Source organism: Fundulus heteroclitus, chromosome 15 (assembly GCF_011125445.2).
Source record: "Fundulus heteroclitus isolate FHET01 chromosome 15, MU-UCD_Fhet_4.1, whole genome shotgun sequence".
Lineage (NCBI taxonomy): Eukaryota > Metazoa > Chordata > Actinopteri > Cyprinodontiformes > Fundulidae > Fundulus > Fundulus heteroclitus.
The window spans coordinates 17,718,756-17,849,340 of record NC_046375.1 but is presented as its reverse complement, the minus strand read 5'-3'; the positions used below and the strand labels follow the sequence as shown (position 1 = coordinate 17,849,340).

The 130,585-nt window shown below is 40.8% G+C and overlaps 2 protein-coding genes and 1 long non-coding RNA gene across 18 annotated transcripts in view; 2 read left to right on the top strand and 1 right to left on the bottom strand.

Annotated features, from left to right (window-relative positions):
• Positions 1 to 19,293, top strand: part of tmem200a (transmembrane protein 200A) — a 29,007-nt gene extending 9,714 nt beyond the window's left edge. The window contains exons 2-5 of one of the 2 annotated variants that reach the window (XM_012879070.3): positions 13,338 to 13,478; positions 15,338 to 15,555; positions 15,642 to 15,805; positions 16,250 to 19,293. In XM_012879070.3, the coding sequence (XP_012734524.1) occupies positions 13,348 to 13,478; positions 15,338 to 15,555; positions 15,642 to 15,805; positions 16,250 to 17,374 (1,638 nt within the window). In that variant the 5' untranslated portion in view covers positions 13,338 to 13,347 and the 3' untranslated portion in view covers positions 17,375 to 19,293. The remainder of the gene's footprint in view (positions 1 to 13,337; positions 13,479 to 15,337; positions 15,556 to 15,641; positions 15,806 to 16,249) is intronic. The other variant, XM_012879069.3, reaches the window with a different exon arrangement.
• A 39,115-nt stretch (positions 19,294 to 58,408) lies between these two features.
• LOC105937619 lies at positions 58,409 to 66,905 on the top strand. Its single transcript, XR_001166955.3, has 3 exons — positions 58,409 to 58,720; positions 63,153 to 63,334; positions 65,472 to 66,905. It is a non-coding gene; the product is annotated as an uncharacterized LOC105937619 (long non-coding RNA).
• Positions 65,941 to 126,788, bottom strand: epb41l2 (erythrocyte membrane protein band 4.1 like 2). 15 transcript variants are annotated; one of them, XM_012879024.3, is made up of 25 exons: positions 126,604 to 126,784; positions 107,298 to 107,530; positions 107,012 to 107,200; positions 105,353 to 105,610; positions 101,717 to 101,821; positions 101,576 to 101,618; positions 96,601 to 96,676; positions 94,043 to 94,139; positions 93,769 to 93,893; positions 93,492 to 93,579; positions 91,076 to 91,228; positions 90,008 to 90,105; positions 89,615 to 89,787; positions 88,374 to 88,459; positions 83,367 to 83,417; positions 83,138 to 83,194; positions 79,777 to 79,944; positions 79,110 to 79,304; positions 77,399 to 77,467; positions 75,622 to 76,287; positions 73,619 to 73,747; positions 73,252 to 73,350; positions 71,969 to 72,049; positions 71,081 to 71,198; positions 65,941 to 68,870 (listed from the first exon to the last, which is right to left on the bottom strand). In XM_012879024.3, exons 2-24 carry the CDS (start codon positions 107,514 to 107,516, stop codon positions 71,091 to 71,093), a joined length of 3,333 nt encoding a protein of 1,110 aa, XP_012734478.2. In that variant the 5' UTR covers positions 107,517 to 107,530; positions 126,604 to 126,784; the 3' UTR covers positions 65,941 to 68,870; positions 71,081 to 71,090. The 15 variants fall into 15 exon arrangements, with proteins under 15 accessions (XP_012734478.2, XP_012734479.2, XP_036003462.1 ...); XM_012879025.3 differs by having other exon boundaries at positions 83,156 to 83,194; XM_036147569.1 differs by lacking the exon at positions 126,604 to 126,784 and adding an exon at positions 111,682 to 111,885.
• Between the last annotated feature and the right edge of the window lie 3,797 nt (positions 126,789 to 130,585).

The window sequence follows — 130,585 nt, the reverse complement described above, 5'->3', positions numbered from 1 at the left end:
TAGTAGTTGAAAATATTCTGGTAATGCCATGTTCTCCTCCAGGCTGAAGACAGAAAGAAAGCTGCACTGTGCATCCAGCCAGCTGATTAAATAAAAAAAATGGCTGAAAGGGAGCACTTGGGCGACATCTGTGCAGTGAGATTTCACCTTTGACTCTCATCTTTCTCTTAAACCACCATTGTAGCTAAAGAAATAGATTTAGCAAAACATTTAGCTATGGGGAAGAGACTTAATGTTCCTACGTGGCACAATATTAGTATTACTGTGTCACAGCATGTGATGTTTGACTTCTTCTCTTTCCCTGCCGAAGATCGTCTTTGAAGAACCCTGCTCATAATGGTGCAAATCTTGCCTTGCACCATATGGTACAATGTAAATATTTACATGACTGTACTGAAAATGCCAAACAAGTAGATCCTTTCTTTTTTTTGGAGTTGATTTAGCAACAGATGCAAAGATCAAGTCATGATATTTGTGACTTTGGCTTCATATCAGTTTTCTGCTTTCAGTTTATTCTGAAGTTTTTCTGTCCTTGGTGTTCATTTATGTTGTGTTTTAAGGTTGTTTTTCTGTGATTAACCTGTTCGGCTATTTTTCTTTTTCCAAGGTCTTGCTATTTTCCATTGCGAGCTTAGTTCATTTCCAACTCATTCTGTAGTCTCACCTGGTCCTGTTCCCAGTAGTCACTGTTTTTATTACAAATACTCCTTTGTTCAGTCATTTGTCAGAACCAGCTAATTCTCCACTAGTGTCCCTGTTAGTGCACTCTTTGTGTTCTCCAAGTTTATATTTTCATTAAACACTTCCGTCTTCCTCTCTCAACTTGGATGCCACAAATCTTCAGCAATATATCAGAAATGTGTGGCTCATGCCTGATCTCTACGTTTTATAAATCTCCCACCTTTTGACAACAGCTTTTTCTCGTTTCCTTTTCTCTGTAAGAAATATAGTTCATAGTGTTCATCATATTTTTTCTAATGATACTGCTGTGAGCAATCATAAATCATTTATATTTGGAGCTTCTGCAATATCACACCGCGTGTGAGGAAACTATATCTGTTACACAGGGTGTGAAATAAATTCAAGGGCTAAATGATATAGAAGTGATATTTTCAAATGGGTTTTGAAATTAGCATTAGCGATTATCACCGTTAACAAAACTAAGGTTAAATATAATTCTACGTGTTTTTCCTCAAGAATAAATGTTGTTTTAACTTAACTTTGAGATTTCCAATAGACTGCCATCATTTCCATCGTTTCCAAATCCAGTATGTTCTATGACTGACAAAGGGTGAAATGTATCAAGGATAAAAAAGAGCAACTTTGGTGTAATATGTTCATATTTTGTAGAGTTTTGCTCAAGGTAGTTTTATGTCAATCTGCTTGTTGGCTAATTCAACAACATGTCTCAAGTGCAGCTACAGATTGACATCCTGTGGTAAATGTGTCAGGATCTGCACCTGTTTGCGTGTTGGCAATTAGGCCTACCTATGTTCTGTTTCCTTATGTCTCAGTTGTATTTAAGGAGAGATAACCCATAGATACATATTGTTGTGTTCTTGGGGTGTCTGGTAGTGCAGAAAATGTGTATGTCATCCTTCCAGGTGCTGAGTAGGTATCTTTGTGGTCTTTAGGGGTCATATTTTTCAAGATGTTAGGTTTTCTCTGTTTTCTATTATTTATTATTTTATTTTTTTTAACAATTACGTCACAGTATTTGCTGCGGAACTGGAGCTTACCGTTCTTGTGAATCCGCCATTTTTATTTCTCTGAGCGATTCTGTTGTCCAAGTCGATATGGTGTGGATAAGTCATCAGATGTTCGTTATATCGTCCCACAGCATACAAAAAATAGCCAAACAGGGGGAAGTGGAATGCTGTGTGACCTGGAGGTGGGTGGGGTGTGAAGTGCCTCCTTTAGGTTTAAAGAGACAGTACCAACGCGAGTTGCTCTCTGACACACCTAAAGAACAGGGGTTAAAAGGGGGAGCATGGGGGTAACTCAACAAGAAATTCAGACCCAAGCATTGCAGTTCCACTTAATAAAGACCACAACTGAATGATTCAAATGTAAAAAGGACGAATTGAAAAGCATATGTCCTCTTTAAGTTCAGTTTTTTTTTACCCTTTATTGTCAGGTCGTCTGTTGCTGTACTCGAGGTTCCTCAGTGTCCCGTTGTATTGGTTTTCATTAAATACCGTATATCCATTCAACAGATGCCTCCGATATCCTCTTGCCACTTTAGTCCTTCACAACCACAAAATATGACAAAATGACCCAGATTGTTATTAAAAAAATGTCAGGTATTTAAGGAACAAAACTGCAAAAGTAATGAAATAGTGAAAGAGCAACCAAGATATGCAACCTTCAAGCTGTCTGTTGTGGCAGGCTAAACAAACAGTTGACACACCAATATAGGAATTAAAACTTCACTACACTACACCTTTTCTTTGCCTTTGCTATCATTGTTTATTAAGGAATTCACAGATACCAAGAATGTGTAGCTGTGAGTCTTCCCTCTGTAACAACTTCCACACAAAAAATTTTTGTTTGCGCAGCACTTAGACATGGTGCATTCACATGACAGGATTTTTGAGTTTACAGCCAGTTAATTGCAGATTAGGACCAGTTAATCTAAAAATTGTTTATTTAGAAATGTCACCAGTGCTCACTAAATTTAGAAGAACAGTTTAACTAATGTGTAACTAATTTAAACGGGTAAATTGTAGACTGAACATTTTGAAAACAGGCCTCCTAATTTTAGATAAAGGACATTGTATGATTCGTTGCTACCCCAAACCACACCCCTGCCCAGCACTTCTAATCATCAGCATATCAGAGTAAACATCCTATATAACACTATTGCTAGAAAAATTGATGGTGCAATATTAATGAACTAATAAAGTGCTGACAAAAAACTGTTTCTGTCAGACACCCACCTGTTTGACATTATGAACACAGCTGAGACGAGTTTGATTTTTGTGGAAGGAGAAACTTAATTATGACTGAAGAGAAAATATTACATTGAGAAGGTTACTGTGAAAGAATTGCAATGAAAAGCTTCTGGATTTGAGTCCTGGCTGTTAGTAGGAACATTCTGCTGCTCAAACGTTGCTCTTTTAAGTCTCAGGAGACAGACGGTAGACAAATATGAGATCTCAAATCTGGCGGACTTTAATCGGTTTAACCTGAAATGTTTCTCCTAAAATCTCTCTCAAGGAGAACTAGAGGAGACATTGGCAGGAGCCATACTTCAGACCTCAGGGTGATAATATTGAGATCGCCAGTGTTCCTTTCTATCTCCATTTAATGTTATGAAGGTCATTTGTGTCATCATGTTGTGTTTATTGGAGCTAATTTGTGTTTTTTAAAGTTTGTTCAGCTCCTGCCCAAACTTTAAAAGTATGGCTTCATTCAAACGAATGCTGGGACAACTCAACTCGGTTTTCATTGCTGTATTTATCTTCTCCTTTTGATTTAGATGAATTTCTCCAGGAACATCAGTGGTTGACAACCTACAAAAAGACATATATATCAGCTATAAATGACATTGAACTCATTTTAATTTTGAGCATTATTAACTAGCATTTTAACAAAATTTCATATTACTGATAATTTTGTTTTTAACTTGTGTTAAAGGGAAAAAAGATAACCTTGCAGCTTCAGTTAAATAAAGGAGATCAGTGATGATCACTCAGTAAGAACTTTATTTAATCTGCAGAGATGGGAACATGACAAACAGCTCCTCCAGTCTGAATTGCTCTGTTCTGACAGAAATTTGGCAACCTATTTTATAGCCTCCCACGGCTGAGAAGGGTTTCACTCACAGCAGTATATAGACAAACAGTCCTTGAAGCACGAAGGGTTGATTGAATGAGCAGATACGGACTCCTGGAGAAATGAGTGTACACCCTTGCAGTTATAAATCTGCCTGGGCGAATATGAATATGAAATTAATGTTTACTACCGCACTTGATAGTAAATAAAATGAATAGACTAAACATATTGCAAATAGTACATATTACAGTAATGTAGAAAACCCAGGGACATTTTCTTGGTGGGGGGATAGGGGGTTCTGGGGTGGGTAGGCGGTTTGTAGGCTATTGGAACCGCAGAGGTAGTGCCAACAACAAACACAGTCTCTGTACCACAATGTCCTTCCACTCAACTTTCCATTAAGCTCCGCCCCCTTCAAAGAGTTCAGAGAGCAGGTGTTCTTTTTCCTTTTTAAAACCTTGCAGTTTTGGTACAAATTTGGTTGACTAAAGGGTTGAGTTTTAATTCAATGTTCTTTGTCTTAAAATAGGTTATTAAGCAACATCAAAAATGCCCAGAGCTGCACTTAAATATGTTTTGAATTTTTTGGTAACTATCAAAATTGATCAATATGATTTCTATTTTATCAATATGCTTTTATTCTATATCGTCCAGCCCTAACTTGACCTGTAATTTGCAGTGCTAATTTTTGACCTTAGTTTTGCAAAGCTAAACATATTCTCCTTAATGTGCTGGGGGTAAAAGGCTGTGTTAAGAACATGTTTTACAAAACACATCTTTGGCATATTTTACAAATATGTCGTTCAGTGGCAAGCCTCTGTTTTTTTTCCAGTTTGTTGTCTCTTTTGTCTCAGTCTTTTTTTTATTAATCTTGGTTTGCCATATGGCATCTTTGCACAAAGTTCATTCAAATAGATAACAAGGCAAACCCTTTTATCTGTCCATAGAGCTTGAAAAGTTTGTAATAGTTTTTTACAAGTTGATAAAAGCACATCAAGAATAGTCATCTCCGTCTTTTATCTCACGCTTTCTCCCTCTGGTCTCACCAGATCACCCTCTCTTCCATCTCCTTTTTTTGTGCGCTATCCCACCTGTCATGCTCACTTCCTTCTCCAGCTTTCAGATAGAGAGTGCAGAGATGTAGAGCTTTGGCACAAATCAAACAAGATGTCATTAGCAACCTGAATCTAGGTTTCTTTCATTATCCATTCTGGTCATGTCTTCTCCGTTGCCAGATCCATGTACCTCCGTACACCTTCTCTCTTAGTCCGTGCCAGTTTCCTTTGGCATCGCCTCCTTTACTCCTCCTCTTCTTCTCAGTCATTACCATTTGAAACTGATGGAGAATTAAAACCATTCCTTTCCAAGTTTTCTCCTTAAATGTACATAGTGCAATGTTTGAAGTTAAATATTATGTATTTTATTTTTTATACATGCCCTTACATATGCCCGGTGTGCAAAAGGAGGTAACCTCTATTTACCACAGTTGCCTCTATAGGCTTCATTAGTCAGTTCATCAGAGAGTGATTCAGGCTGAATCCTCTGGGCATGCGTGTGGGTGTGATATGCTGTGCACTCTCGTTCACCTGGTTACTTTGTTGAGTCTCTGCTGTAATCCATTCATTAGCAAGAGAACACGGGCTAACTTCAATATTTATAGCTTTCTTACAACAGAAGACATCACGTCTCTAAACAAAAGACCCGTGCAGTCGCAGCGGCAGATGCTTTTCCTCGTCTCCCATGCATGTGTAAAACACTGGTGTCATTTCAACTTGTCTCCTGAAGGGGGCGAAAATCTTGACGCTGACACTATGCTCCTTTAAACCATAAAAGTTTCAAACAGAATCATACATTTAAATGGTTAGTTCATGATTTATCATTTACATAAAAACATGGGATTTATGTATCAGTTTTAAAGTGTTACATTTCAAACTTCCTATGGATTGGTAAAAAAAAAATTGACAGAGGACTCTTGATTTCAGGATAGAACATTTTTGTAACTGACTCAAAAAAACCATGAAGATTCAATGTTGCAAAGACCTTTTGCTAAGTTGTTTGTTATTTCTAGACCACACATTCACAAGCTGTGTTTCAGGTTTGATGGCCATACATGTTAGTTTTAAGCATCTTTTATAAAGATAAATTGAATTTCTCTGAAATTAAGAAGTTTAAGGATTTGAAGAAAGCGAGTAAGAAGTTAGCAAGAGCCATCATAAAGTCCAGAGAATCACTCCTTAGGTCCACTTTAAATTCTAACTGAAACAGTGGGACATTACATGTGAGTCAGTAAAGAAATGATCGGTAGCTCAAGACTTTTACTTTGTATCTGTACTTGTGATTCCTGCGCACACAGCTGGTTTGTTGCTATAGAAACATGTCACCTAGCAGCGGATGTAGTTGCTATAGGGAGAATCTCTCGTGTGATGTGTCAAATGGGACGAGGAATTTGTGGTAATCCCTTAAAATACCTGTCATTGCTCAAAGACATAATAAAGGCAGAGGGAGCATAGATGAGTTGAAATGCGTTTGGGTGACAGTGCTGTTAGGAAAGATGAAATATGGTGAGGGGGAAAATTTAACACTTCTAAATATGTTTGAGTTAGTTGTATAAAATGCTTGAGGATATTGAATTGCTTCAGTATTAATCCTGCCTAACAATGAGTGTGCGCAGAATGAAAACAAGAACAATTTATTCATTACTCAGGTGATCACACGACTAATTCATTATTCATCAAACATGCTTAATGGAGCTGCAGATTTAACTAAAAAAAAAAAAACTCCTGATAACAGAAGGTGGAGGAAAAGGAGATGAATTTCAAACATGAAACACAATATTGTCACACAAAATTATTAAACATAGTCATTTTTAAACAACTAAATCCTGTGCCTTTGAAAAAACATCTGCACGAAGATCAGTGGGCTCGGGAGGAACTGACTTCCTGTTAGACGTCAAGCTCAATCTCTGAATATTAGCCGTTCATTAGATTTAAGGTCTTCAGGCCCTCGTTAATGGAAATTCTCATTGTGTCAGAGCCAGAGGGGTTTCTCATTAGGCTTCTGGTGTGTCTGCACCGGCGACAGTTCTTCCTCGCCGCTCTGCGTGTTTTCCAGTCCTGTTGAGACTACAGTACAGATGTGCTAGGCTTAACTCCCTTCAATTCCAGGAGAGGCATTTCACTCTCCTCTTGTTCATTGTCAGGTCTCACATCCTTCCCTCACCACCACTTTGTCGCATAGCAGCTTTTTTCTGTGAGGTTTTTAGGTCACGACTCATTGTTGCACCTTGGTAGGAGCAATGATAAGTGCTTCCTTATTCCCTCCTTTATCCCCCTTTTTTTTCTTCACACGTTTCTCTTTTCACATAAGGTGTCATATTCTCTCTATAATCCCTGTTTTTTCTCCTCTATCGTCAACCAGCAGCCATCTCTTTTATTGCTGTTCCGGTGAACAGAGGAGATCTCTCCTGTTGCTCCAAAGGCAACGTGTGGGTTCATGTTTGACGCACGGCGAGGAACGAAGGGAGAGCAATGAGCCAGATGAAACCCGAGAAAAGTGGCTGCTTGTGTTTATCCTTGTGTGTGATTCACCATCTGTGATAAAGCCCTCTCCGGTAACCAACAAGATGATTGACAAGAAAAATACATAAATATGGCTAAAAGAGAAAAGAGGGGTAGGAGGAGAGACCCTCTGATCCTGTGCAATTTTTGGTTTCCAAAGATTTGTCAGAGCTGGCCTTTAGGGTATGTGGGGGATGGGAATGAAGGAAGGAAAACAAGAAGTGACTAAATTAGACTGATTTAAACGAGAGACAGAATAAAAATAGAACGAAGAGACTTCACAAGACGGGAGGGGGAGCATAATAAACAACCTGAAAAAAGATCTGGGGTGGGAAGTTTCAGATCTTTATACTCATTTTATTATCAGACAAGGATAATTTAAGTAAATATAAAAAAAGTTTTCAAATTCTTTATTAATGGAAAACGCCGTATAAAGCACCCTGGCCTGATGTGGAAATCTGATTGCCCCCTATACCAACAAGTAGCTGCTTGTTCCACCCTGGGCAACAACAACGGCCATCAAGCTATCGCAGGTATTAGCAATGAGACTTTTGCATCAGTGTGGAGGAATTTTGACCCATCTTCTTTACTCAGTTGTTTTAATTCAGCAACATTTGAACATTTTAGAGAATAAAACCTGTTTATGTCAGGTGTGATGGGTGGAGAGAACCCAGACCAGACGACTGCAGCATCATGACAAAGATTGAAGAAAATAATATGGGGGGGGAAAAATAGAAAGAAAAATGTAAATCCATCAAAGATCAAAGGTAACAGAGATACAGGGAAAACATCAGGCAACAGATCAGACTGTGGATGACTGTGACTACAGAAGAATCTGGTGAGGAGTGACAAAAACAGATGGTTATAAACGTTTACACAGTGGTTAGTGGACAAATGGCTGTAATTGCTGTAAAAAAAATAATCATCACATTAAATCAACCATGCAATTACCAAGCAGAACAAAAAGACTCAGAATATCAAAAATAGCTAATAAAATTCAATATTTCAACAAAGTTTTAGTAGAAAATTGTTTCTGGACATCATCTGCTGTCTTGGCAATAACACCAAAAAAAAAAAACAGAAAAAGAAAAACTAGTTTCTGAATGAATTTACTACCCTAATACGTGTTTAGCTTTTAAGACTTTTTATCCTACAACAAGTGTCAACAAATACAAACAGAGGGAGCCTGAATTCATTGTGGTTAAATAATTTCATAACACTTATAAAGTAAAGTTGCAATAACAATAAATTTGAGATTCACTGTGCAGCCCAAGCGTTAGGTTTATGCCAGATATGAGTATTTTCCTAAATGTCTTTCTAATCTGCTCTTGAATTTCTTTAACTCTGTATTATGGTTTGTTTTTGAGATCTGGTTGCCTACTTCATATTCTCAGGCAGCTTCTGTTTAAGTTTTTTTTATCATTATTATTATTCTACAAGACTATAAATAGTAAGGTGTGGGAGTGGCTGGTGAAACTTGTTCAAGAAAATGTGGGTAAAATGTGGGTTTATTCATCATGTGGGTAAAAATGTGGGTTTATTCATCAGATTTTCACATAGGATCAGGTTAGTGTGCCTTAAGAAATGAAATCAGATTTTTTTTTTAACTGGGTTATCTCTGTCTAATGTTAAAATTAGTTTGATGATCTTGTAACATTTAAGTAGCCAGAACACAAAAAACTGCAAAGAGGCAAATAGCTTTTTCACAACACTGTAGTCTAAAATTCATGGTAGTTTTGCTCATTATCCCAACATTTTCCCATTCTCTAAATCTTCCTCCATCACACATAATAAAAAGTAGCACATTTTACAACCGCAGTGACTGTCCCGCCTAAAACACAAACTACTGATCTAGAATTATAGCACCAAGTTGAGGATTGTTTCTGCCCTTATTAAGTATTTGACATAGTTGATGATTACTGCATTAACTTAAGGTACTCCAAAAAGCTTTTATATTAAAAAGGAATAAAGTTGATGTGAAGCTTAAGTAGTGAATGATCCATTTTAATTGATTAAACATTTTTTTTTTATGGATGCACTTTATTGTAATGGTTACTATAAGTATTGATATCAGGGCCATTAAAGATCTCAGTAGTAATAGACCTTTGCTCTACTTTTGTTTCCTCGCACGATTCATTAATGTTTAACAGGAAGATGAAAGTCTAAACTGTTTAAAATTTATAAGAGAGAGAACACTACTTCATCTTCTTCCCATGTTTGCCAAATGACAGACTTACAGCTTGAGTATCTGGCTCTCTGATGATGACATACAGGCTGGTTTCACAAGATGAATTTGTGCTTTCTGGTCAACACGCTTCAGTTTAGGACAGAAACTGTTGGTTGGGTTATTTTTTTTAAATTCTGCTGATAAGAATTATACCTGGATCCAAACATATTGCATCTTTAACAAGGGAAAAATGTGATAGTTGGACAAACCTTTTACAATACTTTCAAGTCCTACCGACCACTTAAAGCGTCTTACACTAGAACCACATTCACCCTAATCTCTCTCACTAACACCAGTGTATTATGGACATGGTGCCTAGCCCAGAGGTATATCTACACAGGAGGAAACTGCAAACAAACCTGCAATTTTACAATTGCAAGACACCTACTCTAACCACTGAGCCATAAAGTCACACTTAATCGTCAGGATCTCTGGCAGTTCCCTAATGATAAACAGCTTCTGTTACGGTGGTGTTAAGTGTTCAGGATTGGTAGAGGACACTTTTTTGAAACAATGTTTGATTTTATGTATTTAAGGGCAAATTCCACGCTTTATAATAGATGTATGAACAAACAACAACTGTAAATGTACCAGTAATATTAGAAGTTTAAGCTGCATACTGTGCATATGTGGTGAAATGCAGTACCCAGGATACCCAGAGTTGAAACGCAGTCAGTTTAATCCTCCTAGTGCTCAACAGGACAATGATAATGTTCATGTTAAACCAGATTATGAAGCATTTAAACCCAAATGAAGGCTCTTAAAATAAGCCGGTGTTTGTTTTAGGGCCCCTTTTCCGTTAATAGCTATTAATAGACATCAGAGCAGCTGGTGAGCAGAGCTGAGGATTTCTCTGAATGTTACTACATTTGCTTAACTTTATCACATATAAGGAAAGCAACAGAAACTCAAAATTAACCGAATACCTAAGATGTTGATGTGGTTTTAGTCACTACATCATTCTGATTTCTATCTGAACTGAAAAACACACCCTGCAGTGGAGTCTAACTAGAGTCACGCAAACACATACACAAAACCAGATGTTGTCCTGTAGCCGGCTACCAACCTCAGGTCAACACGACAACGGGACATTGCAGGTAATGGGTACAAATGGTTGTGGTGGCGGTGTAACTCTGTGCATTCTGTACATTTTAGCTGCACTCGCTGAACTCTGCTCTGAGCAGAACATACTTTCCCTTTAAAACATTTTCTGTGCCTTTTAATTAAATAGTCTCTGCGGTGCACAGGTGACAGAATTTAAAATAGACAAATGCAATTATGATCCTTGGAAGCCTGCGAGATTGTGGGGAAGGCTGCACTCTGAATCTGAAATGTCTTCGTCGCTGTAGAGCATCCTGAACATTGTGTTGAATATTTGGCTGCACATCCCTGTGCATGTGCTCGTCAAAGCAGCTGGAAGTCTGTTTTCCCATTGCTAATATATGTGTACCTGCACTAAATATTAAATCTCAGTGTTGGTCTGCGGCATCCAAATTGCAGGTTGTACAGAAGCATTTTTTTCTGGCTTCCGTTCTTAAAGTCTTTAAGAGGGGATGCCAAATAATGTGTTTTTGCTTAAGTCTTTAAGCTTTACTGTCCCCATTGGATCTCAATGCGATGCTTGCAGGTACTACTCAGTTATTCAGATCAGTGCCGCTGCATTTAGTAGGTGTGATGCTACGCTGGGATAAGAGTCCCCCTGCACAGTCAGCCGACGTTTCTTTGATGCACAACACACTGGGAGCCCCAATAACCTCTACGTTATTGTTCATATTCCTAGCAGCACCACAGAGACTGATGTGAGCCGGCTGTGTTTAACATCACCTTCATTCTGCTTTGCGTTCTCTGTTTTAAGAGATTAATGCCTGCAAAGCATGCCGTACCTTATGAGTAAAATCCAGGTAGGAGTCAGTTCGGTCAGCTGCACTGCTGCTGGTCTAGCAAAAGTATTCACACCTCTTAAACTTTTTTTTAGCTTTTTTTCATTTTGTTTTTTACATCTTTATCCATCAAGGAAGTCCTATTAAGATCCAAACGCTCTTTTTATAAGAGGGACTTGGTCGTACTAATCAGAAGTGAATAAAACAAATAATACACAATAAACAATAAATTGTAATGAGAAACACATTGACACCTGAAAGAAAACAATAATATTCATCCTTTAATGTTTGTTTTTTTAATGATGACACTTGAAATCATTAATGAATTTTAATGTTTTTAGTTAAAGGAACTTTTTTTGTTAATTATTCTGTGACATGGTGCATGGTAGGAAAATTGCATAAATCTCTCAAAGCCCCTGGACCATTAAAAAACAACCGTTTACAGGCTACTCAAGCTGACATAATATATGTAATTTACTGAGGAATAGTGGGAGTTAATAAATAAAAACATTTGAAATGAAACGTAAAGAAGCATGATGCCGTGAATCACAGCTCCTTAAGGTACAGAAGACTCCACGTATGTACAGTATATCACCATAAACCATGATAGATGGAAATGCGGGTTCAAACAATTGCTTTCTTCACAAATAATGCAAAATGTGACATATTTCCAAAATAAAACCCAGTTAATATTTGGAGTTTATAGACTACATTATAGAAATATGAACTAAATACAAGCTTGTCATCAATTCACATTCCCAAGTTCCTTTAGGAGGACAGACTTTGTTTTCGCTGCACCACCAGATGTAAATATTTGTATATTGTCACAGTTCTGCAGGTAAGCTCTTGATAAAATCATGATGCTTAGATCCTTCAGAGCTCAGTCTGATGACTGAAAGGCACTCTCAGGGCAATCTGGCTGAGGAATGAGCAAAAATGTCCAAATGTAGATGTGCAAAGCTGCTAGACGTACCGTGAACAATTCAAACCTGGAATTGCAGCAAAAACTCTTTCCTGCTAATATAAGAATGAGCCCTCCTGAACCAATATTGGCTCACAGAAAAGGACCCACAGCCTTTTCTCAGCAGAGAAAATAGGACACCTTCTCCTTTCTATTGATCATGTTGTGACTTTCCCCCTGCTTCACTGTTTATTGACTAATTTGTGTTGTTCTATCACATAAAAAAGACACATTGAAATTTGTAGTTAAGTGACAGAATGGGAAAAAAGCTTTGAATACATTTGATAGGCACTGTAAATGTCTTTGGTCAAGCCAGTGACATCCACATTAACGCATCTAACAGGTGATGAGAAGCTTGTTTTTGTAGCTTGGGTAAAGTTTAGTGGTATGGACTGGAAAAATCAGACTTTACCTCAATGATCTAAAAAAATGTAAACAGCAAATATATGTTGCTGGCTGGACGTCCAAGGGTATGAATTCAGCCATTATCACTGTTCTGCAGAAACGTCTCCCTCCTCTGATCAGTTTTCTTCTTCTCTGTATTGATTATGCTGAAGCGGGTTGATTTATAGCATTTGATTCAGCAGATAAGTGGGAAGAAATAGTCTTTTTCTGCTGATAATGGGGAACAGACCTCAGGAGCGTGACTCAGCCTCAGGCCTTGGTTTGAGTTTGCTGAGGGAACGCATTAGTCTGTTTACCGTGTTGTAGACTTTAACAGCAAACACCAGGATCAACCCTAACCATTAAAAAACCACAAGCATGTTAATTACAAATCTATGTCATATCTTTGTTTTTTTCTGGTAATTTGTTGTTGTTTTTTAGTTTAGTTCCCAGTTAATTTATCATCTGTTGTGTTGGATGACTTCATTATGTAGCACAATTCAAAAAATGAGGCATCATAAAATAACCGGCGACCTCCCGGTGTGTGTCAGCAGGTAAAGGATGACCGCGGCAGCAGGTGTACTGACAGGCTTGGCCAAGCTAAAGCGCCAGGACTCAGCCCGCTCTCAGCATCGGCCCATACCGCTAACATCACAAGGCTTGGCTAACCCCACCTCTGAGGCCGCCCCCAGGTGATGGTCCCCTAGGAGTTTTAGACTCCGATGGCTTTTTTAGCTGCTCAGTTTTTTCCATTCATTTAAAGTCAGCAGGATATTTTTTTTTAAAAGGAACGCATTTTGTAACATTTGGGGGACTCCTTTAGTAGTTTGATATCTTTGCTTTCAGTTGATGTCAGTTATAAAAAACGTTATAAAACCTTCTCATTTATTCAGATTTCCCTCCCAAAAAGACACTTTGCCTTAAAGTATGCTTGTTACATTATTTTAGGAGGCTTTTAGCTTTTTTAACCTCCTTTCTTTGACCTGTTTGTTACTGTACTTTTGTGTCCAGTTCTTCTAGTTGACTTCATGTTGGGCATTGTTTGCTTTAAAAAATGTGGAAAGTGAACAAAGGGAAGACAAATGAAGGAATCTTCAATTTATCTGATTCTCCAAAGTACGTCAATTGCTTAGATGCTGGTGAAGGTTCTCAGTCATCCAGGTCATGGTCATTCCAAAAAAAGTAAAAAACAAAGCAACTGGACTTGTTTTCCATAGTTGAAGACCAGTGGCGGCTGGTGAAAAAAAATCTTGGTGGGGCTGGCCAATAGATTTCCCTGCCTAACCCAGTACATGCATTTAAATTAAAAGTCGGAAAATTACTACGATTCCACAATAAGCATTTAATTAATAAAAAAAACATTGTTTACAAAGGATTATTTTGGTGTTTTTGTCTTATTAATCCTTTTCACAGACTCATGCCAGAGGGTTTGCATACATTGTACATGTATGTATATTATTACAAAACAAACGTTTACGTCTTGACTTTAATATGTATCCTAATTTTTTATTTATATAATGATTTAAGTAGAACAATGACTAGTGCAAAATTAAGTTGTATTTACCGGAGATGAAGTGTAGACTGAAAATTCTGTCTTAGTATGATGGCTCCCCCAGTCCATTGGCATCCTGCATCCTTTTCATTGAAATTATCCATTTCTTTCTTATTTCTTTGTCCTTCGGTAAACAAAACAAACGTACATCCGACGATTTGGAATGCTTCTGTGTGCAACCGGGAGCACAACAAGTCGTAGGCATTGTTTAGATTCCAAAAATAAACTAAAAGTACGCTCTAATTCACCCGTTTTGTCACGCTGGTAAGCGAAAACAGTACTGTGTTTGCCGACCACCGTGACCCGGATGTAGCGCGGATGTAGCTCGTGACGTCACGCGTGAAGTGCACCTATCACTGTGCAGCTAGGGCTACTACTCCAGGAGCCCCAAAGCCATTCATTTTGGCGATGCTGATTGGCCAAATATTTATAAATCTTCCCTAGCAACAGTATACAATTGGTTATTTCGCTACACTTGTAGGGCTACTTCAGTCACAGCCCCAAAAGTGTAGAAGAAGAGAAATGATACGTTCTGTTGGTGGAAATGCACTGTTAAATGATAGAGTAAATCAGTAGAAGTGTTTTAATAATTATTATTACATGTAGCCACGTACTATTAAGTAAAAACTGACATTAATAATAGTTTTAAAATCTATATATATTTTGACTTCTCCCCTCCACATCTAGGGAGGGCAGCGCCCGAGCGCCCCCTATGGGCCAGCCGCCACTGTTGAAGACGTTTCGAAACGTCTTCAACTACGGAAAACAAGTCCAGTTGCTTTGTTTTTTACTTTTTTTGGAAATTGCTTTAGATGTTCTTGAAAATACTCTGGACTAAAAAAAATGACACATTTCTGGACTAAGACTAAGAAAGTCTTTGAAATACTTACAGAATATTTGAAGAAATATTGTTCAACAACACTGAAAGAGAAGAAAACAATATGGTTGCTCTGAGCCAGAATTGAACTCAGGATTATATTTACCAATTGTTTCTCTTAGGAAGCGGAAGCGACGCACCGACGTTGTGGTGGTGCGAGGGAAGCTTCGACTCTACTCGGCTTCGGGCTTTTTTCTCTTCCTGGGACTCATCATCCTGGCGATAGGGATTGGTATGGCGACTCTAGGTTACTGGCCGCACAATAAAGCCGCGCCGACAGGAGGAGGAAATCAAGCGAAGGTGGAGAAGGGTGTGACCAATGCAAGCCATGAAGTTCAAGGTAATAATAGATCTGGGTGAGTTCACGAAGCCGTTCAAAGCCGTTCTTCACCCCTGTTGCTCGCCTTGTCTTTGCTCTGGTTTTAGACTCGCCTTCAAAGCAGACGGGCGGTGCTCTGACGCGGTTCCTGGAACAACATCTTCACTCTGAGAGGATGAAGATGCTTGGGCCCTTCACCATGGGCATAGGGATTTTTATCTTCATCTGTGCTAATGCAATACTTCATGAAAACAGAGACAGGGAGACTAAGGTAGGGCTCAAATCCTCTCTGATCATACATCACATTCCTATTTGAATCAGGTTTTTGTTTGTTGATAAGCGATGATTTAATGGAGTTTTTTGTTATTTTCCGTATTCCTTCCCAGTCCCATGTTCTCATTTCTCTTACTCTTGTCTGTTTATAAAGAGAAGAGCGCGCAGTCTGCAGTCATCCATATTCAGCGCCCCCACTAACACGCAGAATCTGATTTCTTTTGACCTGCTTCTACTTTCATCTCTTTAGTTTGCTTTTGATGACATTTTCTCTGTTCATCTGGTCTTTTCTTCCCATCCTTAATTTGATCAACCCCCCCTCCTCTCACCGTCTTCCCTTCCTATTTATCCAAACAAGCCGAATTACAGCATGAGCTGTTGTTACTGAATGTGGCCAGCCCTTGCAGGTGTTTCCAGCTAAACTCACTGTCCTCTGCACTAGATCATCCATATGAGGGACATGTACTCCACGGTCATCGACATCCATCGCCTCAGGCAGAAGGAGCAGAGGCAGTACCATCACCGCAGCAGTCTCTGTGCACGGGAACTGGGAGATCTTCGAGCCTTCGGGGCGGACACGGCGCCGCGCCTGGCCGGCAACTCCCTCCTAGCCTTTTCCTCGCGGGCTGCAAGCAGAGTTGGGTCTACGGAGGAGGAGGAGGAGGTGCTGCTGGGGGAGGAGGAGTTCCACAGACACAGAGGGCAGGCCCGGTTGGACTGCAGCTTTGCGGGGCTGCTGGCGCCGCTGTATAAGGATCGGCCCTTTTACGGCGCCGGGCTTGGGTTGGCGCATTCAGATTCGATGGGACACCAGTGGTCGGTGGACGGAGATGGGGAGAAGGGGAGACACCATGCAGGGTCTATTGTCTCCTCCTCCATCTCGGCCTTCACCCTTCCTGTTATCAAACTCAACAACTGTGTAATCGATGAACCAGAAATGGAGGCGATTACCGAAGAGGAGCGAGGAGATGAGAGGAGAAAAGGAGAGAGACCAGGGCCTCTGAACTCCAAGGAGACTCTGGTGGTGCCCGTAGCTTCTGTCGCCAAGGCCTCCAAGCCGCCGGGCTTGCAACGCAGCAACTCCGCATCCTCTTCCTCCCGCTGCTCCTCCTTCTCCTCCTGCTCCCTCTCCCCCGCTCCCTCCTCTACCTCAGGCTGCTGGCTGTCTCCTGGAGCAGCGAGGAGCGACTTTGGCTCCAACTCCTCTCTGCACATGCTTAACAGCCACAGCCACTCCAAATCCCTTGACCTGGAGCGCAGACCCAGCATGCTTAGCGTGCGCCCGGAGCAGCGGAAACACCCCAGCTGGCCGAGGCTGGACCGCAGCAACAGCAGCCGCAGCCACGTCGGGAAAGCGGGGAGCACCAAGGGATACACGCGCCTGGAGGACAGGGAGGAGCAGGGAGAGTGGCGCTCGGACACCTCGGCGTCCCCGACAGAGAGGCGCGACTACAGCAAGCGAGAGAAGCTGCTAATGATATCCAGGTCACACAATACGCTGAGCTTTGAGCAGGATGCCTTTAACAGCAGCACGCTGAAGAGAGGAAGCTCTGAAACCCGATTCTGAAGGTGCCAAAGGAGCAGCCAGGTCTCCTGTTCTGTAAATTGTTCTTCACGTTGTCTTAGTGTGCATCGGAATAGATGATTTCCAAGAGAAGTTCTTGAACAAGGAGCAGTACCATCAGTAAGCAACGCTGGAACCTGCAGAGCAGAAAAAGCCTCTCACTTAACGGCTGCCTGACTCCACATGCCTTCTGTAAAACAACAGGGGTGCTGTTTTACTGCTGACCCGTGCATGTGATAGGAGAAGCTCCCTCCAGGGATCAACACAGCAACATCAAATTACCCGAGTCCGCTGTAGTCTTTAACAAACTGGACCAGGTTCGACACTGATGATAAATAAAGATGGGGGCCTGCAAATAGACACCACAAAGAGGCCCTCCTTGCCCTGCGGCCATGTTATATTGACCTTTCCCAGGAACTTCAGTACAAAGACGGCAGCAAATACCAACAGCTTGGTATCTGTGGCTGTGGTTCTGCTACAGGCATTTCCACTAACTGTTAGGTTAGATTTCACTCAGGATTATTCATCTCTACACACGGCCACACTTAGAGTACAGAACATTTCTGTTCATTGGTAATGATTGCATTATTGAACTTGGAATATGTTCAGAAACATTTTTGCAATAATTCCTGAAAAAAAAACTAAGCGTCTATCCAACCAGAGCCTTTACTGACTCATTGTTTCTCATTTAAAGGTTTAACCAACCATAGCTGTACCCAATCTCCTCTACTAAGAAAGGGAAGACTACAAAGGCTTTTTTTTTTTTACTTTGACTTATGTTTTACAGTATTTGCAGCTGTAGCTGGAGTCCAAATAAGGTCAGGTTTAAACAAAAGGCTGATGGACTCAAGGCTCTGTTTCTGTCCCATGTTATTTCCTCCATGGTGATGTCTTTTTAAAGCAATCATCAGTTTCTAAAGGTTGATAAATACTTTAGTCCCATGGCAATATGTTCTCACGTGGTCTTCTGTTAAACTGCAAACAGATTGAATAGGAATTGGTGAAACAGCTAGAACTGTTCTTGGACACTGAAATTAGATAGTAATACATCTGTGTACCGCTCAGTATACAGGTGCATCTCAATAAGGAAGAATCTCCTAATCCAATGCTAGAAATCAATAACATGTATTATACAGATTGATTACTAAAGGAGTGATGTGTTTCAAAGTAATGAAAACCAAGAAATCTTGAAGATTTAATATTCAAATGTCTAAATATTATACAAACAAAGATCAATGACTCTAATAGCATCTATTTTTATTAAATATATGTTATATTAAAATGATATTATGGCCTACACAATCGCGAGGAAGACTGTCAACTATACTATGATCCAGCAAACACCCTCCACAATGCCACAAAAGATCGCTGATAAAGAAGCTGAATACAGATGAAAAGTTGAGTGGAAGGAAAAAGTGTGGTAGAAAAAAGCAAAAGAGACAACCACAGGCAAAGTCCATTAAGAGTTTGGGGGATCTTCATAATCTGTGGCCTGCTTTTAGAGTCTGAGCATCAAAATCCAACTCACAGATGTATTCCTTGTCCAAAGCCACTCCTGAATCAGAGGCTCACTCTATGTAATGAATTTATGCCATACGGGGGATTCGTTTTTCATAGAATTTCTGAAGTTAATAAAATTGACTTCTTGACGATATTCTAACTTGTTGAGGTGCACCTGTATTTTTTCCAAGTGTGGTTTGGTCTGCCAGATACAATCAAAGGGATCAGACCCATCTTTGTTGCCATATCTGTAAATGTCTTTATTGTAGCATTTTCTGCTACGTTTAAAGCAACACGGTTTAACAGTAAAATTATTTTACGGTCTAAGTTGTGTTGAGAAACTTTTTACGTTAGTTTCTAGCAGTCTGTGAGTCACTGTAAAAAAAATGTTTTTCTCAAAATAAACTTTATTTTCTCTGACACGTGTTTTGTTTTTAGGACTTTTTAAACCACTTCTCTTCACGCAGCAAAATAGAAATGAAGGCCTTTTAGCAGTGGTGGATGACAATAAAAGATTAATATTGCCATTAAGCCTAAAAAGCTAAACCACTGGAAGTGCTTTAAAGCCAGCAGCTGGCATGTTTGGTTTTACAGCGTCATCGTGTGTGGTGGGAGAGGATCCCAGTGTTAACACGTTTAAATGGTCCCTCTATAAACTCTCCCTTTATTTCTCTGAGTTACAAATTCAGAGGCTTCCTATGCAGCATCCATCCATCCATGTGGTTTTTCAAACTGGTGTTTGCTTCTGTTCTCATTAACCACAGCACCAGCAGGATAATTACATTAGCTGCACTCGCTGGCTAAAAATCGTAAGGTTTTAAGTTTTCTATACAGCTTGTACCAGTAAACAGAAAATACTGGAAATATTATATTAAATGTGGCAGTTATGATGCTTTTTTCTACCACATACAGTCATGTTCAGTAAACTAGAAAATGTGTTTGGATGAGGTACGTTTGTCAAATTAAAGGTACCTTTTGAAAATAACCTTTAAAGGGGACACCGCAATCCTTGTAAATCCTTATTTTTCCACACTTAAACCATTAATTTGTGGTCTATATAAAGGGATTTGGTCTAAATTCCTTGTTATTGTTGCACCACAGCCCCTCCTTTGCCTCTGTTCTAAAGTGCGTCTGAGAGCAACTCGTTTTGGTGCTGTCCCTTTAAATCTAAAGAACGCACTTCACACCCCGCACCTTCCATGTCGCAGTGTTCCTCTCCACACCATTCAGCCATTTTTGTAGTATGTTGGGGACGGTGCAAAATCACTGCAAGGAATAAAAATGGCAGGATTGTAAGTTGGGAGTCCATAACCTTGTTTAGCAGTTCTGCAGCAAATACAGCAACATTGTTCAAATAAACCCGAGAGAAAACTGAATGGTTTGGAAAAAACATGACCCAATCAGAATATAAATATAGATATATACAGCTCCCAGAGAGCTACATTGAACTTTTTTTCACTCCTGCATATTCCAAGAACACAACACAATGTGTTTAAGGGCTAACAAAGGAGTACTTGCATGATTTGTCCTCTTGAAGGAGGCATTAAAAATATTTTTCATTAAGGTCACATTTCTGTATTAAAAGGTTTTCTTCTGGTCTGATAAAATATATTAATCACAAATGTTGGGTTCTCATTGGCTACAAGTTGAAAATAATCAAAATTAAGAGATGTAAAGGCTTGAAAACATTGGTGTGTGCACGCAATAATCTATAAAACATTTTGGACTGGTGAGGTGTCCAGGATGTACCCCACCTCTGCCTATGAACCCTGGAGATAGCCCCCGACCCCCAACCCTCGGCCCTTCATCTATAAGCGATGGATGAATGTGCTTCCTGTAGGTAATTGAGTTACTGATATAATATTCTAATTTACTAAATATGACTAAAAAATTAATGACTGTTCTTGATAGTAAGTGGTTGGGCATTTTCAAGTGAATAATTTCATATTGAAGATCTGGTAGTAAAAATAGTACTTAGTACTTGAATTTGTACATTAGTACAAACTTATTCATTGATAAGTAAATCGTTCTCTGCTGTTTTCAAAGGGGAAACTTTTAATACGTACAACCAGATGTCTGCATTTTCAGTCATAAACTGGGAACTGCTGCCTTTGGGATTTACCGGATCCCAGTCTGCTGTTTTACTGGTCTGGATCAACAAATATTTTCCTGTTTTTACCAAAAAGGCCTTGATCCCCTGGGAATGCTAAGCAGTTTTGCTATTTCAGACACTGGTACAGTTCACTTTTCTGGCATCTCTGCTAAAGGTTTTGGCTCTGCCCTTTTGTTCCACACAGAGATTTGTTAATCCGTTGCACAGAAATCCATCTTCTTTTCTATTTATGTTCACTCTACAATTGTCATGAATGTTCATATAAGGATCTTAACAGGAAGGCCCCTAAAACAGGAGCCTTCTGAAACCAACTGCAAAGACATTACATCAAACACAGGTATTCTTGTTACAACATTTCACAGGGATTTAAATAAATTTAAAGAGTACTTTTTTTAATGGAAAAATATTCTTAACAGCAAAGTGCCCACACAACCACTCCAAAAACAAATGACTCCCAAGAAAACAAAACAGCCAAGGTGGGGGGAAAAAAGAGTACAAATAAACAACAACAAAAATTATCTGGACTAGTGCAAAGAAATCCAGAAAAATTATGACGGGTGATGATGAGTTGTATGAGTCCATTGCCTGTTGTCCACAATGAACTTCATGTAGTTTGTGATGCTGTCAATGCCCTCACCACCAGGAGCACAGAGCTCTTCCCACACAGTGGAGCTGAAACTGTCCCTCAAAGCTTCTTCAGTGTCAAGGGGTTTATACACCGGCTGGAGTGGAACCAGGCTGTGATCTGAATGTGAAACTAAACACAAGGCAGTAAACCCATTTGGTACTGTAAGACCCTGACAATAATGAGCCCAGAAATAGCAGGAAAGGAACATACAAACACCAGGGGAGCGTGACACTTTCACGACAAAGAGTATTTTGACATGTCCAAAAAAAAGTAATAGAAATCTGTGGCTGTCTGGTTTTGCAGGCGACCACGATCAGAAGAATAAGACCATGATGTCTGAGCCTTATTTACCCAAGGCAGTATACTTTCCTTCAGCATTTAAATGTAAGGCAGACATGCAACAGTTTAAGTTTGGGGCGTTGCTTCACCTCCAGTGATATTGCTGACATTTAGTGTACATGTGCAGATGTTCTGCTCATTATTGTTTCTTTTCATTATTTTATTTTTTACATGGAAACAAATATTCACTCCAAGAGAGACTACAGATTATTGCTCTAACTGTAAGGCATAAGACAGACATTGCTCTGAAGTAAAGAGTGTCTCCCACGTCTGTATTTCATGGCATACCAAGGGTATTTCTCTCGTTCTCCTTGTTCCTTTCTTTTGTGCTGCATTTAAACTAATCAACACATGTCTGAATGAGTCATCACCGATTAACATATTCTCTGCCGTTATATGGCGTAACTCACACATTTATATTTGCAGAGGCGGCTAGTAACTAGATTACTCAGTTACATTTACTGGAGTACCATTTTGAAAAATATACACTTTGAGGAGTAGTTTTACTGTACCACATGTTTTTACTTTTACTTGAGTAATATTATCAAGTTAGGCTACACTTTCTGACTACTCTACCCACCTCTACTTCCACTGAGTGAAGAATGAACCAAAAATGCACCAGACACGGACACACACCTACAATTTATGTTGAAGACCTCTGGTTTATTCACAAGGTTTGTTGTTTTAATGTTACTTATCTGACAAGAATACATTGGTCTTATAAGTTTTATGTGAGGAAATTCCATTTGGAAAAGTGTATCTTAATATAACCTTTTATTTTAGTCTTTAAAATGCTAGAATTTACATATAACTTCACATTTTCTGTCTGATAGTGTAATTTTTAAATAATAAATCAGGTGTTATGATCGGTTACTCAATACATAATTAACCTTTTTACAAATACTTTTTACTATTACATCTTTATCTTTTTTTGGTGGCTGCTTTTAATTTTTGCTGAGTAAAAATATTTTCAAATACTGTTACTCGTACTTGAGAACAATGTTTGGCTACTCCACCCACCTCTGCAGATTTTCCTTTGTCATGAAATTTATAGACAATACATTATGTTTCTTGGTATCCAGATCAGTGCCTCAGCTTCCACTCATTAAGATAAACCCATAGCATCAACTTACCACACATAAACCCAGGGAAAATTTACAATCTAAAAGTTCTTATTTTAATTAATACAATGTCTCAGAAACTCCTGTGAATGCTTGTGAAATGACAGATATTTCAATCTGAGTTGAAAATATGTGTCTGCAGATTCAGCCGGATAACCAAACATGCTCTATAGATGCAATTATACGCAGATGGCTGATGGCGCCGTCTCATCTCTCCGTTACTGAGGGAACAGCAGAGGATTTTAACTTTGCTGAAGGCAGCACCCATTGTTAGGCTGTAGAAATAGATCACGTCATATTCAGTTTGCATCAAGCAAGCGACCTAAAAATTACTGCTGTTCAACCTTTCACCTATGTGATGCAATGAAGAGTTTTGTCTTAAATAAATACAGTAAATGGTGCATTTTAATTAGGGATAGTTTTGAGCTTGAAAACAATAGGTCAGAACATACATCTCATCTCTTTCCTGGTTTGTTCTGTTTTGTTATCTCCCAAAAATAATAACCACACAGATTGAGACATTTTAAGGAAGAAGTTGTTTTCCCCGAATCCTGGCAGGAGATATGGGAAACAACCTCCCCCATCGAAAGTTTAGTTACATTACTAAGTTTTCCCTGTAAGAGCAGATGGCTAAGTGATGAAAGCATCTGAATTAAATGCTACAAATGATTCACTGTAACGAGTGAAATCCAGAAAAATGCCTTTTCATGGTAAATCCTCAGTCATTCGACAGGTGGTGTAAACCAATCTCAGCTTTCGCTCTCTGTGTGTCACTATCCACCTTATTTTCGAACGCGGAAGTAACTAAGGGTCCAACTTCCGTTTGTGTGTGCCGCACTTCCGTTTCAGCGCTTCCCTCGGCCAAATAACATTAGCTTGACTGAAATGATAAACAGTCGCGGCAATATTGTCAAAAACTGCAGAGCGATGGAAGTGGCAGGTCAGCGCCACAGCCTCAAACTATTAATGACTGAGAGGATGACATGAAGAAGTGGACTTGTTTAACGAACGAGGACATTTTAACCGGTTTGTATCACTTTGTGCGGACGGCTCTGCTGTGCGACTTTACCGAAGCGAACCTCCGCAGTGGAAAAGTTGGATCGGTGTTAATAAATATTAACAAGGATGACCTGGTATGACACGTGCATGAAATGTATCACTCTGCATCTTCTGAGTATCCCATAGGCGGACTTTTCCCACCTCCTCAGCCCTCTCACACACTTTAGCAAGCTGCTGATGTGTAAGTATTTTCAGCACCCAGTTCGTTTAAATTTAAAAAATGCATTTAACTTTTCTCTGCATTTTAATATAGGGTACAATATTCATTGAACACATTAACAATTTTCTCGGTTTAAATATTTCTAATTGGGAGAATGATATGAAATCAAGTCCAGATGTTGGCAACAACCCAAGTAATACACATACAAAGAAATGAAAAACAGCATTCTCCATAAATGGAGTAAGAGTAATTAGAATGGCACAGGGAATAAGTATTGAACACATGAAGGAAAGAATGAGCGAAAAATCAATACAAAGCCACAAAACCAGCTTAAATTTAGCAGTATTTAGAAACTATTCCTGTGGCTATGAGTGAATAAACATCAGCTTGATATTAACCAAGGGCCTCTCTGTTGCAAACGATATTAAAGGCAATGTTTGCATTTTAATTGCAAAACTTCTGAATGTTTCAGTGAGAGGTATTGGAGCTAAAAAAAAAAATCAGGGTGTGGGAAGAACAATTTTTCACATTAAACCAGGTGGTTATGAGAGCAGATGCTCCTTAAAAGATTTCTTTCAAAGGAGTCAAAAGAATGATCAAAAGAGTTGTCCATGAAAAAATGGGCACTTGCAGGGAGCTTCAGAAGGCTTAGAAATAGTAGTTTTGTCATGAAAACAATAATACAGTTGGCTGCAGTGACTTATGCAAAACTCCACCACTGAATAAAAAGCCTGTTCGGCTTGTTTGAATTATGCAGAGGAAGATTTAGATAAGACAGTTAAAAACTAGAGAACATAGTGTGGTCAGATGAGGCCAAAGCTGAACGTTAAGGATGTTTTTACAGACATAATGTTCAGAGAAAGACTCTCCTCTCTGTATGTGTACCTCTCTCAGTAATGCTCTCCTTGGCCGGTCTGAGTTTTGGTGGGCGGTCCTCTCTCGGGAAGTTTGTTGTGGTAACATGTGCTTTCCATTTGAAAATGATGGATCTGATGGTGCTCTGGGGGCAACATCAAAGATTTACATTTTTTTTCTAACCACACCCTGACTTGTACTTCTCAATGTATTTTTTCACCTTTTACTTCACCAACATAGTTTTTGTATTTTTTTACAGATCCGTGACACAAAATAAGATAAAAAAAACTTAAATTACAAGTTGGAATGTAACAAAATAGGTAAAAAGCACAAAGGGGTGGGGGTTGGGCGGGGGGTAAATGTTTTGGCAAAGCACCGTCTGCTGCTGACAGACTTCATATATTTGAAGGGTGGATAAATGGAGAAGTGAACTGGCACATTCTTGATAAACTTTTATGTATAGTATTTAATGGATTTCTGTGAGTGCGTTTGATACTTATTCCCTGTGTGTTTAAATATTTTTTTTTATAAATGACTTAATTTGTGGATCAGTCTATATTGATCTCTTAGTATTTGTGGATCAATTGAATGTTGCTGACATATTGGGTTAATTTGTATGTCAACGGTCCCATTAGAGCCAATTAAACCAGGAGAAAACTGACATGTTCAATAATTATTTATGTCACATTTCCAATGTCTCAGTCAATGACTGCCACTGAAATACTACCAAATCATTTTAGTAGTGCCAACTCCAGAGTAAACATTGTGTTTTCACAACAAAGATTTGTCTATTGTCTGTAGACACAAACATGCTTCAGTCCCCAACCTGAAGGTGCTCCTCCATGTAAAAAAAAAGAAAAAAAAATAACTGAGACAAAAATCATAAACATATCTTTAACAAACTATTGGGAAAAACTCTCAAATTTCACAACACAGACCGCAGAAGATCTGCTTAAAATCACTTTTTTTATTTTCTGGCACCACCAGCCTTTATTTGACAGTAGTCTGACAGGAAATGGGGTTGAGAGACAGGGAAGACATGAAGCAAAGGTCCCCGGGCTGGGATAGCTGCATCAAGCACCCTGTATGTGGGTCACACACGCTACCCCTGCCTCACCACCACAACTTAAAAAAAATAAAAAATCCCTTTTGACATTGTCCACACTTTTAGAAAACAAACTGACATAAAATTCTGCTTCTAATCTGGAAATCACAGCTGTAGTGAATACACATCATTCGCTACACACTACCACAGTGCATTCCTGCTTGCCTGCTTGCACGAGAGAAACATACCTAATGTGCATTCTCTGTGAAATAACATTGTGAAAGTTCACTGCAGGTTCACTTCACAGCTCTTGACAGTTTTGACCTTTTCTAATGATTTGCTTTCAGCTGCTGACAGCTGAATTGTCTCTCAAGTAAAGCTCTTTAAAAACTTTTAAAAACTGACATTACGGTAAGTAAAATAAAATCTAAAATCAGTGTTTTAATTGTAAATAGCTGCAGGAAAGGATGATGTAAACACATGGATTACCAAACTCAACATTAAATCCTTGGGGACCTTTAATAATAAAGTTCATTTCACGTGCTTTCAAATGCTTGGTCCAAATGTGCATGTGTTTTTCTAAATGGTTAGACAGAAAACAACTGGGCGTTTTGTGCATCAAACCTTTGTTAATTTTGCTCCAAAACAATAGCGGTGATGTGAGCGCTTCACTGACAGACTAAACAGACTAATTACTACTGCACATCTGGAGGCTAAATGAAGTGGTGTGCAGAATGGCGGTTGGTAGCGGGGCTGGCAGCAGGGGTGCGCTGCATCATCAGAGCCGTCGCAGATAAAAGCAGAGCATCGTGGTTTAGGATGAGCAACGCTGAATTAGTAATGGAAGTGAGTCATCTGCTCGGAAACATATTGGCGTCCAGAGCAAATGAATGCTCACGTCTTTGTTTTATTTTTTTTAATAATCAGGGGGACGAACAATAAATGTTTGTGTTTATCAAACCGTATTGTGTGTTTAGATGTTCAGATAGACTTCATCAACGTTTCAGTGGTTTGGCCCCGGCTGGTCCCATTAACTTCTCTTCTTGTCATTTCCTGTCCCCTTGTAGCGATATCCTCTGTAAATAAGGCGAACACTGAGTGTATCGCTGAAAAGAGCCTCGTGGCGATTGTCTCAGCGCGTTCGCGATTGTCTGTGGGTTAGTGCACTTGCCACGAAGCAGAGATGGGGGTGCCAGCTCAGTTGCCATAGCAGCATGAGATGTGCTCTGGACCCCTGCCTGAGGAGTAAACACACACACACACACACACACACACACACCAAGCTTTTAAAAGCAGCACTAAGGCCCCAGAAAAAAAGCTAAATTGAGTGGTAATTTGGGGGCTCAACCAATAGACTCCATCACTGCCACAGAGATAATAGAAATATTGACTGAGGTCAGCAGACCTCCTGTGATGTATTGACCTGCATGTGCTGATGGCAGGAAAAGGTATGGGCTGCTTTATACAAACAAATGTTGAAAATCCCTCCTGTCCTCATGTCTTCATAATTGCTTTGATATGTAAAAAAAAAAAAAAAAAATGTATGAAATACAAGCGTTAGTAATAATGCAAGACCTACAGTAGGCTTCAAGAGTTCTTCGGCTAAATTTTCAGGGACAAGAAATTCAGAATAGGCGTCCAGCAGACACTAACGTGTACTCAGGGACACCAGTGAAATACAAGTCATTGATTTGAACATCTAAGCCGGCCTCCAATGCAAAGATCTTGGTGTCTCTACCTCAAGGGAGATCATTATGGTGTGTTTGTTTTATGTTTTATTCCCAGACTATATTATTCCTGCACTTCTAAGGTCACTTTAAAGTTGAAGATACGAAAATTCACTCTATCCCTTGGTTGGTGCATCACTGAACTGTATTAATGCCTGGTTAGTGCCAGTACATGGGGCTGATGGATAAAGCCTCAAAAGTTAAGATAAATAATGATATTTATGTGATAAAACTCAGTCTTAGAGAAGAATGGCTCAAAAATATATCTGAGGAGTAAATTCTCTCTGCCGAGTGAATAATTCATAGGAAGGAATGAGGGGACGTATTATAAAATATATCTATTGTCAAAATCACAATAGTGAAACTTTGTTTCAAAAGCGAAAGTAGTATTATTTTAGTCACCTAAAAAATAGAATCAATAATTCTCACTCTATTGGCATCAGTTCAATGGGCAGTTAGGCAAAAAAAAAAAAATAGAAAATCAGATTGGATAGCGAAAAAGGGAAAATTTGAAGGGAATTGACAATAAATGGTTAGATTATCATTATCTGAATAAAAGTTGATTGCAATATCTCTCTGAACAGTAAACTCATGTTTTCATACATAATTTGGAGCATCAATACCTGGCTGAACTGTGAAGAACGTTTGGAAGAGGGTAAAAAGATTAATGAACTCCTGGCGAGCCAGCACTGTTAAGAAGAGGGTAACCTTTGGTCCAACATCAGACTAGTGTCCCCTCTGTCTAAGAACCATGGTTAAATCTCAACAATTGCACTCGCAGTATGTCCTGGTTTTTAGTGATTTAACCCACATGCAGAACACACTCAGGAAACAGGGCAAAAGTTTATTTGATTGATTGGGTAATTTCTCTGGAATCCAGAACACAGAACGCGTCTTCAACTGCACACAGGATAGGACAGGTGGGGTTGATGTGTTAAAAAATTGACCTTCTGCGGTCACCCCAGGTTCTTTTGCTGAATAATGTGGTATTTCTATTGTAGACTTCTTTAATAATAAAAAGACTCTTCAAACCGAAACTATACTTTTAACATATTTAGTCTAAAAGGAAGAGGGATGTTTACAGCTTCAGTACTGGACTCTCATACACAACAACGCAACAGGCAGATTTCCTGACGTCAGAGAAAGCCCCGTTCATTCCTCCTACAGACATTAAATAGGACCAATTGTGTCCACCAATTCAGGGGCGTGCACAGTATGATATCAGTGTTCTGTTCATCACATTGGTGGAGGAGATCATACTATGATGCAGACGTCTCTTAGCTAACACGTCTTCCTCTAATCAGTCATTCTGTCAAATCTAAGTATGTCAGGCTCTGTGTCTCCAACGTCTGTTGTCTATCTGTAATTTCCATGGTAACTGCCTTTCGCAGCCCAGTCTCTGTAATCTCATAATCTCTAACAAATGAGTGTGTTGATGAATCTTGGAATATTGTTTTGGAGGTGAGCTTACTTGAGAGGTGATGGTAACCGCCAGGGAGGAATGAGTGGGGCCTGGGAGTCTGGTTCAGCCGGAGAGAGGTGAAGCCCATCCGAGTGAGGCTTGTATGCTGAACGCGATGGAGGGTGAGCAGGTTGGAGGGTGAGCAGGGTTCGATCACAGGTGAGTCCAAGGAAACAGGAGGCCACACACTGCCAACCAGGAGCTTAAGCCCAAGGAAACAACTTGAATTGGTGTGAGACAACTCTGGAACCGGGAACCAAACTGGAGCAGAATCCAGTACCCAGGAGTAACCTAGGAAGTAGAAACACACAAGGTAAGACTGATTGTTCTAAGTCTAACCAGGAACGACAGGAAGGCTAGAGTCATACCACACTCAGGCACAGAAGTGCTGGCAGCCTAAAATACTCCTCTCCTGATAAGGCTTGATGGTTACCCCTGCCTTCACCAGCCACCATGCTCGCTGAGACCATCTAGTGGAGGAATACTAGACTGCACCACCCAGAGGAGACAAAGTCTTCCAGACCCTGACACTTTCTTGCTGCCTACGTCATCGTTTGGTATCTGTTAGGCGGGAGAGACAGGCAGGAAACCCAATATTCACGGTCACGGTGTTGGGTTAGCAAAAATAATCATTCATTGGAGAAGATGGTAAAACAGAAACAGGAAACCTCTGTAGAAGCAAGCTGGAGATCTTGGCCAAAGAGAGAGCTGGCTTCCTCACTGTCGAGGTGAATGACAGAATGACTGAGGCTTGGTCCAAATCCGGGAGACAGGCTTGGGTCAAGCACGGGTGTTCAGACACAGGGTAGGGCAAGGCTCGCAGTCGAGGGAGCAGCCCAAGGTCGTGGTCCAGAAAGTCCATCCATCCATTATCCGTCATGCTTATCCCTGTTGGGGTCCAGAAAAGTCCTAATGCTTAAAAAGTGCCACAAAACTGAGTCAGCCACAGGACAGCTCAAATATCATACTGTCAAAGCCAGCCTTAATGCCCGTTATAACCGTCTGCAGTACAAGCAAGGGTATTAATCTTGCAGGAGGGTCTGAGAAGTGAACGTTTCTTCAGTGAAAGTAAGAAATCAATTTTGTTTAACACTTCATCTAGTCTTTTACCAATGTATTTACCATTTTATTTTATTATGTGTGGATCTGCATGACACATTCATGGTTAGTTTTTGACCCCCATGCAGAAACCACTCAGAGACCGTAGTAAAGTTCTGGCATTTATTGGATCAGATGGTGATTTGTCTCTGGCTGAGTTCGTCTAGGGAGAGGTGAAGAGGAGATGTTACTGAGACAACAGGAATAACGGGGGTTTGTGACTGGAAGCATTACAGCTTGGGGTTCGAAGATCACAGAAGATATGTTTCTGTTAAATCTTTGTTTTCCTGCCAGTGAGTTAATTTTGACATAGTCTGTTAATTTCAATGTGATGTTTATATGATTGTTAGGTTCTGTTTTCTTCCCTGTCTCCTACCTTCTCATTGCTCTCCCTCCTGTCCAGCTCAATACCTGTGTTAATCACTCTCACCTGCACTCCCCTCTCTTTCCTTCCCTACATATATCGGTTTCCTCCTTGTCAGATCCTCCGTTGCACTCCCCTGTTCTGGTTTACTTTGTATTTGTTTTCCTGGTCCTTGTCTTCTCCTGCCCTCTCTGTAAGTCTTGCTGTTTTATTCATAATAAACCATCTTTCACCTCATCGTGCGACTCCCAAGCTCTGGCCCGCACTGTGGTCCACCAACAACTACCCTAAAAATGACAACAGTGTTGTGTTTTTTGGAAGCAGGACAGACAGAAGACTATGCTATGAAATCTCCCTGCTTGTGTGAGACTCCAGCAAACAGTCAACCTCAAACCAACTCCTCTTCAGACATAAGAAGTGTCAACTTTTTGTTAAATTCTCTTCAAAACCAAACGATTAAAGCTGGTAAAAGCCCCCAAATCCATATATATATATATATATATATATATATATATATATATATATATATATATAAATCTGCAGGTGCTAAATTCCTGAAAAACACTTTTGTCACATTTACACACAAAGAAAACTGTTTTTTGTGGGATAACTGTGATGTCGGAGAATTTTCCGAATCATACCAAGCCAAATACCTCTTCAGCAAAGCCGATCAAACCAGAGACACAAACACATCCGGCATCAGCGCCAGGTGAGTCACCAGTGGGCTTTGCATCTGTTTTATGTTGCTGTCAGAAACACTTTCTGCCTCTCTGTTCCTTCACCTGGCTGTTTCTTTTATCTCTCATTGTTCCCCATCTTACTTCTCTATAGTTTGCTCACCGCCTTCATCTCCCCATCATCCATTTCTCCAGCTTTTCAATTATTTCCTCCCCTCATGCTCCACCCTGTTTGAGTATTCCCTCATATGTATTTTTTGTATCTCCGTCTCTCTGATCCCCCTCATTCTCTTCCAATGCCACCCCTGTTTCTGCCGCGGCTCACTTTCCCTCCTTTGTGTTAAAGCTGGCTTTAAAATATCAGTTTCCCTGCAATAAGCGCTGCTCAGACAGACAGGTGGCAAGAGATGCTAATGTGAAAAGCTCTGGGATAAATCACTCCGAGCAATGATGCCTCACCTGTTTGTGACTTAATGTAGATGTTTGTACCAGCTAATTAGATCATCAATATTATCTGACTGAAATTAATTTGAGGCAACTGATTACAGTAAGCAAACATTTGCAGAAGGATCATTTGGCATGATTAAAAAGCATAACTGAGTATGAGTACATGACAATCTAAGCGTGCAGCCACTGAACTGCCTCTGCAATGCAAACATGCAGAAAGCAATTCAGCGATGTTTCCAAGATAAAAAGCACCTACCTATGTTTAACTAGACTGTTGCAGATTAAAAATCTGGCCACGTCCCAATCAGAAAACTGAATAAATTTCAAACTTGAACATTTTGTGATAGATTAACACAAAGTCGGGTTAAAGGGACAATGTGTAACTAATTTGGCTTTTATTTAGCAAAAATCAAGTATTGCTTTTGTAAATAGATATTCTGGCAAAGTCTAACAACATCACATCAAAAATGAATGCAATCTCATAACTTAGAATTAGTACATAAATACATAGGTGGGAGACGCCATGTTACGTCGCTATTTCTGATTTCAGAAGCCAAAAGGGGTCCAGTATTGGGGACACAATCAAGATAAACACCAATACAGTTAAATGAACAAACTTTAACTGTAAGCTGCTGGAGGACTGGAGGGATGCAGTCTGAAAACTGAAGAGGCTTGTGGGAAATTAAAATGTTGCAGAGGGTTTGTGGACAGAGCTGTCCACGGGTAAGCAGGGAGGTAGCGTAGGTGGAGTGGTAGAGAGGTCACATAGCTGTCTATCGTTGTGCGTGCGTGTCTTCTGCGGGTTTTTTTTACGCCGTGTTTGTAATCCTCAAGCTGAGCTCCCTTTGACTCCCGAGACTCCAGAAACTAAAAGCTTTTTTCTCTAAACACGGATCTGTGCCTGCAACACACCGCACACTCTAACGCAGACACACACTGACAGCTGTTTGGTCTCAGTTCTCATTAATAAACTACAGCAGATGCATGACATCATTAATCAGAATATGTGTGTGTAAATGACAGTTCATTTGTACATGTCTGTCCAACCGGTTTTGAGTCTTTGCCTAAATTTAGGTTTCGTCTTCCATATTCGGCTTAAACACACGTGCACTTTCACATGTTCCGTCAAATGTGAAGCGATCTGTGCATGTGAGCCAGCTTGCGTGGCCGCTGTGTGTTTTCAGTTCGAGGGCACCCTATATTTCTTGTCTTAACAGGCATTGTCTGTTCAACCAACCAATCAAGAAGAAAGAACTCGGATCTCTCTTAACGAGGCAATTAAATTAGTTTCACTGAAAGGAATGACCTCAGGGCACCAGCGCCCCCTCTCTTTCATGCTCCTCTTCATTTCCTCTTCTAACATATTGTAAATTATTCCTGCCCTCGTCTTCACACATGTGACCCCTTAGGTGCATTGTTCTTGCTTTATTTCCCTTTGGGTGTTCTTTTAGTCTCTTGTTTTCTCACAAAAAGATGTCTTTCCTATCCATCCTTTCTAGCTGTGCCTGTGCGTCCTTTTGCCTTTTCAGGACCTTAATGGTGCTCATCAGTCAAGTATATTGTTTTAAAGATGTAAGAGAATACAAAAACCTCGTCTTCCTGTCTTCACACATTTAGTGCTTTGCCGCTGAGCACTCATGTCACTAACGCTACTTATAACAATGCAGTGTTTCGTACAAATCATTATTGGTTTTATTCAGTGGCGACTTGTGTAACCATAATGCATTAAATAAATGTATATAAATGTAGACACTCACAATGCAGACAGACCATAATGGAGCCATCACAGAATGTCGCTTGAAAAAGGCCTTTTGATGAATAAATTCATCACAGTTTGGCTTTTTGATCAATCCAAATCATCATTTCAAAAGTTTTGTATTTTTCCTGGGTATCTTCTGTCTGCTATTTACTCACTCGTTTGTATTTGTTTGTACTGGGTTTGAATAAACCAGTAAAACTAACCTACTCCCCATTCATAGGGAAAGCATGTGGTTTTATCCAGCTGTGGTCAACAATTGTGGTGAACCGCTTATTTCAATCGCTCTTCTCTCGGGGAGTGATGATTGCATAACACACACCTCCAATCAACTTTCATAACAATACGGTGCAAAAGTTTGACTTTACAGTGGACTTCCTCTAATCCAGAAGTCCACATTATCGATGCAAAAGTCAAGGACATACATTCACCTGAATTTTTGCTACCATAAAATCAATTTATTTGATTACTATCATAGTTTTAATCTTACAACGTGCCATCCTGGCAGGGTTTATTCAGGGTTCCCACACCTTGGTGAACATCAAATTCAAGGACCTTTCAATGACTTTCCAGGACCAATTTCCTCAAATTCAAGGACCACACGTGGCGGCATTTACCTACTGTGACCGCTGAATAGGTTATCATATTTTAATACAATGCAAATTCAATAAAAGACTAAACGGCATAGAAGTTGTTGGGTCAGAAGCAATGCAAGAAAGTGGACTTAATTTATAGCCTACATTGATATTGATCATATTCATAGCCTACATTTATATCCACAGTGCATGGCTATGCCATACTACATTACATATAAGATGTACATTAGCCTACCGTTTCATGGAATTTAATAGAAAAAAGTGCAGCGTTGAGATGTTCAGAATTATATCAATTTGTTTCACTTACTTTCATCTTTGATTAAGCTAGTTTTTGACTTTGACTCTGAAAAGTCGCTAAATATAGCGACAAAGTCGCTGAGTTGGCAACACTGCGTGAATGTAACCTATTGGACGCATGCAGGCCTAAACCATAGCCTACCAACTAACGAAGAAGAGCGAACGTACTTTTGCAAATTAAAAGTCTGTGGAATCAACATAATTTTAAAAGATCGTGTGGTAGTAAAATAATGACACGAGTCGTCATCCGTGTGAACTTTCAACCCCACAAAAAAATTCAAGGACTTTCAAGGACAAGGTGTTTTTTTTTGCTGTTTTCAAGAACTTTCAAGGGCCTTGAATTTATTTTTTCAGATTCACAAACTTTCAAGGATTTCAAGGACCCGTGGGAACCCTGTTTATTGACCTGTGTCTTTTTTCCCCCAAACCAGGTTAGAGATATTTAACCTTCATATGTTGCAATGCACCAGGGTTCAGCAGCACAGATTTATACATACAAATGCCAACACATGAAGAATCCATATTTAAGATCCAGAGGGATTAGATGAATCCGGCGCAGACTCTTCCTCATGACAGGTGGCTGATTACGCCTGTAAATACCATCCCAGCAGAATCATGAAGGAGGAACACATCATCTCCAAGCAAACAGCTCTTCTCATCATGCTGAGCCAGATGGATGACAATGGAAGACCAAGCTAAGAATAAAATGCAAACAACACTGCAAATGACTGAGGGTCCAAATGGACTGATGAATCCCAGTTTCTGTTCAAACATGTTGATGGTGGGTTGAAAAACTGGCTAGTGTAACTTCAGTCCATGACTCCATCATGGCTGCTGTTGGAAATTCATATTGAGTTTTACTTGCTTAAGCTAACACAGCAAAGCATAGAGCGTGTTTTAGAGGATTTTTTTTCATGGATTTCACTGGTGATTTGGAGGATGCGCCAGGATCTTTTGAGTACTGATATGGGTGGCAAAGAACTTAAAGCAAGGAAAAGGTGCAGCCATCAATTTGCAGATGGACAAGACTAGAGGTAATTTTTACTTCTTCATTTTATCATTGCTAGGATCCAATTGAAATGTATTTAAAATGTCAGCATCCTTGTATTGGATAGTTATCTACAGTCATAGTCAGCGAATTAGAACATTATCAGAAAGTCGATTTGTGTCAGTAACCCAATTAACAAAGGAAAACTCATTATATAGATTAATTAAACACAGACTGATGCTTTAAAGCCCTTAATTCTGTTAATAACAATGATTTTTTTTTTTTTGCTTGCATATAATGAAAACACAACATTTAAGATTAGAATATTACATCAAACCAATAAAAAACGTGTTTTAATCACATAAATGTGGGCTTATTGAAAAGTATGTTTAATACTTGCTTAAAGGTTGCTGCTTTCAAAAGGTACTTTTAATCTGACAAATAAGCCTCATTGGTACCTATGTTCTAATTTATTGAATATGACTGTGTACACATAAATTGGATCTGTTTGTCTTGCGAAGTCCCTTGAGATGGTATTCAATTCAATTCAATTCAATTCAATTCAATTCAATTTTATTTATATAGCGCCAAATCATGAAACATGTCATCTCAAGGCACTTTACAAAGTCAAGTTCAATCATATTATACAGATTGGGTCAGATTATACAGATTGGTCAAAAATGTCCTATATAAGGAAACCAGTTGATTGCATCAAAGTCCCGACAAGCAGCAGTCACTCCTGGGGAACCGTAGAGCCACAGGGAGAGTCGTCTGCATTGTACATGGCTTTGCTGCAATCCCTCATACTGAGCAAGCATGAAGCGACAGTGGGAAGAAAAACCACCCATTAACGGGAAGGAAAAACCTCCGGCAGAACCGGGCTCAGTATGAACGGTCATCTGCCTCGACCGACTGGGGTTAGAGAAGACAGAGCAGAGACACAACAAGACAGACAAACAAGCACAGAAGCACACATTGATCTAGTAATCTGTTCTACATTAGATGGTAGTAGCGGGTGAGCCGTCTTCTCTGGATGATGTCACAGTTAACAGAACGCCAGACCAGGTGTTCCTACTATGAAGAAAAAGAGAGAGAGCAAAAAGTTAAAAGCTGAAATGACGACAGTCATTTCAATGTAATACAATGCAAAACTGGAGAACAGTAGACTGAAGAACAGTAGAAATCAGTAGAGTGAGAAAATTAGACCCTGATGTCCTCCAGCAGCCTAGGCCTATCACAGCACAACTATAGAGATAGCTCAGGGTATGAGCCACTCTAACTATAAGCTTTGTCAAAAAGGAAAGTTTTAACATTAGTCTTAAAAATAGATAGGGTGTCTGCCTCACGGACCAAAACTGGGAGTTGGTTCCACAGGAGAGGAGCCTGATAGCTAAAGGATCTGCCTCCCATTCTACTTTTAGAGACTCTAGGAACCACCAGCAGACCTGCGGTCTGAGAGCGAAGTGCTCTGTTAGGAACATACGGGGTAATCAGAGCTCTGATATATGGTGGAGCTTGATTATTAAGGGCTTTATACGTTAGAAGGAGAATTTTAAATTCTACTCTTGATTTAACAGGAAGCCAATGAAGGGAAGCTAAAATTGGAGAAATATGATCCCTCTTGTTGATTTTCATCAGAACTCTTGCCGCAGCATTTTGAATCAGCTGAAGACTTCGAACTGCATTTTGTGGACTTCCTGATAGTAAAGAATTACAATAGTCCAGCCTTGAAGTAACAAATGCATGGACTAGTTTTTCAGCATCACTCCTGGACAGAATGTTTCTAATTTTGGCGATATTCCGGAGGTGAAAAAAGGAAACTCTGGAAACCTGTTTAATATGGGATTTAAATGACATGTCTTGGTCGAAAACAACACCAAGATTTTTAACTTTATTACCAGAGGCCAAGTTAATGCCATCCAGATTAAGGGATTGATTAAGAACTTTATTTTTTGAAGACTCTGGCCCAAAGATTACAACTTCTGTCTTGTCAGAATTTAAATGCAGGAAATTTAAAGTCATCCAGCTTTTGATGTCATCAAGACATGACTGCAGTCGAAGTAACTGATTGGATTCATCAGGATTTATGGATAAATATAGCTGAGTGTCATCAGCATAACAGTGGAAATTAATCCCATGCTGTCTGATAATTTTGCCAATCGGAAGCATATATATAGTAAATAGAATTGGTCCAAGGACTGAACCCTGTGGTACTCCACAAGTGACCCTAGAGTTTGAGGAAGATTTATTATTAACATGAACAAACTGGAATCTGTCCGACAGATAAGATTTAAACCAGCCTAATGCTTTTCCCTTAATCCCTACAGTATGCTCAAGTCTTTGTAGGAGAATATTGTGATCAACTGTATCAAATGCAGCACTGAGGTATTTGTTGTAAATTGGACCTCCATAAATTTAAAATTTGAAATGAAGCATATTTTGCAGTTATTTAATGGAATGAGGTAAATTAATATGATAGCAAAAAACAAAAATATGTTAGCTTAAAAAGAATCACTTCCCAGTGTGCAATCAAACTCACATATAGTGCAATAGTGACTTTTAATCCTTTTAATTTGACCTCTGTTGTGATAAAATCAGCGTCCTAACAACTCTTATAAAAGCACACTATTATCTTGTGACATAGTAAAAAGGTTTTGCGCATCAAGAGGTATTTACCCGGTCCTGCTGTTGTCCCGACGTAGAGTTTAGCCAAACGCGCCTTCCCCGCTCCGTCGGCGTTGCAGATCAGGCAAAACAAACAAACTCCCAAACAGAGATTCTGCAGTGTGTCTTCATTTTGGAGTCATGGTAATGAACTAATCGCTTCAGGTGAAACATCTACAACATGCAAAACATCAGCTCTTGAGGACTGACTTCAGACACCACTGCACTAAGCTAGTCACCAGTTAGCTTAGCAACATAGATGTGTTCACTTGGAAAAAGTAACACCCTATAAAAAGACACAAAACACAGAACTACATGTATTTTCAGATAAAAACACATATGCAAATATTCTGGTCTTTTTAAATGTTGTAAACATTGGAAATATTCTCCAGAAGAATCCCGGTTGTGAGTAGCTGTTAGCTTGACTTCTTGATGAGAGTTTCCCTCCAATTCTCTGCAGCAGGTGAGGTGGTGGACAGCATGAAGTTCCTGGGCATTCACATCTCCTAACCTTCTCCTGGACTGTGGACACCTCCCACACGGTAAAGAAGGCTGAACGAAGTGGACTGGACTTTTCACTAATCTGTTAAAAAACCTTTACAAAGCTACAATTAAAAGCATTTTTTGTCATAACTGTGTGATATGGGAGCTGCACAATGCAAGAAAGGAAGGATTTAGCGTGGGTAGTGAGGACAGAGCAGGGGATTGGAGGATGCCTTCTACAAGATCTGGACACGGTTTATGCTGCACGAGTCCAGAAAAAGGGCCAGACGTATTGCCACAGACCCCAGCCACCTGGGCGATGCACTTTGTCCCATTTCCATCATAGAAACAATTCAGGAACATTAAATCAAAAACCGATAGACCTAAAAACAGCTTTTTTCCAAAAGCACATTACCACACTAATGGTTACACAGGTTTCTGATCTGATGAAAATCATTTATATTCTCTGTCACCTGTAAATGCATATTAGCACACTTCAGTCTCTCAGGGACTGTCTGTTTAGACAGCCACGCAAATTGTACAATTCTGCTACTAAATTTACTGCACAGTATTGCAGTCTAGTGTCTGACTTTGACTCAAAATTGAGTTTATTAGCTGCTAAGGGCTGTATTCACACCTAAGCTCCTCAGGGAGGGTTGGGTTGTTGGACAGTGCGATCAACTTTTTGTCTGTTTTGTTTGTTTGTTTGTTTAAATGGAAATATCATGGTTTGTTGTTTCTATGTGTTATGTGTAATTATGTGCATTATGGTAATACATTATGCTAATATATAATAACAATACAACTTATTGATCCTTGATCAGCAACAAATCTCTTCCGCAGCAGTTATTGTGTAAGAATTGCAGAGTTTTAATCTTTACGTCACATTCCTCTTCTTTTTTAACTTATTAGCATAAGTTAAATATTGGCGGGGAACATCATGGATTCATGGTTTATCTGTTAAATTACCTTAATTTAAAACAGTTTGCTGTCTAACTGAGCTCTTTACAAAAGCTATGATCTATACTGTAATAGTTACACCACATATATCCCCGACCCGGTTCAGTTTCAACAGCGGGTTGCGGCTTGTGTTTGTAATGTCTTCAGTAATTTAATGATTGATATTTGTTGTGTAGGTGAATGAGTTCATGCATTGCACATACATTCCCTTCAACCTATGTTGTTGAGAATTACTGATCTCTGTGTCATAGTTTGTGGGGAAACATCTGCTTTGAATCAAAGGGCTAATAAAGTGTTTTCATAACTTGAGGCCAGGTTGTTTTTAAAGTAATTACATTGCATCATACTGAATAAAACGCAGAAGCATGACAAGTGAATTTCCCGTTCAAGACATTTTGAACTGATATTTGATTTTTAGCACAAAGATGTGTCCCTGAAAGCTTTTCTTGTTTCCCTTCCGCACAACCGCCCCCCCCCCCAGCTGTCTTTTCTACATCTCCTCTCTCAAATGCACACACATGACTCCATTTACAGTTATAAATTATACACGGAGCAGCCTACACAGAGCTTAAAAGCCCCTGTGTGTGTGTGTTACAGGCCTCAGACCAAAGAGAGAATGTGACACAAACCCCGCGCGCCAAAGGCTTTGATTGTTGCAGCCGAAGGACAGGGGCTGTAATTGTCCTGTTGGTGCAGCCATTCTAGGTCAGATGCATCTTGGCACAAAATCCAGGTCCAGATCCCGTTGCACGCTCCCATTCTTGCATCTAATGCTTCTCATAAAAGCAATAAAATCTCCAAATGGATACTGAGCAGGACATCAACATTGAATTCATTTCACCATTAATATTCATTAAACATTTTATCTGGGCACCACAAAGCATAATGCTGTGGTATCCAAACTTTAGCCTCATATCATGAAAATTGCTTGCAGACCCCAAATTTTGTGTATGTATGTGTGTCTATATATATATATATATATATATATATATATATATATATATATATATATATATATATAGAGAGAGAGAGAGAGAGAGAGAGAGAGAGAGAGAGAGAGAGAGAGAGAGAGAGAGAGAGAGAGAGCTTTGTTTTTTTTACCTGCTCAACAATTAACTTCCCCTTTGATATTTTGTGAATTATTTAGTGAAAAAATTGATTCTCCAGATGCACGGCATCTGTAAATTACTCTTTGCCTTATTAAAAGAAATACACGGTTTACACTTTGGGGGGAGTCGACTGATTTTATGTCCTGCCCTTTGAAATGTATTCATGAGTTAGTCTTTCTTCATAAACATCTTCCTGTACTTAGCAAAATGTAATAAGTCAGATTCGCTTGAACACAGGTCGGATTTTTGAGCGAAAGTTGTTGGACATTTGTAGTATATTTACCGTAAAATTAAAAGAAAGCAAAAAGCATGATTGCAAAAGGATGGGTAACCTTTTCCATTGTAAAATTATAATATGTCAATAAAGATTTTGCTCTAATCTATCTATCTATCTATCTATCTATCTATCTATCTATCTATCTATCTATCTATCTATCTATCTATCTATCTATCCTCTACCTGCATGAGGCCAAGTATTTACCATTTTTGAATTGCTGCCAGGGTTACACAAAATCAGTCCAGGGGTCGGTTGAGGTTCCTGCAGGATGCTGATGTTTTGAAATATCAAAACTAAATTAGATTAGATTAGATTCAACTTTATTGTCATTACACAGGTACAGGTACAAGGCAACGAAATGCAGTTTTGTTGCCTTGCAACAAACACAGATATGTTGCAAGCTTTGGCAAAAACCAAAGGAACTATTGCTCAGAGCTTTCTATAACCGAACCACACCATTTACATGGGAATGCTTCTAATTTTGTAACAACTTGCAGTCAGGAAATTAAAATAATCCAATGGCTCTTAATCCCTCAAGAGTGCTTGAAGACTCGTGAGTGCTGTTTCGCTGCCAATACCAGAGCATTTGGCGTGTTTGCTAAAAGCGGAGACATTTCAGCGTTTGCAGAGGGGGCCTCAGAGACGGCCTACCAATCTAATGTCAGACTGGGAGAAGTCTGCTCTTTGGTACGTTGAAATGATGGATAGATGCAACTCTAGTGAATCTCTTTTTCAGCCGGAATACCGCTAGGTTCAGAACGTCAAGGTATTCATATAGTAATTCACTAACACGATTAAATTGCTTTTATTTGAAAACAGAAAAGCACTAAATACTATATGAATCATATAAATTATAATATATTTGTCCCAAATATTTACAGTAATTTGGATTTTGATGCATTCAGAAGCAAAAACACATTGAATAAACTACATTTATTAGTGATTTTCAGAAGCTCATGACCAAAATAAAGCAGCACTTCTGGTTCTGCGCCTTATGGAGGAACACTAAAAGTATTTCATGACTCATTACAGTCACGGCTTCTTGTTAAGCCCGGCACACACTGAACGGTTAGAGAAGTCGTACAGTCATACATGTCACACAGCAAAAAAACTATTATAATAGCTGACACATGACATCATGATCTGTATATGTTCTAAGAGACTTCATTCATTCATAAAACTATCATGAGTGGATGTGGCTCTGAATTTAGTTTAAAATGTTTATGATCATAAAACATGCAATAACGCAGTCTAAACCTGGGGGAACTGAACTGTGAACCAGTCCTTGTTCAGGGTAAACTTGTACAACACTGATCCTGTAGCTGCATTTTCCCCGCGCGGTGCCTATTTCCTTATTTTGTGTGCTTCTAACGCTCTGATTGTAAATTAGTCTGTGGCCTTGGGACTCTTGCTGTTTCCTACATGTGGGCAGTCCAAGTTATTTTTTTGTGTAATGACCCCTAATTGAATGACTCGACAATGAAGTAATGCCTTTCTTTGGGACTATTTTATGGCAGGACTGTGGATCTGAGAAAGTTCAAGAGGTGCAGACGCACAACCAAGCGCCGCATTCCTGCTCAGCAGTCAGAACATGGAGGCATGCAGTGATGTATACTGTGTCCCTCAGTAAAATGGCTGTCAACTCTGACCGTCTGCTGTGAAATATACTTGTTAGTAAAAAGATCCCGGCACTGTGCCGTTAGCAGCTTCGTGACTCTCAGCAGGTAGAAATGCAAACGATCGTTGCTGCAATTAGCCCTGTCACTGTGAAAACGGTAAAAGGTTGATCTCAGCATCCAGACAGCACCGCTGTACACATGGATATTACGGCAGAGCTCCACCATGACTGTGATGTTTTTTTTTTTTTTTATATAATAAAATTAAGTACTTTATTTTATAGAGGACATTTGAAATGAACCCTTCATGTGGTCAGGTCTGGATTTAAAAACCACACGCGGAGCAGGAGGCAAAAACATGCAGGACTGGTAAAATATGGAGGGAAATAAATGAGATATTGAAACAAAGAAAGGTCCAAACTGATCCCATTTTCCACTTTTCTCTCTGCTCCGTTTCTTTGTCACCTTCCTGACTAAAGAAGTAAAACCATCGCTCCACCTTCTCCCGTCTGGCACCCATCACTCCTCCCTATTGTCTGAAGTTGAACACTCAGAACATGAGCAGCATCACAGGATGACATAACCTATTAGTCCTTCCTTTTAATCTGCCCTTCTCTACACGTCTCTCTCCCTCACACACATATGCAGATCTACTCTTTGTCTAAATCTGTTTCTTTCTGTTTCCCTTTCCAGTCTCCGGTCTACCTGCTTCTGTGCCAGCGTGTGTTAAAGTGCAGCTCTCTCAGACGTCAAAGTGACGAGGATTTAATTACAAGCCGCCTTTTAAAGCCTCCAAGTTCCACCTCTTTTGAGGCGACTTTATATTTGCGAGCGTTGCATAAAACCTCCAAGTAAAAGCTTTCTTTCCCTCTTTCACCTCTCCTGCTTGTGTTTGTCCTTTCCCACGTAAAGAGACGGCAGCGTCTGATCGCACCGTGTCAGAAAACTCAGAAAAAGCTTTGAGTCACAGCCGTCCCCGTTCCAGTTTATCCTTTTGAGCAGCATGAAAAGGCCAACTATTAAAACTGAATTTGCTGGATGAAATCCACGGTGGGACTTAAATGTTGCTTAGATTGTTGTCTCACCTGCAGCTGTCACCTCGATGTGGCCATTTGATTCACTTCTGCATTTACGGAGCCTTGTAGAAATATTTCTTCCCCTTGATTTTTCTTTCATATTTTCTCATGTTGTAACCATGGTTTCAAAGATTTTTCCTAAATAAAATCCAGAAAAATGTGGCGTAGCTTGATATTCAGCCCCCTTTTACTCTGACACCCTGGAATAAAATGCACCCCCATCAGTAACAAAACTAGTATAGTCCAGCTGTGTGTAATTTGATCTCAGTATCTATTTAACATTGAAAGGATAAGCCCCTTGAGGTGAAACCATCTCGAGTTCAAGGGAGTCCTTAAAAGAAAAAGAAAAAAAAACAGACAGACAAACAAGACAAATACAGAAGTATGTACATACACATACAAACGGTCACAATCAATCACACCATATGTTCAAACAGACAAAGCTCTATAATAGAGATTCTGTCAAATATTAACACAATACCGTAAGTTATTATACAAAAAAATATAAAAAAGTGTTTATTTATGAAGATGTTGAGTATCACTACAGGCGATCTGTGGGAGCCTCAGACGTTTATTAGGGAACTGAATATGTCAGAGATAACTGCTGGATCTGACAAATGGAAAGTGTGGGGCATAACTGGGAATATATCAAGGCGGACAGGCCAGGCAAGGAGAGTATCAGCTGCTAATGTCGACAAAAACACAATATATCAACTGTGTTGTTTCCATTAGATAAGGAATACAATTAAAATCAAACATGTTCATGCCACAACTCATTTAAAAAAAAACATGTTGGTGACAGATGTAAACACTTACATGAGATATCCATAGTGGAAGCCATGGTGCTAGCGCTCATCACCAGCCATCAGAGGCCATGTCTTGAGCCGTTGTAAGCAGTGTTTTGGAAAAATTGCAGCAGGCGATTTTACTGAAGAGCTTTGGATTAAAACACCTCCTATCGTCTTCTTTGTCTTTTTCACCAGTAGTAACATGCGGTTGGTTGTTGATGTGATGTGGAAAAAACTGTTTCCATTGCAGTTTTCGATACAGTCAAAAAACCCACCTCATTATAGCACAAAAACATTCTGTCAAAAAACGTGTTTTTTTTTTCATTAATTGTCTTTCTGTTAGGATCGTTTATTTTTGTACTTCCAATTTGTGCAATTTGATGATCAAAGGAAACAGCTTTTAATCTGAGAAGAAGCTAAGAGACCCATGGTAGCTCCGGAGGAGCTGCAAAGATTCACAAGAACTTTTAAACAGACAATTTCAGTTTCTTAAAAGTTGATGAAAAAGAAGGTTTAAAGAGAACCCCAGGACTTTACTTACAATACTAAAAACTTTCTCAAGACTTAACGACAAGCTAATTACAGGAATCCATTAATTTATATGTTATTGCTTATCCAATTAAGTACACAGCATTGGTACAGGTATTCCATAATTGATGCTTCAGTCACAGAGATAAAGGGCAAATTGCCAGTGGGAGAGAATAATAATAAGCTAAATTGACTTTAAACGGGTAAGGTTACATAATGTTGTTTAAAAAGCGCAATTTTCATTATGCCATTTTCCTGTCGGAGACGTTTAAAAACAAATCAGCAACAGACACATAATGGCAGGAAATATGTTGAATATGTGTGTACTCTGGCGGCGATTATTGCATGGCTGTCTATTTCAGAACGGTCCCTGCTCACAGAGTAAACACAGCAGCTAGAGCAAAAGTAACATAACGAGGCTCATAAGTTTGAGTTTCCTGTGGATTTTCTTTATTCCCCGGACCCGTTAGCAAACTCCTGGCTTGGCTTTTGTTGGCTATGTGACCTTTCGCATCAAAAATTGTAGAGCTTATTTAAATTAGTCTCTCCCGTGTGCCACACTTTCAGTCATAGTGTGTAGGTTTCAAAGTAGTTCAAGGCAGAAACCTTCCAGGAGCTCAATGGTTGCCCGCTTTATCCATTTAAAAACTGGTTTGGATCCGTGTTCAGGATCATTGTCCCGTCTGAACGCCCAGCTGTCGCCACATTCCTATAATTTCCCTACTGATTTGAACTGAGGTTGAAGAATTTTGAGTCCGCCATCGGTTTTCTTTAGTCCATCGTCTTTGTTTAGTGCACCAGTGCCACAGCAAAACAGACCCTCAGCATAACACTATTACCTCCATGCTTGGACAGATGGTACAGCGGTCTTAGGTCTTAAAGGCTCAATTTGACTCTTAAAAAAAAAAAAAAAACTTTTTCTCAATGTGGTCAAAAAGCTCAGTGTTGTCTCCTCTGGCCATAAAACATTTTTCCAGAAGGAATTCAGGCTGTTTCTGTGGGCAGCTGCTAATTTTAGTCAAACTTAAAGGTGTTGATCTTGCACTATTGGCTTCCCTTCCCGGTCTCTCAGTCCATCGATGTTAAACTCCTTCCTTCCAGCATCTTCCAGTTTCCAACAGACTCTTCTTCAGACGGCACTTTGCATGTCTATGTTGGCAGGAACAGATTTCACCAATCATGGGCCCTATGAACTGCTAAGTTGCCATTCCCCTGATTTTAAAACAAATATAGGCAAAATCTTTCAATGGACAATATAATACATTTCTTACACAGGCATGTTTATCCATTTAAAACGTACATTTCATGCACATCTCTGCAGAATAACAAACATCCTCTAGTTCAGATTTCTGACAGCAGCGTGGTTGCTGTTTGTTTCCAGCAGAACTGAGAGCGATAACTGATTGGCGCTTCAGATCAGTGGTGTCTTGGAGTTGGGCATTAAAGGATGAGACCTGCATTAAAAGCCGGACTGTGCAGAGGGCTAAAAATCCTCCCCGGCCTCGTCGCCAAGGCAAACAGAGTCCTGACGAGCTGACCGGGACGCAGGCCGTACTCGTGTGTCAGCGTGTAAATTTAATAAAGAATGCTACTGGCCGGGCTTACGTAATCAGTCTCCAACCGTGATGCTAAATCGCTACTATAGTAACAAGTATCACTCGGCGCAAACCTTTTCCCCTCACATGGGCTTCCTCTGTTTCAGTATTCGCTCTCACCGCTGTTGTTCTTTGGCCACGCTGGGATGAAACCTGAAAGTCCGCTCACTTTCTCGTCCTCCGTCTGTCCTCTCTCCTCCGCACCCATTCCACCCCACGTCTCTCATCCTCCTAAGTCTCCTTCATCCATCGCTTGCTCTCATATCCGCCCACTAAGTCTCCTTAACCCCTCGTCTTCATCAACCTCCCCTCACTGTCTGGTTCTCTCTTACCTTGGCTCCCATCATGCCTCCTTCCTGGTTGATTAGTCAATTTCCAACACAGTTTCTTGCTGACTGTCAAAACAACAGATTGAGTGAACTAGGGGTACAATGTGAAACATTCGCCTGCACCAGCACCAGTTTTTTTTTTTTTGTTTTTTTTTTACATTTTCTCTCTCCTTCTGTCTCGCACTTCCACCCACCCTCCCCTCTGGTTGTCTGTCTTGCCATTAATCTCTGCAGCAGCTCTTATCTCAGGGAATACGCTCTTACTGCTGATTATTGTTAAATCAGTTATTAACTGATTAATCTGTGAGAAACGTTGCCCCTAATTTTCCTCACAGTTGATGAGAGCTCTCACTAAGTGCTGGCTAATCATTATTTAACTTCCATTATCCTCTTACACCTTTTTCACCTTTCACTTTGCAGCATCACAGTGTAGCGTCTTAGAGGAAATAGCAACAGGGCAGCACTGAGTACCATGTAGGTGTTGCATGAAAGCACTCTATGGGAAGAAAAAAACCAGACCAAGTGCCCCCCCCCCCCCCCACACACACACACACACACTTATCCCTAATTGTCTGTCTCTGGCTGACCATCGTCTCTTCTCTGTATTATTTTCTCTTTATGCTTCTTTCAGCAACAAAAGGTATTCTGCTTGTCTTTGCTCCTTGCTTCCTGTATTGAAAAGTGACATCAGAGATAAACATATGCAAAAGGCAAAGCAGTGTGAAGAATAAAGTTAAAGAAAACTGCTTACAGCCGATGCTGTATTCAACGTGCGTGCGTGCGTGCGTGCGTGCGTGCGTGCGTGCGTGCGTGCGTGCGTGCGTGCGTGCGTGCGTGTGTGTATGTTACATTTATTGTAATGTTGGTGCCGTGGCCCTAACACATCCTTTGCAATAATAACCTTAAAATGTTCGGGGTTTTGTTAGCATTTTTTCGAGGTAAATCACAAGAATAATTCTGTGATGACTGTTAGTGGTGGTAAAACCATGGACATTATATACGTAGACGTCTCATTACGTGCTGGGGCGCATCCTGCGTCGCCGCCATATTGGATGGGTCTCTCCTACTCAAAGCTGGCATAGGCCACTTTAACCATATTTTCTGCAGGTTACAGTTACAATAACCGAGGATGACTATTCAAAGTAGATCATGTGGTGTACATCCCCATTTTTGGCTAAGATTGGTGAGAACGATGTAGAAACTTAAAAGATGGACCATAATTTTATGCTAATTAGTCTGTTATCACTGTATTTCACAAGTTAAGGCTCAATCAGATTGCCAAATTGACTACCCTAGAGTTACAGGAAAAAAAGCATTTCTGCCAGTGTGTGTGTGTGTGTGTGTGTGTGTGTGTGTGTGTGTGTGTGTGTGTGTGTGTGTGTGTGTGTGTGTGTGTGTGTGTGTGTGTGTGTGTGTGTGTGTGTGTGAACTTTCCAATGGTTCTATAACTCCTGGAAAAAAAGCTAAATTTTTAGCAACACAACCATGACTGCTAATGCAATGAGTCTTTGGATTTATAAGCTATTTTTCTAACTTCCTGTAAAGGCCAGCTGTGGTACAATGCTCAAGTGAGCTTCTAAATATGCAAGAGAAATAAGGGGTCTTTTGCCTTTATATGCATTCTTTTTTTTATTTGTACTTTCCACTGCAACAGTGCACTGCAGAAGATGCAAACAACTATTTGGTCGCATCTTGACTTATTAAAATATATTTAATTTGCTGCTGCTTATGGAAAGCTACTTTTGCGTGAAAGGGAGTGGGTTGTTTGGCAAGCCCATCCCCAGTTATACCAATAATAATATATTCATATGAAAACAGAGTCCTGTTTAACACACCAATGGTTTAGAGCTGCAAAACTCTTTGTATTATGACATATTTAGGTTAGTGTTTTAGTCTGTCAGCCAATGCACAGTATCACAGTAAATCTCTGTCTTAAAGTAAATGTCGCCCGACTTGTTGGACAGAAGGTTTGAATCTCCCTTTTAAAGTCCCAGTTACTATGGAGATGAGCATCATCGGCGACCCTCGACAAAACTTATGCTAAAAAGGCCAAGAGGTTGCTATGACAACTGGAAGCAAAACAAGACAGGGAGGGGGGGGGGGGGGGGGGGGGGCTGGAGAGGGTCTCTTAAAACATTCAAACAAACATATTCACAAAAACACCTCTAGGCACAAACACACAAAAGCAGCAAAGAAAATCGGGCAGGAGAGTGATGAAAATGTGGCAAAATACATGCTGACTTTTTTCTAACCAGTCACTCTGCATCACCATCATCCTAAAGGCATTCCCCTCAGCATGTGCACACCCTCATTCTCACACTATCACACAGTAACATGGTGACAGCCTGCCTGGTGCTTGTTAGAAAATATTCAAACAAATGTTAATTGGGAGTAATATCGAGCTTAGAGGTCCAGCCTGTTATATCAGAAAGAAGCAGTTTGCTCACTGCTGTGTAAAAAAACAAAACGTTTACTTTTAATTCAGGATCTCTCTTAATCCTTCTCCTGTATCTAGCAGTGGTCCTTTTCCCTTGGGGAGCCTTTCCTTTAACCAGCTGAAATTTAATTTAAATCTAATCTTATTCCACCTTTATATAACCAGGGAGATCAGTTTAAAACAAATTCTCATTTACAGTGATGACTTGACCAAGAGGCAGCACACTCTGTAGACCCAAATTATGAACAAAAGAACATGAGACAATGAAATAAAAAAAATGAGTGGATATACCATATATACACACAGAGGAGGACATGTGTTTAGTGCAATGGTCTTGTACTATTGATTGTACAGGAGTCTTTGAAGGAGGCGAGCAAAATGAAAGTAGTGAGTTTTTAGGGCCTGGGGGGTTCAAACATTCACACATTCCCACCCTAATGTCCACGCATGCAGACGCTCATAACCATACACTCAGTCTAATAATAAAACGTTTTACAGAATGTGTGAAAAGGGATTTTAAAAAAAAAATTAACAGTAAGGTAGTTTGCATTGAGCATTGAGTAATGCATTGAGCATCTTCCCTCAATCTAAGGGCCTTATTAACAAGAAGACATTTAAAATGGCCTTTTTTTCATTGAATCAATAAAACACCAGCCCAGTTTGTATTCTGTTACAAATTTACAAACACACTACCGGTTCAACAGGTTCTTGAACCGACGAGAATCCTTTACACTGTCTCTCACTTGCAAATGTGTATTCACACGCTTCGATTTCTCGGGAACTATCTGTTTGGACATCCATGCAAATTGTACAGTTCTGCCACTCGAAGATCTAAATTTATTGAACAGTACTGCAGACTGCTATCTGACTATTTGACTCAAAGATAAGTCCATTAGCTGCTAAGGACCATTTACACACGTAAGCCCCTCAGTGTTGTTCGTTATAGATAAAATAAATAAATAAATAAATGTTTAGAAAGATTATGTCTTGCTGTGTCTGCGTGTTATGGTCAAATGTGTGCATTCTGAGCCAGTGTCTGTCATCTAAAATGTCCTTATTGTAACACATAATGACAATAAAGATCCTCCATTCTTTCAGTTACAATTAGAATAGCAGCTTCAGATTATGTTTTAACATATATTAAAAGTGTTGAATCATCCAAAAAATTTTTTGAATATGTAGAATTCTGAACTATGTTAAGGTCAAACGTACTCCAGATTCCCTGAAAAAGGCCATTTAGCAAGGTATAAACTGGACATGTAAATTAGCAATAGGGCACATGTCCAGGGTGAGGAGTGCAACTGACAGATCACATTTTTCATGTAGTAGTGCGCCCCCCAAACTATAGTGTCCTAGGCAGAGAGCCATATCACAAACCAAACCTGGTAACAGTGATCTGTCAGGTTTTGATGTGGTTTGACTTGTGTTTATTTGGAAAGTGTGTTAAGTCAGTTTTTCTAGGAAACCAAAGACCTTCTAGCAGCCGTAATCCCTGCAGCACGTCTATCACCGAACATCTGACAGACCTCCTGTTAACTGGGTATGTGCGCTAGTGGGAGGATAAAAGACCGAGAAAATGGAGACCACATGTCACCACAAACTGCAATGAGGCACAATGGTGCTTGTTAGGAAAAACCTCATTATGTCCAGTGGAATCCCTTCACATCGACAACTTTTGCTGCTTAAAAGTGAACCACATCCGGAAACGAACATCTGAAAGATTCAAGCTGAAACAACAAGACCGCGGCTGAGGGAGCTCACAGAGACAACAGGATCTGCCTGGAAACAGAAGATAACAAGCTGAGAGACGTAAAAAGCCATCAGCTCCATACACAAATTACCTGTGTGATGATGCAAAGATATCTGATTCCTTTACAGAACGACTGGATGAATACACCAATTCATTATCAGCTGCGTGTTAAACATTAAAGCTGTGATGTATGACTTCAGTTGCAGTTGATACCATCCTTTGTGAAACCACAACACTTAGAAAATGTTATCCTGGGTAAAGATTCACAAAGATCTTCCAGCGCTTTTCTTCGCTGCCTTTTCACCATCCGACAAAAGCACAGAGAATCAATCCAGGCTGTATGTGAAAAGCAACCAATTAATGCATGAAACATGACAGCTTCCAGCAGCGAGCAGAAGTGTTTAGGTTCCTGTGAAACAGGTATAGATACATTTCTTTATTATTAAACTACAACTTCAGCTCAGGTCAGTAATTTGCCTCTATGGGACCATAATAAATACTAAACAAGAATAAGTAGTGGCCATGCTCATCCAATTTTCTTTTGGACCATATGCTTTATAATGTTTGTCCAACTCTGTTTGAAATTTCTATAAGTCTGTAGCTTCCCTTCCCTTTGAAAAGAGGAGCTAAGCTGGACCCTGACCTGCAAGCTTCCCTTTTTTTTCCCCTGATAACCATTTGGTCCAAAGTGCAAAGTGGAAACTGTACAAAAATCCCAAAAATCCGAGCACATATACAGTATATTGTGCTTGTAAACCAGAATGTGTAGTTGTAAATACATGTTTCCACACTGTAAACCAAAATATCAGAGAATTGTATCTTTGTCCTTCCATTGATAAGAATGTCTCTGTGTGGGTTTTTTTTAATAATTACACCAATAACAAACTGTTTAGCAAGCCCCAATTGTTAACTCAAGTTAAAATATTTATTAAGCTCTGATTGCAAATATGAAGCAAAATTTTACAAGTAAAATCCTGCTGGGAGTTGCAACTTATAAATATGAATATTTATCAAAATTGTCTTCCTTTTAGCTGATTGGTCAATGTCATGTCACTCACAAATGTGACAATCCAATCAGAAAACGTATGGGGTTGACTATTGGGGTTGTGTCTACTGAGCTGCAAGAGTATTACAATCTATAGGAGCAATAAGTAAGAAATTTACTGCAAAATTAACCTAAATCATTCTAATTTATCACCTGGGATGGAAGTAACATTCCCTATAAACAATTGGTCCTCTCCATCAGCCATGTCTAAGTCAAGTTTTTCTCCTTTCAAATCTAGAGGCACGGTCCGAACGACTTCGGTTCAGAGTGTCACCTGTTTTTACTTCCCGTTTCCTGAGACAATCATATGAGAGTTCCCAGGGTTCCCAACACAGAGCAGAGCATTTTATCTTGGCAAAAGAGCTGCAGCCTACAAACATGGAAGCCAGTAAGAGAAGTAGACCAGAAATAGAACAGAATACATAATTTTATACCTATCTTGTGTTAGTTAAAATTCTGTGGAGTTTCACAGCAGCAATGGACCGTTTAAAAACGGCATATTAAATTACTGTCAGTGGCCGGCTGTTATACCGATTTGAGACACGCGGTGTCATTATTACTTATTGCTCCTTAAAAGATGGAGGCCGGCGCACTGGTTTAAAACTTCCATCCATCCATCCATCCATTTTCCGACATGGTTATCCCTTTTGAAATCGCGAGGGGTGCTGGTGCCTATCTCCAGCTGCCAATAGGTGAGAGGCGGGGTACACCCTGGACAGGTCGCCAGTCTATCGCAGGGGTTGAAAACTTGATTTTCAAAAAAATACATAATTGGAGAGATTTTGTTGTTCCGTTAAATGACACAGTTATGCCTACTTGAGCAGCAGAAGTACTAGCGCTGTAGAAATGGGACTCCGCCAGTCAGCTGAGCTGAGTTAGGAGATGGTGAGAGCCACATGTAAAGAGACCAGGTTTCGGTTCACTGATGGATGACGCAACCAGATCTGGACCACAGTAAAATGTCCTGATTCTTCAGATGAGGTGGTTTTCTGGTCTGAGAAACCGACATGTCCAGGTTTCCTAAAAACCTTGAATTCTTCCTTTAAATTAACTGGAGAGTTTTGATACATAAACAGGATTTAAAGTAGGTATCTTTGCCTTCACTGATGTAGTTCTAGTGTCTGTTTCATGGTGCAGCTTTTCAGCACGTGATTTAATTTCACAAAGCCATTTTTTTCCATATAAAGGCAATTACTGAACAATTATGAGGGGAAAACTCATGAAACCACTTTAAAACCTTGAAGTGTTTAAATTGAAAGGAGCTGCAGGCTCCATTTTTCCTCTGATATGCCCAAGCAAACCCAATAAAGCCATGCATGGTGATTTATCAGACAACAGACAAACACATAAACAGCAAATGCCTAAACCTAATTAATTCTCCGAACAAACAGCAAGGCAGACACTGAGAAATAAAGATCTATAAACCTGCGCAGAAAGGTGTGTGTGAATCTTCCAGGCTTAGTTTCCCTTCATCAGTCAAAAGGCAGTAAAGGACAGACAGACACACTTCTTCAGAATAAGCCCCCTATCTCTTGATCACACAAAGGCAATCCATTTTATTGATCCTCGCGATGCCGTCACTCAATTAGTGTGCACGGCTCAGTGACCGGCGCTAACTCCTGTGATTTTTACCACCCAAAATCCGCTTTCTCTATGGCGAGAGAAGAGCAGCGCGGCTTTTATTATGAGTTGCTAAGGAGCACTGATCCTGAGCAGTGACAGTAACAAGTTTAAATGCATCTTCCAAGTCCCTGTGGTGGAGATGGTAAATGGTGAATTCAGAGATTTTACTTGCAAGTTTAGAAACCTATCAGGAATGGGCTAAACTAAACATCTGAGGGAGTAATTTGAGACGGAGCTGCATCTTGATAGGACCATTACTTTTCCTCTTAGTTAGGGAACAGGCTGGTCTGAAAACACTTACAGCGATCATTGAAGAAGCCGCTTGTTGTTGTTCACATTTATGCAGAGCTTAGGTCTTTTCATTTGCCGCCGGGTAAAAACAAACATTGATTTCAGTTGTTCACAGATGAAAGACTCGGATAAGTATTTCTAAACTCCTCAAATTTGGCCTCAAAATGATGATAGATCAGTTTTTCGTGCCTGCACAACGCCACCGATGATTAAACCACAGAAGAACCAAACCTTCTGGCTGCTGGAGGAGACTTTGTACTGAGCAAGTCAAACAAATGTCAACCATTTTAACGCTGCCCGTCAGCAGCAATATAGTAGCATTTTAGCAACTGCTTTATTTCTGTTTTCCGCATTCAGAGCACATGCCAGCACTGGTGTAGTAAATTCATAAAACAAAAATGAATTAATGATTTTAGCAATCATCCCAACCTGATGACAAGATTGCAGTCATTCTCCAAAGCTTGTAATGTATACCATTTTTTTTGTTCAATAAATGAGACTATTAGAAATTATTTTAAAACCTTTTCAATCTTTAAATTGATATTAGAGTTTTCTGTTGAAACGAAAAACAAGTTTATGAGCAGGAAAGTTTGAAAAGGTATAAAAATCTGGCTGCATACATATGCACACTCCTTAGCTGATGCCTTTTTTGACTGAGTCAAACACCATGTAGTTAATCTGATTAAATTAAATTCAGCTGTCCTTGTAAGATTTTCCCCACTTTTTTCCTCATTTTCATCCTTTAGCAACTGCTTTTAGTCAAAGTTGTTATGTTAGTTAAAATAGATTAAAATGATCTACAAAAAAAATTCTGCAGCATTATCGACATGCACCCTGTAAAAAGTGACAAGAAATACAAGATTTAAGCCAGGATAATTTCTGAAGAAGCTGCAGGAACTTCTTGCCAGTGTTGACCAGTTCTCATGTGACAACAATATTCTGGATTTGTCTTGACTGGAGGTTTGTGGGATGGAAATCTTTTCTTACCAAGAAAACACGAATCTTCCAACAACCTTATAGAGGAATGTGTGATTGTCTGATGAACCCGAACTTTAACTTTTTGGCCAAATAGCAATCAGTGATATAACAAAGGCCAATAACGCAAAACCTGCCAATGCTGTTACAATGTTTTTGAGCCAATAGCACAACATTTAAGCAATACCTTTTTTTTCTTTTTTGTGTCCTGTCTGGAAATGTAGCATTAAGAATTGTTGTCCTAACGACAAAGAGAGCCCAACAGATTTTACTTTCACAAGTGGAGCCTTACTGCTTTGGCCTTAGTGCTCCGCCTGATTTATATATGCAAGAAGCTTAATAAGATTTTATGCTGGGACTGTTTCATGTTCAACGGACACTGAAACGTGAAGGTTGAAGAGGAGAAAAAGGAGAGAAACAGATGAGACGAAAATGCTAAAAGAGAGAAAAGGTGTAAGACAAAGAGGAGAGGAAAAGGAGAGAGCAATATAACATCCTTGGAGTCTGCTTCTTCACCTGCAAAGGGAGATATGAAAAGAACAGCAAAATCCATCTGATAGAGTATTACTGATAAGGTATTCTCACATTTAGGAGAGTGATGAAAATGTGGCAAAATACATGCTGACTTTTTTCTATCCAGTCACTCTGCATCACCGTCATCCTAAAGGCATTCCCCTCAGCATGTGCACACCCTCATTCTCACACTATCACACAGTAACATGGTGACAGCCTGCCTGGTGCTTGTTAGAAAATATTCAAACAAATGTTAATTGGGAGTAATATCGAGCTTAGAGGTCCAGGCTGTTATGTCAGAAAGAAGCAGTTTGCTCACTGCTGTGTAAAAAAAACGTTTATTTTAAATTCTGGATCTCTCTTAATCCTTCTCCTGTATCTGGCAGTGGTTCTCTTCCCTTGGGGAGCCGTTCCTTTAACCAGCTGAAATTTAATTTAAATCTAATCTTATTCCACCTTTATTTAACCAGGGAGATCAGTTTAAAACAAATTCTCATTTACAGTGATGACTTGACCAAGAGGCAGCACACTCTGCAGACCCAGATTATGAACAAAAGAACATGAGACAATGAAATAAAAAAAATGAGTGGATATACCATATATACACACAGAGGAGGACATGTGTTTAGTGCAATGGTCTTGTACTATAGATTGTACAGGAGTCTTTGAAGGAGGTGAGCGAAATGAAAGTAGTGAGTTTTTAGGGCCTGGGGGTCTGCAAGAAGCTTTATTAGATTTTATACTGGGGCTGTTTCATGTTTAACGGAAACTGAAAGGGGAAGGTAGGAGGTGGGGGGGGGGGGGGGGAGAGAAACAGATGAGATGAAATGCTAAAAGAGAGAAAAGGTGTAAGACAAAGATGAGAGGAAAAGGAGAGAGCAAGATAACATCCTTGGAGTCTGCTTCTTCATCTGCAAAGAGAGATATAAAAAGAACAGCAAAACCAACTGATAAAGTATTACTGATAAGGTATTCTCACATTTAGGCAATACTATATGAAGCCATTTTGTATTGGCTTCAGCTGATAAACACTGAGTAAAAACATAATGGACACATGACCACTGTTCTCTTCCAGTATTCTGGCGCTTCCCACTAAGTGAAACTATGACATTCTCCTAACAGTTATTATCCTATCCATTAAATCAATTTTAGTGACGCCCGATTCGTTTATTTGCTCAATGCATGAGGAGTAAGACATGCACTACACCAGTTTTGATGAACAAACATCACAAAAACTGTAAATAAATATTTAATTTCCATGAGATCCATTGTTATTTCTGTATCCTTACATTATCAGCTCCAGTTATTGCATTTTCAAAAGCTTTGATTAGAATTGTGTTTTATACTTTGGGCTAAATATTATTAAATTGTACTAAATACCTCACTGACAGGAATCAATTCTCAATCTGGTCTACTCCTATAAAGCTAAAAGAAAAAAAAGAAAAAAGAAAATTCATCTCTAAAAAGTTTCAAACTTTGTCAGAAATACCATTTAATTTTCAGCTCCAGCTGAAATTACGGATGTTAGTTGAGATACACACCTACATTTCTTTTTTTTTTTTATTTCCTCGCGTAACTATTTCTAATACAATTAATGTTATTATATTTGTTCAAATCATCTTTATGCTCTGTTTCTTCTTTTGAATAATTTTGTGTAATCTCTTTTTATCTTTTGTGTAATCCCTTGTTAACCACATGCGGAGGCCCTTTATAAGCTCATTGACGTCTTTGCTTCTTTCAGCACTGTCGTTTATTTTAATTGTTTCCTACATGCATTTTAACACTTTGCTAAATAAATACATGTAATTGGATCAAACCCTTTATTACATTATTGGCAAGCTGTTATACTAACTACTGACTTTATTACGTTTAAAATGATCACATTATTGGTTGCTAAAGGGCACAATTTCAACACATATGTTTGCAACAAACTTTGTAAAAAAAACAACAACTACAAAGCAGTAGTTTGTACATACTTATGGTGGTAAATTATGTTTCAACTGAACACAATTGTTTTCCACTTTATAAATTTAAAGGTTTTATTTCATGAAAAATATTTAATCATCAGGCACGTACTATAGTTGACATATTTCAGCTAATATAAAATATAAAGTAATTTACAATTTAGCTTTTCCCCTCATATTTAAACACTGAAAATAATGTCATCACTGTTTATAAAACTTAAAACAAAAGCAGACCTGTCCAGATTGGATAAGGCTTTACAGCAAAGCTGCACAGTGATATGGATTTTATTAACCTTTTGCATAACTTCTGGTATAAAGGTGACTGTAACGTAAAAAGGTGAAACATACATGAAGATGTCCACTGGTGTTGTAATGTTTATGAAATATAAACACCCTAATAAAGAGGTAGTAGTAGGGCTGAACTGAAATAACCATAGATGAGATGTCCATGGAAGAAAAAAGATGTCCAGGCCCTCAGTAATGGCTGATGCAATCGGTTCTGACAGAAAATATAAAGAAAGAAGATTGGGAGGCAAGATAAACTGAAGAATCACATAAAAGGAGGAGCAAAACGAGCTGGAAAAGCATTGGTGTGTTGTTGAGCATTTTATGAGTCAGCGAGTGCAAAGTTCTGAGGTTCAATGGTCGAAGCGTTACTCAGACTCGTCTGCACACATGCACTCAAGGTGATAAATAAATACAAAACACAGGACTCCTTTTCAAATGTGGCTGTTTCAAAGGACGCTGAAGTTTGGGGGGGGATCGCCGCACAATATGTCCATGTTGCCAACAAACACACGGGTCAGGCCACAAGAGCTAATCTTCTTACTAATCACAAGGTTTGACCGTTAAACAGAACAAAGTTCACGCTGACAACAGTGGGAGAGCGGCAGAGCGTCGAGAACGGTAGCAGATAGGATCAAAAAGAGAGAGAACAGGGAAAAAGACGAGATCTCAGAGCAAGAATGCCCTTTTCTCCTTATTTTTTTGGAAACTTGCCGTCATGGTTAGACTTTAAAGGTTTCTTTGTGGGCTAACTATTTACACCAGGAAGGACAGCATACACATCGACACGATGATGGATCCTGAAAACTGTGAGTTTATTCCTTAAGTTTCACGTCCAACAATTACAAGAGAGCGGCTCCTGGTTTTGGTGCGAGCGCGTTCTGGATGTGCACGAGAATGTCCATTTTCATTTGCTTCTCTCTATTTTTAACCGCCGTTGGCTTTTGTCACCAGATGCCAGCGTGTGAAAAACAGACTAATTTCATGGCGGTTTGCTCCAGGAACAAGAGTGTAATTTAAATTCAGATCATAAGTGCACTTTCCGAAGCAGGCTGTAATTTAGCAGGTAGAAATGCGACCCAGAAATAACTAGCAACGCCACGGCTCTGTGCCACTTGAGTCAGTCTAAATCCTGCATGGGGGTGGTTGTTGCAAATCGACGGGACTGTAAAAGTTCTGGGATTCGTGTGGAGAAACGCACGCTTCTAGGTTTATGCGTCAGGCGGTCCATTCTGACGTTAAATGACACACAATGACAGTTTGACATTTGCTGTGAAACCAGAAAAAAGATGAAATTTTTTAAACTCCAACACCAGAAACTGTTCCCATCGTGGCTCAGAAAACTGATGGAAAAGAAACTTTGTCATATAAAGATAAAGCATGTCCTCTTTCAAGTGTATTTTGTATGTTTCAGAAAATTCTGTTCATCAAAAAACACAACCTATGATTTAATAACGTGTAAAATGACCTTTGACAGCAGTACTCATCTGCTGTATGAATTTATCAGTTCACTGGTCGACCACCCAAAGTGTTTTCCTGAGGTTGAAAACACCAAACCAGATTAATAACTCATTAAAACAATTATACAGGATGAGAAACTGAAGAAAAGCTGTCAGGTTTAGAGAAACCACCAGAGAGAAATACAAAAAAACTCCAATAAAGTTCTAAAAACATAAAAAAATACACATAGGAATACATCCCTGTATATATTTTTAAAAATAAATTCTAAATTCAATTCTGCGCGATCTGAGCAGCTGACATGTGGCCTCAAGACTCGACCAAACCATCAGCCTTCCTCTGCCATGCTTGGTAGTAAACATCTGTTTCAAATCAGCCATACGTTTTCTTTTTTTTTTATTTCTAACTGTATAGTTATAAACTTTAAATTTAACATGCTAAACAAGGCCTAAAGAGTCTGAGGTGGAGCTTTTTGGAGTTCAGTAGTTTCTCTGAGAAATTCACCATCTGACTTTGGGGTTAATTGTTTTAGATTGCAAATCATTTAGTTATAACTATGGAACGATGGGCTTCACATTATTTTACAAAGCATACGACTCTTCATAAATTACCAGACAATAAAAATCACTTCTCAGAGGGCCAACGCCGCAGCCTCCATAGAGGCAATCACATTTGTTGGAAAACAATTTAAGCAAGTGCTTTGATTGGCTGCTAGTTTCCCTCTTAAATCCTGATGAAGGTGAAATTCTGCAGTTTTTCAGGCAAGGATTTATATTCAGGCTTCGTTTGCTGTTGAATAAATAAGGACACCGGAGAGTCTGATGGGTGTTTTTGTTCATTTTAGATTAGATTTTTATCATCTTAAAACCTGCTGAAGACCAGATAATTTCCACCATGCCCTGATGCGTGTCGCCGTGGGTTTGCCTTCCCTTTACCATGATTATATCTTCCTGTTATTCATGGGCATGATACGCTCACAACTCCTCTCTCTCTCTCTCTCTCTCTCTCTTTGCATCAACACATTATTTATTTTTACAGTTGCAGATTATTTTGCGGCTGATGAGACGGCTTAGTTAGTACCTATCATGTGAAGGCGGTGTTTACAGTAGCCGTACGGCTCGACTCTGCCAGTCTCTCCCTGATCAAAGCAGCTCCCCTGACTTCAAATGGCTTCTTTGAGCCGTTTGCCCAGCTTCAGCCTGACTGAACATAGCAGATTAACCAAAAGAACCCAAGCACTGTGAAAGATTGGGCTGCATTTACCTGTCAGCTGGAGGTCTTACGGGTAAATAATGCAACAGGCAGATTTTTATTCATGTACTTACAGAGACCCAGCGGACTTTTAAGGCTGTGGGTTTCTTTTACATCATGATTGCGTCTCTTGCAGCAGGGTCGGGCACAGAAATCGCAGCGTGCTACCAGCGTTGGGAGAGGGCTCCGTTACAAGGCGAGCCATGCTGTTTTTTTTTTTTTTAAGCTAACCCAAACCAGGTGATTCTACAAATTCAGACGGTTCGCTGCTGCTCTGAGAGCTGCGGCACACGTGCCCGTTGAATGAGGCAGAGGGATGTGGTGACAGATGGGCTGGAGATGAACACAGTGCATGGATATACCATTTGTGTCCAAGAACATTCAAAGCGTGAGGATCATACAAATTAGGGGGGGGAAAAAAACAACAAAAACATGAACAGTTGTAGATGATTTTCATCAAATGGGAGGGGAAAAAGTGCACAAAGATGTAACTTCCCCTCTGCTTCTCATAAAGTCATGTAGAAAAGAACATGTTGGGGTGGGGGGGGGGGGAACCTCACTTAGGTTTTTGTTCCTGAAGTTTAACTTTAAATTAACTAAAGTAAATAAATACTGTCTCAGGAAGACAAAAACACATGGCCTATCACACCATGCTATTCCGCACACAAACACAGGCAGACGTTAAGGGTGTAAATTGACAACCTTTCTCCTTAAACTGCATGCATGAAGAGCTGCTAGTTAAATGCATTCATTAACACTATTGGCAGGACCTGTGACTTCCCTTTACAAAAGCCCACTTTACACTCCTGCAATATCCAGACACCGTTTAAAAGTTCCTCAGTAGCATGAGGGTTGGGTTTTGCTGACTTAGCTCATTCAGTGCCTGAATAACTTAAGAGTGATGAGATGCCTTATAACTCATCCCCAACAGCTTCACTGTCTTAAAAAGATTTCTTTAAAGCAAAAGCTCTTTTTCAGGGTATACTCCCATGCAAAGTTATTAGCCATATAGCTACTCAGTGTGGCGCCATTATTACTTTGCATCATAATTACTACATAAGTAACTAAATTACTTAATAATAATAATAATAATAATACATTTTATTTAAAAGGCGCCTTTCTGGACACTCAAGGTCACCGTACAGAAGGGTAAACAACATACTTCAATATACTGCAATACTCTAAGAAGTATGCACTTAGGTGCATACTTCTTAGAGTATTGCACCTAAAGGACCAGATGACCAGATTATCAAAAACTTTAAACTGTGAGGATCAAAAGCAGCAAAGAGGGTTTCAGGATGTCCAGAAATGTCGAGCAGTGGTGCAAACACCAGCACTGTCTCCAGCTGAGGACAGCAGGGCAGAAAGGGGCTGCCACCAGTGCAGAGCTTGGTAAGTGTGATAAGCAGGAGAACTTGAGTGCAACTGCACACACAATAAGGTAAAGTGCTCTGGACAGGAAAACTCTCTATGCCTACAGACTGAAATCTGCCAATAATAAGAACCACTGGCACAGTGAAGTGCAGACCAGCTTCTCATCCAACTAAGTGCACTAAAGAACACTGCAATGCTTAAAGCATGACATCAAAACATCCTTCAAGAGCAACTTATTCATACACATTTTGGCGATAAGATGTAGGTTTTCCAGTTAAATTGGCAAAAATATGTTACAAAAGTTTATAAAGGGGGGAGTGGAATCAGCAAATGGTGATCATGGTAAAGAACAGGCGTGCACAATGGAGTGCAAACGAACCCAAAAACAGAAAGAGAACAAAGGAAAGGAGGGAGGAAGGAGACAAGGAAAAAAAATAGGACGCAGGAAGGAAATAAAGGAGGGAAGAAACTAAGGTAGGACACAGATGGAAAGAAGGAAGAACAAAAGAGAGGTAGGACACAAGGGAGTAAGAAAGAAAGAAGAAAGACATTACATTTAGAAAGTGGACTGAGGAGTAAAGTCTGAAAAGAAAAACATTTCTCCATCTCCAATTCTCCATGTTATCCAGATCTGGAAAACAGTAAAATCAAATCCCAAACTTTTCCAGACCTTTCCAGACTACATAGGAACCTGGAGAATGGTTCACCCTCAGTCAGAATGAGGCCCCTTTGATGTCCAATAAGATCAATTAACACTGGTAATGGTGACACGGTTACTAATAGAAACCTTTGAAATGTGTGACATGTTTAAGCTGCAAAACATTAAAAAAAACAAAACAAAAAAAAAAAAAAACACTAAAATATCAGCAATGATGATGGAGAAGGAAATGTTCCTGCTCATCAGGTTAGGGAAGGTTGTGGGGTCGTTATGTAGCCAAAAACCACTAAAAATGAGTTACCAAGCTGCACAGAAGTCCCTTTCGTTGGGACCAGTGGCTAGCTTAATCTAGCTCAGCAACAATATGTGAACGCAAATGTATCCTTATACCAATATGTCTACAATACATTAGAAATGAACACATTTTGTTACATGTCGGATGTTGCTTCAAGAATAACTGCCACATCAGCCCTGACATCCTCTCCTCTCTTCTCATCTAGAACAGGCATGGAGGTCCTGAGTGGCCCCTGGGCTGATCTGGCCCTCTTCCTGCGACAAACTGTCACACTCACAAACAGAGACAGCTTTCTTCCTCTCTGGCTCTTTGGATTGCTGCTATTCCTGTCAGTCTGTCTCCTGCTGCTGCAACTAATTATCTACTTCAGCTGGAAACTCAGACAAGGTGGGCACGGTTTCAAGTTTTCATGTCGAGTAATCCAGATTACTCAGTATGTTATGCTTAATATGTCAGAACGCAGCTAAACAGACATTGCAGCAGGACGCCTTCAGGGTCAAACTTTTATTCGATTCCAAAACGAGAAGCAGCCAATGACAACAATGTGCAAAAACAATTTCCAGCTCCCTAACAGCATCCAAACACTCACACATATACACACTGCAGGCCAGGGATTACTTATACCTCTAGATTTTTATAGCTTTATATAGCAGCTCATGTCGCCTGCGGCTACAGGCAAAATATCTTTGGGTCCTGAGTAAGCTACATCCATAGAAAAAAAAAAAAGTAAAAATGGCCAAAATTGGCTCCTGAGGGAAAGAAATAAAACGAATTTCAGCAAAATGACATTTTTTTGGGTTAAATCTAAATTTAACCATGAAGATACAGATCATTAAGATGGTTACGCAACTGTGGTCCTGCTGTGTTGTGTGTATGTATCCGAACCAAACAGTGGGAAGTATGGAGGAGAGCAGCCGTCTGTATTGTTTAAAATTCAGAAAAGGCAGTTTTTCTTTCATATGCATGCTTTGTACGACCCCGGCACAAATGCTGCTCTGCAAAATTAGCCTGAGTCCCTTTGTTCTTTGTGCAGACATGAAACCCAGGCAGACGCATTCAGTCATCCACAGCCAATAAATACAACCATTTGTCTACTTTGACCATCTGATCCTGCTCTTAATGGGTTTATAGGAAAAGTGCCCAATTATATAAGCAATAGCAATGAAGTAAACAAGCAGGTGCAAGGGTGTTTTCGTCTCTTGCGTCATTCTTTTTAAAGATACCCAGAGTACACCAGCTTGAATCAGTTCATAAGTTAGCCAATGGTAGGATATTAAATCTCGTCATCTGCTGTTTATGCTGGAAGCAGTCATAATCAGTTACAGCAGCTCAATCCTGCAGTTTACAGCCGTTCAGTGATAATCAATTAAATATGGCTGTCATGTCTCATTTCACTGATATTAGCAAAACATCCACCCATCTGTGCTTATAGAAAAAAAAATCATTTGGTGGTTCATGTGATTTAAATAAACAATTTTTTTTTTATTTATTTTTTTAGAAAAACTGCCATTTTTGGTGAAGGGGAGGTCATTGTCTACTTTTCCTAACGGACTATAAAAAAGTGCTAATTTGAAAAATGTTTCGTTTTGGATTAGGGCAGGAGTGTCAAAACTTTTTGTGACATGGGCCAAAGTTGTCAAGTTAAAGGTCTAGCAGGCCAAAAGAAAAGTTTTTTTAACCAAAACTCTACAATAAACTAAGCATTCATTCTTTTGTTAACCACTTAGTATTTTAACTAAACAAGTAAAATAGTCAGTTTTTTTGTAGCAATGGGATGTAGCTTTTAAATCGCTATAGATCCAAAGTTTACAACACATCTGCCTCATTTAAATATAGGCATCAAGTCTGCATTTGTTTGGCCTAGATTAATAAATAAGAGTAAGTAGAGTATAATTTACTACAAAATTAAAGGGAATGCAAAAAGCATGGTTATTAAGAGACAATTTAAGGAAATTCAAACACAACCTAACATTTCAGGTTGTAAGATTAGAGAATAAGTCTGCACAAATTAACGACACAAGGGTATCACAGACGCTCAAACCCATCCCACAAACAAAAAACTAAATATATGTAATTTAGCAGAAGATGAAACGTAAAGTTACAAATTTAAAGTAAAAGAGCTAACCTGTGAGCTAACTTGAAACTAGTTTTAAAGCTAGCAAGCATTTACTTCATAGACCAGTATGGAAAACTGAGAAAATTGTTTAATTTCCTATTACCTATTAATCTGCTTGAATAATTTAACTCACAATTCATAAATAATTAAACAATACATATATTATTCTGAGTACTTCAGTAGAGCTTGCAATGCAGTTTTGAAAATCATGGTCAGTTGATATCAGGTTACAGAAAATTTCTTTATTTAAGCAGAAGGATTTCAGTTTTATGCCATTAAGATGAACAGCATTCTCCAATTATCAATGCTGTATAAAACTTGCATTAAGCTAATATTTTCTTGTACTTTTTTTTTTTTTTTTTTTTTTTACTATGACCATGATCATTTTTTGGCCCTTTTCCTCCACAGCTGAGGCGGATCTGTCCAGGTTGGAGCAGGACCAAAGTGCCTTCCAGAGGCAGAGGCACAGAAGTGCAGATCTGACGAGGAGAAGTGTCGGACCACGTTCATATACCTAACGAGAATCATAAAAACCGAAGGACACATTTAAACTTCTCTACACTGGTATAACTTGTACTTTTATGAACACTGGAAAGATCTTCAAATGTGAAAGAACTCCTCTGATGGTACCACATAAAATCCTCAGAGCAACCCAGCATCATCCATCAAGGATATGCTTGTTTAAAATGAAAATCTAACATCTCATATGTGAAAAAACACATAAGCCTACTGCAAAATTAAATATCTTTTGTATTTTACTGTTTGATTTTAACTGGGTAGGTTACACTGTTCTCAACTTGTGCAGATCGGCTTACTGCGTTAACTCTTAGTATCAATAAAATAAGTGCATGAAAAAAAAAGGAGGCGACTGGAAATGTTTCAGAGTATAACAATTGTTTATTTGAACAGTGTTACAAAGGGGGCAAGGAGTGGCTGCGTGTGGGGAGACACAACACAATTATGCATCTAGACAAAAGAATCTACCAGTGATGTGTTGTCAACAGGAGGCAAAGAGGTGGCTGGTTAATTTCTCCAAAATGTGCTTTCTTTATAAAAAGTGTTTTGGACAGAATATTTGTCTTGTTGGATGAAATACAAAAATTGTGCTGTTACTGTCAAAAATGAAGAATAAAGCCTGAGATCGAAGCATTAAGAATATACTTTTCCTCCAACAACAATTTGATTATAAAACATTGCTTCGTTAATGAGCTTTCAGTTTAATGTTAAAAACTCCTGACAAATTTAAAATCAGCTGTCGCCAGCTTTTGGAGATCAAAGCGTAAGTTATAATCGCCATTTAAAATTTTGTGTCATTAAAAGCTACAAACATTTTGGAAAAGTCAACCTCGCGGCCCCAAAGCTCCTGTGATTGGTTCGAGAGAGCCCAGAACCCCCAAGCAGAGAAAAAGCTGGCCAGAAACGTTCATCTGTAGTGGTTTTTCTTCATTAACAAAATACACAGTGGCAATATTACAAATAAGCAGGAAGGTGGAGCAACACACCCCACCCTCCAACTTCTAGACCAGTTTCACAGAGAAAACAGAGACTGAGAGGCTCCACAGATACAGCTGACGTGGCATTGCAGATTCTTTTAAATGGGATTTTCCTATCTGGAACAGCGGTGGCTTCCAAAGCTGCCTAGAGATGGAAAAGTAAGATTTTTCTCTCCTTCTGTTTCGCAAGAGGATAAGAAGTTAAAGCTTCCTCCTCCTCGGTGGAATGTCATTTAGCTGCATAGTAGAAGTAAGACCTGTGTTTAGAAAGCTTTCTCTTTGCAGTCCACTGGACATGTTTCCAGACTGGATGTTTATAAAAACGTATCACTTTAAATAAACGTAATAATAAAAAAAAAATGTTTAACTAAAGTTTGGAGGAATGTGTTTTCTCAGAAATAAACAAAACTTTCTTTCAGCTTGTCGTGATAAAAATGGCGAAGTTTGGTGTCATTTTTGCAAAAACGTGAAAAGATCCATTATGAGCTTCCACTTCAGGTCCTCCAACATGCTTCCCTTCATGCCGCGTTATACTGTTGTGTTGTACCAATTGTTTTACCCCTCTAGCATGTCGTGCAACTGATAACACACTTGGATAGAGCGGAAAATTTGGTTGCACAAAAAACATGTCACAATACAGCCGGCGACATGATGACGTCACATGAGACAGTGTCCTACCACAGCAGCGTCCTACTCTAGACTGGTCAAACGTCGACAGGAAAAAAACAAAAGCGTGAAGCATGCTTGATTTGACCCCGCGTGTGCCTTCTCGTCTTAAACTAGTCTGGCGTGTAGCAGGATATGAGAAGCGGCCGGGGCGTGAACAGTGAACAACTACGACAACAAACAGATTTGCAGTTTATAGCGATTGGCGGAAAAGTCGCATTCGTCTGAAACTGGGACAGAACTGGTTTCGAGTCGTCCTCGTTTTGGTACCTTCGCTCCTCTGAATAATTTAAAATGAAAGGAAGTTCTGCATGAAGTTCTAGTCGTCAGGCTGGACCCCTGCACAGAGTAAGGCCAACTTGTATCCGTGCTCCAATTGCTTGTCATTCCCGAGGTATTGGTTGGCACTCTCCCAATTATCACCCAGTTTACCAGTCGTCCCTCCCAGTAAAATGTCAGTTTAATCTCCCATGCTCCCCTGGGGCCCATTAGGAATGGTTAGTGTTGAACAGTGGTAGGACCCAAGGAGGCAATTAAGTCACTGAAAAAGCTGCTCGTATTTTTATAAACTTTTTTGTTGTTGTTGTTGTATCGACCAGCGTCCAAGTCTGTTTATTTTCAGCTGCGAATCCTTTCAGTGTAGATTTTAAACGATTGTAAAAACCATCACATTTTGCTTTTTAAGCTCATGTAATTTCTCACCATCCCTCCGTTGTCACCAAACGTCGGTGATAAAAAACGTCGCCTTGTGTCAGTGAAGTAAAATCGGGAACTGAACTGAAGATGAACTTACTCAGCAGCTGGCAACACAAGGAATGTGGATGAATAGCTACATTTAAAACAAACAATTAAACAAAAAAAAAAACCTGGATGACTTACTGCAATATGCCAGTTACAGCTCCCTCCTCTGCGTAATTAATTCAAAGCAGTAATGTGAAATAGCTTGTGTCTATTAAGTGTTTTAAAATGTAAAAAAAATAAAAATTAAAAACAGAACAGGTTTGTTTTCATTTGCTTCAAATCGGATTAACGACTTAAATATTTTTCTGTGCATTTACACAATTTTAAAAAGGGGAAATGGGAGCCGTAATTCATATAGACACATTTTTAAAGTAATCCACAAAAATAAGTGTCTCTTGAGACCAAAATAATCCGGATCTATTTTCCGTCTGAAGCCATCAACTTTTTGACGTCGGCGTCATTTTTTAGACATTTTAGAGTCTTTCTGATATAAGATTAGAGACATAGATTAAGTATTCGATCTCATGCGTGTTGGTGATCAGCAAATGCCTAATTTGATATTTGCAACACGCCACAGACACTATATTCTCTCTTTTTTTGTAAAACAGGTAAAGAAAACGCTCCAATATAAAAGAATAGAAGCTACAAATGTTAAGCTAAAGTGGTTCTTTTTGCTCCTTCAGACAGAGGGAGGGGATTGTTCCCCCTCTTTTTGCAATGAGGGACTGAAATGCACCAAAACAAGTGTCTGAAAGACCATCTGGAATGAGAGCGACATCTTCCATCCTCCCCCTCGGCTGAACCTCGTCTTCCTCCTGTCATCCAGCTCCTCTTCCTCTCTCCTTTTGGTGGTCCAGGCTGGTCGTTGTAGAGCGATGAAGATGTTGTCACTGCAGGTCTTTCAGTTCTGAAAAGCAGATTGGGGGCAATCAGCCTGCAGCTCTGTGGTGCTCAGAAATTTACAGCCTCCTTTCTCAAAATACACCTTTTTTTTTTTTTTTTTTTCCCCCCTCACACCCACAGACCTCCACTGTTATTCCACTTTAAACTACAGCACAATTCACCGTTACTGGTAAAGATGTGTAATTTCAGACAATTAAATATGTTATAATTTCAGTCGGAGAAACCCTACTTTTTCAGGAAGAAAAAATGTTTTAAACTCAGGAGAAAATAAATGCAACTTAAATATTGAATCATTTTATGCTATTAAAAATATTTATACTAAGTAATACTGAGCCTTGCAACAACAATTAGGCTATCAACATGCCAAATGGTAATTTGGGAAGTGGACTACAAGGAAAAAAAAGCCCTTTCTCTCCTCCCATCACAAACCGGTAAGTTCTTTTTCTTATTTTTTCCAAGCTCCTCAACAGAAAAACAACACAAATTGCCGCTGAAGTCAGAGTTTCAAGTGGGAAAGTCAGAGCTTGCTGATCAGCCCCGGGTCTAGTAGCCAATACAGCCGCCACACAAACAGAATGTGCTAAAACTTGCTGGTATAAATAAACTATTAGCTCTTCTGTTGGTTTGCGTCTCACTGGTGGCACACACCGAGCTGTAAAATATCTATTTGCGAACATTTTTCATTAGCATTTGAACACAAATTGGAGAGAAACATGCTGTTGTTGTGTTGTATTGCTGATAATAGTTAGCACCAACACAAATAGAAAATTACACAGTTTTCAGGCTGGCAATCTGAAGGCTTTCAACTCAGGTGTGACTTTTTTTCCCCCCCAAGCTTCGGATAAAAATCGAAAGCAGCATCGAACTGAGCAGGGAAGTTGAACAAAAATGAATATGTTGATGAATGAGTATGCCTTCTGTTGCCTACAGCCAATTTCTCCTCCAAAGGCCCTGGGAACCTCATCACAGCACATAGCATCACAAACTCTTTAAGATACCAGGACATCTTAAATGAAAATCTGGACTCTAACAGTATACTGAAATACAGAATCCCACATAAGTGAATACACTCCTCGCATCTTTGCAAATATTTGATTATATCTTTTCATGGGAAAACTCTGAAGATATGAGACTTTGCCTCAATGTAAAGTAGTGAGCATACAGCTTGTATTACAGTATAAATTTGCTGCTCCCCTCAAAATAACGCAAAAAGCACAGCCATTAATGTCTAAACTGACCACCATGTTTGATTCTAGGCAAGACACACAGGTCTTTGTAATCCTCACCTGGCTGCTGCCACACACGCATGATCCTATCTGAAGGAAACACGTTTATCTTGGTCTCATCAGACCGCAGAAAATGGTTCCAGTGATTAATTGCCCTTAGTCGGTCTGTCTTCAGCAAATAAGTTGCTGTCTTTTTCTGTGCATCATCTCTACATCTCTACAACTCTTCATGTGGGGCAACACTTCTCTTTGTAGGATCTACAGAGAGAGGTGCCATGTTGACATTCCAGTGACCGGGGAGAGTGTTAACATCAAACTCGACACACCTGCTCCCCGTTCACACCTGAGACCTTGTAGCGCCATGAGGTCACATGACACCAAGGAAAGAAAGGGGCTAACTGGGGACAACTTGGACATTTCACTTTGGGGCTGTACGGTTTAGACAGTAATTGCTGTGTTTACTTATTTAGGTGTGAAATCTCATCTACACTGTTATACGAGCTGTATACTGACTACAAACTGCATCAGTGTCGTTTCTACACTGTTGTCTAAACTCCAGACGTAGATCCTATATAAAACCCGGGGCTGAGCTAAAGAGAAGACAGCAGGACTCAGGAAGATCTAGAGAAATTATGGAAACGGGAATGGCCTAAGAACCCTCTCTCTGTAGGCTTCAACCTTGTGAAATTGGAACACTATGCACTGCACTAAGGGAAAAATTGGGGTTGTACAAAAGCATGACAGCAGGGGTTATAATACCACTTTAATCAGTATGTAAAAATAAAAATTAGCTCCCTAAGTATGATTTTTCCTAACCGAATAAATATATTGATTAAAAAGGTCTGGATTTGTTTAAGATTGGACTTCAATGTGAGAATGCTGCAAGACATGATATGTTTACTGAGACTAACCTCTTCTGGCACGTCGGCAGGACACAAAATGTTCGAAGAATTAACGAAGACAAGAACGTCATTCTCACTGTTATTACCTGAGTTCAGTCAATCCTCCTCCTCCTCAGCCAGTTCAGTTTCTTTATGAACAACCACTCTGGTAACAGACATGTCAGGATGTTGCTCTTTGGCCTCCTTAATGGCCTGTGCCAGTGCCTGCAGTACCATGGGCAGCCACATGGTGGTGGCATCGAGCAAGACAGGCAGTGGAGGGGAAGGAGGGCAAAAAACGATGGCGTTAAATAAAGGAAAAAAAAAGATGGAATAAGAAGCATGAAGACATCATATGAAAGCAGAACATAAGATCTGTGGACCATTTTACTTTCTTGGGTTGACAGAGTGGTAAAATAAAAAGGACTGATAGAGTAAAATGGCTTTAAATTAGGAAATTACTCCAAGTGGAATAAATTCCTAAAACTCAGAAACACAAATCGGTTGTTTGTGCTTAAATTTAGCAAAACAGAACAGACATGCGACTTAAAACAAACAACAGAGCAAAGGGTCATGCAGATGCGAAAACAGCCCAGTTTCATTTGAACTTGGCGGCATTGATGTTAAAATAAGCCACCAAATATTTGACATTTGGAGGCGAAGACAGCCAATCAAACATATCAGGAGATCAATAAATAACATAAATTAAAAAAAACATCCAACAAGGCAACATTTTCTGGATGCGGGATGAAGGGGGTAAGTTAAAAAAAAAAAGAGGATTTTCATTACAGATGCCAGCAACATGATGGACGCGTCGGCAGAAATCTGTTTTCCTAACAATGTTTTTAATTCTAAATATGCAGAGTTGTACTCTATACCTACAGAAATAATCCCAGAGAGAGCCTTTCACACCTTCCACATCTTGTTAGAATAAAAAGTGACCCAACACTGAAGAAGAGGAAAACCTAAGATGAGCTGAGAGGCTGAGAACGGACCTGGTCGTGGTCGATGTCGCAGTCGCCGGTGATTACGATGCGCTTCTCGATCCTCGTCTCCGAGAGCCCGCCCTTTAATGTCTGGAACAAAAACGGGGGAATCGACTTTGATGACTGTTGCGTGTTTATTTGTAAGCGTAATGGCCCAGCTGGTGAGACACAGCTGGGAGGGACGCACTGAGCCGGAGGCAAAAAAAAAAAAAAAAAAACCAAACCAAACCATGGCGTCATAAAAACAGCAGCCTGTGCCTCAGTTTAACTCCAGGACTTCTGCAGGTTTAATTAGTTAAAGTTAAGCTCCATTTAAAACCCTTTTTAGACCATTCTTATTAAAACCTCAATGAATGACAAATTAATGCAATAAATTAACGTAGATAAATGAAGTTGGTAGGATGCGAGTCCATCGCTTCTGTGCAAACTTTGGTAAATATACACTCTTCCATGATAACTGAGATGGCAACAGACAGATAATAGAAAATATCTTGATTTCAATGAGCTAAAACAATAAGTGAGCTGCAGCAGCGGAAAACTTTTGCAGGTTTAAGGAAAAAGGGCAATTTAGTCAGCTATACAGTTAATATTCAATAAATCAGAATACGGGTTCCAATGAGGCTCAGATTAAAAGCACCTTTTGAAAACAACAAGTATTACACATACTTTACATCAAGCCCATATTTCTGTATTCAAAATGAATTTTTAATCGGTTTGACATAATATTCTAATCTTAAATGTCGTTTTCATTATATGTAGGCAACAAAAATCATTGTCACCAATATAAACAAAGTCTCTTAAACATCAGTCTGTGTCTATATCTATATAATGTGTTTACCTTAGCTAATAGGGTTACTGAAAGAAAGATTTTTTGATAATATTCTAACTTCTTGACCATGACTAAACGCCTGTTTGCTGCCCTGCCTCATGATGCCCCTTGGAGATACCTCCAAAGGGAGAACAATCATAACTCACCATCTATAATTTCAACACATGGAACGAGGTAATGGGGATTTTTCAAATAAAGACGTTTCTAAAGAGGCAATGGATGTACAAATTTAACAAGTAACTTTAACGGAAAACACATACTGTAAATACTTCAGATTCATAAGGCTTAATATTAAGATGATTAAACATAAGACCCGGAACTCACAAGTTTATTTATATAAAAGAAAAGTCAAAACACTGTGTGATTTGAATGCAGGGTGATAATACTAACGATGAACCATAACAGCAAGATACCAGCATATGAAAATGCTTGGGTCAGCGTGATGAGGAGTCCCGTCTTGTACCTTGGTAATGTGCGTGGTTGTGGTGGTGCACAAAGACTCAGATGTGATTGTCTGAGCGGTCATCAACACTCCAGGCTCTCCATCACCGTTACCATCCAACTAAATAAAAAGAGAAAAATTAAACTGTTGGCTCCACATCAGCAAATTCCTCATCTCATCTCTACACTGCTAAGACTTTTTTTTCTTCCTCTTTGGATGAAGGGATGACTGGTGGCGCCATGCTAGAAAGAAAGCCCTTTGTAAAATAAGCTGCATGTTTAACTATAACCACAAGTTTCTCTCACACAGAAAAATGACACAAAGATGAACAATAATGACATTAATAAAAAATAAATAAAAAATCTCCCTGTGCGTCTTAAGTGTGCACCTGTGCGGCCTCGTATGTGATGGTCTTGGTTTCCGTGTGCACGATGGGCACTTCTTTTGTGGCTATCTCAGTTTTCTGGGCAGCAAACGTGTCAGATATAGTCACCATTTCTGTTTTTACCACCGGCGGCTGGGGAGGGAGGAGAGACAGGAGTGAGCGGGAAGGAGACGAGGTTAATAGGTTTGATCTGAGACACACATTTATAAACTCTCTTAAGCACCAGAATCACTTTCAATGTCGGGACAATTCTTATACAAAACGTAGGCGAAGTGTGCTTCAAAGACGCCGGTACTCAAAAAGCACCAAAGAAAAGTGATTTTGTGAACAATACCAGTCAGAGGTTTGGATCACCTTTGTCATTCAACGACTCGTCTTTATTTTTATTACTCTCCTACATCGTAGAGAAGACATCAAAACTATGAAGCTAGATATATGAAGTGAAACAACTCAATATATATTTTAGATTCTTCAAAACAGCCGCCCTTAAAAATAAAATAAGGGCGGCGGAAAATAAAGACAAACCATTAAACGAGGAAGTGTATCTAAAACTTTTGACTGGTGGTGTACGTTCTGGTAAAATACAGTGCCCTGCTAACATATTGGTCACTTTACAACCACAGACCTCAATGTATTATTGGGATTTTATGTGACAGACCAACAAAAACATTGTACATTACAGGTGATGGTCACCAACCTGCAGGACAATGGCCCTAATAATAAACCCAGAGCTCCAATGGGACCTCATAGGTTTAAATATGCAAGTGTTGGAACGGCCCAGTCAAAGTCCAGGTGTAAAGGCCTGAAAAGTGATGCTCCCACATGCTCTCCAACCAATATGGCTCAGTATGAGCTGTAGTGAAAATAATAATAATAAAAAAAAAAAAAAAACAGTCTCTAGATGTGCAAAGCTGGCAGAGAAATAAAGTCTTGCAGCTGTAATTGTAGTATTGACTCAGGGGAGCTGAATCTAAAGGCATGCCCTGATTTTTTAGATTTCCTGGCATCCATCCATAATTTTCTTCAAATCCTCCATCATACACTACTTTGTGTTGGTCTCTCATTAAAAATCCCAAGAAAATCCATTTAAGTTCCGGTTTTAAATACTTTAGCAAGGCACTGTGCTTACTGCATATGTGGCAGAAGGTATAGATTTATGTAAACGAAGCATACACATGCACACATGCAATACATTTCATGCAGGTGAGCGAGAGCTCTTCAATTCATGCAACTTTATGCCGGGAAAAATAAAATACAAACTAGCTAAGAGAAGATAACTAGCAGCTAGCGCAGCAGCCCGACCACACAACTTTGTGGGGTGTCAACATGCAACAGAAAACATGAGACGCCACCAACATGCATAAAACACGAGCCAATAAAAACCAGCAGGGCTCTAATGACTGGGAAAAAAAAACAAAGCGGCTATTGAAATGTAAACAAGGTGACATTCAGATGAGCGGGTGGCATTTCCAAAGTGCTTGGCAATGACGATTTCCACAAATATGAGGCGCAGCATCACTGCCAAACACAATAAAGGACACACAAACACGCCTCGTAAGAGATGAAAATCAGCATCCGAAAATCAAAAACACGCACAGCTAAAAAGCATCCTGCATTAGGCCCCATTTACTTCACAACACAATGTAGGAAGCAACGACAGCAGCACACCACACTGCGTGGCAACATCTATGCGGATGATGGTGTGATGATAATGTGGCAGTGAGTAGGTGTGAATGGGCAATAAAATAATGGTGGATTCATGAGCGCCAAAAATAATGGCGGTGATTTGAGGTTTAATATCACATCCCTAACCGTCTTCAGTAAACAATTTATGGATAATCAATAAACGCTGACAGGACAGAGACGGGTGTGAGAATGTACATGGGGCTTAAATTTGCACACAAGCAGGAAAAGGGAAGCCGGCGGAACGAGAAGCAGCGAGGAAAGAAGTGGGCGTTTCTACGGCTGGCGGGAAGGTTCAAACCCTGGAGGAGCTCTGGCTTTACCTCAGAGCAACAAATAACCTGCGGCCGGGGATCCACTTCAACCAGCGAGGCTTCCCCGTTCATTTTAGGCCGCTCCTGTTCCTCCGTGGGTTTGGCCCCCAGGGTCTCGTCCGGCAGGATGAGACCCTCTGGCGCTTCTTCGGGCGTCACCATCGGATCGTCCGTGCTTTCCTCCGTCTCACGTCCGCTTTCTTTCTCCTCCTGATCATCTTTCTTCTCCTCGACAACACTTGTGTCCTCCTTCTTGGCCTCCTCCTCCTCCTCCTGACTCAGTTCTTCTGCAGGCTCGCTGGCCTCCACTGGAGGAGCCGGAACAACTGGAGGAGACACTTGCTGCTGCTCCTCCTCCTTCGTCATCTGCTCCTCCTCTTCTTCTTCCTTCTCCTCTGGGATTTTTGTTTGAGTGATGGATGCAGCAACGTTTGGCTGGTACTCCGCTTCCTCCTCGCTCTCGCTCTCCGACGAAGCCCTCTCCGGCTTCACGGGCTTTACTTCTTCCACCGCCGCCGCTTCCTCTTCAACCTTCTCTATCTGGTCCTGAGGTTTGGGTTCCGGTTCGGCAGGCGGGGTGGCAGGAGAGTCGGCCGTAACCGGCACGAGTCCAAGTTTGACCGCTCTGGAAACTTCTTGGATGACAACAGTTTCCTCGATTTCAACTTCGGGGGTCTACACACATGCACACATGTACACAGAGTGCACAGACACACACGCACACACACGATAAGATGCACACATACACAACAAACGTTAAAACAAACAAACACAAAAGCAAAATATGATCATTGAACTTAAATTAAAAAAAACATAACTGGGTTAAAACTGTGAAAAAATAATACTGAAGAAACATGAGGAAAAAATAATTTAAAAACATGACGTGTAAATGAAGAAGTTCCTGCAGGGTTTCTACACACTTTTCAAGGAACATTTCCAGATGTTTCCATTCTCAACTTTCAAGAACGTCTTTATATTTAGTGTAAAACATAAAAAGAAATAAATCACTCTGAACTCTATTGAGAACTATATTCTCTGAACTATATTCCTTCAGTGGGCTGGACTGATATATGGAAGCTAAAGAAACAAATATTTAGGCAGGATAGAAAGAAAGGAAGAACACAAAGAGGAAAGAGAAGTAGGACACAATGAAAGAATAAAAGAAAAGAAGGAAGGAAGAATGCAAAGTGGAAAAGGAAGCAAGACACAAGGACAGACAGGAAGGAAGGAAGGAATGACAAGGAAGCAGTAAAGGTAGCAAACTATAAAGGTCACAAGAAGGGAAGGAAAGGCAAAATGATATAAAGACATAAGAGTACAGGAAAGCAACGAAGGACGTGAGAGAAGGAAGGAAGGAAGGAAGGAAGGAAGGAAGGAAGGAAGGAAGGAAGGAAGGAAGGAAGGAAGGAAGGAAGGAAGGAAGGAAGGAAGGAAGGAAGGAAGGAAGGAAGGAAGATCACAAGGAAAAGAACGATGGACGCAATGGTAGAAAATAGAAAGGGTAAAAGAAGGAAGATCGCAAAAAAAAGGTCTGGAAGTAAAACAATATTTTTCCACACTCTATTTTTTATACTTTTCCAGACCTAAAAATACTCAAATCCAATTCCCTATTTTTCCAGACTGTGTAGGAACCCTGTCACTGGATCAAGTAGGAAACCAGACAAACAAACGACCAAAGAGGCAGTGGGAGCACGAAAGCTCAGCAGAGAGGAAATGGAGAAACGAAGGAAGCGACAGTCATGAATGGGAGGCTGGGATTACGCATTACGGAGAAAGTTAGTACCACCTTTGCAGGTTCTTTGGTATCAGAGCTCGTATAATCGGCTGGAGCTGCTTCTGTTTGCGGCGCGCAGACCTGCATGACAGAGAAGTTAGGATAACAACATCAATCACACACCAACAGGGACATCATTGTTAGCAGTTAGTAACACTGGGATGCTTGTTATCACAGCATGGGGATGGGGATGGGGGGGGGGGGGATCTGTCCTTTGCTCTTCCACTCGTTATCATTTTCCTCTTTTCATCTGCAGGACTGCTGCTCTGCACAGACAGAATCCACACACATGCAGGAAGACCACAGCGGGCAGAAAAAGCTCGACAGAAGAATAGAAATGAAGGTCGTCACATGAAAAAAAAAGGCTACAGAAAAAAAAAAAATGGTACTGAAGTGTCTTTTTCCATACATACAAAGGTGTTTTGTGCCATTTACAGAATCTGCAGTAAACGGACACATAATAAAAACACTATGAAGTTCTCTTCTTTTATTGTGGCCTTGGTGAAAACAGCCGCTTCAGTACCTGCTGTCTTTAAAAAGGCAAGAGGATGTCTGGGATGCAGAGTCGGCACGTCGGAGGCTTAAAATCATTTAAAGCCAAAAAATGACAAGCCCATGCACGGAACAGCTGCTAGTCGATTTAGATCAAATTCATCCTGAAAATTGTGCATCAACAAGTCGCTGAGCATTAAATGTTCCCAGACACAAATTAAAGTCATGCGACAACAACAGCAGGCTTCATGGGCTTTTTAAACACATCTGCCAGGCATCCTTAGTAAACTAAAGCATTAAAAGGTGTCAGTTTACTTTCAAACTGGTTGCATTTTAATAAAAGATCGGAGTAAGAAAATTAAAAGGTAAACCCTACACAATGTTGGCACTAGCGATGTCTCTGCTATCAGCTCAAGATCACAGCGTTTTTTTAAAAGGATCTGTAGCCCAGTCCCAGACTAAACTTCTCATACTGGTTGTTGGGATAAAATCTTTAATTAAACCAGAGTTTTCACCAACAATTTAAGTGCTTTCCTCCACTTTCAATGAGATTTGCAGTGAAGAAGAGACTGTACTGGCTGCTGCAGTGTGGGTGGGGCTGGGGGCAGAAAGCAGCTGAAACGCACCTCAATAATCTTTATGACGTTCACAACAAAACACTAAGTTTAAATAGGAGGAGGAGAAAATCTTCTGAACCTTTTGTCCAAAAATGACTAACTGATATGTTACAAGCTGAATTATCAATGATCAAGTCAAAATAGGGATCAAACATGCAAGCATGGACGTAGCTTTGCTCGTTAAGAAAAAGCAAGCTGGGAACCTATTGAGGACTGTGGCTGTAGTCAGAAACAAACTCTTGTTTGTTTTCCCGTCTCACTGTCAAAGCAAATGGAAACCGCTGCATCTGGAAGGTCATTGGTGAGTAAGCTAAGAGGATAAAATCACAAATGTAGAATATCTAATGTTTTCAGCACTATGATCCAATCAGAAATCAGATTTTTAGCCTAATTAGCTGCTTCCAAAGGGCCAATGGAAAAGGCCTCCATTATAACATTAGACTGAGCTAAAGTAATACTTTATTTCACAGATTAAGACCATTAGAACCTAACATATTTGTCACCATTAAGTCCGTTCGGACTGGGAAGAGGTATCATCAAACAGGGCCATCCCTAGCTTTTAGGACCATTTAAAGTAAACTGACTCCTTAAATGTTTAGTAGTAGCAGAAGCACCTCGGTGGCAGAAGGTGCAGAAACAGATGAGCTGCAGACAGCAGTGGGAGCAGCAGCAGCGGCGGCGGCTGAACATGTGGTCGCAGCAGCATCTAGCGTTGGTTCCTGAACGCTGCGTTGAGGCTGAGCGGCTGAGTAAAATTCAGCAGCAGTGCGTCTGCTGAGAAGCACTGAAGCTATTTCGTCTTCCAGGCTCTACGGCAAAAAAAGGAAACGCACACAGGACAGCAGTGAAAGGAGTTACTGAGAGAACACGCATCCTTTCGGATCCACGCACAAAGCCGCGGTTTTTATCCGCTATAGCAAAGAGCGTTTTAGTAGAGCAGAGTGGAGAGAGAGGCAGCTAAAGAAAACCCACGTGCTGTCAGGAAGAAAACAGAGCATTAGTCCAGATCAGGAAGGATAAAAAGACAGACGCTGTTGTTGACATTTTTCAAACGATGTCAGGAAGAGCAGTTCGAGCATGTGAGAAGTCAACCCATAAAAAGGCAAAAAGAAAAAGACGGCTAATATTTAAGCATGAGGACCAACCTGCATTTAAAACCACACACAATTACAAAACCAGTTAGTTTGGCTTCACCTAGCAAACCAACCCAGCAACCATCAGCAGACATAACGCTGTCTTGTCGAGAGACAAGCATCCTGACGGATGGACGGACGGACGTACCACTTGTTGCTGCTGGACACGTATCGTTGTAGCAGGAGAGGAGGTGAGGCGTTTCTCCCACTGGTTGGGCTGAGGAGGAGAGGGAGGTGGCGCCTCCATAAAGGAGCGCTTGAGCTGGCTTATGCTAGCCTGGTGTTTCAGAACCTCGTCTTGGGTCTTATCGAGGTCCTGATGGGGATGGGACAGGATATGAGGGGTTTGAGGAGGGGGTGAGGGGTGAGGGGTGTAAGTAAATGAGGGAGCAGTGAGGAGAATGGGAGGTAATTAAAAACGGTATAGTAGTGAGAATTAGGGTAGAAAATGATGTAGGTTTTCCCAATAGAAGGGGTTTGGGAAGAAAACAGATGGAAGTGGAGTTTCAGTGGAGGTGTAGTAAGATTATGAGGCAGAAATGTGAACAAAAAAACAAAACAGACAGAGCAATGGAGAAGGTAATGGAGGAGGGAGGGATAATGGAGAACGGGGAGGGGAAACATCGGTCACAGAAATATTAGTCTGTCAATCCAAAGAGCAACAGGATGGAGGGCAGGCTTCACTGAAGCTTTCTTCTGTTAAAAAATACCCCAAAATAATCCTTATTTTTAATTACATAAACTAACAACCAGACTTCAGTGAAACCGGTCCTCCCAACTTGTTTAATTGCCGTTTTTTTCTCTCAATAAATGAAGCCATAAACATTATGGCTGGATGTACAGCATGGAGCTGGTGGTATTTTCTGTCATTCACTGTATTTTAGCTCGCCCCTCTCTGGCTCACCTTCCTCTTTAACCCACTCTGTTTTATTCCCACTCACCTTTAACATCCTGTATATTTATATATGCAGTAATGTGAAGAAGTATTTAGATATTTCTTCAGTTTTTATTTATTTTTTTGCTCCTTAGAGGTTCCAGAATAAACTAGTGGTCAGAGTAAAGACAAAAAGCAGTTTTCAAACAATAAACTGAAGAAAATATAAAAAGCAAACAAAAACCTCCTATCCTTACATGGAAAAAAATAAATACTCGTAAACTCATGTGACGTTGTTGACGATGATAACTCTCATGAGAGTGTTTCTCTAACTTTTGCATAGCTGTGAGCAAACTTTGTTCATACTAAAAAAAAAAATATGTGGTTGAATATACAGACCACTGAAGGTCACGCCACAATCGCTTTTAAGTCTGGACTTTGACTAGGCCATTTCAAAATCTTCATGTTTTTTTTACCCAGTCACTGGGATGGACTTCCTGTTGTGCTTTGGATTACTGCCCTGACCAGAGAATGCTTTAGCTTAAAGAGTTATGCCTCCAACAAGTACAGCAACTTAACCGGAAGCAGCAACGCAGCCCCAGGCCGTCACACTACCACCATGTTTGACTTTTGGTTAATGTTCTTTTTTTTTTGTCTTTTTTTTACACAGGATCAGGCTGGATTGTAGTTTTTCCTTTAACTAATACAATTGGAACTTAAAAGCTACCTTTTTAAACTCAAGTTCTTTTTGTCTGATAAAAAAAAAAAAATGTGTCTGTAAGGATACAAATACTTTTATTTGTAACAAGTATCTAAGTATGTACATATGTATGTATGACTTTTCTTATCTTTTATCAGCTCTACTTTACAACCTGTAGGACTGAGACTTGTCCAATCTAGTAATATTATATTAACAAAAATTCTCTTTAAAGCACTGTTGGTGGTCTGTGATACTTTAAGAATGAGACCAGTTTCAGACTCTGATCTAATAGGTTCAGAAACCAAATGGACCTTTTACATGTTTTAACGAGCGTGCTTTCATCTGTGCGTATTCAGGCAGTAATTCAGAAACAAAACCTACCGATGGGTTTGCCTTATTTCTACAGACTTGAAAAGCAAGAAAATTAAATCCCAAATCAAGCAATCCCTGATTTGAATCATCTAATCCTTTAAACTATCAAAATGCTTTGTAGACTTCTCGGTGCAATGACAGAAGATTCCCATCAGCCCCAGGGTGCACAAAGAACTGTTGTTGTTTTAGTTTGTTATCAGACCGCACGTGTCTCGGCGGTGGCAGCCAATCACAAGATAACAGGAAGGAAGCTCCTTGTGCAGAGGCAGGGGTTAGTCAGGTTACACACAGCTGCCTGGCAATAATCAAACTTTTGACCAATCAAGGACTGAGAACAAAACAAGATAAAAACAGCACTGGACATGCACAGAGCATGCATTATGGTGGCGTCAATACACCACACATCCTATTCACAAAGCAGCCATTGTGAACGCTCAGCCTGGGAAATTGTTTTTAGATGAGCGAGTCTCTTCTGTGCTTTTGTGTAGAAGCACATCAACCAAATACTTTGCATTTCATTCATTCAGGCCGGAAAAAAAAAACGCTCACTTCCTTACTGGCCATACGGTTGGACACTTTAGGATGGCGATAGTGTTCATTTATCTCTATAAAGATTGCAAGTCACAAGCATTACTGCTGCTTAGCCTTCAGGATTTAAGCAATTTAAAAAGGCATGGCTTTATCAGAATAGCTGCTGTGTAAATCGGGATATTTAGCAACAAAAAAATCTGCAAACAAAGTTTTTCAATGAGACGCGATTCGCTGAAAAACTGCAAATAGCTGAAACTGAGAGCAAACGTCCACATGCTGGCATGCACACAGAGCCTGAGAGTGCGAGAGGGCAGCAGGTCTTGTAGGACAGCCCAGGTGAGACTGGGCTGTAGCTCTGATGGCGTTAGATAAAGTAGTAACACGGACATCAGGTTTTCAGCCATCATTCGACGCCAGTACCAACCTCCAACATTAAATTACTGTGCCTCACATATATATTGTCCCCATGCACTCTCAATGGACTCTGGAAGGCAGACATACAGCACAAAATGTGGGAAAAAAAATAAAAAAAATCAATGAAGAAATAAACCCAAATGTGTAAAGAAAATTATGTAAAGCAATTTCACTTGGAGTATCTCAAAGTGAAACAAAAGCTGACCTTGGGAGCAAGAACAACAAAACATTTTGGTGTTACCGACGATCTGAGTGCTGATGCCACCGAAGCATAAAAAAAAAACAAAAAAAAAAACACCACAACACCAACACACGTGCACATAAACCAACAAACCCCAACGTGTTTTCCAGCAATCTCAAAATGATGTAAAGGAACAAAGCGTATGAACCAAAAAACCAAAACACAACCTGTGAAACGCAGCAGAGCGTTTATGAAAGTGAAAATAATGGATGAAAATGCCCATTTACGATCAGCTTTTCAACACCCAAACACACTTTGATTGGATTTTTTACAATTATTTACAGAGTTGATTTAATCTGATCCGATCAGGGCAACTTCAACCATCAAGCCAACCCACGGGAGCAGAGCGAACGATTGACGGATCAACACATAATCACCAATAACAGCGTATGAACCTGAGAGGGGGCAGGCTCTGCACGTCCAGGGGACTGTTGCTGAGGTAAAGCCAGGCAGAGAGTGAGGACAGGTTAGGATCACGGCCTATTGTAACCAGCTGGATACAATATTAAGATCCAGCTTTCATTTAATTTTTAATCAAATCTCACACTGTTGCTTATAATTAGGAAGTTTTGAAAACCAAAAAAAAAAAAAACAGGTCCTACAGACCTGGGACGGCTTGGCTTCCACATCGACGTGGCTCAAGTCCACCTCCTTAGCCTTCAGAGTGGTAGAGATGGGAGGTGGAAGTCAATATTGAGAGCACACGAGGGGGGGGGGGTAACAGTGAAATGGATGATGGGGAAAATCTTATTCTCCTGTTTAGGGAGCACTTCTGTTCATGTGAAACTACATATAAGACGATCAAGCAGGGACGACACTCTGCTGTTATTCTACATTTAAAAAAGACTTGTAGTTTTTACAAGCGTCAAATATGAGGGTTAACCATCTTTATTCTGCCTTAAATCGATTTTATATACAACAAGATATATAAACTAACTAAAAAAATAAGCCAAGCTTTCATCCACCAGGAGGAAGTCAGATAGCACTTCTGCTCATCCCTAACTACTGGGAGTAAAGTCATAAAAACAAACTATGTTCATTCGGTTCTATAAGGAGCTACCAGGCATGATACAGGTAGGCATGGGCCGGTCAGACCAAGGCTTAAACAGATTCAGGTTTTAAAAGCTGATAAACGCAGCAGAAAGGAGCAGCCTGTGCGCTGTTGTTACTAAAAAGACTCCTAAACTTAAGAAGGAAACAAAACTGACTATGCAGAAATATGTTGGAGTCAAGTGTGTAATCTAATGCTGCTGTGCGGCGGTTTCCAATTCAACCTTGTGTGCAGGCATATTGAAAAACAAGGGGTGAGGAAGTGAAGGGGATTTTACTCAGCGTCCAGCACGGCCGTGTCTCTGGGATATGTACAGTACGTGTGTACGGACATTACAGAGACTGATCCGGGAATGAGATTTCAACGCTATGAGTGAAGGATGCTGAGGGTCATGCTGCAAAATATTTACCATGGCTAAATCATTAATGGCAGCCTGGCTTGTTCTGGTAATCAAAACTGTATAAGCCACGTTGCTAAAATGTGTAGGAAGAGTGAGGCTGGGAGTGTTATGTTGCTACTAAGCAGCTACTAAAGCTACAGTAGGCAAACCATGAATGGGATGTCTGTAGTGGACTGCAGGCTGGCTTGTTATGTTGGGTCACAATAAACAGCAGAAAGGGACAATATTATGCACAATAACCATTTGCGGGTGTCTATTTTTTAATATCTATATATTAAAAATCATAATAAATCCCATACATACCATTATAACTATAAATATCCACACGGTATATATATATTAAAAAAAAAAACGCTTTTCTTTTTGTCTTTCAAATGTCTCATCCAGGCTACCATACAGCCGGCCCATGCCTAAATGGATACAAATGTAAAAATATTTAACATCCAAGCGCTAGTCTTTGGGGATTTTTCTACACTATGTAACCAAACTGGAGAAACTGAAGACGTACTGAGTAAGAATACTATAAAATATTACGCATTTCTAAATACTACATCTTGTTTCCTATTTTGGTGAGTTACGACACAGTGTAATCAGAGATAACGTCGCACAATGTGCGTTTCCTTTAGTCAGCATTTAAAACTTTAAATATACCTACTTTATACTATTAATTTAAATATTATTCATCTTTTTAACTTTAAATAATTTTGCCAACTCCGTTCTTGACTTTGGTAAGCATACAGTGAGGTGCAGGGGAGCTAAAAAGAGGAGGAGGATTATCGGATGGAGGAGGCGCTGGTGGTAGGAAAAAACAAAAAGGAGGAGACATTCACGTATTTATGCTGTTTACATTCCCACAAAGGCTGAAAAGGTAAAAAAATTAAAAGTGGGGCGGAACGATAAATGTGAATATGTGAATTTATGCCGCAGGATCACACATCTCCTGGATCCAGCTCTTGTCTGGATGGTGCCTGCTGTGAGGGGGGGTGCGTGTCGGTGTCAGAGCCGAGGCGTCCTGGTCTGCACCAGAGCTTAAATTGTGCTCGTTTGGCTCGTCGCTCATGAACACAGGCAAAAGCGTCTTTCTTCGGCTGGAGACGGCGATCTCAAAGTAGGACAGGGTCAGGCCGAGGGGTGTGGCTAAAATCAGGGCTAAAACCACCGAATGGCTGGCTGTCAGCATCACAACGAGCAGGAAGAGTGTTAGGAGGCAGGGCAGGAAGAGAGGGGAGGGGTTTAGGAGGTAGCGGTGGACAGATGCGGAGACGTTAGACGGGCAGAAAGGGCTCAGAGGAGGAAGGGCGGGGCGGGACGAGAAAGAGGAGAGCGAGGAAAAAGAGATGATCTGAGGGCAGGTGATGGAGGATACGTTGGGAAAGTGTAGCTGCTTTGTGTATAAAGGAAGAATAGTGAATAATTTCATGAACTTTGGGGCAAGACGTGTCAGAAATGCCTGAAAATGGGTCCACTGAAATGCTAAACGGTTAATTATTCGTCGTAATTTAGATGCGACTAGGCTGAGAACCGAATGTTTGGGCCCAGAAATGCTAAAACAAATGCTCAGCTTCTCTGTTAGCCCCGCAAATAACTTCCTGGGCTGACACCTGCCTTCGCTCTTGCCTAAAACGAAGAGAAAAGACAAGATGAAAGACGCTAATTTAACCACACCCTTCGGAGACAACCACAGTCGCAAATTTGCCAAACCGGCTGTTGCCCCGGTTACGCCCTCCTCGTTTTTCACCAGCTCTGAACCGAGTGTCTGGGGGGCAGCGACAGGCTGAGAGGTTTGAACCGCGTGTCCGCGATCAGCCGGCTGCTGATCGGTGAAAAGGGAGAGGGTGTTTGAGGGAAGGCTCCACAGCGAGTGTGCGGCTTCCGCGTCCTCGGCGCGGTCGTCGTCTTCGGAGATGTCGGAAAGGGCGCGGTCGAGCTCGGAGATGGAGTCGAGGGAGGGGGGGATGGATGAGAGGGAGGACGACGAGGAGAAAGAGAGAGGAAACATAAAGATTGACTGATGGATGGGACGTAAAAGAAGAGGGAAAACATACGTGGGGATAAAATGTGAGAAAAGCAGCAAATACAGGAGGAGAAAAAAAAAAAGCATACGCACGTCGAGAAAGTGATAAAAAGCGAGCCGTGAAGAAATGAATCGAAACGACAAACCAAAAAATAAGCAACAGTGTTTCATGACGGGAAAATATCAGGTCATGCAGGTGGGATGTTTGAAAAGCAAAATAAAAAAAAAAAGGGGGGGGGGTTGTGAAGGAAAAAAGAGAAAGGGAAAGAAACATAACATTAGTCAGTGAACAACACGGCACAAAAAGCTTCAAAGTGAACGTAGCGGGAGCGGAGCAGAGTGCAGAAAAACGAGGGCACAGGTGTTTGCAGAAACTGCCAACAGGGGGTGTCACCACTGATAGGCGGGAGGCGAGTGGGGATCAGGAGGAAAAGGGGTGGCGGGACTGGAGACATGCACTGCAAACTGAATACGCCCTGATCTGTGGCTGTAGGGGGGGAGCAGCGCCCCCCTGTGGACACACGTTGAGTGGCTAACACCAGGCAGAGAGTGCATGGCTGGAAAAGGATCACTATCCTGGGAAACATTCAAATTAAACACTGGGACTTATCGCAGTTAAGTTATCACCACGACGAAAATGTGTAAGCGTGAAAGTGTGGGCCTTAAAATCTATTCACCCTTTATTACCACACTGACAAGTTTAGAAAATTTCAACCTTTAACCCGAGAATATTTATTTAATGGGAATAACCATTTATTTTCATGTATATTTTAATTTCAATCTTGAATTTTAGTACTATTTTTATATTCATATATTTTTCTATTGGAATTATTTTCTTTTGAATTGATATTTGTGGATTTTCAGCTGCTCAGAGCTTTAAGAAGCTTAAAATCCTCAATGACTTCCTGTTTTCCAGTGGAATGAATACGAAGCGATGAAGAAACTCACATCTCTCAGCCTCTCCTCAAAATGGGAAAAACAGGAGAACATGTAAATCAACTCAGGCAGATCTCTGTAAAGGAAAATAGCCACTAACTTACGGTTCTAGACTAAGAGCAATGTTTTTGGAAACCTGTCAGCTAAAGCCTTTTCTGCAGACTCCCTTAAACTGAGCTGTTTGCTTTGTCTGGTGTAAAACAAAAAAGAACCTGTGGGGGAAATCTTTATGTTCATTGGTAAATATGGTAAAAGATCTACGATACTCTGCGCCTGCATGGATGAAATCCTGGAAAACTAGTAGATCAAGGCATTTTTGCAAAGACAGAAAATTCTGCTGACTATGTCAAAAAAAATAAAATAAATAAATAAATAAATAAATAAAGGGTTGCATCCTTCAACAAGATGAACACGGCAGTGGTTGACAGTACCTAGACCTAAATCATTTAGAAAACCTGGTGATTGAGCTCAAGAGAATATAAATGAGAGCAGAACGAGGTCTCTGGATGACCAGAGAGATTGTACAGAGAGAAATGGTCAAAGATCATTCTCTCTATTAAAAGATTATTATGTCTTAAACTGGGATTTATTCCAGTCAAAGATGTTGCACACTTTTCTAAACTTTACAATAAGACTGTACTACCTTAACAAAAGCTTCTTTTTAAAGGCTTTTACACAAAGTAATTAGATGTGTCCATTTCTAAACATCTATCCACACCTTGGTGGATTTTAGTGGCCGCTGCTTGGCCCAAGTTTTGCGATGAAAACTGACACGCTGAGAAGAACAATGCACACATTAGTGTTGAACTCTTCTTCTTTAAAGCATTTCATCAGATAAAAGCAGAGCCAGTCCGCTCCGACTCTGTTCTTCACCACATCAGGCAGCAGAAAATGTTGTGAAAGCCAGTAATCTGGGTTCTGTTCACCTCCTGCCTCTGGCTGACGAAGCTTTTTTTAGGGAGTGACCAGAAGATTTGTTTTAATTAACACAAACAGGAACATTATGCCGGTATGTCAGTATCCAACAAAGTCAAAGTGTTAGAAAGTAACTGATTTCCGTTCTTTGAGTAAAAACATAGATCCCTTTGCATATTACGAGCTCCCCACATAGTAGAAAAACATCAATATTATGATTATCTGCAACCTGCAGGCAGATAATTTTTAATGTTTTAATCTTGCGCTCCACACACTGAGATTTGGGCACATACACACCTTGGAGTCAGAGTGAAGCTCTAGATGGGGGTCCCGTCCGTTCTCAGCCGTCTCACTTCCAGCCTCAGTTATGCTGATCACCGGCGCTGAAGCCAAGGAAACACACACAACGAAAATCAGCTGCTTTATCCGACAGAAAATTCAAGATCCAACGTTTGTTAAAAAAAAAAAAAGCTGACTCTTAATCAAGTCTGAAGTTGAAGGTCTGGTAAATAAACTGAAACATCTGCAGGTTGATCTACCTACACTGCAAAACGGATCTAAAAATAAGTGAAATGTTCTTAAAGTGAGTGTATTTGTCCTTGATTTGAGCAGGTAAATAAGATTATTTGCCAATGGAATAAGAGTTTTGACCCCTAAAATAAGACAATTAGACATACTGCACTTGAAACAAGATGGAGATAAGTTGTTGCTATTTTAAGTGCAAAACTCTTATTCCATTGGCAAATCATCTTATTTACCTGCTCAAATCAGGGACAAATACACTCATTTTAAGAACATTTTACTAATTTTAAGCTCGTTTTTGCAGTGTACAGCAGGAATACAATTACTACTGAAACAATTATCCACGTTTTAGCTTTCACTGCGCTGACCTTTGAGCGTTTAGCTTATTTAGAAATGATCAGGGGAATGGAAGTACGTAAAAAGAGCAAAAAAACATGAACTGTAGTAAAACAATATGTCCAGCAGGGGTCGTTGTAAGGCAAGTGGAAATTTGCACACAGCTGCAAAAAAAGGTGGAATCTGTAAACATTGTGGGAAACCACAGGAAAACGGCGTGGTCTCTTACCGTTTTGTTTTATTACAGAGGGCTAAATAATTGCTCTCTGCAGAAATAAAGGCAGGTCTGAGACCAGGTTGCATTTCTGCATGGAGGTATGAGGGAACCTCCCACTTATTTAACTCAAAGGCGGGTGTCATGTGTCCCGCTTCTTTATACTCTGAGTTTCTCGCCTTTTCAATAAACAGAGCGTTCTTTATTTCCATCTTTCCCGTTCTCTCACTCGGCCTCTCACCGTGTGACAGGAAACAGATGCTCCAGCTATTTCCTGTATCTGGTCTGACAAAGAGCATTTTAGATCCATTTCATAAAAAAAGGCATTCACTGATGAAATTCCAAACTGGGCTTCGTGCTCGACATTCCTCTTTCCAGGCACATTTCCTTTTGATGGACACTCTTTAAAAAAGGGGTCCTTTAAATATGGCGCCTTGCTCACATGGTGAGGGGCTGCCAGCGTTACCTCCGTCCAGACTGCGGCTGATGCGTTTTGAGGAGGTGCGCTCAAAGCTGGGCGCGGGTCGGTCGATGAGGGAACTCGCCAGCCGGGTCTGGGCCTGAGTTCGCCCGCTGTAGCGGAACTTGGATCCCAGAGTCAGAAAGCGGGCCTTGGTGGGAGCCTCCGGTGCGTTTAACCTGGAGACGAACAAACAGAGCATGACTAAAATGATACTGTGGTGTTAATTTCTCTGCATGTCTGATGGAGGAAGATGATTCCCAGCAAGCTTGTGGTTGTGGGTGAGTGCAGCTGATACCGAAAAGCATCAGCCTATAAAGGCGCATGAACATACGGGTTCTTGCTGAGCCCCCCCAGAACCCTACGCTGCATCTCTCTGAGAATGTCTGCATCATCTACCTGAAGAAGCTGTGGTTTTCTACGCAGACCTTCCACAGCTTTTTAGCAGACCGATGGTTCTGCAGTTTGAATCCCACGGTGCTCTCGAACTGCTCCGTCTGTCGGGGAAACAAAAAGGCAGAAGCATGTTTGATGCACAAACCGAACTATGTGCATCCACTGGAGTGCTAATCCCCCGCTGTTTGAACGAGTCGCTTTGAAGCCACCGGCCGCCATCTTGGTACTCCCTATTTTCCCCCAGTAACTAGGGAATATGTGCGCTACAGCATCGAATAACAAGGATTTTCTCATGTTCAGGGGGGCTTAAGACTTTTAAAATGTCAAATGTCATATACTTTTATGTTATGTTCTAAAACTATCAAGTACTGATAAAGTCATGTGCTGAAATATTTTGCATTTTATGTATTTAAATATATATATATAACATTTATAAATATATAAATAAAAATATACAAAAACATATACATATATAATATGAATAACATGGTGGTTTTTCTTTCCACTGTCGCTTCATGCTTGCTCAGTATGAGGGATTGCAGCAAAGCCATGTACAATGCAGACGACTCTTCCTGTGGCTCTACGGTTCCCCAGGAGTGAATGCTGCTTGTCGGGACTTTGATGCAATCAACTGGTTTCCTTATATAGGACATTTTTGACCAATCTGTATAATCTGACCCAATCTGTATAATATGATTGAACTTGACTTTGTAAAGTGCCTTGAGATGACATGTTTCATGATTTGGCGCTATATAAATAAAATTGAATTGAATTGAATTAAAATATTTCAGCAGCTAATTTCCTAGTAGTTGATAGTGTTAGTACATCCACTGACTATAGAATTACCTATAAAACGTTTTTACACAGCCAGAAAACTGCTTGTTGTTGCAACCAAATCCTATGGGATTCTGTGAGAGTAGGGAGTAGCAAGATGGCGGCCAGTGACTTCAGTTTTTCGGCAAAATCAGCACTCCAGTGTATTATATAGCTCAGTGTGTGCAGCGGAGTAGGCGTGCTCTGCAACGTCGGGACAGCCGTCCAGCCGTCCCTGCAGGTGTATTTACTACAAACCTCTCCAGGTCTGATCTTGATGTAGAAGTTGTTCCTCTTGTACGATATCTTGAGGATTTTGGGCCACGCGAACCGATTTATCCGAAGTCTGTCTTTGTACACCAGGAGCCCATTGGCGCACACGCCTAGCATGATGTCCACTCCCTCTGAATCCTGTCATAGTCAGATAAAGAAGCAGAAGAGAGAAAATGACTTGATAAAGCAATTATATATCAATCTGATAATAAACTGGAGCTGATGGCACCAGTGTGTCCAAACCAGATCATGCTGTACATCAATTGATTTTTAAAGTAGTCTGCAGAAGCTCAATTATCACAAACAAACACACACACACTTCAGACTAACTCACCAGCAGAGCTTTTAAATTCAGGGCCATACGGTGGTAGTAATGGTGAATTGATTACGACGATATACTAACAGAGGATAATCAGTTGCACTAATGGAGAGTGCAGCAATATGTTGGTAATGGACAGCTTTACTAGGGCCCGGCCACATTTTACACATCACAAGGACATGCTGCGCTAAAAGCCAGCCATCGATCGCCGTTCCTGTGCTGCGGGAACTAATAGACTTTAGTTGTTTGGTCGATTGCTGACGCAGAATCATTATCACCCTCAACCACCGGGACAATTGTCAAAAGAAGTCATGGAGACACCTGTGGGGTCCCCACTGCTCATCTATCAGTTTGGGAAAAGATGTGGTCGTGTTTTTGTGTAATAACTTAGCTCTGGCAGCTAAAAGAGTTAGAAAGGCCTGCTGCATGGCATCTAATTAGATACAAATTTTCATTTATTATCAGCAAAGCAAGTTAAAATTTGGCCTTTATTTTGTGAACCTCACTAATACCTCGATTTGAAGTATTACATGACATACCTGAATGATGTTTGCAATACAGATTTGTGTGTCCATAAACTAAACTCCATTAGCTAAAATAAACTGTAATTTCACAACACTATGTTCTCCAAACACTGTGGAACCCCTAAATCGAAGAATATTAGATTTTATTCAATAATTGAAAATAAAAGAGCAAATATATTTTGGAGTAGTTTCCCAGTGCTCATTGAGCAGAATATAAATTATTTCTGCTTAACAAGCAGATATTACCTGATGAATTAGTCAGGCTAGCTGCTCAGGTAGGTGGATTAGCAGACATGAACAGACCCAACTTCTGTTTTAAGCTGTTCCTTAAACGAGAGCGATGGCACTCCTTTAGTTTCCACACTTTTTTTCCCCCGGCAAAATATTTCCAATGAGGCAAATTTGACGTTTTTATAAAAGGACTAAAAAAAGTGCAGTAGCCATCTTTCAGCCCGCTGACAAGCAGGGCGGGGTTACAGGTGCAGGACAGGGAGTGCTGTGCGATCCTATGCTCACTTCAACCAATGAAAACTCCCCGTCACCCCGGCGCTTGCTCTGTCATCTCAGTAAAAGGCGTAGAAACCACGGGTGAGATAGGGAACGCTAACGTTTTTGAGCCAGAACCTTTGTTAACACTGACGCGGGTCCCAAGCAAAAGACGAAGACGTGCGGTAAAATAAAAATCCAGCAATGACCCAGAATTATCATAAAACTCTTCACAAATTCTGCTTATATTTATCACACAAACACAACCTTGCGTTGCTGTAAGGCAGACTTAATAGCAGCGGTGTGCGCCTGGCGGAAAATAAATTTACACCAAAAGCTTGGAAACGTTTCGAGACGTGCATCACACGGCATATAAATACCATAATCTAAAAAAACTGAGCTCCAGCACACCTTTCCGTAACACTTTGCTTTACTTTCAGGAAAAAAGATCCAGAGTCGCCTTTGAAGAGGTTTAAGATGACTCTTTTACAGGCTTTGGATAAATAAAACTAGAAAACATTGAACAAAAAAGAACCCTGTATGTCACACCTTTGCAATTTCCAGAACAATTAATTTTATGTGATGCACAGAACAGACAGTCAGCAACTAAAGCGCTCCGCAGAACCAGTCCTTCCACTGTTGGTACTCTCTGCTGGACAGAAGTGGAGCATGTCCTTAAAGGGGACTCGCCTCACTCTAAATCTAACCGTCCCGTCCCTCGTCCTGCTCTAACCTTATTTGAACTGCTCTATCTTTTCTCCGTCACTATCAGGCATCCTGGCTTTCTATTTCCAGACTCTCTTATTCTCCCGTGGATTTTCTGGCTTGCCCCAAAAGAGCCCAGAAAAAATGCGCCCTGTCGGCCGACGGTCCGCTGTCCCGGCGAGGAGAGTGGCTGCTCCCATGGAAATGGCCTCCCCGGGTGTTTGTACAGCTGACACACACACACACACGCGGATTCAAACGCACGAGCACACCGGCACGCTCGGCCCAGATCAAAGGAGCCGGGCTAATCCCCAGATGTCAACAACAATGGAGAGGAAGAGGAGAGGAGGCGTTCATTTATTCATACCTTAGCATGGTGCAGGTCCACTCCGTACATGGAGAGCTTCTTGGCGTTTTCTAGAAACTGGATGTCCGCCTGTGCTGGTGTCATCCCCCTAAAAAACAGGAAGATTTACCAACATGGCATAAAACGTGGTAATAACTGATTTACGACATAAAAGCCAATCCAGTCAGACTCCCAGCTGAACTAACACACATATCAAACTACGAGTGAAACCCAGACCCAGAGCTGTCCACCACGGCTGCCTGGGGATTTCGCTCACATGACCCCCGTCCTCTCTGACCTGTGGGATTTGTGCAGTTCAAGGATCTTCTCCTCCATCTCTTTGTTCTGATTGGGTGCAAACGTCAGCTGACTGATGAAGTCCAAAGGACGAGGCTGGTCGGGTTCGTAGTCGCCGAATTCGGCCTGGAAAACGATTTAAAAAACAAAGATCTGCTACTGGAACGGTCCCAGGGCTAAAACGTGCTCTAAGACAACACGCTTAAAGATGCACGGCCTCAGAAACACAAGGCGCTGCATTCAGAAACAAACGTTAGCGGACGTTTCGTCTCTACCTGCAACGTGTATGACCCCAGCAGAGCGTGAGTGACGAAGGAGCAAGGCAGCCGGCCAGAAGAGACATCCTCCCGCAGCTGCAGACACAAAAGGTACCTAAAAACGATAAGGTGAAAAAAAAAAAAAAAAACTCAAAACAGAGTCCAAACAGGAAGCAGGTATGGATTAAATGCCTTTGTTTGAGCCGTCTCAGCAGGGCCGTTTTCTTTTTCTAGTCCTATAGCTGGTAAAGCACTTAACTGGAGAACAACAGGACTTCCTCTAGTGCTTCACCCTAAATTGTAAAGATTTCTACGAAGGTCTACAAAGCATTGACTCGGGGGAAGGAGAGGACTGAACACAAACCCATGTCAAACTTTTCAGATCTTTATTTGGAAAGATTTGGAAAACCATGCACACTTTTCTTCCACTTCTACATCATTCACTACTTTATGTTGGTTGATCCCATCAAATTCTAGTAAAACCTCATACATCTCAAGGGTGTAACGTGACAAATTGTCATAAAGTACCAGGGCTATGAATACTCTGTATATAACAGGGACCAGCCCAGTCTCCATCAATCCCTGTGAGGGATGGAAACACCTTTATGAGCTGGAAAATCTGCCTCCGATACTGCTGGCATGGAGGCTTAACGCCCATTTGTTGAGTAGCAACAACCGATGTTAATTGGGGCATAATGATGACTTGACACAATACAGTACATTCTTCTTTTATAATTAGACAAATAAACTGTTTAATAAAACAGACAGGCCATATGGAAACAGGAAAGACAACCTGGAAACAGACTTCATTAGAGTCGAGGTAGGAAACACACCTAGGATAGATTAGGAGACTGAATTGTCAGTTTAAATCTGTCCTTACTCTTAATTAGCTGGTAGCTTCAGATCGCTTTGCCTTCATCACACGTCTGAGTTTGTGTGGCTGTACTTTCACCTGGCCATGTTTAACTTGCAGCTCTACCAAGCGTTGTGCGGTCTCAGAGCATATTGTTTTGGCGTTAGCGACCCCCCCCCCCCCCCCCAAATCTTCAATGGGTCCTGTTCACTTTCCCTGGCTCTGCTGCATGACTCATCTTCAGCCAGAGTGGGTAGTTGTTTTCAGCAAATCTGGACAACAAAGAGCCTGACACAAAACAGCAGGCCACAGCGGCTGAATGCCATAGATAGTTTATCGGAAAAAAGAGTTCTGGCAGAGAAAAGAAACAGCACTGGACCACAAGTAGATATTGTGATGGTATTTCTTTGGGTGGCAAGAAGAAAGAGTCACCCAATGAATGCAAATATCACCCTGGGTCTGCTGGTAAGTGGGACCGGTCGGCTTCACGGCTGGAGGTCCAGATGAAAACGGATTGTTTGGAAATGCCATTAATCAAAGTCGTAATGTTACTAGGTAGTGGTATGTACGCTAATCTCCGCTAAAATAAACTTTTATTCCCTGGACAAGTTCCTGAAACCCGCAGAGAACCTTCAAAGGTATCATTTCACAGCCTTGGTTTGTAATGATCAAGACTGTTTGGATGCATGAATGAATTATAATATTCTGTAAAGCGAGGACATTTCTGCTTGTTTAGATCTCAGTAAGCTTTAGAAATGAACACTTTCTCTTCTTCTCCTGCTAAGAATACTTCAGCACTTGTTGGTGACCTTGAGGAAGTAACACCTTTGGCTAGGAACTCTCCCTCTCTCCCTCTTTCTCTCTCTCCCTCTCTCCCCCTCTTTTTGATTTTGGGAAAAACTTATTTTTCCTAATGGCACCTCCAGTACTTAGGAACAAAGAACAAAAAAAAAAGAAAGAGGGTTAGAGATGATGGCACCAGGAACAAAAACCCAAAGTGTTTCAGATACATAAAACAGCCGTCTGATCCAGAAGCCCTCTTGACCCGTTTTATGATTAAAGCTGTTTTTTGGCGTCAGATCTCAAAGGCCTTCCTCCCTTTGTACTCACCTTATGCTTGACTTCATAAAACCTTTAACAAAAGGTATAACTTTACATAATGATGAATACTGAACATTCATTCTGTCCCTTTGGACTCCATAACTGACTAGTTTCTATATAATCATTCAGTTTTAACTGAGGTGTCAATATCTGACAATTTAACTTCTATCACTCTCATTCTTTACCATAAAGCTTAGAGCTTACTGATAAAGTCAATAATTACTCTTTACACAGATCTCCATACCAATGAGAAAACCCATTAGATCTGATAAGACTGTTGAGATGTTTGACGCATGAACAATATTTAAGGTAGGTTATCATTTCCTGCCAGTAAAATCAAGTCTCCAAAGTTAAGTGCATGGACCGTGTCACAGTGAGAAAGATTTGTTTTACTTTTGTTTTCATTCGTCAGCCCAGGAATTACTCTGCGCCGCCTACAGCAGACAACCTCTGGTTCCTGCTGTCCTCTTCCACACGTTGCTGATTTCCAGTTTCTTGTTTTCGTGAGTTTGCATCAACTTCGGATGCCATCAAAAATAAGGTGTGAAAACTTCCTGTTGTTCGTTTTCAATTCACGAGAACGCCGCTGCAAAAATCGGAGAGCATGTGCGTGCGTGCGTACCTGGTGATGTCCTCCGTGAGTTGTGATGGGTCGGGAGGGTAAAACTTGACGCTGAATGCAAAATGCCAGTTGTTACCTGAAGAAGAAAATATTCATATTTAGAGCAATTTACACCCCAGTAAAACAAGAAAAGAGACTTGAATATATAGAGAACAGAAGGTATGGCACGTATGAGGAATGAATGAGAGAAAACAAGTAGGAAAGCAGGTGAAATGAAGCAAAACGCTGCAGGACAGCTGTTGCGCAACATGATCACACACTGAAAGTGTTGCGTAACAACCCCCGGCTTCACTAAAGAATCAAAACAGAGCTGTCATCACTTTCAATACGACGGCCAACGTCTTCAGCAGCCAGCCTTCATTTAGCACCTTGCGTTACGTTCTGCTCCGGCTCCAGCCAGAGACCCCGGCTGTCAGGGCCTCTCACCCCGTCCGTTGAGCTCGGTTCCACCCGACCAAAATGATGTAATGCACATCACATCATCGTCATCTGGCTATTTTGCTCTTAGAAAACCCCGACATCAGAGTGAAAACCAACACGAGGAAAAGATGCGTCACACTGGGTGAAAACCTCTTTAGATTCAGGCTTGGGAGAGCTTTTAGATTTCTTACAGCTGTGTTATCTGTTTGATAAATGTGGCCTATCGATTAGTATTTAAAAAGGTAAGGTGAAAATAAAAATGCATATAACTTAAAAAAAAAAAAAGAAACTTAGCTGCACTGCAAAAATAGAACTAAAAACAAGAAAATATTTCTTGAAATTAGAGTATTTTTCTTTGATTTGAGCAGGTAAATAAGATTATTCACCAATGGAATAAGATTTTTGCACTTAAAATAGGGAACAATTCGTCTCCATCATCTTATTTTAAGTGCAGTATATCTAATTATCTTATTTCAGGGGTAAAAATACTTCCCATTGGCAAATAATCTTATTTACCTGGTCAAATCAAGGAGAAATACATTCATTTAAAGAAGATTTTACTTATTTATAGTTCTCTTTTTGCAGTGTGGCAACATTGAATGAAAAGTGTTTGCAGCATTTAAAGTTCATATAACCTTATTAAGAGCAAACAGGCTTAAATCGGAGGCAGCCAGACTTTCTGAAAACGTTTTCACACTGAGCTAATGTCCGGCTGCCTCCGATTTAAACCTGATTGCTACTGCGGTGACCCGGACAACTAAGAATTTGCCCAGGCAACTTTATTAATGTTCACATTTCGGTTAGGGTGAAATGTTAAATTCGTAAAAATGGCTTCATGTGTTTTAATTTTTTTGTTTTTTTTAGCTAGCAATAAATCTGTACCGTCCACACAATGTGGAAAAAATGAAGGCCCTATGTCTTCTTTCCAGAGTGACTGTAGACCAGAGAGATGCTTTGGCAGCAACAACCAAATATCAGCATTTTAATGTCTCTCTTACATCCCTTTGGCTGGAAATGATGCAGACCTGCCTATAGATGTCCCTGCTTATCCTCATTACAGGGGCTAAACAACACAAGACGAAAGCATCCAGTGAGGCATGTAGACCTGTCGGAGATAGTTTGATGAAGGAGCGAAGCTGACCACCGTGGTTAAATATTAACAACAACACACACAGCTGAGGCCTACGACTGGCCTAGATCCAGGCCTGCTCCCTCTTCGCATGCCCTCCAGTTAGCTTCAGCCCAACGTTAATAGAGGAATGCTGTTGGTTTCTGTCAAAACACACACCCTTTACTCTTCCTGCATGGCTGACTGTTTCATTGTGGGGTCTAGAAAACAACTTAAGATGTTTTACTTTTAACTTTTGCTGCCAAATCTGTCATTTGGAGAATTGGAGGTTTTATAAAGTTTACATATCGAAGGCTACAACCTCTAATCTAAATAGACTGCAGAGCAGATATGACAAGTGTCATAAAAAAATGTAAATAAAAAAAAATAATAATAATAATAATTTACCATATTTTTTGGACTATAAGGCACACTTAAAATCCTTAATTTTTCTCAGAAATGTATGGTATAATCCAGAGCACCTTATATATGATATAGGTGGGTTCGGCAAAGATCTTCTACATCAGTACAGCAGCAGGACGGTGTAAATTCCTCTTGTTGTGGTAAACTTTTGTACTCCATCGTGATACACTGAAATCGGGGACATTTCTGTGGACAGCTTTTGCTGGGGACAGGTCCTCCAAAACGGGGACTTTCCCCAGAAATCGAGGACATCTGGTAACCCTACCGGAGGGGCGGAGTGATATTATACACTTGGGAGGAATATGTAATGCACCTTTTAATCCGGTTCGTTTTATGGTCCAAAAAAAATACGGTAGTCCCCAGGACTGTGTGTAAAAACACACCACAGAGTGCCCACATACCCAAATACTAATACTGGTGATGCCTTGTTTAAAAACCCACGCTGACATTTTAACATCAACTCTGAAGAAAAGGTCACCTTTATAAAATCGCAAACAAACATGCACAAACAAAGGATCTTCAGCACAAAAAAAAACATTTAACATCCATAGGATATTGCTTAAAGTGCCTTTTTCAAACAAAATGTTGACATTTGTTCCCGTTCTAACCACAAACTTTCATGTAAGTTGATGTGATTTTGTGTGGAAGACCAAAACAAATGAGTAAATACATGTTAAGTGGAGGGGAAAAAATCATACTAATAGCTTTTACAAGTCTAACATTTTTACAAATACAAATCTGAAAAGTGTGGCGTGCATTTGCAATCATCCCTCTTTACTCTAACGCCCCTAAATCCACGGCAACAGCGTCCTCTAGAGTCTAGAGGACACAAACTAATCTGATGCTCTGAAGGTTTTAGCAGCATCAGGACAACATAAAAACTGTCAGAAAATTAAGTTGTTGGGAAGTTTACGGAAGGTTTAGGTTGTAAAAAAAAGCAAAAAAACAAAAACATTTGAAGCATTAAAGCATTTGTGCCATCGCGGTTGGACTATTGTAGCCTGTTCACTTGTCTGAACAAAACAGTCCTGGCTCGGATGCAGCTAGTGGAAAATTCTGCAGCAAGGATGTTGACAGCATCAAGCAGAAGAGCGCACACAACTCCTATCCTCAGAGCTCTACACTGGCTTCCCGTTGTACACTGAGTACATTTTAACATTTTGGTACTGACCTTTAAAGTCCTGCATGGACAGGCTCCCTCTTATATCTGTGACTTGATTCAGCCTCAACCTTCTGCTGGCAGTCTGAGATCTTCTGAACAGAACCTGCTCATGGCCCCTCAAACCCACTTTGTGACTCCTGCCTGAGAAGTTGCTATATAAATAAACTTTACTTAAACATCTCAAATGTCACAAATGTGAACTGCAAACGTACCAAAGCCTGGTCATCCGTTTAAACAGGCTGGCCGGGCAAAAGGAGCAGCGTATAGTAACTGTGTCCAGCTGTCCAGCTGTGAACTCGGCCCTGCAGACCTAGATCCAAAGGCCTGCTAATAACCTAATTAGATGATTCATGTGAGCCCAAGCAGACGCACGTCTAAAAGCTGCAGAACACGGACCCTCAAGGACCAAGGACCCCTGGCTTTGATCAAATCACATTTAAGTCAAAGTCCATCCAGTCTGACTGAGCTTCAGCTATTTTGCACAGTAAAAATGGGCATAAATGTCTCTAGAAGACGGCTCACATTGCAGAAACTCACGGTTCTACAACATCCGAACCTGAATCTGTTTTATTGGCCAAGACTGTTTTTCAAAAGCTCGGAGTGCAAGCAACACATTTCTAACTTTTTCAATATCTAAGACTTGAAAGGCCAACATGACTAAAACTTTCCTATAAGCCCTGGAGCAAATCACAGGCAGCAGCTTTAAAATTATCAGTCCATTTTGTTTTGCATCAGAGTCGACGGCCGCTCTCAGGATGACGGGAGTTTAGAGAAGAATGGTGTCGACCCTGTGATTTGCGTGGCCCTGTGCCTGCAAATACACAAGCTGTGAGCATGCACTGTGTAACCCCTACTACTCTGTAAACATTCACTCACTCTATACACAAATGAGCGTATAGAGTGAGATGCATAGCACTTATCTAGGCATTCAGGCTCTGCAACGCTCACACGAGGAGCCTGGAATGAACCACGAACGTTCTGCACACGCCCAAACTCTGCAGCCTCACGTATCCGACTGCCAATTAACAAAACGTAAACTTTCTGGGGCCTAAATCACACGGTTTTACTGTCAAGTTAGAGTTTTGTTTTAACTGTTATGGCAACCATAAGAAGCAAGGTATGAACGGCACAAACGACAAATTATACGGTTTCTGTCTTTGACTAGAGGTCCGGTTTCTTCAGCTTTTTTTTTTATATACAGAAGAAAGGAAAGTTAACAGGAACACAGAGGTTTAAACCAATATTTTAATAAAAAATAAAACACATGCAACTCAGGAACTGACTGACTGTAGCAAATCTAGGTCCCAATAACATGTTTTTACGCTTTACCAAACAAGGAAGACATTTTCACGCGCTGACGCAAATTTTCCCACAGTAACCGTCATGCTCTGTGCATAGAAAACCAAACAAGGCTTCGTTAAGCTGGCAGCTGCAGACCCCCCCCCCCAGTAGGTGCCGACACCCTAAACAGGTGAAACGCCACACTTCATATCTCGTTTAAAATCTTAACAACGGGCACTGAAAAGGTCTATAAATAATGAAGCGGAGTGATGACACCCTGGTAAACTCTTTAACGCCGCACCGCTGCTGTCATCTGCTCTCCGGTGTCTCCGCTCTTTTGTTTAGCCGGTTGGTTCGTCTGCCGGCGGGAGGATAATTCATGAAATAAATATCAATGTCTTAATCAAGCCATCTGGCCAAGTCCACTGCTGCTTTATTTTTCAGTCAAATAGACGCGTGGACCCTTTGGATGGACGGACAGGCGGACGGGTGGGAGGATCGGGTGGACGCATGGGTGCAATGAATTGGTGCAGGGGAGGGATGGAAAGAGCCAAAAGAATGATCTGAAAAGGTGAACTTACTGCGGATTTGTCTCTTAATTTCCTTCGTGGGGTCCAACCAACACTGGAAAGCCACAGAAGGAGGAACAAGAGCACAGGGACAGTCAGAATCCATCCTGAGATCATTCGTCTTTAAACCTACAACTCAAGGAGCACGCGCACCTTCTCATCATGGCTGTCCTTGTACGTCAGGCCAAAGTAGTCCTTCTCCAACAGGTTTAGGTGCTCGCACACCTTGAAGAATAAGTACTGCCCCTTAGCTCGTTTCTGCAGAGACACAAAAGGAATAAAATAAAAGTCATGACAAAACGTCTCCTAAAAACGGTTTCCAACATACTTTGGAGACTTGGAAAATGTTGCAGTGAGAAAACATAAATTGTTAGTAGTACATCTCTGTTTTGGTTATTCCCCGCTTTCTAGTGGTTTCATAAGCAAATACCAGCCTTGGCCGTAAAAACCCCTCCACGCTCGGCTGGGACGGTGACATTTTACAATCATCTGTGAATGCATGTGCCCGAAACACACAGCGGCCCCCTTCACACAGACAGAAGGTCAGAGAGAGGAGGGCGGAGGAGACGAAGGGGCAGGCGGTCACAAAGAACAAAGTAATTATATAAGGTCAAATTCTTCTGCTTTTAGGGGATTCGGCCGAGCCAGACTCCCGACACTGGTGGCCAGACAGCGAGGTGGAAGGAAGGGGCTGAAAGAATTCATTTTTCTTTTTGTCGTGGGACAGCTGGAAACGTGGGTGTTTTTTTTTCTCCCCATAAACTTGGTCAAAGTCTCAAGGCGAGAAAAAAATGCCACATTTTAGACATTCTGCCTCAAGGCAAGCGGCTACTGCAGACTTTTGTTGACTCTGATAACGTTTTCGGTCCCCTTTTGTGCCAATTTCATTGTCATGTATAAAAACAAGACTTTATGAATTTAGTGTGAATATATTTCATAATGGTCAGGCTTTACACTGCAAAAACTAAACTAAAAATAAGTCAAATTTTCTTGAAATTAGTGTATTTGTCCTTGATTTGAGCACGTAAATAAGATGGTTTGCCAATGGAATGAGATATTTTGCATTTAAAATAGGAACAACTCATCTCTATCATCTCATTTCAAGTGCAGTATGTCTAATTAGACATAGATGACATCAAGGCTCTCCTCTCCGAAACCTGTTAGTTAGTCCAGACGATTTCCGTTCTTGGAACAACACCAGTGATGCGAGAGTGTAAATCTGTGGCATTGTCTGTGTTGGAGGTCCGCTGGTCAGAACAGAAAAATCTAATCTCTGGAATGCATTGTGCATCTTTCCATCCTGCCATCCTAGCTATGCCAGCATGTGGAGGGAGAGATAGATGGATGTGTGTGTGTGTTTCGCTACAGGACAATAGCAGTTAGTTGCAGTATCAGCGTTATCTGTTGTGACACAAAGCAGCCTCTGTTCAAACAACCGTAGACTCTCACAGGCGGGCTAGCCGGCCGTTGGCACACTGTAGATCAGGGAGCAGGTTGGACACGGCTCATTTCCATACGCAGGGTTGTAAACGCTAAACGGTAAACCCCCCCCAGGATTTGCTCCATGTTCTGTTCAAGGGTACTCGAGGCAGAAAAAGCAGACATGGAAGACCCAAGTGGATCAGCGCAGTGGCTATTTTGGGATGCTTCCCGCTGGATGGGGGCAAGTGTGGGAATGCGATGGGCTGTAGGGCTAAAAATGTCCGCGCTGTGTGGGAAACATTTTCTAACATAATTAACTGAAATGATGAAAACAATTTAGCTTTAAAAAAAAAAAAAACGGCAGTTAAAAGAATAGTTTAGATTTTTATTTTTAAACGGGGTTCTGGTAAGCAGTTCTTAGTAGTCATTAACATACCTTGTACCATGGTCTGGGTGAATACTCGATTCTGATTGGGTGCAGGGTGTCCGTTAAAAAGTGATTTAGGACACCTATAGAAAAAGTTTGGCTCAAATAGCTGACTGGTCTAAATAAAAAAAAAAAACATTTAAGTATTAATAATTGGTTTAATATTTATTTTATTTCATAAGTGACCATGGTAAAAGCGGGAAAATGCCCGTCGAGGTTTCCATTATCAGAAATTAATGGACTTTTTGCAGAAGCAACCGTCCGTCATTTTAGTCTCACACAACAACTCAAAGACATCATATTAGTGTTAACTTCAGTCAACGGGAAATTTTAGCTTTTTTATCACTGGGTCCTATTTTTTGTTTCGTTTTGTTGAAGTTTCCTTAAACTTACTGAATCACAAATCTGTTGATGCAATAAACATCATCAGATTTGGCCAGTTGTGTCTCATCATTCTGCAGACAGAAGTCCGAGCCACCTTACGGGTTTAATAAATCTTTGGAACTTGCTGCTCTGGGGTTGGATGTTTGTTTGTTTTTTAATTCATATTAGAATAAGAAGATCAGTAAAAGAGGGGGAAAAAAAAAAAACGTAGGAATGCGTGGTATTCTTTGTTTGTTGATACAGAGTGTAAGACACTGACATCCCAGCAGGACAGAGTCTAAAGTTGTGTCCTCATATTCTACCCATGGCACAATACACTTAATGTGCCACAGTTTAAATCTAGAGTGCAGACGTTTCCAATCTGCTGATACAGCGTTTGGCGCACGGTTGTGAATTTGCAGTGTTTGGGTTGTTTTATAGGGGTGAAACCGGTTCCATTAAAAAGGCCGGTCTGAATACTGTTAGTCTGCATGCAAACTTCCCTCTTTGTGTAACCTATGCAAATTCAGCAGGTTAGGTGACTGACTACATAAAATTACCTCATGTACTGCAAAAATGGAGCAAAAAGTAAGTGAAGTTTTCTTGAAATCAGTGTATTTTTCCTTGATTGGAGCAGGTAAATAAGACTATTTGCCAATGCAATAAGATTTTTGCACTAACAATAGGAACAATTCATCTTGATCATCTTATTTCAAGTGCAGGATATCTAATTATCTTATTTTAGGGGTAATAATACTCATTCCATTGGCAAATAGTCTTATTTAGCTCCTCAAATCAAGGAAAATACATTCATTTCAAGAATTTTTTACTTACTTTTAGTTCCCTTTTTGCAGTGTGAACCCCACGTCAGAAAAATGTAACCATCTCTCAATAAAGAAACGGTTTTAGCGACCGTGCCTTGTAAAAGCATTTATACCCCGTGAACTCTTTCACATTTTGTCACGTCACAACCACAAACCTCAATGCATTTAATTGGGATTTCAAACGATAGACAGACCCAAACATAGTTGTGTCTATTTACTCTAAGGTGAGTTTCCACTACAGTCCCAGACCTGCTGAAGAACAAGTTTACTCCTAGGACTGCGTATCGCTTCAGCTTCAAACGTCTGGCCATCACCTATAACCGTTTTCCTCGTCCTTTACTGAAGAATTGCAACGAGGTGTGAAAATCTTTGACGTCAGTCTGTAGGAAGATGGAACTGGAGGGGTGGGTGTGAGGCACGTGCCCATTGGGGAGCAACAGATGGGGAAACTAATCTGGTGAGACCCCCTAATCTGCTCAACGTTTATGTTTGCGTCACCAGACAAGCCCCCCAGCTGCTCGGTCTGCTTTGCACTTAAATTACATCCTAAACAATGTGAGCAGGTGGTACCGCCACCATGGCTGTGCTTTTGAGTCAGGAAGTTAAATACCCCCGGAGCGTTTTTCCTACAAAGACACACAGCAGATCTGATCCCATTAGTGATTACATCATAGACACAACGGCACTCACGTGTAGCCTCTCAGCTTCACAAGGCTGCCTTTTATTTATGTGTGAATTTCATCGACGTCTTACCTCCACCTCGCAGGTGAAGTCAGTCCCATCCAGGAGGGTGACGCGACACACCACCACCTTCATCTTGTTCTTCCTCACCAGCCGAAGGGGAGACTGGAAAATTGAAGTCTGGCTTTCTCCTCCGTCGGCTTCAGCCTCCACGTGTCCTTGGCGCTCTTTCTCCTTTTGCTCCTCCTCTGCTCCTTCTGCCTCAGCAGCCTCTTTGGTCGTCTCTTCACTTTTAGCTGTGGCGTCTTCCACCTTCTCTTCCCTGGCCGGCTGCAAGGAAAAAAGCGAGGAACATCGTTGCCGATACGTCTAAATGAGATCAGATTTCGTCGTTGTTGAACACAAACCTGAACCACCCGAGTACGAGGAACCCCGTTTTTCCCCCCTTTAATGCTCCTTGTGTAATCTCCTTTCCAATTTGATGCTGTTTAAATAGAAGCAGGCGTTTCCTTTGGCCCCATGACTAAAAGCTTGATGTCAATGGGTGGGTCCGTTTGGCATAAGGTTATCAGAGGATGCAAGAACACATGTATGCACGCTGGAGAACACTTTCAATTCTTTCTGTCTGTCTGTCTAGGCAAAATTTACAGAGGATAATAATGAATATCCATGTTTATCAAGGATATTTTTAAGGTTCTTTAACGCTTAAAAAAAAAAAAACCTAGCCCTTTTTTCCCCCCATAGAGGTCCTCTCTCTGAAATACTCCCGCGACATAAAAAAAGCCTCATTGTAAAAAGAACAAGAACACAAACATGATGTCGTAAGGCAATAAAAGCTGGATTCCTCATGTATAATTTGCTCAGGCAAAGCGCGTTTTAACCTTTTCCTGCTCAGATTTGCCGCTAACATACCTGCACATGGAGCAGGCTTTTTATACGCCACCGCTACGGTAAACCAAAGTGCTAGGGGCGAGTTGATAGCCATTTTTTACACATCCAGTTTCTTAATACCACATTACTTGGTTACTTAAATAACTAAATAATACTAATATAAACTAATAATCACAACTGCTAAATGCCCAACAACTTAGTGCACTCTAACAGGAAGTTCACTAATGCTCCTCTGACTGGTCAGTGAGGGTAAAGGCCACTGCAGCTCCTCCAGAGTCACCGTGGTTAATTCTCTGATAAATGCTCTGCTTGTCTAGCCTGTCAGCTGAAGTGGACGCCACGTCTTGATAGGTTTGCATTTATTTTTTATTTTTTTCTAACCCTTCAGTGAGTTTCCTCAAAACGTTATTGCTGACGTTGCTGTTCTCTACAGAACCGCTGGGTTTCTACTGGTATTACATGACACACAGATGCACTCTAACAATTGGGGAAAATCTGAAGGCAACGGGGCTGAAGTCTTTTTTTCAAGGGTATCAGAGGGAAAGCAAGCCACACTTCCTAGATTTTTATTTTGACCCCATTTTCCTAAATGATACAGAACATTGATTTTATTTCACAATTCTGCACTATTTTTTGTTGGTCTGTCATGTAAAATCCTATTAAAAACACAAAATAAATATATAAATGCTAAATAAATGTGAAAATATTCAACAGTGATCATTGACGCCATACCTTTTGAACTGTGAATACTCTGTATGGCTGCATTTGTGAAAGACTTTTAGTTTAAAGGGCAACTTTTAAAGCTGTGTGTTATGAAAAGCACTTAATTCACATCTTTACCTCAGTTTCTGCGCTGGCGGTGGAGTCGGATTCAGCTGCTGTTGCTTCCTTGGCTTCCTCCGACTTCACTTCCTCTTTCTCTTCCACTTCCTCGGCGTGACCGTTCACCTCCGGGGCAGGCTCCTCCTCTCCCTCCGTCGCCTTGCTGACGGGTTCTCCTGCCGGTGGGACCTCCTTCGTAGGAGATGTCTAAACGGGCAGAAGGTGACCGTCGTTACAACGCGTCTGGCTTTAAAAAGGGACAGATAAACAGCTACTTAGCAGAACAACAGCAGTAGACGCTTACCTGGCTTTGAGACTTCTGCTTCTTAAACCACGTCGGCAGGTACCGGGTTATCCCTTTGCCTTCCTTTCCCTCCTTCTCCTTCCCCTTTTCCTTCTCCTCTCCCTCGACGTTGGCCACTTCCTGGCCTTCTTGCTCGGCCGTCTCCGACTGGTCCGGCTGAGCAGACGTTTCCTCCGCTTTCTCCTTCACCTCTGTCTCAGAGCCCGCTTCTGTTGTCATGGTAACGGGTCAATCTGTATAAAGAAAAGGAGGCGAGTGACGAAGCAAAGTCGGTCATGACGAAATGATTTCAGGCCCCGTGTTTTTGCGACTTCTATACAGAGGGCGCGGGGAAGGTAAGTGAAGGCACGTCGCACGCTGAACACGATGCAAATATTTGCTTTACACAAACAAGAGCTGGAAGCAAACGGACTCGTTAGTTTATGACATCATAGAGAGAGAGAGAGAGAGAGAGACTTTCATCTGGGTCAGTGGCCATTTAAACCCAGATAAACAGAGCGGACTCCTCCATTGTTAAAATATGAGTCCCAGCAGCTTCGTCCTGCAGCTTCGTCCTGCAGCTGCGCTCGGCTTTCGCAAACTCTTCAACCCAAATTGCTTCCGGCGGCGCGGTCTGCACACAGCCTTTTAACGACGACGGACACTTTGGAGCAGCGGGGCGCTAATCTGCTGATGGCGCTTCTTGCAGAGAAGTTAAGCGGCCCTGGATGTGAGAATCAGCAACCGAACACTTTTATTAAAGGGTTTTCAAGTAAAAACCTGTTATTCCAATGCCTTTCATCCTTTAATTTCCTATATTAACATCTGAAACGGTCTTTGACTTTCATTTTTTGCGCCCTGACATGTTAAATGAAAGAGGACGGGCACACACAAACATCCACAGTGCAGAGGGAGAGGTGGGAGGACAGGAGTAAAAATAGACCGGGTCTTCTTACGCATGATTGGCTAATGAGGTAGAGCTGGGAGGAGAGATGGATGGGGAAAGGTGTAACTCTGGTGGGTGGGGGGGAGAGCAATAAACTGGTTGACTGGAGGACATAACAAGGAGATGAAACGCGCTCTGCTTAAGAGGTAACCCCAGTCCACTAAAACATCCCATCTAAGACACATGGCTGGTAATATTTTAGCTTTTCTCTACTGAAAAAACATTTGCAAAGGGATTCTTTAGTTTTTCCTCAGAGCGGTTCAGCAATCAGTCAATTCAAAAGGAGGAAAGAAGTCATAAATTATTATATTAGTATGACATATCAAAGAGAGGACCTGAAGGTGCTTGTGGATCTGGGGAACTGAGCTACGCGTGCTCCACAGCTTTGATCCCGTTTCAGAGGATTCGTCACGAGCCTCGTCACGGTTGATGTTTTAAATGCTAAATGGACTGAATTAATGCAGCGCGTTTCTAGTCGCCCTGACCGCTCAAAGCGCTTTACACTATAGCCACATTCACCCAATCGCTCTCACTAATGTGTACAATGTACACATTCACAGACCCCGCCTCTCGCCCACTGACAGCTGGAGATAGGTACCAGCACCCCTCACAACCACAACAGGGATAAACGTGTTAGAAGATGGATGGATGGATGGATGGATGGATGGATGGATGGATGGATGGATGGATGGATGGATGGATGGATGGATACAGCATTATGTGTTTCTGGATAGAAAAAGTAGTAATAACTGGGAGAAAAGAAGAGTCTATATTGGTGCAGCTTTTATTACCAGGTGAAATGGAGATAATAAGGCAGCAGGGATTCAAAATGGATGCGGGGGATTCAGATTTTCTGCTGGACGGATAAGTTAATTCAATATAACAGCGAAATAAATGTTAGAAACAGGGCAGTGTAGAGCAGCAATTACTCTGTCCTCCCGGCAGAAACGGCTAGTTTGTTCGTCTTGTTTCTCTCTCAGGTTGTATGTGTGTTTGAGGAGAAATATCAGCCGGCTCACGGTGTCTGTAGCAGCGCGAGTGGGTCTCTTTAAAGCTCCCGTTTATGGTCGCTTATTTTAGAGCCCGAATAAGCGACTTCACGTTCAGGAACGACACCAAAAAAAAAATGCGACTTTAGAAAAAAAACAGGCCTAAAGTCCCCGTATAATAAGTGGACTTGGCAACGGAGCCAAAAGCTATTTCACCCAATGACCGTAGACCTTAGCAGTAGCTTGGTACCAAATACACGGAGGACATATTTGTTGATATTGTCACACTACGCGGCTTCTGTAGTAGTAATTAGACGCTAAACGGCGAAGTCGTTTGTAATTCATTTAGCACCTCACTAGATGGTGCGCCAGTCTTACACACTGAGGCTTTAACAGGCCTTATAGTAACTTTCCTTTGAAAGAACATCAGCATGGTGAGTCTTCAGGTTAAGAGTTGTGGTAGTTTTCCATCTAATTTGTGTCTACATTTACCGCCATCTCTCTCTACAATGCATTTGGTTTTCGGATGGCTCGTATTTAAACTATTTCCGTAGATCCTTTCATAATTTCCGACCACCAAGCTCATTTGTAGAGCGTCCCGTGGCCGTCATGGTCCATCAATGGATTGATAAACTCAGCGTGGGGGGTGGGTGTGACCAAACAAAGATAGGATGGAGCAGCATTGCTGCTACTGACTGACCGTTTACATGAACAATAGGCATTTTGATCGTCTAACAGACCACCCACTAACATTTTCACCTAATCTCATCAACGAAAATTCCCACACATCTCGTCATGTTTAGTAATCAGTGAGCCATGTTTAGCTTGTCATCGCCTCCTTATTGTCACGAAAAAAAGGCGCGTCAACAAAATAATTTTGTCGTCGTTGACGAAAACAACTGCTTTACAGCTCCACCAGGTTTTCTTCCAGACCTGCTCTGAAGTCAGCGCCATCGGCTTTCTCGCGGACTCCGACTGGCTATGTGGTCCCTGCTGGAGAAAAGCTTCCCCACACCATGACGCTGCCACCACCGTGTATTCGCGGTGGGGAATATGTGCTCGCATAGTGTAGCTCACTGAATGTAGGCCAAAACGTTTAGGTGACGAGTAAAGATGGTTGAACAAGAATGCTGATGACAGTTGGCAGATTTTCTTAGTAGGAAATTGTGAAAAACCACAGACAAATTTTCCTTCCACTGTATACTATGTAATTATTATTTGTTGGGCTATAAAGTGGTGGTTATAACAATCAATGGTCCAATAAGAAATATTGAAATGGTCCGAGTGGTATGAAAAGTCCTGCAGGGCATTGTACACCTACTTTAGGGTCTCTGTATAAAACAGTGAACAGTGTCAGTGTCGGTGATCTAAAAGGCCTCATTTAGGAGCGGATGTTTTAGTTCTGAACGCTGCTGCTGACTACAGAGGTGGTGGCTGGAAGGCCAGAGACCACAGCCCTGGTCCATCAGCACACATGAAGTTACAGTAAACTCCAGTAAATATCAATAGACAGAGATCCAGATAGATAACACTACATGGATTTTGGTTCTTTAAAACACATATTCTACTACAAACAACCTGCCGTTCCTTCTCAGAGACGGCGCTCGTCTTCACCATAGCTCCCAGTAGCTTTATCCAGAGATGGCACCTAAGTGGAGCTCCGTCACGGCGACTTAGGCCTGCTTTAAACTCGCCCTCTTTCTCTACAGCTATTTAACAGCGGGAACCTTGTTCTAGCGCTCTCACAACACTCTCTCTCTCTCTTTTTCCCACCACTTTCTCTTCATTGCTCTTTTCTTCTCAGCTCAGGAAGACTCTCCCTCTCTCTCTCTCTTCCAAGCTCTCCAATTTACATTATCTCCCTCTAAACTCCTCTCTCTCTCTCGTCTTCCAATAACACATATAAGCCAGAGGAGCCCATTAGTCTACCCTCACAGCATCAAGTGTTTCTGAGCTACAGCTGTAACAGATGGTTTACATGCAGGCTAAAACACCGAGCTAACGTCCTGCGTTTCTTGTTTCATTAAAAAAGGCAACTTCCAATTCGTCTCAATTGATGAGGTTGAAGGCAGCAGGTTGTCCACATGGGAAAAAGTCAGAGCAGAGGGGCGGACGGGCGGCAGAGAAACCCCAGCGTCGGGCTTTTGATTGGACATTCCTCGGCTTTCTCTGCATTTACCTCTGTCTCTCGCTTGGCATATCTCAACTGATTTAATCATTACCAGAGGCACGGAGGGTGGCTGGCTAATTGCCGTTTTCTGCATGTAATATGATGCCCGTTACAGTCATTTGCTTTCCAAAACTACCACAGGGGGGGAGAGATAATTACCAACGGGTGAAAATTTCAACTCGTTCTTAACTGCTGTGGGATGCTGATCACACTGCCGCCGCACACTTTCCACCTCTCCGTGTTAGTTCCTGCTTCCTAAAGCAATGGACGGATGCGTGGTTACACGAGCTGATTACCTACCCAAGCCTTACCTAGCGTTGTTTGTGTTTCTCTCCTCAGTTCCCTTCCTTCTCACCTACGGTTTCCTTCTGAAAAGCTCTCTCTGCCTTTTATTGTCCTTTTCGGCCTCTCTTTCACACGCCACCGACTAGCGAAGAGCCTGCCCTACTAACTGTCATTGCCGTTTTCGCTCCTCCATCCCTCAGAGCTCCCCCCCCTCAGGACCACCGCTCAGAGAAATGAGGACAGAAAGCGGGAGAGAAACTCAGAGGCTGGGGGGGGAGGCGGAGTCGAAGAGGAGATGACACTGAGAGACGGAAAGTGGGAGACAAAAACGCAAGAAGAAATAACAGCACATCCCTACTAATAGACGACTAATAGACGACGCTCAACATGGGAATTAGACTTCCTGGACTCTGTTTTCATGCCACCCCCCCTTTCATTTCCCTAACACTTTCATTGCTCTCGTTTGGAGCATTTATGAGTATCTTTGAAGCAGAGTTATGACTGCATAATTTTGGGATTGCAGCTGCATGTTGCTTTGTAGGGTTCACAGAGAGTCCCACCCAGAGAGTAAACCCGAGAGAGAGAGAGAAAGCACCACCCGTTTGTTTTCCAGCTCTGTCAGAATATCCATAGGATGAGGAAAGCAACGTTTACCCAGATCGGAGATGACTGGATTATTTTCCGCATTCATAAAATGTATCTTTACGCCTCAAACATGGGAGACAAACAGCCTGACACACAACAGCTTTGGGATTAGGAAGCGTAAACCAGGGGGGATAAAACAGAAGACATTATAATAAAAGGAAAGAAAAGCTGTAATACTCTTGGTTTTAATGCCCCCAAACCTTTTCTTTTATATGTTGTAATGAAGACAGCAGAGCTGTCAAGGTGATACAGGAGCACATCCGACCCACCCACCCTATTCTATAGGGCGTAGCAGGGCAAGGGTGGAGGAACAGGTTTCTATGGTGAGGGCATTCATCGGCTACAACAATAAATCCCCATGGAGACGAGAGATTACAGCGGCACATATAAATATCACTGGAAGAGGGACTTGCCGACAATAGGCAATATTACCGTGGCGAACCCTTTTCAAAGCTACACGAACTGTTTATTGTGGACCTATCAGAGCTGGAACGCTCCCCCCGTTCACCGCGCCGTGAAGAAAACAGTGCTCGGTTTAATCCCATCTATGAAAGGGGATTCTGCCATTGCAATAGCAGTGAATTTATCCCTAAATGATGACGGCAATTAAACTCATTTAAGCGTTGCAGAGACAGTTTCTTCCTCCAGGCTGCTGAGCACTTAACAGCCAGAGTACCCAGATCGATACCATGCATTGGTGCATTAATACAACCATGTGTCCCTCTTTGTTTGAGAGAGAGAGTGAAAGAGAGATAGATAGATACACATTTTAACAGATTTCTGAGCAAATTGCACCAGAACTTTATTCATATATAAAGGTGCAATGGATTATAAGGCGCACCGTCAATTTTTGACAAGATTTGAGGAGTTTAAGTGCACCTTATAGTCCAAAAAAAATACGGTATCTACACATACATATATGTCGTGTATCATCTAGGATGAGCCTATTCGATACGATTCTCGATATAGCTCAGCTTGATTTGATTTGACTCCAATATCGATATTTATTACTTTCAAATGAATGCTTAAACTCCTTCAATCAACAAAACCAGCCAAATCTTATATTTATTGAACACTGATATATTAACTGGAAAATAAAGTGCATTTGGTTCAATGCATTTAATGTATCACAGAAACCAAAAATGTGCCCAAATGTCTGATTTTAGGGACGAAGGCGCTTCTGAAATCCTGTCGGCCAACTCGCAAATTCGTCTCACCTGCATCTTCTCGCGGTGAACAGTAATGGTGCGTTGTTATAACGCCCCCTAGGGGTTAGGAGGTATATCGATTTTTATGCGCCTTCACTGAAATCTCACGAGAATACTTGGAATTGGGAAGTACCAACTGCACCAGGCCCCGGCATACAATCATGCAATCGATCCAAGGCATTATGGTTGCAAAAATAAGCCACATGTATGCAAAGCGAAGTCCTTTTTCAAAATGCCCGTGCGACAACAAGCAGCAAGATGGCATGTCGACTGACAGCTGGCGGTATGATGTGTTTACGCTCTCATTGGTGCAGGTCATGTCACTTTCAGGCTTACAGTTCAGTTAATAATGGCTGCGCTCGAGGATTGCTTCTAGTCTGGTATTGCAAATGTTTTTTTTTTTTTGGGGGGGGGGTTTCCCAGGAGGTTATTATGTAGCAGGTGACAATTATGAATGCATTCATTTGTGAAACTACATGAAAATGTTTGCATACATTTGTTGTACTTTAAATCTCATCAAATTAAATCATTAAAGTGGATTAGCACTTCAAATTTTAACTAAGTAGGATAAGTAGGTAAACAAAGTTTGGAGGGTGTTTTCAGGACATCAAACTGGGATTGCGCCTCCAAAGTCAGATTCTTTGTTTGAACATCTCACCTCTGTAAAGTTGTCTCTCATAAATTTTCACAGAGTACAACCTAAAAAAACAACAACAAAGAATTGGAAAAAGGCGGGCCCTCGTCCAGCTGAATCTAATGAAGTCATAATCAACTCCAGCAGACCGCAGAGGGGACGTCCAAATCGCTGGACGTTGAGGCAACAGGCCGCCGCTTTCCAAAACGTTGCATCAGCGGCCGACGGCCACCCCAGGCACAGTTGCGAAAAATAAGCGCGCATGGAAACCGATTCTGCGCTGTTCTCTTTGCATGATCTCTCCATCTGTCACGCAACGGCGCGGAGAGATCTGCACCAACAGGAGCAGATGCATTTCAACACACTGAAACACATTTAATGCCATACTTTCAGAATTACAGGTTTTTGATCCAAACCTCCCAAAACACACACACACACACACACACACACACGTCCTCCCACACATATACACGCAATAAAAAGATACTTAGGAACGGTGCCGGTGTGAAAATTTGGGACATGCCTGTCTCTTTACGCAGCACTCTGACCCTCAAACCGAGGATTACACAAAGGATAATCCCTGTGTGTGTGTGTGTGTGTGTGTGTGTGTGTGTGTGTGTGTGTGTGTGTGTGTGTGTGTGTGTGTGTGTCTTTGTGTGTGTGTCTGTCAGGCGCCCTCTCTGCTAGCGCCCTGCTTTGCTTCCATCTCCACTTGGCTTTGACCGCTGACAGGAAACAAGGCAGGCAGGTAGAAAACTGCTCCACAGAGTCCTCCTTGAGTTTTCTAATAAAAGTAATAAAAAAAAAAAAAAAAAACATGATTATTTGAGGATGTTTACCATGCAATTACTCTGGTTGCTATGTCACTGCTGGCACCTCACAGCTGCACCGCAAAACACGTGGTGCGTTCACTGGCACCTACCGTGCTGTAATAGGAAGACAACGTATTGCTATGTGTCAATGTGTCTGAAAGCTAAGAGAGAAAAAGTCCATTAAATTAGGTTCATCCACAAAGAGCTAAACTGATTTTACGTATGTAATGGTGTTGGGTGACGTGTCCCTCTCTGTGTCTGGGGGAGTGTGTGTGTGTGTGTGTGAGAATAATAGGTCAGCTCATAACTACTATTGTTAAGCGCTAAACTCCCCCTTTTCAGCGATTAAAGCAGTCAGGCGCACACGGCCTGTCTGCGTGAACGTGAGACCGAGCGTGTGTGTAGGAGAGACAAAGAACGGGGGCGGGTCACGTTAGTGCACACGAGAGGGGTCATAATTTACTGATATCCCGGAATAAAGGAAACGCAGGAGAAGAGAGCAAGAAAGCAGGAAGGGGACTGAGCTGCAAGACACAAAAAAAAAAAAAGAAAAAAGTAGAGGAGGGGAAGGAGAGGCGCTTTGAAGCTTGGGGTGAACCTGCACGGCTCGCTCTGCGGCGGTGGGTGTGGTGACGCTGTGGTGGGTTAACGTCTGATGGCAGCCGGTAATCACAGGTGCTTTTCGCCAAAACAAGTGATCGTTTCGCTTGGCTCGCACGACAAACTGGTGCACGCTCTGCAGACACTGCATCTCCTAGAATTAGCAGAAGCGCTAATCAGGATGCTTTATTGGCTCATTGTTTCGTTGACTACAGAAGGAATCCTCTTTTTTTTAAGGCTTTGCCACATTACGACAACAAATCCCTGTATTTCTTCTTTTTTTTTAACCTACATTTTAATCAACGCTGCACTTCCCTGAACGCATCATCCCATCGGTGGAAGACGGTGGCGGTAGTAGCATCATGTGGGGGTGGCTTTCTGCAGCAGAGTCAGGAAAGCAGCTCAGAGGTGATGGAGCTAAATTCAGAGTTTAGATCTCTTGACCTTTTTTTGGACATGCAAACACCACGAGTGGCAGAAAACAGCCATCCTGTACACATCACAGGAACTAAAAATAACTAAACTTTTCTTGAAATTAGTGCATTTATCCTTGATTTGAGCAGGTAAATAAGATGATTTGCCATTAGAATAAGAATTTTGCAATTAAAATATTAATAACTCATCTCCATCATCTTATTTCAAGTGCAGGATGTCTAATTATCTTATTTTAGGAGTAAAAATACTCATTCCGTTGGCAGATAATCTTATTTACCTGCTCAAATCAAGGACAAACACACTAATTTCAAGAAGTTTTTACTTATTTTTAGTTCTGATTTTTGCAGTGTTCAAGTCGAAGTTGAAGCCTCGTTCCGACAAACTGCAAAATAGCTCAAGATCAGCCAGAATGGATGGGAATTGTATATAAACATCAAAGCAGAATTAGTAAAACCCTCAGTCTGCAGGGTGAGACCTAGTATACAGTAGGGCTGGGTATCAACTAGGATGAGCCGATTCGATACGATTCTCGATACATAGCTCAGCTTGCTTTGATTCCAATATCGATATTTATTACTTTGAATTAATGCTCAGTGATTCAATCACCAAAATCAGCCAAATATTATGCTTATGTTCTATTTATTGATCACAGACATATTAACAGGAAAATAAAGTGCATTTGCTTCAATGCATTTAACGTGTCACAGAAACCAAAAATGTGCCCAAACATCAGATTTTAGGGACAAAGGAGCTTCTAAAATCCTGTCGGCCGTTCCAGAAATTCGTCTCACTTGCTCTCCTTCGCTGTGAACTGTAATGGTTGCGCTGTAATAACGCCCCCTAGAGGTTGGGAGGTATATCGATATTGAAAGCCAGAATATCGATATTAAATCGTTTTTAAAAATATCGATATTAATCTTTATATCGATTTTTATGCACAGCCCTAGTACACAGATACCCACAGGACATCCTATTGTAATAACGCTTGCCCTGTGTGGTTCTACAAAGCATTACCCATCTGCTTTAAAATGATGCACTGCTTTGTGCTGGTCTCTCAAATCAAATTCTAACAAAATACATTAAGGTTTGTGGTTTTAATGTGGCAAAACGGGAAAGAGCTTAAGGGGTGAGGATACGTGTGCAAGGCTCTAACACAGCCACACATCACCAACTCATTGCTGCCAGTCATTCATTAGCTCTCCATCCTAAACCCTGAACTCTAAAATTAGAAGTTTCCCTGGCGACCACAGCAAGATGTCCTCTTTTCTACACCGCTCCACTGTTCCCTCGGTCACTTCCAAGGACGCCGCGGCGTCGTTCTGTGAAAAATGTTTGCCGTGGCCAGAATTTCACACCAGACTAATTATTTAGGCGTCTGGTATCAGATAATCCCAGGCCAGTGACCTCTGACCCCTAACCAGGAAACAGGAAGATACCCCCTTCTGGTCCTCCAGACAAAATGAGAGATTTTTTAAAATATTACCAAAGGCAAACTTTAATTTCAAAGCATTTATGCATTTTCTACAATCCAGCTCTTAGTTATTAAACTAAGAGCTGGGTAACACGTTTGATCCCCTGACACACAGTGAGAACATTTGGTCAAATTTAGGGCTTCTTGCCGCCACTTCCTGCCACAAATAATTTGACCTGAACAGCAGAGTGCTTCTAGTCCCCCCCACCCCCAATACAAACACAGAGTTCACAGAGTTCTTTAAACTCTCTCCAAAATGTTTCACTAACTTCAGAGCATCTCACTCGCTGCTAATGAGAACTAGTTGGCAGGGCTGCGCTTCCACTCAACCTTATTGACCGGGACATTTCGTTTACTCTCAGTATCCTTTCTTCTTCGTCCAATCCCGCCTCCCATGGTGCCGATTTGTCAAACGCTTACGTGGCATTTTCTGACACCGAACTCTTTTTTTTTTTTGTTAATCAAATGTTAAAATGGAACTGATCAATATGGTTACATACGAGTATAATGATGAACTACTTCTAATTAAAGTAATGTATTAATTCAGTTGGGTAATGAACACAAGGATATTTTGTCGCTACTTTTTTTGTATGTCGTTCAGAACAAAATATCAATTGATACCCAGTCTCCAACAGCCCACTGTGGAAAATTTCAAGTGGTTTATCATAACAAATGCCTATTGAGGTTATCAAAATAATGAATGCCTCGATATAATCAATACTAAAAAATGTAATTATTCTAAGACACTTAACTGCGTCATAGTCGACAAACTGAGCCGGTCACATTTGCCCAAATTGTCACGCTTCTTCCCACCGCAGCCTCCCTGCAGCTACTAATCCCATCAATGTGCTGCAGCAGGAAGTTTAAACTCTGCTAACATGTCGAGTTCAGCCAGAAGAACATATGCCATCCTCTTTATTAACGAGACAAACAAACACAAGCGTTATTCATAGAAACTTTCCCTATGAGGCAGGCGAAAAAAAAAACTAAATGTTGAACAGATGCACATGCTACGCTACCGCTACAAGCTAACGCTACGACACAGATTTTTGAAAGAAACTCAAAAATATCGTTAACAGTGTAGTAGTAAAACACCTGGGCATCATAAGCTAACGCTATCTGTTTAAATATTAGCTTAATGGACAACCCAGAGACGGGTTTCCGTCAGTTTGTGCTCCCCGTCAACACGTGGTTCCCAGATGCACAGTTCTGCACCACGCAATGCTCCCCTCTACAAAACAGTCAGCTGATAGCTATACTATCAGTTTTATCTTTTTTTAATCTTTTGCCAAACAGGAAAGCGACATTTAAAATGATACATTTCTCTCATCAAGGGCAGAGTTTTCCCCATACTAAATGGTCTTACCCTAACTAAGAAAGCCAACGTTACATTTATTCCCATATTTTTCGGACTATAAATCGCTCCAGAATATAAGTCGCATCAGTCAAAAATTGTGTCATAAAGAGGAAAAAAATATATATAAGTCACACCGCACTATAAGTCGTACCGGACTTTACGCATTTATTTAGACATCTATTTCACACAACCCAAAACTGTCATTTAATCTGGTAAACCAATTTATTAAATTATACAATTGCATCCACAACCGGCCGAATAACATGTAATATACTTGGGAGGATGAATGGGGTAAATTAGCAACTCCAACCGGCAAGGTTTAATCCAGTGCATTTAACGGGCCGTTACTCAGACTCAGACTTACTTTAATGATCCCAGGGGGAAATTACTTCACTGAAAGTTGTCAAAATGACGGCTAAATTAGATCATGAGCGTAATTAGATTAGATTCAACTTTATTGTCATCACACAGGTACAGGTACAAGGCAACGAGGTCTAACAAGAGGTGCAATAGCAGCAAGTGCAGGATAAACAATGGTTCCATAATTACAGGACATGGGTTTTTACTAAATAAATATAGAGATGTATACTATTATAAACAGAATTTTACTGATAGATTTGTCCTATGAGTACAATATATAGATAACTAGTATTGCTAGTATCCTATATGCTAAGCTAACAGTACGACACAGATGTTTCACATTAACATAAAGCTCACGTGCATCAGCGAAGCTGTAACCTGCCCGGACAACGGACCTTTAAGCTAGCGCTAATGCTAGCTGTCACTAGCGTCACGGACAGCCTAATAAAAGGGGTTCTGTCGCGGTCTGGGTGCTTCGAGCCCTTCTGCGTGAATACATACTGAAACAGCGAAACAACATACAGTTTTCACAAGCCTGGCGAGCCCTCTTGCGATATACAAGTCGCACCTGAATATAAGTTGCAGGATCGACCAAACTATGAAAAAAAGTGCAACTTATAGTCTGAAAAATACAGTAATCAAATCTTGCTCTTAACCAGAAATTACTCTGACTTCAAAAAATGCTGGGGCACTTTACAAAGCGGTATGAAATATTGAGTATTTTTCTTAGTGTCAATACAGAGTTGAAATTTTTGCATCGTGACAACCCTAATGCCTAAATTTCTGATGTATGTCCTGCAAAGTACCATCCTAAGTGAGCTCTGGTCAGGACGAGGGTAAGTGTCTCCATTGTGAGATCAATAAAGTTTAATTATTATTATTAAGCACTATATAATATCAGTGCTCTCAATGTTTGTGATTCCACGTACTGATATCCGACTGATCACGATGGCGTGTCAGGCTGAGATGCTTTCGTACCCGAACGCTGGGCTACCGTGACAAAAGCCTACAACGTTTTAACAAACAGGAAAATTAAACCGCAACATCCACCGTTCATCTCTAAGAGGGCAGCACTAAGATGGTTTGAAGACAAATACTGCAGAACTAAACAAGTTCACATAAAAATGTTAAAGAAAAAAGTGCAGTAACATTAAAGTATCACCCTTAGGCCCAATTTATCTGATTTTGGGGTGAGCAACACCTTAAATGTTTGCCTATTATAAACTGATGAATAAACCCAGAGTTTTGGTACTTTAAACCTACCCCCTGAAAAAATGTGTCGCCCTATTCGGGCATCTTAATTTTCCACACTTTAGCAACCCATACTGATGATATGGCTGAAATGTGAAATAAGTGGGTGCACCAGCGCCCTGTTTCCTCGTGCTGCATCCTGACCTTTTTAAAAACGAAGGCTTTGCCCCACGCCTCCCTGCCTGGCCTGTTCAGCCTCTCCCTGTGAGAATGTGACCCTACGCTGATTAATCTCTTGTTAACTACGTCTGGATCTGTGCCAGAGCAACAGGCCTCCGTTTTTTTTACTCTATCATTTCTTTCAGAAACGGATGCACGCTGGGGAAGGCGTTTTTTTTTTTTTTTTGCCCCCTCGTTCTCGCCCCCTCAGTGACTTAAAATCTTACCGCTGAACATAATGGTTCCCTTTTATTCCCTCATCAGACCGTACTTTAAACTGCCCCGCCGATTTATGTCCATTTGAGATTCGGTTACAGTTTTATTGAAAGAATCGGGCCGGCCTGCCTTTTACTTCTGTATCCTCAGTCGCTTGATCGGTCACTCCGCCTCAGCCGTCCCGGTAATAAGCTGAACACTGCATTACAGTTTCCATTCATCCATGGCCTTCTCTGATCTCCTCTGTGTGCAGAGGGCTCCTGTGGCGCCTCATCGCCCTGCAGCTGCAACACCCAGAGGCTGATACTTCCCTGTCACGGCTGAGCAGCGCACTGTAGAATGTGTCCACCTTGATAATTGCTGTGTTAATGTCACTGCCATCGCCGAGGAGAGGGAAAACGCAAACCTGAGCTCCGTTACGTGAGCAGGAGCCTCCGCTGACGGGTTGTCTGCGTGGTGCTGAGCAGAACTTGGGCCTCTGTTGAAGCTACAGAGCTGGGATGAAAACACACAAACACCCACAGAGGGATGTTCCCAGAGCCTTTCCGGATGGTTAAGCAATATCTCTCACTCTCTCCGTCGCTTTGACCCAGTCCCTTTCTTCTCTTGTGTCTAAATCGTACTCACTTCCTCCCAGCTCATATGTGTTCCTATCTTTCCCATTTTGTCACATCGCATCTACTCTAAGCTTTGGGCTTTTCTTCATTCCCCTGCGTCTCTATGTCTTGCACTCCAAGCAAAAAGTGAGGAGATTATGGCAGAATTTCTTTCCCTTTCAACAATTCGCCTCGACCCGAGTCCGGCGGATGGCTCCTCAGGAAGAGTTCAAAGAAATCACGACTGAGAAATGGAAGACGATGCAAAGTTTCCACATGAAATCAGAAATAATGTGAAGACTAGGCATAATCGTGCACTTGTTGCAAGCTCTCAGCTATAGCTAATGAGCCCATTCTCCCCAGCAGAACGACCAATTAGGGCGTCTCATTAGTGGGTTTGAACAGAGCTGCCACTGTTCTGCACGTCCTGGGAGTGAACATGGCACTGATGGGTTATAAACGATACACACAGCGAGGGGCCTGACAACCAGAGACACGGCATGCTCGCTTTGAGCACTACCTTACACCTAACTAAACATTTTACAACACAAAACATAAAAAAAGGTCAGTTTTAGATGTTTGTCACGTTTTATTTTGATTCCTACCTGTATTTAAAAAAAGATGACTTGCAATTAGGGCTGGGCAATATATCGAGATTTTTAAAATATCGAGATTGTTTTTAAAAGGAATACAAGATGAGAATATATCGTTTGCGTTATATTTATACTTTTATGTATTGCAGTAGGTCATTTTTCAGCCATTTTGCATATTTGTTCAAAAATGTGCCTGGGAGAAATTTGGGATAAGGCGTTGATTCGGAGATGCCTTTTCATAGTTCATTTATGAAAAGAAAAAAACATATTGATATGAATATCGTTTAACGGCATTCAGCTTAAAAATATCGAGATATTATATTTGGTCCATATCGCCCAGCCCTACTTGCAATACAATCCTACTCTTGATTACTAAGTTAACACCGCTGAGTACAAACTAGAAATTGGAACCCCACATTTCATTAAACCCCAGTCGTCATTGCGTTTTCATTGTGTCTAATATTTTAATCACAAAGGAGTGCTCAGATCTATTAATTAGTGTAATGGTACACAAATGTCACTGTTTGGTGGGTTTTTGGAATTGCTTTATGCAAGAAAAAAAAACTAGAAAATGTTTTTTTCTTTATTTGGTCAGCGGTAAAACAAAGAATCTTTCAATTTCAGAAATTAATTGGATTTTGTTATGCACTAAAAGAAATTTTATAACTAAGTGAAGATTTGGTTGGAATCTTTTCAATGAATTAAGTAGTATTAGGGGGCAATAGTAAGTGCCTGGATAGATAAATTATACAACAATATAACTACCTGAAAACAGTTCATGTTGACCTTTAGATTTCTTTAATTAGACTGCACCCACATTTAAGATTAAAACACATATTTAAATCACTTAAGAGTTGTTTTGATGTATAAACATCCTAGTATCCCAGCTGTACCTGAATGCAGCATTTGCAGCTGTTGGTAAAATCCCCTTACTTGCGTCTTGTTTGGCGCTACAGCTAGCCCATTTGAACGCAAGCGCATTTTTCTCCGGTACCACTGATGTGTTAATTTAGCTTGAGGCTGTTTCATGTGAATAATTAAGATCAGAGCAAAGGAAGCTAGGCACCTTATCGCTGTTCACAGATGCGTACGTACACTGACACTAAGTTCTTGTTCGGTTCGCCGCTGCAGGTGCACGAGAAACCTTCATGTTCCCAAACAGCAGAGCTTAGTGACAGCCGCGAGTCCTCTCTGTGTTGTTTTTGGTGGCACTCTTTAAAGCACAACATTGCAATGCCCACTTAGCTTCACCCATTAACATCCTGCATGTAATCAATATAGCTGGAGAGACTTTCCCTGCTCTTGGTGCCCATATCGGATCAGGATTCTGGCGACCAGGATGCTAAAAGCTTACGGGGGAATGGTGGAGATGTTGTGAGGATAGAAGAAATAAAAAAGCATATAGAGGGAAACTGTTGGTCAGTCACATCTGGTGCCATCATCATTGCATTTTTCAACAACAACATGGCAACCATTCCTCTTATCCTGTAGCGCTAGAAACAAATGAAGATTTTAGTCTGTTTGCCTTTTATTTCTTTGCAATGGCAGGAAAAGTAGCTGAAATTTGGTAAAATAATACTTATGAAAGGGACCCGTTTATGGTGGCCGGCAACAAAACAAAACATACCATTAGAACGAAAATTTAAAAAAATAGAAGATCCGCAATTTGTCTGAAAAGAACCTGCATGCAACCATCAAATTGGACCCTACATCTATACGCACGGAGGAGGCCAAAGGCTCCGGACCTGACCAATATCTCCATCAGTGTCTCTAATCTGTAGCAACACAGCTACTAAACCACTAATAATGAAAGCAGTTAGTAATAATTGGCAGAGCGAACTGGGAGAAAACCCAAAGCACTCCTCTTCAGGCAATACTAGAAGCAGCTATAGCAGCTCTTAGGGAGCTGACATGGTTATCTGCACTCTGACTGAAATCCTGTCCATATAACAACAATGACCGGCGCACATGACTGCCATAAAAGCACAAGCGAATAAAACCCAAGATGGATTCTCTCTCTTTGCTGATTAGGAATCCAGCTGCCTCTCACTCGGAGAGCAGATAATCACTTTATAACAGACCGATGGAGCTCCTCCTGGGTGGGTTGTGCAGATCAAAGGGAGGAGAACTTCACAAGACGCGCTGAAATCCACAATTAAGAGTCAGATTTCAGGGTTACCTTTAGTACCGAGTGGAACCGCCCCGTGTCCTGGCGTTAGTCTGTTAAGTCCTCGGGTTACGTTACCTGTGTAGCGCGTACGAAGAACAACAGCTGGGAGATCCAGAGCATTTTGAGCCAAAGAACAAAAAACGTGACAGGCACGCCTTTAAAAAACAAAAAAAAACGCCACTGATCATACAACCCTTAATTTGAAATGCAATTAACTCAAATGATAAAGAGGCACATATGTGTCGCATTTCAACCATTCACAGTCACATTTTTCACCGTTTGCAACTTGACTTGCAGTTCTGATCCTGTTATCAATAACGTTTCTTTTTTTCTACAGTTTTGCCACCTGCTGCAGTCAGTAATGATTTTTTTTTATTTTTTTAGGCACCTATTGCACAGACGGTTATACGTTTGCACCATTTTCCCATCAAGAGTTGTAAAAAGTATGGCAAAACAAACAGCTGGGCGTAGCCGGGCTATCTGTTTGCTTAGCCAGCCTGCAGTCAGCCGTCTACCACACATGCTGCTCGTGGCTTACTACTATCGCCTTAATAAAATCAACAAAAAAAAAAAAAAGTGGACAGGTCGCGCTACTTTTATCTCCACAGCAAGACTCTGGACAATTATTTACAGTCGAATCTGACGAATAGGAAAGGCGCAGCAGGTTTTCTTTCAGCCAGCTGACAGGCAGTGAGCAGCAAGAGTTTTGGGGGAGGGAGGGGGAGCGCTTAACGCCTGTCCCTCTGGCATTTTATCTGACATCGCATACAAAAAAAACAGCTTTATGTTGCAGGAACAGCACGACGGAAAGAATTTCAGGTTCTGAAAAAAATGATAACTAGCCAACAAATAACATCCAAAAGAACACAGATAAAAAGGCTTTAGGAGGTGAACACTCCCAATGTTGCAGCCAGGCATGATAAGCATGGAGATGTTGGTTATTTTCTCTCTTAAGGGTGCATTCACACCAGCCCTGTTTAGTCCACTTTTAATCGCACTCTGGTTCGTCGTCTGCGCAGAAAGCTCGCTTCGTTTGTGGAGGTGTGAATGGGCAATAGGTCACCAAAAAAAAGTGAACTCCTAAACCTAAAACCCAGGTCTCATCCTGATTGATTCAAGAGGTTTGGTTCGTTTGACAAAGCGCCAACGATGAAAGCAAACCGCACCAGCAGAAAATTTGCAATTCGGTCCCCAATCGACCCGAGTCTACCGGACTATCGGGTGTGAAAACGCCCTTAGCCTGTTGGGTTGACCGGAGCACTTGGTAGGAAAAAGCCTTTAACTTGGTAACATAGCCTGCACACTTTTAATAGAGACAAAAGCAGGCTTTTTATATAAGATATAAGTGGGCGGTTTCTCAACGGCCAGTGTAGCACATTTGATTGCTCGATTAAATCGAGGGATTCCTGAAACATTCTATAGGTGTATCGGGACTTGCACAAACTTTTCACGAGTCAGCACAATCCCAGATCAGTGTCTGTCCTGATTGCCTGACAGTAGCTGAGCCCCAAAAAAATACATAGGAAGTGCCTGGCCTATAAAGCTATGGATGCAAGGAACCATCAAAGGGAACAAGGATTTAAACCCATAGGAGCAGCAAAAAATGGGAGTGCATTCCCCACCAGTTTATGTCTGTAAACCACTTACCAAAAATGTAGCACATGTTTAATAAATTACCATTAAAACAAGGCAGTGGTACTGTAAACAAAAATATCATAAAAAATAAATAAAAAGAAAAAAACAAAGCAATAGAGAAAGTGAGCAGCGTGATTTGTAAACAACCAGGGGTCTACTACTTTGTTTTCTCAGCGGCAGGAAGCTGCTACGTGAGTTGTCCCACAAAAACGGAGCCGAATGTTTGAACGGTCTCTGAACGCATCATTAAAAAAAAAAAAAAAAAAAAAAAACACTATCGTTAAAAACTGACGCAAAGGTAACGCTACGATTAATCTGAACTAACCTCTACCTGTGGAGCGACTCCGTCCTGTAAACATCAGCGTAGCTAAATTCACCTGAGCTAAAAAAAAAAAAAAAAAAAAAAAAAAGAAAAAAAAGAAAAACATCCCCGCGAGCTGTTTTTACGCTACCGACGTAAATCACATCCTGAAGGAGAAGCAGCGGGAAGCGGGTGGTGGAGAGGGGGGGAGTTAAGGTGATGATAACAGGGGGATAACATGGAAGAAGGCAGGCGCCATGAAGCGCCTTCTGCCGAATGCATGAATTAATTTCCTTCATAACGGGCTTCGGTGCAAAGCGGCGTTTCTGTTAAACCACATTCATGAATAAAGTAGCTACTCGCGGAGGCTGAGCATAGGTGACCTCCACATGTAAGGCACAAAAACCAGAACATGATGCAGACCCAAAAGAGACAGCCGATTTATATATCTCCATCACGTGACTTTAAAAGGAGGTGAAAAAATCAACCCGTACCTGTTTAAATCTCCAGAGATGAGTAAGGAGGGGATTTTTGTTTTCTCTCCCAAAACGTGGACTCGCACTCGGTTCCGCTCCAGCGAGATAAATGCACGTCCCACAGCTTCAGCCTCCCCAAAAAAAATCTCAACTACAGTCCACACGCACACAGACGGTCTGGCCGGAGCTCAAAGAGACGTGTCCATCATCGCGGAGTCCCGCCCTTTTACAGTGCAAAAAACATCTTTTACCCGGTTCTCATTGGCTTAGAGGAATTACTGTAATGAGACTCTGACATGTGATTGGTCGCTTTGGTTGTCAGATTGAAGTGGAGGGACGTACCACAGACATACATGTACGAGGAAAATGTGTTAAGAGTCAGTGAAGCACGGCAGCTCCCCCTAGAGGCCAAATCCTGCAACATACGTTTTTTGTGTAATGTGGGACTTTTAATACGTGGGGTACAGTTTAAGCTTTAGATTTTATATATTATGTTTTTCAAATATTATTATAATATTACATAATAATATACACTACCAGTCAAAAGTTTGAGCTCACCTTTATTGTCATTCAATGGCTTTTCTTTATTTTTATGACTTTCTACTTTACAGATTTAAAGTGAAGACATCAAAATTACTAAAAAGTATATATAAATATGTGTCAAACACAAAATTGTGAAACTACTCAAAATATTTAATATATATTTAGTATATTTAGCTTTTCAAAATAGCCCTCCTTTATTTTGATTACGGCCTTGGTCAATATTGGCCTCCTATCGAACGCTTTATGAGGTTAGTGATCTGAAATGGTTCTCCAACTGTTGCCAGAGGTATTAATAAAATTAAAGACTCAAACCTTTTACTTGTGTATATAATAATAATAATAATAATAATAATAATAATAATAATAATAATAATAATAATTTCTAATGCACTTTTCGTCTGCAAGATCTCAAAGTGCTACAGAGTTAAAAGGAGTTAAAACAAGGTAAGGGAAATTAAAAACATACTGAATTAAAAACAGTAAGGTATGGTTAAAATCAGTTTGTAGTTAGCATTCAAAGGCCTTTCTGAATAAAAAAAAAAATAAAAAAAATCCAGGCTTGTTTTGAAAGAGACAAGGCTCTGAATAGTCCTCAGCTGGGTAGGGAGGCTGTTCCAGAGACGTGGTACGGCCAAGCAGAAGACACAATCTCGCACGGTGCAGAGTGTGGTACTGGGGACTTGGAGGAGCAGGGTGTTTGTGGATCTGAGGATGCGGGTGGTGGACTGAAGGGTCATGACTTCTTGGAGGTAAGTAGGTGCATGGCCATGGGTGCATTTATGGGTGAGTAGCAGAATTTTATAGATCCGGGATGAGACAGGGAACCAGTGCAGTGGTTGAAGGACGGGGGTGATGTGCTTGTGTTTACAGGCTCTCATCAAGGCCCTAGCAGTGTATTATTGAATATATATATATTTTTTTTATTATTATTCAGGATTATAAATAAGTTAAACGATGTGTAAATTTTTAAGTTGGAATGCGCTTCAAAACAAATGTCTAACTGTACAGATAAAGTTGACTTTAATAGTTAATGTTAATGTTAACATAATAGTGTTCAGTGTCCTCTAAATCTTTAGGTACTCCCGGTAGAGAGGTGCAAAAAGTGACAAATATCTTGCTGGACCCTGTCTCACCCATAAATCCACTTATTTCTGTTTTTGTCCTCTGGAGGGAGGCTAGAGAACATTTGGGCCAGACTGTAAAAGTTTCTTTCCTGAGGCCATCAGGCCACCGAATACTCTTAAAAGGCTGCAGTCCCTCTCTCCTGTCTGGAATTGAATGAATACACTGAATGTGCAGTGCGCTTTCCTAATTGACAGTAGACATTGCACCCATGCGTTTCAATATCTCATTTGAGTCCTTGTTTTTTATCTGCCACCTTTAATACTGTGAATTGCGTCTGCATTTGCGGAAAGTGTATGATGGAAGTGACATTGAAGTGTACCGCACTGACAAATTCTTTTGTCACAGTAGCATCATGAAAAGAGCAAAGCACCACTGCACACCTACTAAGACATGGCTGTCCACCTGAAGTGACAATCAGAGATCCACGTTAACCCTTGATGATGTGCAGAGAGCTACAGCTCAGATGGAGGAATGTGTGCCACAAGCAACGTGGAAACACAACAAACCTTTGTAAGAAAGATGACAGCAAAAGTCAACTTTCAGCCGTACAATGTGCCAGAAAACTAGCGGGGTACACCATCCTGAACACATCACCACCAAATAATTAACATCATGCTTTCCACAGTTGGGACTGAGAAGCTGGATAGAGCTGATAGGAATATGAACGGAGCTAGGTACAAGGAAACCCAGAGGACGTAAAGCCAGAACTACGTTTAGATCAGGATTCTGCAACCTTTACAATTCAAGGAGCAATTTTTACCCTCAATCCAGTTGAATAAAACTCAATCAAAGCCATAAATGTTACGTGACCTTAGAACTTTTGTTAAATATCTACTACAGGAAATTTGTCATTTTTAGAGAACTGTCATTTTATTTCTATTTCTGTTTTTAAATAAAGAAAAAATACAACATTTTTACAAAAAGAGGGTGGATACAATTAATGCGATGAGTTGTTATTTGTGGAAAATTCTGTAAAAAAGCACATAGTTTCCAGTTCAATGACAAAAGAGATTTACAAAAATATTATTGGTACTTTTAATGTAATTTTTGTGGAAATTCAACACAATTATTCCATGAAAAAAAAAACAGCTAAAGCCTTCATTTGTTATATCTATATGTAAAAACATTAGTTGGTTGTTCGATTTTAGCCAAATTTATAAAGAACCCGAGGGCAAGGTCCCAACAGCCACTTGCTGCTCTGGAGCCACAGGTTGCAGATCCCTGGTTTAGATCAAGGCTTATGTATGGGTTCAAATGGGCTGGCCAAAATCCAAACTAATTTCATTGATTCCCTCTATCCCATCCAGCTGAGCTTGATCCACTTCGCCAAGAAGGAAGGGCGGAAATTTCAGCGGGGTCAATACAAACACACGGCATATTCTCTGATCATTGATGTAAAACTATCTGTAAACCGTGAATCCTTCTCCTTCCACTACACATTTAACACTTTTTCTTTGTGTTACTCTATCAAATGAAGTCCCAAATAAAATACAATGACAGTTGGAACATTGATACAAGGTGAAAATAATCACTGGCTATGAATACTTTGGCAAAGCACAATGAAGTACCTGCTGGTACTTTCTGGTATGACTTTGGAATGGTTGCTATAAATACCCTCATAAACAGGTATACACAAAAAAATATAACGAGCAGCTATAACTAGGGGATGTGCCGATAAGAAAAACTGGGCCAATGTCGAGATCCGATGTTAATATTGTTGTTATGTCCAATAACCGATATTTACCAATGTGTGGATGTTGGTTTACACATTTACACACATTTACATTTCTGTCATGATCAAATTTTGTACAGCTTTGCGACGACTTAAAACGATTCAAGAAGAATTTTTGACTGTGAGTTATAGTGTAGACTTACACTCTGCTTTCCGTACGTCTTCTTTCAACACCGTGAAAAACGACCACACAGCTGACACTGCATCTCTGATCATTTAAAAACTCCACAATCCTGAACGAACAAAAACCGCATGATCAACCCGCTCCCGTCCCCCTCTTGAAATAGAGACACAAAGGGCGACCAGATGGAAATAAACATCGGTTGTTAATATCGGCCCAGTTTTACTTATCGGACCGATACCGACATGTTATAAAATGACTAACATTGGCCCGTACCGATGTTAACGCCGATATATCGTACACGCCTAGTTTTGACCCTTTCAACATGAATTATTCCCTACATTTCCCAGGCTCTTATAAGACCCACACAAACAAAGCGCCCGGGCAGATCATTGCATAACAACACCCGTCCACTGCCACTGTGCACAAGCGCGCGCACAAACACCCTTACATATACCGCCTGTTAAAGAAGCTCAGGT

What these genes read in the sequence shown, in the direction of transcription:
- epb41l2 (XM_012879024.3), bottom strand. Translation starts at nt 107,516, where the DNA reads ATGACAACAGAAGCGGGCTCTGAGACAGAGGTGAAGGAGAAAGCGGAG. An exon ending in AGCAGAAGTCTCAAAGCCAG is followed by an intron (nt 107,201 to 107,297) that starts GTAAGCGTCTAC and finishes CTGCCCGTTTAG; the next exon opens with ACATCTCCTACGAAGGAGGT. An exon ending in CTGCACCTTCTGCCACCGAG is followed by an intron (nt 77,468 to 79,109) that starts GTGCTTCTGCTA and finishes TCTGTCATGCAG; the next exon opens with GTCTGCGCGCCGCAAACAGA.